The 134,711-nt window shown below is 45.1% G+C and overlaps 1 protein-coding gene across 6 annotated transcripts; it reads left to right on the forward strand.

Annotated features, from left to right (window-relative positions):
- The first annotated feature begins 84,710 nt into the window (after positions 1-84,710).
- Positions 84,711-120,333, forward strand: PITX1 (paired like homeodomain 1). Of its 6 annotated transcripts, none has more exons than XM_077326792.1 (5): positions 84,711-84,851; positions 87,419-87,472; positions 107,087-107,236; positions 111,961-112,166; positions 118,408-119,066. In XM_077326792.1, exons 2-5 carry the CDS (start codon positions 87,424-87,426, stop codon positions 118,939-118,941), a joined length of 939 nt encoding a protein of 312 aa, XP_077182907.1. In that variant the 5' UTR covers positions 84,711-84,851; positions 87,419-87,423; the 3' UTR covers positions 118,942-119,066. The 6 variants fall into 6 exon arrangements, with proteins under 6 accessions (XP_077182907.1, XP_077182910.1, XP_077182908.1 ...); XM_077326793.1 differs by lacking the exon at positions 84,711-84,851 and adding an exon at positions 87,011-87,139 and having other exon boundaries at positions 118,408-119,067; XM_077326795.1 differs by lacking the exon at positions 87,419-87,472 and having other exon boundaries at positions 84,727-84,851.
- Positions 120,334-134,711: the final 14,378 nt, after the last annotated feature.

Here is a 134,711-nt window from a genome sequence, read left to right on the forward strand (position 1 = left end):
GATAATTATCATGGATGCTGCAAGCTGATCCTGCATTGAGCAGCCCCTTCCAACACTATGATTCTATGATTCAATAATTATTATAAAAATAAAGAACCTTACTTTGTATAGCCCACCCTTCCCAGTTGCTATTTCCCTTACAATGTTATATTAAGATGTAATTATGTTCTGGTCAATAATCTTCAATATGCAGATGATACAATGCTTCTTGCTGAATCAGAGTGTGATCTGAAGCCCCTGATAAAGAGACTAAAAGAATAAAATGAAAAGATGGGACTATACCTAAATATCAAAAGACCAAGATCATGACAACTACTGGCAGTAGCACCAAAGTCACGATTGACAACAAGAACATTGAATGTATTGATGATTTCATCTTTCTTGGCTCTATGATCACTCGAAGTGGTGGATGGAGCCGTGAAATCAAACGGTAAATAACACTGGGCTGGAACACAATGTTAAGCATGAATCGAATATAGAAAGATAAGGATATCAGCCTTAATACAAAGTGCCAGCCAGTCAACGCCATTGTCTTCTCCATAACAAGTTATGGATGGGAAAGCTGGACCCTGCAGAAAGAAGACAGAAGGAGAATAGATGCTTTCGAATAATGGTGTTGGAGACCATAATTAACACAGCAACCATCCTAGATTTACTTTCCAAAACCTTCACAAGAAAACAGCCTTAATAAAGATTGCAGAAAGCTGGAAAACCCAGGAGGTACAGAAATGGCCCATGATGGCTGTGAAGAAACAGGAAAAAATATTTCTCAACAGCACTAAAGATGGGTCATGTGTCGCTGTTGTTATCAGCCATTCAGTCATGTCTGACTCTGACGCGATCCCATGGCGCAGTTGTCACCATGATCCACAGTCCCATGCCATCTCCCTCACTAGTACTATGTTCTGGTCGGTGCCTACCTTGATCACTTCCACCCTCCGTGCCCTTTGTTAGCCTGGTTTCCTTTTTCTACTGACCAATCCTAGCATACTTGCTTTCTCCATTGAGTTGGATCACATGATATGGCCAAAGTAAGTGAGCCAGAGTTTCCTGATTCTGCCTACCAATTATATATCAGATTTTATGCATTATAGTATTTCCTTGTTTGTGACTTTTGCTGTCCATTGAACCCACAGAAACCTTCTCCAACACCACAATTCAAAGGAATCGATTATTCTCTTGTCTGATTGTTTTATCGTCCAGCTTTTACAGCCTTAAATGGCTACTGGAAATATTATAGATCTAACTAATCTACTTCTTGTAGTCAGGCTTATGTCCTTGCTTTTCTATGTTCAGTTCAGTTCAGAAAATATTAATTCATGAATATTCAATTAATTCTTGAAAATTAATTAAATCTCTTCACCATCAATTGTTATTGTGACATGTCTGTTTTTTGCAGTGGTCATTATTTTTGTCTTTTTAGTGATTAAGAAAAGGCCAGATTTCTTACTTACTTCATTGATCTTTGTAATCAGCTGTTCTCAGCCTTCCTTAGTTTCTGACAGGACGGTGGTATCATCAACATACCGAAGATTGTTTATATTCCTTCCTCCGATCTTTATTCCAACATTTGATTCTATGACTTCAGTCCTTCTTATAATGTTCTCAGTATACAAGTTAAACAGGAAGGGGGAAAGAATACAACCACTGGGCACTGATTTGAATGGTTTTAAAATGTCATGTTATTATGTATGTTCTTAAATTGTTAGTTAGCAGCTCATGTAAGGGCAGAGAGGTGGCATATAAATTTTGTATATAATAGGATACTAATAAGCAAAATAAAAAACCTCTCTTCTGTCAATTCATATTTCTGTTCTAAAATTAAAAGTCTATCTACCAAGCACTTTATGCTGCATATTAAGGCTTAAATCAGCAGCTCTTTTAGTACCAATTCAGGTAGGTAGCCATGTTGGTCTGAAGCAGAACAAAGTCTGAGTCCAGTGGCAACTTGAAGACCAACTAAGTTTTATTCCAGGTGTAAGCACACAAAATATTATTATTATTATTATTATTATTATTATTATTATTATTATTATTATTATTATTATTATTATATTTATTTCCCGCCTCTCCCGATAGGCTCGAGGTGGGTCACAACAACTAATCCCATTAAAATTCCCATTAAAACATCAATCTACTAACATGGCGGCTAAAAATCCCATCCCTCCCCCAATTATTAAGAGGTGAAGAGGAAAGGATAAGGGAGTAGCGTACACTCCAACTCCTAGGGGGGGAGCGATGTATATGTATATCTTGAATAAAACTTTGTTGGTCATAAAGTTGCCACTAGATTCAAACTCTGTTCTTTTAGGCAAACTAAGGAAGTTTAAAAGTTTAAAACTATTTACAGAGTACATAGACCTTTTGCTGGGAACATTACATTTCAGACATTAACCCTTGTTTATATGTTTTGTTTAGGGGGGGTGTATGTGTGTTAACTGTAATTTTAAAATGTTTTATTTTTTACTACTACTACTACTACTATTATTATTATTTGATTTATTCCCCACCACTCCCTGACCAGCTCATGGCGGATTACAGCATCTTATAAAATCCCCATTAAAACACTCATTAAAAGACATCAAAAAAACCCCACATGGTGGCAAGCCCACTCCCAACCCCTACTACTAGAGGGGTGGAGAAGGAGGTCTAACGATGTACTACTCAAGCTTTTATCTTTAAAAGCTTGTTTTAATGGATTTTATTGTTTTCCATTTTGCTGGGGGGAAAGCTGGGGGGAAAGGCAGCATCAGTCTGGAGGTTTGCAACCCGATGGGAGACCCAAATTCAAATCCCCATTCAATCACAAAAGCTTGTTGGGCAACCTTGGGTGATTTACAGGCACTCAGCCCAATCTACCTCGCATGGTTGTTGTGACTATAAAATGGAGAAGAGGATATCATTGTACACCACTGGGGGTCCCCCAGAGGGGAGAAAAGTGAGGTATAAATGAAATAAATAAAGTTGGATTTATCACTACACCAATGTGGTGTAGTGGTTAAAAGTGGCAGCTTCTAATCCAACAAGCCAGGTTTGATTCCCTGCTCCTTCACATGCAGCCAGCTGTAGGTCCTTGGGCTCATCACTGCCCTGATAGCATTGATCTGACCAAGCAGTCCTGTCAGAGCTCTCTCAGCCTCACCTACCTCACAATGTGTCTGTTGTGGGGAGAGGAAGGAAAGGTTATTGTAAGCCACTTTGAGACTCCTCCAGGCAGTGAAAAGCAGGGTACAAATACCAGCTCTTCTTCTTCTACCTGATAGACTAGCCATTTTGCCACTGTGACTTTAATACTTCCATGCTGTGTCTTTGTTCTTACCTATTCTTCTACCTCACCTCTGATGAGGCTGTAAGCAACTCAACTGGGCTCTGAGTGCTACTGGCCTTTCAAAATGTAAGGAGGTAGACACAAATGTTGACAAACTGTAGGCTGTGTCAGGACCCACTGAGAAAGATACACTGATGACATTTTGGAATGCATACCTAGGAGTTGTCAATTGTCGAATTACACTAAGATCTATGATTTCAGCTGGCACAATAGTAGCAGGGAGATATTTTTTCTTCACTATGCTTCACTTCCACAAGAATTCAGCTGTATTCTACAGCGCACTCTGTCAGATTTGATGTGAGTTTTTGTATCTCTTAAAAGTTCTTGACATACTACAGAATGGGATCATTTTTCCTTGCCTTGTTCTTGTTATAATCTCATTAAAGGATTTTCCTCAGACTTCAGTAAGACCTCACTGAACTCTTTACCTAGAAGTAGTAGAAAGGAACTGGACCAAGCCAACAACTCCTTTACACTATGAAAACATTGAACCTATTTTATCCTCACATCAATTATCAGCAAGTTCAGCATGACAGGAAAGAGAATTGTTTAAAAAAACAGATGAAGAGCAACATGGAAGAGAAAAACTTCAAGCACTTTTTTGCTTTGGAACTTTTATAGGCCTGTAAAATATTTTAACATTTATTACACTTTTAATGAGATCTCCTAGAATCAACAATGGTGTAAATAATGAAAACAACACTAGTAAATGTCCCAATAAACCTCACACCAGCCCTTTGATGCTCATTTGCAGGTCTTGTTCTCTTCTCTTTTTCTCCCTCTGTTTTCTTCTCCTGCCAGTCCTCTGTGTTTTAAGTGAATGCCAAAGTCAGAAGGCAAGATATCAAATAGGAACAGCACCACTTAAGTGTGCAGGTTGGTGCTCTGGCACTAAGATGGCCCTGCCATTAAGTCCTCACGTATCTTATGCACACATCTTACGCACACACCATCCTTAAAGCCAAAACCAAAACTAGTCAGCTGAACCACACACATCTTGTTGCTGAGTATGTTAGTACAACATGTCCTCAAATATTGGGGCAGGAAAATAATGAAAACTATTAAACCAGAGAGAGAAATCTATTGTTTTAGATATTTAAATAGACTTTATTGCTTCATATTTTATGAACAATTCTGACCATTTTCTGTCTTCATATTCCATTACTTACTCATGACTGGGAGAAGCACTCTCACAAGTATAGCAGATTTATTCAAGGCTTTTGAGTGCAAGCACTCTTAGTCAGACTAAGAACTGACCATCATAACAGTAGGATTATATAAGCAAAAGTTCACAGTGCTTCCAGTCAGGGACATCTCTCTGCTCTGAGCAGGAGGATGAAAAGCTAAGAAAGGACAAAACACAATGGGGCAGAAAGGTATGAGGTAAAGAAGGTAGTTGGTTGAAAAACAAGGACCCAAGGAACCAATGGGTGGTTGAAATACAGGCCTGAAGAGAAATCAGGCAAAAGAGCATAGGGCTGAGGGAAAGGAAACTCTAATAAGGCTAGTTTTAGAGAAGACCTAGGGCAGCCTTTCTTATTTTTTTGCCATTTAGAAACTCCTGAAACATTCTTCAGGCTTTGAGAAACCCCAGAAGTGGTGTAATCATGCAGAATCTGGTTGAGAAGCATAGCTCTGTACATGCACACCCAGGGCCCTTCCCCTTCCCATCCCCTCCAGGCCCATCATTGGCCATTTTGGGAGTTCAGATGGGTTGACATGACCATATATGATTATATTACCCAACAAATGTTTAACAAACTTTAAAAATATTAAAAATTAATTAACTTCTACCCATTCAGAATTCCCCTCCAGGGCTGTCAAGAAACCCCAGGGCTTCATGAAACCCTGTCTGAGAAAGTCTGAGCTAGGAACAAGAAGGGCCAGAAGAACTGGAAGGGAAAAACCTCTTCAGACATTCCCTGGACAAGTAAAGAGAGAAATGGGATCATAACATTAGCCCCAATCCATATATAGTGGATTGAGCAAAACATCTGCAGAGAGATATCAGCCATGTACACTTGAACATGCATAGACATTTCCACGAGATTGGGGACCTACGTTTTACAGCATTCACAACTGTGTGGAGTTGGGTTGCCAGCTTTGGGTTGAGAAATACCTGGAGATTTGGGGGGCAGAGTCTAGAGAGGGCAGGGTTTGGGGAAGGGACAGACCACCTGAGCAAGGCACAATACTATAGAGTCCATACTCCAAAATAGCCATTTTTTCCAGGGGAACTGATCTCTGTCATCTGGAGATTCGTTGTAATACCAGGAGCTCCCCAAACATTGTCTGGAAGCTGGCAATCTGATGTGGAGGAGGAAACAAGGTATGCACACTTGAAAGTGAATAGGCACTCACAACAGATATTTAGCTGGGTTAGAAGTTATAGATCCTTTTGCTCCAAAAAGATATTTCACTCAAGCCACCAGACACATGGTACCTAGTACTTATTTGCCCTGAAAAAAATATGTTTTGAAACCCCTAAAAGCAACAAAATTCTTGGGGTGGGGGGTGGGGATTCTGAGCCAGAACAAGTTATTAATACTGATGTACAGAAGTATGCCCTATTTGTAGTGCTATAACTAGATACTAAGGACAAATGAGAGAGATGTGAAGAGAAAAATATGACAAATAAGGTAAACAAGAAAAGTGATATGGAGGAAAACTGAACAAAGAAAGCAAAGGTCCAAAGATCTCTTCTGTAAAAGGGCTGTATACATCATTCTCCATTCTTCCATTTTATCCTCACAACAACCCAGTGTCCTCCACAACCATATGTCTGTCCCCCCCCCCCCCACTGCCTTGGGCATCCAACTAAATCCTGGGAGATCTTGTCAGTCTATCTCTCCAGAGAGCCTTTATTATGCCGAGAATGAGTGCACTTCCTTCAAACATTTCAGCAGGCAGATAGCAGCATATTCCAAGGAGGGAAGGATTGTGTCCATGCTCTGCCAATTCTTCTGAATCAGCCCTGAATTTAAGTCTGGACCGTCAGCCCCATGTGAGCTTCTCCTTCTCCTATTGTCTTCTTTCGGGTTAACAAATAATGCAGCTATACTCCAGTTCCTTTTAAACCATCATTCTGTTGAAACCACACTGTGCACAGCTGAATTTTTAATGATGGCATCTCGAGCTAGAACTAAGATGCTTTAAAATTAATTTTATATGCATCCTGTTCAGTTATGCTTTATTCTTGTTGTATGCCAATAAAGATATTACTACTACTACTGCTACTGCTACTACTACTACTACTAACAACACAGTAAGGTAATAAGGAAAATAACTGGCAAAACAGAAATTTGAAACTAGGTTTCCCAGGTCCTAGACTCACCACTGCATGACATGTATTGTGACCTAAGTGTCTCTACCACCATGGATGGTATTTATGCTCTATTGTATTTTGTTGTTGTTATTGTTGTTATTTATCAGACGTCTTTCCCAATTTTTTTGCCCAGCCCTTCATGTAGGAACTGATCATGTTCCCTATAATTATGTTTGTGGGTATAGTGCTTGTCCTGAATCAGAACACACAGGGCATCAATTAATATCAACATAAAGAGAATATATACAGACTGGTGTAGAGAGATCCCATTTCTAAGCAAATTAGCACTATTTATCAAGTTGCTTGGATTAAGATTGGCTTCAATCTGTTTTGATTTTTTTTAACTTCTATAAAGATAATTCATGTTGTTAGTGCTGGAAGAGCGTATTATTTGAAAGTTCAGATCAAGAATAAATAAAACCACAGAAATCATTCTTGGCTAGAGCACACAGGAATTCATTCTCTCTCTCTCTCTCTCTCTCTCTCTCTCTCTCTCTCTCTCTCTCTCTCTCTCTCTCTCTCTCTCTCTCAGGTTTCGTCATTAAGTCTCAGAACTGTTCACACAAGAATACAGCCAGTATCTGTTGGGCTAATTTCTTATCAAGAGGCCTTTGTATATTCAGACCTATTGATAAAACTACTCAGGAGCCACCAGAATACACAAAGTGTGTGGGCTTGTTCTTGTTATCAGACAGTCATTACAATTCAAAATCAGTTGTTATGTGTACTCCGTCAAATGCCTTCCTTAACATCAAGCATTGCTGGTCTGAGGCATGGATAACCATCGCGCTCTTTGTTGATGTGATCCATCAGAAACACAGACTATTTACATCCCAGTGACAAAACTCTCACTGATTTTAATTAATCTAGACAGAGTATCACTGTAAAGGCTCTTTCATTTCTGTCTTTTTGAGCTCTGCGGTTCTTTTTGTACATTTGATCCTCCTCTAGGGTTGTCTTTGAGCGTTTTGTAACTGTCTTTAGTTGACAAAATGAGCAAGCTTCAGAACCACTCGCTGGCTGAAGGTAGAGACCAGACCCAGCATTACTGAACACCCTGACCAGATACATTATTCATGCTAGTTACATAAAGAAATAATTTAGGAGAAAGTATCTGATATATTCTGAGCATTGTTCTATATTACTGGTTGTCAGTACTATATAACCTCCGTATCTCTGCGAAGAAATGAAGTCTGCGGGACATTGTATAGACACTTTCAAACATACCTTTCACTGGAAAATCCCCAAGGCTTTGTTCTTAGCACACATGACTCCATAAAAGCTTCTCTAAAACCAACAATGACCACAAAAAAATAACTCCAAACATGAAATTCCCAAAGGACAACATCTCTTAAGAGTCAACCATAAGCAAGGTGTCTTCGGGTTTTGTTTGGACGGGATGTGGCTTTTACTTTAAGCTTTGAATTCAAAGCCTACCTTTGTTATACATATGATTTAGAAAGAAGTGGACCTTTATTCATGTAACTGCAGTTCACATTACAGTTGCTACAAGAACTTTCATTTCTTTGTGCCTTAAAGTTTCAAATTAGCAAGTAAGTCTTCCCTTAGCTATTCAATTTTTTTTCATACCACAGGAACTTATCGCAAGATTCAATAGAAATTCCTCTCAGCATCTACTGCACAAAAACACACACCCAATCCCTAGAAGAAGAAAAATTCAGGGTTTACCCAGCCTGACTTTGGCAGAAGTTGCATCAATGCTGGACTACTTCCAACCAGAGCTGTTATATTCTAACTCGCTAACCTAATTTGTAGAATTATTACATTTCACTTTGTGTCTAACAGACACTCAAAATAGTTTTGCAGCATTTGTGTGTAAACAATAAAATCTTTCCACAGCCAGTTGGGCCAGAAGTGATTACACTGCAGTGATCAGCTAAGAATTTTTTTAAAAACTCGTAATGTGTGTCATATTATAGACTCCAATATGAGCAATTACTGCTTGAAGAATAGATGTAACTTTTGCCAAACCACTACCCAGATCATCTGTCAAAAGCCCTTTTTAACATCACAAGATTTGATGGTGCGAGATGGTTGCATGCCCACAGCATGTTTGAACTAAGGCCCATCAACTGAAACTCTAGCATGTGAGCACTGAACCACACTGGCCCTCTCAGCATGCTTCACTTGATGCTGCAAATCAGAGATGAATGGAATATTCACTGACACATTTCACATGCACAGCCTCACGTGCAAGTAAAGCCAAAGTATGTGGATTTAAACTGAGGATTTAAGAAAGGTAAGAAGTGCCCTGATGCATCAGACTAGCAGCTCACCTAGTCCAACATCATGTTTCATGCAGTGGTCAACCAGTTGTATAAGACAATGAACAAAGGAGACATAAGATGCCAAGGCCTTACCCTGGTATTGCCTCCTAAAACTGGCATTCAAATGTTTGCTGCTTCAGGATGTGGAGGGTCCTTTTGATTATCATCATTCAATTTCCCCTGCCCCCAAAATAATCCATTAAATTTAGCTGACAGTCTTAAACGTTTTGTGGGGATACTTTTCTTTGTTTAAAATATCTACATTTTATGTTTTGTGTTCTAAAAGTAAATTGTGAAAAAAATGTGTGGAAGGAAAAGAAGAAAATGCAGTAGGCTCACTCTTCCTATTTCAGTTCTTTTTGCAGGTTTTCTATCATCTAACTATAGAGATGTGAGATATACAACCTCCATGTGTGGGATGGCTCACTTTGGGAACACCAGGTATTGTACCGTGGGGAAAATATGAAAGATAGTATATAGGAAGTGTGTCATTCTCTCTCTTTCTCTCTCTCTCTCTCTTTCTCTCTCTCTCTCTCTCTCTCTCTCTCTCTCTCTCTCTCTCTCTCTCTTTCTGCCTATTTAGTAACTCCATTTTTTATCATGCCTTTTCTCTAAGGAGTTCAAACAGATACAGCCCAGCTCAGCTATCTGTTGAGATCAGTTAGGCCTATTATGCACGGCCTTCCACACCGTGCATAATGGGCCTTAGTGAGAAATCCTAAGAAAGTCTACTGGGAAATACTGAATAGGACAAACTAACAAGGAAATTGTTCCTAGGATTGCATCCTGAGAGATGGCCCAAGGTCAGCCAGTTAAAGTAGCTCTTTTACTTCCTTCCACCAAACCAGTGGCCCATCTACTAGCCCATCTTGTTCTTTCCCTGATTTCTAAGCCTGGAAATAAAATACTATTTACTCTGAAGTCAAGTCTCTGGGTCTATATTTGGAGCCACAGTTTTCCCTCCCCCAAACTGAAGTTCCTGTGTGCTCCTATTGGCCTTACTTGCGTGTGAGACTTGCAAATATTTCTAATTAACATTCTCTATGTCTCTTCCTTCTAGCGTTTAGAAGGAAGAGACAAAAGGGCCTCTTGTGGCGCAGGCAGCAGAAATGCTGTCTGAAGCTGTCTGCCCATGAGGCTGGGAGTTCAATCCCAGCAGCCGGCTCAAGGTTGACTCAGCCTTTCATCCTTCCGAGGTCAGTAAAATGAGTACCCAGCTTGCTGGGGGGTAAACGGTAATGACTGGGGAAGGCACTGGCAAACCACCCCGTATTGAGTCTGCCATGAAAACGCTGGAGAGCATCACTCCAAGGGTCAGACATGACCCGGTGCTTGCATAGGGGATACCTTTACCTTTATGTCTCTTCCTCCCTTCCTGCTTTAGACCTTCAGTCAGGCTTGGCTCCCATGACTATTATCCTGGAATTACACATTGGATTACTGGCTTCTCGAATGCTTGGCCACACTGCCCAGAAAATCAAACCTTTAGACTGGGACAACTCAGTTAGCTAGCTAATCATCCATGCTTTCCATTCTTGTTGTACCATAATGACTTCTTGCATCCCTATTGAAATATATTTTACAGTATTTGTATGCTTTTAATAACTGATATTGGATATTTTACTGAATGCCTGATTTTATGGCATGGTTTTGCTAATTCTACTGGCCATCCAATTCCATTATTCCCCTTAATAAGTTATATTTCTGACTTCATTCTATCTGGATTCTCAATATTCTTTCCAAGGAATGCAGAGCAGCATTGTCATTTTAGCAGTAAATTTTCTCATAGATCTTAGTGTAGGGAACTCCTTAAACTGGGCATAGTATCTAAGCCAATACATGAGCAAGAGACAATGGGGAAAGGTGCTCAAGATATTCGATAGTGACTTTAAGTAGAAATGGATACTGGGGTTATGGGATACATATGTCTCATGTACTACGCAATATTACTGGATATTTTTGTGTACTTGGATCCCTATTTGTTCTCAGGGTTTGTTCTCATTGCTCTTGCTTTCATTTTGCTTACCTTTAAAATGCAAATCATAGAAAGCCTATCAAGATAGTCATCCAAGTTTATGCCCCTATCTACAGATGCTGAGGAGGAAGAAACTGAAAGCTTTAGTGCAAGTGTCCAAGAAGAAATTGATTGCACTCCTAAGCAAGATGTGCTGACACTCATAGATGACTGGAACTCAAATTTAGGAAACAAAGCAGAATCAAACATCAGAAAATTTGGGCTAGGAGCACAAAATGAAGCAGGAGAGTGACTCACAGAATTCTGTGGTTTATTGGGAACCCAAGATTCAAGCAACTGAACAGATTATTATATTTATGGACATTGTCAGATGGCCAATATAGCAATTAGACAGATTACCTAATGGGAAGCAGAAGATGGAGTTCTAGTCTCTCTGCTAAAACAAGACCAAGAACTGATTGTGACACACCATAAATTGTTCATATCAAAAAATTCGAATAAGAATTAGGTTAGGACTAATATGCAATGGGAACTGACTACATATTTCTTGAGATAATATCAGACTATACTATGTATGGTATACTTGTATAGACGAAGTATAGACTATGTAATAATAATAACTTATCAGCTGGTCGCTTTTTTTCTCTTTTATCTTTCTGTAAATGCTTTATATAATAATAAATAATAAAATTATTTTTAAAAAATTTGAATAAAGCTAAAGAAAAACACCAAACATTCATAGCGCCAAAAAACAATCTAAACAACATTCCTAAAGCAGTGGGAACTGGATGCTCTGGGTAAAAACAGATATAATCAAGGAAAAATGTGCAAAGACTATTCATGTAGCCATAAGACATTTAAAACATTAAAAGACTATTCCTGTAGCTATAAGTCATTAAAAGCCTCAATGGATGACTGAGAAACAAAATTGCTGAATATAAAAGAAGCTAAAGTAAAACATGACAGAAATAGAATGAGAAGTCAAAATGCAGAATTCCAACAACTGACACTTAGATATGAAGAGAATTATTATAAGCAAGGTAAAGAAACAGACGAGGACAACAACAACAAAGAAAAAATCTGTTCCACAGGTTCCAAAAAATTGAAGGCAAATTTAAAACATAGTTAAGCATGTTGTAAGATCAACATGAAAATACACTAATTGGATAAGACAAAATAAGGAAAATATGGCAACAATATATTGTAGAACTAAACAGAAAAGATGAATGGATAACATTCTTTTAAAGGAGAATCTTTTAAACAAGAACTTGCCATTTTAGAAGATGAAGTGAAAGCTACACTCAAAGAAACAGATCACCAGGAGAAGATGAAATATCAATAGAGCTACTTCAAGCCATGGAATCTGAGTCAATCAAAATCTTAAAAAGAATAAGCTAACAAATAAGGAAAACAAAACAATAGCCCACAGATTGGACATCAAAGACTGCAGCAACTATCAGACCATCACAGTAATTTCTTCTGCAAGGAAAATGATGCTCAAAATCTTACAACAAAGACTGTTACCATATAAGGAATGAGAAATGCCAGATGTTCAAGCTGTATTCACAAAGGGAAGCAGCACAGGAGATCATATTGCGAATTTACATAGATTACTGGAGCATATCAGAGAAAATTAGCTTGTGTTTCATGGATTTTAGCAGAGCTATTGACTATGTGAGTAGCTATGGCAAGTTTTAAAGAAAATGTGTATGCCACAACATCCGATTGTTTTGATGCAGAGTCTATACTCTGGAAAAGACCAATACCAGAGAAACAGACTAGTTTCCATTTGGCAAAGATAACAATATTTTTTATGTATCCCTCTTTTCAATCAATATATCATAAGGATTAGATTTTGAGGAAAATGAACTGACAATTGGTGGAAGGAACACCTACTTGAGATATGCAGATGATATACTGGTATGTAGATGACACCAGATTACTGTCAGAAAATAGTGGAGACTTGAAATCACTACTAATGAAGGTTAAAGCAGAAAGTGCCAAGACAGGTTTACAGCAAAACATCAAGAATGCAAAAATAATGGCTACTGAAGACTGACACAGCTTTAAGGCTGATGAAGAAATGGGAGAAACAAAATGAAGACTGCGACTAAGAAATCAGAAACAGATTGAGACTGGGAAGGGCAGCCATGATGTTCCTTAAGTGAAAGGATGCATTGCTGGCAACCAAGATTAAGATAATACTTACTACAGTATTCCCAATTAATATGTATGGGTGTGAACATTGGACAAAGAAAGTTGATTCCTTTCAAATATGGGGTTGGTGTTTTATGGATACCATGGCCCACCAAGAACACAAATAAGTGGCATCTAAATCAAAGCAAGCCTGAACTCTTCCTAGAAATAAATTGACAAAAGTGAAGCAATCATAATTTAGTCATATTATGAGAAACGAAAATGTGCTAGAAAAGACAATAATGCTAGAAAAAGTTGAAGGCAGGAGGAAAAGAGGAAGGCCTAAACATGTGATGAATTAACTCAGAAAAGAAAGCTACAGGCTATCCTCTGTAGGATGCTTTGAAGGTCATTAATTAATAGGGTCGCCATAAATCGGAAGTGACTTGACAGCACTTAATATGCACATACACAAGCTGGGAACCAAAACACTAGTATTTTTCCATCTTTGTTTTGTATAACACTTATAAGAGGCCTAGTTTATTTCTTGCCCCAGAAGGGCTTACTAAAGCACAGTTTGAGAATTTAAGATTCAGTGTGTAAAATACTGTGTTACTGTGTAACATGAGTAATGGGACCATGGTCTATTTGATATCACATACTCTTTTTTCCAGATTTTGATTAAGACTGAAAAGGAAATGTGCCGACAAATCAAAGCATCATGATGGCAAAATATGTCCCTGGCTTTATTTCCCTGGCTCAAGCCCAGCCTGATGGAACTAATGAGATAGCTCCTTTACTCTGGAGACAGATGGGTCCAATAAGGGCAACAACTCTCTTTCTCTTGGTGGATTTCACTTTTCCCTAAAGCAGTAGGGGCATTAACTGTAGTGCTAGATTTCTGGGATGAGAATGCTGCTGCCATTGCCACATAAATCAAAACAAGCTGAGAGCTCAGAAACTTCAGCAGAACCAGATGGTTTCATATGGGGCAGATAATACAAACTTTAACTATGCATGCAACACTCCTCCCATCTTTCTAAGGAACAAATGCTGAGTAAGAAATCTTTTTTCTACACAACCACCCCACTCATATTTGTTTCTAGGACAACAGAAGACACAAAAGCAGTTTACAGGACCTGGCAATCTTATTCCATGCAGTAATGAAAGCCTATCTCTTATACTCAACTTGCACAGGAGACAGATGAATTAAAAGACTAGGAAGGTGGTCAACAAGCAATTTGATATAGCTAGCTTTGTCACCAATGCAGAATTTTCTGGAAAGAATGAGAAGAATGTAACTGCAATGTTAAACATAGTTCTACAATTTGAGGTCCATTGAATCAACGAGCTTAGAAGGGTATAACTCTGTTTGGGACTGCACTGTAAATTGTCACTGGTGTCTTAATATAATCTGCTATATATTATGGGCAGGATCCCATGAACTCAAGGAAGATGCCTTCTAAATTTTTGAAAAACTAGTCTTTATGTTCAGGAATTCCTTAAGGAATGATTTGTGGTACAATGCAGAGGGACTAGAGGGGGAAATCTATTACAACATAGACCATTTTGTTGTACAGTAGCCTTTATTTTATTCAAGGGGAGATGCAGAATCCAACCATGTCTACTAGTATTCCTGGGGGGAGGGTAAGTCAGGAAATCCTTAAACAGTCAAACAGCATTATATCTTCATCTTTCCACTATCATATTTCGTTAAGGGGTAAGTGAGCGGAGAGTGGTCAGAGCCAGTCTGGGTGAGGGGCCAATCGGAAGGTGCAAAGTGCCTTCCAATTGGCCCCTCACTCGGACGGACAAGAGTTCTAACCAGTCAGATGAGGGCCCTCACCAGAAAGGACAGGCCAGAAAGCGGCGGGGAAGTGGCAGGACACCATGAGTAAAGAAGGAGGCCTTCCCCCTGGCCCCAGAGGCACACCCGGGGCTGATGCAGGGGGGAAAGGGGGGAACAAAGGCCTTCCCCTGCCCTGGAAGCACACCCGCAGCCTCAAAGAGGCCATGGGTATGCTTTCAAGGTCAGGGGAAAGGCCAGGCCACCACGGGGGGGAATGAGGCCTTCCCCCAGGGCCAGGAAGCACACCCGTGGCCTCAAAGAGACTGCGGGTGTGCTTCTTGCCTGGGGAGAAGCCCTGGCCACTGCGAGGGGGAGGCTGGCCGGGGAGGGAGGGGGCCGGGGAAGGCTCCCCTGCAGCCCCAGATCACACCCGTGCCCTCCCTGGGCCACTGGGTGTGCTCGCCGCCAGGGGGGCCTTTTAAATCCCATTCTTACGAGTGGGCTTTGAATCTAGTCTACTCCATAAGCAGACTGTCTTCAAGGAGGATATAAGTTGTTTTCTTCATGTGGCTTTAGTTGTAAATGTGATCCCATAACAGCTGTTCCTACTCTTTGTTTATAATTATTTGTTTGATTATAGACTTTATATGTCACTTCTCCAGAGCCCTTAAAACAATTTTAAAAATCATTAAAACAACAATTTAAGAATTAGCAGTATTAAAACAAGCCATAAAAAACAAACCAGGGAAATCAGCATAAAATACTAATCAGCAGCTTAAAATTATATATCATACAATTAGTAGACAATAAAATCAGTTTTAAAAGATGGAACCCCTTTAGTTAAAATCTAGCTTGAAAATAAATGTCATAGCCTGAAGCATAAAGGACAAAAAGGGTGGTACCAAATGAGCCTCAATGAGCAGGACATTAAGGCAAGATGCAGCCACTGAAAAAGTCCAAGCTCTGATTGCCACCCATATCTCCTCCAAAAACAGGGCTTGAAAACAGGATCTTAACTGGAGATTACGCAATTGTTTTTGATGTCAGTATACAAATTGACATTATTATTTTTGATAAAGAAATTCACTTTTCAGGACATTCATGTAAATGAATTATGCTTCTAGTTAAGTATCCATTCTCAGATTTGCAGTTTATGCTTCTAGTTAAGTATCCATTCTCAGATTTGCAGTTTTTATGTGATGTGTGAATATTTGAGACTGGTCCCTACTTGAGACTGAAGTGAATTTTATTACAATTTCTGGCAACAGCGGTTGTTTCCGTCTCTGAGCTCCTATTAACCTAGCTGCTGCTGTTGTATAGAAGAAAAATTCCTTAACAGTTTCAGTAAAATGGTTAGAAGAAAACATAACATAAATTTGTCATACAATGGGACTTTATATTCCATAATACTCTACATCCAAGTATGGATTTTCACCAAAACATTTTGGATAACATCACAAGATTACCTCATGTGGTAGAAAGAGCTAATTGCCTTTTTACACCTCCAGTACTTGCTGTATGTTTTCTGTGAGATTTTTCTAATATGTTTTGGGGTAATATACCACCTGTAGAACATCTTGTACCAGCCCTCTCTTAGTGGTTGACATTTAGTTGATTTAACATTTTTGGACCATAAATGCTCCCAATCTTCAGATTGGATTTCATGTCCAAAGTTCTGCATCCACTTCAGGAGCTACCAAGTCTTTATACCACATTATTCCAAATTGATATTGTTGTGCCATGTCTAGATATGTATGCCTCAACTGGTAATTTAAGTGGACATATTCCTGGGTCTATTATATATGTATCAGTTTTCAATGCAGTCAGTTTGCCAACCCTTTTAAATCATTCTTTTAAAAAAAGTTTTTTAAACATTCCCATTTATGCATGAGTTGTGATACTGCATTGGGGATTTTTTCAGTGATTAGGCAACTTAAAAAGTTCCTACGGTAACTCTGGGAGAGGGATAAGAATTTGATGAGGGAATTCCATTGCTAGGCAACATCATTCACATTCCAACTAACATTGTCCAAAATTAGCATTTCAGTTGCAGCCAATATCTTTAAGACAGATAGCCTTGGTCTGCAGAAATCAAGCTATAAAGGACTGGTTTCTGGGGAAGTTGCTCTAAACTGGCTACCATAGAGTGACCCAGAGTTAAGGCAACACCCCTTTCTTCCTAAGAAAAAACCTCACAGAACACCCAGGCTGTCTTTGGGCTATTACAGGCGATGGGAGACTTAATCAAATTGAATGTTCACCTGATCACTGACACTGAGGAAGCAGAAATCAGCAGTAGGCACCTTGAGCTCCCCACACACACACCATGGTCACTGTTCAGAGGTAGAGCTTTGTAGTCTCAGGAGTATTCGCGGAAAACTTGAAGGAAAGTCATACCACAGTGTAATTTCTACTAACTTACATAGCAATAAAGTTGGCTGGGTTGCCAGGGCAGATGGCATGTTCACATGATCAATGACAAAGCCGGAGTATCAGCAGCAGGCGCTTGAGCTCCCATTAGTAGATGAGGGACTGTGAGCAGAAAATGGGAGAAGACCAAAAACATTTATGCATCAAAAAGGACCATTCTCAGTGCTGTAACACAAAAAAAGTTGTTGTAAAGCTAGTTTGAGAAGGCTTGCCGATAAAATGCTGCTGGAACTATAGCCAGCATTTGCAATACAGAGATTAAAATAACATGATAGTTTTCACGCTGTGAAAATGGTGCCATGCTATGAATTTTAAAATAAGATGTCGATTTTGGCAATCTTTTTTGTGAGTTTTCCATGATGCATAATACATCCTTGATGGATTGTTTCCTGATATTTCCTCCAGATTTTCAATAGACGTGATCCTACGGAATAAGTATCTATTATTACTTTTCCATTGCCATGGGGCCAGAATAGGTTATGTAGACACTGACCGATACCACTTTTTTCAATTATCAAATCTCTTTATTGGATTAGAAATCCATTCTCTGATCCAAGTCAGTGTGGCTGTGTGATGGTACAACTTCAGGTTTGGAGCTCTCATGTCACCCCTTGCTTTCTCATCCTGTAATATCTTAAGTGCAACCCTGGGTCTTTTGTGGTTGCATATGATCTGGGAAAAAAGGTAAAGGACCTGGGAGCACAGGTTGTGTTTTCATCAGTCCTTCCTGTGAGTGGTCGTGGCTTAGGAAGAGAGAGAGAAATCATGCAAGTAAATGATTGGCTATGTCACTGGCTTGGATTTCTGGATCATGGTCTCTGATATCCTGGTCATATGCTCATCAAAGACCTCCAGTGGTGGCAGAGCAGGAACTGCAGTTGTTGCCAGGAAGTATGCCGCTGACTCATCTGAGTTTTTCTTTTAATGGAAATGCCCATTTCCTCTTGAAGAGGAAAAGAAAACCAGGGCTTTGTTCCCACTCTGTGTTAGAATCTGTCTTTGTCTTTATGTGTGGCAGCCAAACTCAGAGTCTGGCTGTCTGCATGTCGTCCTCCATTTTGTAGCAGCATGTCACAACTGTTTTTTCCTGTAACTTTCTAAAGTTTGTGGATCCCTGATTGGCAAGACTGGCCAATCCATGAGTATGATATATCTGAGTAAGTAAACTTTATTATTCTTAAGAGTCCTTGTTCCTGTGCTTTATTCAAGCTATACCTGAAGGATCCAAGGTAAAGCATATAATACTCTCTCTCTCTCTCTCTCTCTCTCTCTCTCTCTCTCTCTCTCTCTCTCTCTCTCTCTCTCTCTCTCTCTGCATATGCTAGAGCAGGGGTCCTCAACCCCCAGTCCGCGGCCCAGTACCGGGCCGTGAAGGCCATAGTACCGGGCCACCAGCGACCGCACCTGCCTCCCCCCTGCAGTGAGAGAGGGGAAAAGAGGCAAGCGCGGCCGCCGGCATGCCAGCGACGCAAACACGCACGCGAGGAGCTGCCGCACATGCGTGTTTGCGCCCCCTCCTGGCAGCTCTGCGCATGCGCGTTAGTGCCACCTAATGGCAAAAACACGCATGCGCGGCAACTGCACGTACGCGTTTACGTGCAGCTGTAGCGGCCGGGCCACCGGCTCTCTCCCACCCTCAGAGGCGGTCCCCAACTACAAGAAGTTTGGGGACCACTATGCTAGAGAACTGGAACCTTAAGCAGTGGGTAGAATCATAGAATCATAGAGTTGGAAGGGGCCATACAGGCCATCTAGTCCAACTCCCTGCTCAACGCAGGATCAGCCCTAAGCATCCTAAAGCATCCAAGAAAAGTGTGTATCCAACCTTTGCTTGAAGACTGCCAGTGAGGGGGAACTCACCACCTCCTTAGGCAGCCTATTCAACTGCTGAACTACTCTGACAGTGAAATTTTTTTTCCTGATATCTAGCCTATATCGTTGTACTTGTAGTTTAAAGCAATTACTGTGTGTCCTTTCCTCTGCAGCCAATGGGAACAGCATCCTGCCCTCCTCCAAATGACAACCTTTCAAATACTTAAAGAGGGCTACCATGTCCACCTCCTTTTCTCCAGACTGAACATTCCCAAGTCCCTCAACCTATCTTCATAGGGCTTGGTCGCTTGGCTCCAGATCATCCTCATCGCTCTCCTCTGTACCCTTTCAATTTTATCTACGTCCTTCTTGAAGTGAGGCCTCCAGAACTGCACACAGTACTCCAGGTGTGGTCTGACCCATACAATGGGACTATGACATCTTGTGATTTTGATGTGATGCCCCTGTTGATACAGCCTAAAATGGCATTTGCCTTTTTTACCGCTGCATCACACTGCCTGCTCATGTTTAGTTTACAATCCACAAGTACCCCAAGGTCTCGTTCACACACAGTGATACCTAGAAGCGTATCCCCCATCCAGTAGGCATGCTTTTCATTTTTCTGACCCAGATGCAGAACTTTACACTTATCTTTATTAAATTGCATCTTGTTCTCATTTGCCTATTTTTCCATTGTGTTCAGATCTCGTTGAACTCTGTCTCTATCTTCTGGAGTATTTGCCAGTCCTCCCAATTTGGTGTCGTCTGCAAACTTTATGAGTAGTCCTTCCACCCCCTCATCTAGATCATTAATAAATATGTTAAAAAGTACCGGGCCGAGCACCAAGCCCTGAGGTACCCCGCTACTCACCTCCCTCCAGTTTGATGAAACACCATTGACAACAACTCTTTGAGTGTGGTTCTCTATCCAATTTCCAGATCCACCTAACTATCTGAATATCCAGATTGCAGTCCTTCAGTTTATCCATCAGAACATCATGGGGAACCTTATCAAAAGCTTTACTAAAATCCAAGTAAACGACATCAACCGAATTTCCCCGATCCAGCAAACCTGTTACTTGGTCAAAAAAGGAAACCAGGTTGGTCTGACAGGACCTGTTGGAGACAAAGCCATGCTGACTTCCTTGGATCACCAAATTGTCCTCCAGATGTTTGCAGATCGCTCCCTTTAATATCTGCTCCATTATCTTACCCACAACAGAGGTCAGACTCACTGGTCTATAGTTTCCCGGGTCATCCTTCCTCCCTTTTTTGAAGATTGGAATAACGTTTGCTCTCTTCCAGTCCTCTGGGACATCTCCAGTCCTTAAAGAAGTCCCGAAGATGAAGGACAAGGGTTCTGCAAGTTCTCTGGAAAGCTCTTTGAGCACTCTCTGGTGCATTTCATCCGGCCCAGGGGATTTGAACTCATCCAGTGCAGCTAAATGCCTCTCAACAACCTCTCTGTCCATGTCAACCTGCCACCCAAACACTATCTCTTGGCTACTGCCATCTCTAGATGTGCCTAAACCCTTTGACCTGTAGGGAAAAACAGGTAAAATAGGCGCTGAGCCTTTCTGCTTTCTCTGCATCCTCCATTAGAGTTTGTCCATCCTCACCCAACAGTGGGCCTATTGCCTCCTTTACATTACATTTGCTCCTCACATAATTGAAAAATCTTTTCTTGTTACAGTGGGTTTCCCTGGCCAATCTTAGCTCACTCTCAGCTTTGGCTTTGGCCTTGCAGGGGCATTGCACCTCTTTTTATTCTTTGGTGACTTTTGCCAGCACTTCCAGATGGGTTTGCAAAATCTGGGCAAGTACAAAAGGTTTATTGGGACCACAGCCAAATTCGCAACATTTTGTAGTAGCAGGTACAATCTGGTGTGGTTTTAATTCCCGCAACACAAGGAAAAGTCTTATCAAAGCTGTGTGGCACCAGCCACTGTGCTAAGCCCACTTGTAGGGAATGCTCAAATACTGGGGGGGAGGGCTCATTCTCACCTATATCACCCTCCTCACATTATTTCCTCTTTCCTTCCTATGGGCAACCACAATATCCTCTCCCCTTTCCCTGCCTCATTCTCTCCTTAGCCTTTCACCAACCTATTTTTTATTTGCCTCCAATCTTCATTTATTATTTATTTCCTTCATGTATACCCCACCTATATCCACAATGAGGAACAAAGCAGCTTCCATTACCCTGGGCCAGATGGTGTGCACACAAGAGTGCTCAAAGAATTTTTGGGAGAGCTTGCAGAACCCTTGTCCATCATCTTTAGGATCTGTTGGATGACTGGAGAGGTGCCAGAAGACTGGAGGAGAGCAAATGTTATCCCAATCTTCAAAACAGGGAGAAGAGATGTCCTGGGAAATTACAGGCCAGTGAATCTGACCTCAATTGCAGGAAAGATAATGGATCAGATTTTAAAGGGGACAATCTGCTACCATCTGGAGAACAATTTGTTGATCCGGGGAAGTTAGCATAGATTTGTCTCCAACAGGGCCTGGCAGACCAGCCTAGTTTCCTTCTCTGACTGAGTGATGGGCTTATTAGTTTGTGAAAACTCAGTGGATGTTGTTTACCTAGATTTCAGTAAGGCTTTTGACAAGGTTCCCCATGATGTTATGATGGGTAAACTGGAGGACTATAGACTGGATTTTCAGATGGTTTTCTAACCGGCTAGAAAACTGCACCTGAAGAGTGGTTGTCAGTGGTATTTTATCAGAGTGGAGGGAGGGAGGTGAACACTGGAGTGCCACAGGGCTCAGTATTGGGCCCAGTACTTTTCAACATTTTTATCAATGGATGAGGAGATAGGGGGACTCTTCATTAAATTTGCGGATGACACCAATTTGGGAGGAGTAGCAAACACCCATGAAGAAAAAGCAGGGGCCCCAATGGGGTCAGGGATCCCAATAATAAGGGGAAAAGGCAGGGACAGCGGATGGCGGAGATACATCAAACCAAGGGGCCCAAAAACCACCCTTACTCGGACCCCCTCCAGACTCCGCCCCATCCCTCGCGACACTAGGGTGGAGGCTAAGGTAAACAACCCGCCTCTGACACTGGTGCTGTGCAACGCCAGGTCAATAAACAACAAAACCTCTACCCTGCAAAACTACTTTGCGGAGCAAAGAGCGGACCTGGCGTGCGTGACAGAAACCTGGACCAGGGAGGGTGAAACAGTTGCCCTCAAAGATCTAGCCCCTGCCGGGTTCTCTGTCCTCCACCAGTCTCGGACAGCGGGGCGGGGAGGAGGGGTGGCAATCCTGACCCGAGAGGCTTTCTCCTTCAGGGCCCTTCCTGCGCCATCAATACCAGGCATTGAATGTGTTGGCCTCGGATGGGGACCAATCGAGAGCGTGGCCATCTGGCTAGTGTACCGCGCGCCCAATGCACCGCCAGATGCTCTGCCTGCCCTGCTAGAGGCGGTGGCGGCCTGGATGCTACAGTTCTCCAGCCTATTAATTCTGGGGGACTTTAACGTCCATGCTGAGCTACCGTCCTCTAGAATTGGGCAGGACCTGGTGTCAACCATGGCAACACTAGGGCTCTCGCAGTTTGTTGTTGGCCCCACCCATCAAGCAGGTCACACCCTGGATCTTATTTTCGGCGCAGGTTTGGATGTGGATCTGGTCACAACAACAGCTGTGCCATGGTCAGACCACTATGCTCTAAAGGCTCGGCTAAGGCTCCCACCACCTCCTCAGTTGGGCGCCGAGCAAATTCTAGCTCGCCCACGGAGACTTATGGATCCAATAGGATTCCGGAATGCTCTGCGGGAACCAATGCCTCCCGGCACTTCTCTCAATGGCCTGGTCAGTGACTGGCATAACAGACTGCTGACTGCCATTGATGAGATAGCTCCCCGACGCCCTCTCCGGCCCCGTCTCAAGCGAGCCCCCTGGTACACCGAGGAGCTTCGCAACAAGAAACGGGAACTGAGACGGCTAGAGCGAGTTTGGAGGAAGACTCGTGACGAAGCCTCGAGAACATCTTATAGAATGCAGATGAAAGCCTATGAGATGGCGGTGAAGTCAGTAAAACGCAATTTTTACTCGGCTACCATCGCATCTGCAGACTCACGCCCAGCTCAATTGTTTAAGGTAGTTCGATCCCTCACTGCCCTAATTGAAGGGCAACAAAACAGTAGCCAATTGGACATCAGCTGTGAGGCATTTGCGAGTCATTTTGCGGACAAAATCTCGACACTCCGCCACGACCTCCCCCCAACCTTAGATACAAAAAGTGAACTAGAGGCCCCTTGGCCGTCTTTGGAGAAAACTATGAGTAACTTCAGACGACTCACGCTGACCGAAGTGGACAGGATTCTAGCGACAACAAGACCAACTACATGCCCACTAGATCCTTGCCCATCCTGGCTCTTGAAAACAGCTGGCATAAAGATAATGGGCCCCCTCCGGGAGATAATCAACCTATCTCTAACAACAGGAGAATTCCCGGAGGGTTTGAAAGAGGCTGTGGTACGTCCACTGTTGAAAAAAACATCTCTAAACCCACAAGAGCCTAACAACTACAGGCCCGTGTCTCACTTAGCGTTTCTGGGCAAGATGATAGAAAGGGCAGTCGCAAACCAACTGACAGAATACCTGGAAGAAGCTTCGGTCCTAGACCCATCCCAGTCTGGCTTCCGGCCTGGCCATGGGGTAGAGACAGCGCTAATCGCCCTGACGGACGACCTCCGTCGCCAGTTGGATCGAGGCGGGTCGGCACTGCTGATATTATTAGACCTCTCAGCAGCGTTCGACACAGTCGATCATGAGCTTCTAGCTCGCCGCCTCATCGATGCTGGAATACAAGGGACAGCCCTTCAATGGCTGATCTCCTTCCTCCAGGATCGTGGACAGAGGGTTGCAATAGGAGAGAAAACATCAAGCCGCCAGCAACTTACTTGTGGAGTTCCACAAGGAGCGGTCCTCTCTCCTATCCTATTCAACATCTTCATGCGCCCTCTCGCACAGCTGGTACGGACGTTCGGGCTGGGTTGCCATCAATATGCAGATGACACCCAGCTCTTCCTCCTGATGGATGGCCGCCCTGACTCTCCCCCAGAAGCATTAGCCAGCTGCCTGGAAGCAGTGACGAGATGGCTCAAGCAGAGTCGTCTGAAGCTCAATCCTTTAAAGACGGAGGTCCTGTGGCTAGGTAGGAAGGGCCCTTGCGAGGAAGCGCGCCTGCCTACCCTGGATGGCGTGCAGCTCTCCACGGCTCATTCCGCCAGGAACCTAGGCGTGATTCTGGACGCCTCCCTCACAATGGAGGCCCAGATCACAAAGGTAGCGCGGCTGGCATTCTACCATCTCCGCCAAGCCAAACTACTAGCGCCCTACCTGGCCCCGGAACACCTAGCCACAGTGATCCATGCGACGGTCACCTCTAGACTAGACTTTTGTAACTCGCTCTACGCAGGCCTGCCCTTAGCCCTGACCCGGAAACTACAACTAGTTCAAAATGCAGCAGCCAGGATCCTCACGGCAACACCGTGGAGGTCCCATATCCGGCCTATTCTCCATCAGCTGCAATGGCTACCAGTTGAATTCCGGATCAGACTAAAGGTTCTGGTAATTACCTTCAAGGCCATACGCGGTCAGGGCCCAGTGTACCTGAGGGACCGCCTCCCCACCTATGCCCCCAAAAGAGCTCTACGCTCTACTGCCTCCAATCAGCTAAGGATCCCTGGCCCTAAAGAAGTCCGTCTGGTCTCGACCAGGGCCAGAGCATTCTCTGTTCTGGCCCCTACCTGGTGGAACGAGCTCCCAGAAGAGATCAGGGCCCTGACGGAGCTTAAACAGTTCCGCAGGGCCTGCAAGAAGAAGCTCCTCCACCAGGCATTTGGCCGAGACCAGATGTAATCTACAATGACCAAGGGCCCCTGCTCCCCCCCACCCCCCCTCAGAATTCAATCAATAAACCACCCCCCTCAGAATCCCATCAACAAGCCCTGGACCTGTTTGTATCACAACTGTTTACTGTTATACTGTGTTGTGTTTGGTTGCAATTGTTGGTTATTGATGTATATGTTTTACAGACTGTTTTATGTAAGGTTCTTTGTTATAATGTAAACCGCCCTGAGCCTCCGGGGAGGGCGGTATAGAAGTATGATAAATAAATAAATAAATAAATAAAAATAGAGATAAACAAGATCTGAACACACTGGAAAAGTGGGCAAATGATAACAAGATGCAATTCAATAGGGAGCAGTGTAGATTTCTACATCAGGGTCACAAAAATGAGACGCATGCATACTGGATGGAAGATACACTTCCGGGTCACAGTGTGTATGAACATAATCTTGGAATACTTGTGGACTATAAGCTAAATATGAGCAGACTGTGTGGGCCATTCCGCACGACTTTAATATAGCACTAGTCTTGCATTTTGTTTTCACCACTAAAACTACGTTCCGCATGACGTCATGAGCAATCTGCAACATTCCTGCAATCGTTGTAGCGATTTCCGGGGAATCGGGAAAAGTGGATTCACCCTCAGAAAATCGCTACACTCTTGCCAACAACCTGCAACACTTGCGGAAAAGACATGTGCGTTCTCAATGTAGCGGTTGCAACGAAGTCCCTCCCCCTGGCTCTCTCCTCCGAACTTCCAGCGAAGCGATTGCCATTTTTTTTCCCTCTGAGTGGGGAAAGCAACGAACCAGCAAGGCTTCATTCACCCAGTGAGGCTTCTCCAGCTACAGTCCCTCCACAGAAGTGCTTTAAAGCTCCCCTAAGTCCCCAAGCACAGTACAGCCCCCTGTTCGCCAGTTGTTCCATTTGATTGACGGCTAGGGGTGGGAACAAGCACAGAAAAAAATTGCTTCCTTTCTAGCGATTCCTGCGAGACCGGAAACCTGTGGGGAACGAATAAAACACTACTGGATTCCACTACAAATGAAGGTATGCGGAACACCGAGATTCCACTATTTAAAATAGCGTTTCCGCTTTGTGAAAGCAATTGGCAACATTGGTCCTTGTGCGGAATGGCCCTGTGATTTAGCAGTAAAGAAAGAAAATGCAGTCTTGGGCTGTATCAACAGAGGCATCACATCAAAATCACATGATATCAAATTATCATTGTATACCACATTGGTTAGACCCCATCTGGAATACTGTGTGCAGTTATGGAACATTCGTTTCAAAAAGGATGTGGACAAAAATTGAGAGGGTTCAGAGGAGAGTGACAAGAATGATTCGGAGTCTGGGGACCAAGCCATATAAGGAAAGTCTGAGGGACTTGGGATTGTTCAGCCTGGAGAAGATGAGGCTGAGAGGGAACAAGATTGCTGTCTTTAAGTATTTGAAAGATTGTCACAAGGGAGGGTGGGGAAAAGTTCCTATTGGCAGCAAAAGATAGGACCCACGATAATGGTTTTAAATTACATGGAGAATGATATCAGCTAGACATCAAGAAAAAAGATTCACAGTCAGAATAGTTCAACAGTGGAACTGACTGATTAAGTGGTGAGCCCCTCCTCACTGACAGTATTCAAGCAGTGGCTGGACATATACTTATCCTGGATGCTTTAGGCTAGGGGCCCCCTGGCAGGGGCTAATGGGAATTGTAGTCCATGAACATCTGGAGGACCACAGGTTGACTACCCCTGCTTTAGGCTAATCCTGCATTGAGCAGGGGGTTGAACTAGATGGCCTATATCACTGGAGACTGATCAACGCTTGACAATTTTACTGAGGCCCGGGGGGTAGTCTTTTGCCGAGGGACATCGCTGCCACCTGAGCCCCTGCTCCGCTTGCTTTCCCGTCATCACCCCTGACTTCCCGCCATCCACTGGGGGGTGCTGCCAGCAGCAGCTACACAGTGCCACACCAAGGGGGAGCCCCAGCCATGGCGGCCACTGGAGAGCACCAAACGTGAGCCAGTAGCAGAGTGGCAGGGCAGCCCCCGAGGCAGCAGCCGGAGAGGAGGATGAGGAGGAGCCTGAACCTCTAACTTCTATACCACCCTAGCTTTTAAAGGGTGGCTGCTGCTGAACAGTCTCAAGCACCCAGAACTAGTTGAGTCACGCAAGTTGGGTGGTATCAAGATACAATGAAATTGTTTCCAAGCCTAGGTTTCCAACTCCCAGGTGGGACCTGAATTCTCCCAGAATTACAACTGAACTGTAGAAGAGATCTGTCCCCCTGAAGAAAATGCCTGATTTGAAAGATGGACTCAATGGCCCATTATGCACGGCGGCAGCTACTTCGCGCTCCATGCATGAGGGCGGGGCGTACGGGGCTGCCCTGGTGTAGCGCGCACATACACACACATACATTTTGTGCCGGGGCCAGGAAGCCCGTGACGCTGCCAGGCAGGGTAAGTGGCAGCAGGTGGAGGGGAGAGGTGGGGAGTGGGCAGGGGTGAATGGGGGGGCCAGGCCCACTCCACACGCTATGGCAGGGGCAGGGGGACGCCCCTGCCAGCTATGCAGAGCCCGCAGGGATGTGCGATGTCCCTACAGGGACACTGAAGGTTGGGGTCAATTATGCACAGCACTGAACCACCCCAGCTCCTACAGGCACCTGCAGTATCCCGGAAGCTGCAGAAGTTCCCGCGTTCGCATAACATGGGCCTTCTGTAGCCCTGGGCTGGGTCAGGCCATGCCTGCGCTGGCAGCGGGGGCATGCATAATTGGGGATTTTCCCCGCTGCCCTGCCACCGCCAGTGCGGGCATTCCAGCCCGTACATAATGGGTCAGTGGCATAGTAACTAAGGCTTCTCCCCTCCTCAAACCCTGCATTCCTCAGACCCTACTACAAAATCTCCAGGAATTTACCAACCTGGAACTGGCAGCCCTAGTCAGGCCTGGCCCTAATGAGTCCTCCCTCAAAAGCCAAAGTAGGGAAGAAGCCTTCCTCCCCTCACCTCCACATTTTACTGAAATAACCCAGCCTGGAATACTATGGTTACTTAGCAACAACTTCTGAGAAATATCTGTTGCTCGAAGCTACAGGCACTCCTTTTATCATTTTTGGATTTTTTTAAACCCTCCATATGTATGTGTTTGTGTTTGTTTTAGATTTCACATTTTTCTACACACCTGGTACACTTTTCGGGTTTGTAGAAAGCCCTGTCTTGCCCATTCACACTTCCAGTGTATCCAAAAACTGGCTAAGTTCACTATTAGAAGATTAGAATTTTATTTAGTGATCATAAAGTAGCATCCCAACTAAGTTTTGTTTCCACAAAATTATACTATAGCAGCAGTATATGGGAGCGATGTAAAGAATCGTTTTGGTGATAATTTTGGTGATGACACTGAGGTTTTCCATGATTCCAGGTGTGAGAAACGAAGGAAATCACTTGTTAAACCAGAGAGCAGTAGCAACTTTCTAATAATACACAGGTACCTGCCCACTCCCTGCAGGTATGTTTGCCTGTTCAGAACTTAAAGAGTCAAAACAATCCTCCTTGTAGCTAATATAACCTTTGCTCCTTTTACTTCTGATTCTGCTACTGTAGCTTAGTTCAGAAGACCTAACTCCTGCAACCTCAAACCATAAACAAGTTGGTCAATCAGATTACATCAGTTTAAATCCAAGTATTCCAGGTTAAGAAATTCATGCATCAGAGGTAGAGAGAGTGAGTTGTCCTTGTTCTGCAAATAAAAGTTCCCCAGTAAAGCAAGTGGGTGCTTGCTCCTGTTGCTTATGATAGCTGTCCTTAGGCAAGATGCTAAGGATGAGTGACAGCTTCTTAGGATGGTTACCCAGCAACAAAGAGCATACACTGCTAAGAAATTCTACAGTAAAGGTGGGGTTCAAGGCTGCATTAGCTGAGAATTTACATGGAGGGTTTCATTTCAGGGATTATACTTCAAGTCAGAAATAGACCTTTGGTAGAGAGGCTGAGTGAATCTCTCTGTTAATTGAAAATCATCAGCAATATATCTCCTTTGGTTGAGCTGCATGTTTCCATCCTGCTTCAATAGAAGCAATAAAGAAAAATAATTGTGCTAATAATAAAAATAACTGTCTACCCGAAGACATAGGAGGTATGTTCATCTCAGAGGGTTTAGAGAACTAGTGCCAAATCACATAAAAATATAAGAATAGACCTGTGGAAGCATACAATGGGCTATTATGCACATACAGATTGTCATTTTTAAATGGTCACGTTTATGCATTTATGCATGTGCTCTGATAATATGTTGGGTTTTTCTGCATATGAGAAAAAGGCAAATCCTTAAATGGAGGAGCACTTTCTCCATTGTGCTGGATGCTCATTGACAGGCCATGGTTAGCTGCAGTGTTACCTGACCACCACATCTATGGCACCATTGTAAAAGAAAAGTTTTAAATACTGCGTGGAAAACACACAGTCACCACTCTGAAGGGGTGTGCCATGCAGAATCAAAATTACTATGCTGGGTTTTCCATGGCAAAACCAGCACTATTTGCAGAATCAAAAAAGAAGACATCTTTTTTTGCAGACTTTTTGCAAGATTTACTGCTGTGCATAATGGTCAACCAGTTCCTCTGGAGGGCCAACAATACGGTATAGAGGAACTTCTATTCAGAGGTTTACTGCCTCCAATTGTAGTGTCCCTTTAGTCACCATGGCTGTTAGCCACCAAAAGGCCTAGTCTCCATTAATCTGTCTAATCTCCTGTTAAAGCCTTCTATGTCTGTGGCCATTGCTAGATATTCTACCAGCAAACATCACTTTTTAATCACTCACTGATGTTTACCGCATGGAAGACTCACCCATGTGTTATGCCATGCTGCCCCTGTTTTGTTTTGTTTTTTGCTGTGGGCTGGCTCTATTTATTGTTTCCAATGACTCTTGCCCCACTCTTTCCTCTTTGCCCCTAAGATTTATGTACACAGAGGATAGCTTGGAGATAATAAATCTCTCCCTGTCTATAGGAATATTCCTAGGGGAACCGAAAGAGGTAAAGTCCCTACTGGGACCTGGCCAGCTAGCAAACCATCTCACATCTTATTTCTGCAGAAGGTGGTTGAAAGGGCTGCAATGGACCACCTCTTGGCATAGCTATATCAGTGGTCTCCAACCTGCGGGCCGTGGCCCGGCGCCGTGCCGCGAAGGCCATGGCGCCGTGCCGCAGCTCCCTCTCTCCGCCCACCCCCCCCCCGCAGTAAAAAACTTCCCAGGCCGCAAGCTTGCGGCCTGGGAAGCTTCTTACTGCGGGAGGGTGGGGAGAGGGAATCAGGGCTGGGCCGTGCGGGTGCGGCCCGCGGGCGCGGCACGATGAGCGGTCACGGCACGATGCCCTGCTGGTCCCCAGCCTCAGAAAGGTTGGGGACCACTGCCTATATGACGCTTTAGTCCTCAACCATTCCAGTTTGGCCATGGGGTGGTTATGGCTCTATTCACCCTGATGGATGACCTCTAGCAACAGCTGGACTAGGATGGGTCAGTGTTGCTTGTGTTTTTAAGCCTCATGGCAGTGTTGGACATGTTAAACCACAAGCTCCTTGCTCACTGCCTCGTTGACACTGGAATACATGGTGTCAACTGATCTGCAACAACTGATCTCTTTTATCCAGGGTGGCAGAGAGAAGGTTGTTGTGGGGGAGATCACAACACTGCCAACTCCCTTGTGGAGTACTGCAGGGTGCGGTCCTTTCCCCCATCTTATTTAACATCTTTATGCACCCTCTTGCCCAGGTGGTCCAAGGGTTCAGACCTCAGTGTCACCAATATGCTGAGAATTATCTCTTGATGCAGTGGTCCTGACTCTCCCGCAGAAACATTTGTCAGATATCTGGAAGCAGTGACAGTCTGGTTCAAGCAGAGTCACCTGAAACTCAACCCCTCCAAGATGGAGGTCTTGTGGCTAGATAGGACAGGACTGGCTAGATAGGACAGGACTTGCCATGTCTAGATGGTGTGCAGCTGACCATTGCATAATGTGATAGGAACTTGGGTATGATCTTTGATGCCTCGCTTTTAATGGAGGCTCAGGTTACTAAAATTGTGCAGCTGGCATATTGCCACCTAGCCACAGTGATTCATGTGATGTCACTTCCAAGCTAGACTACTGTAACTCGTTCTATGTAGGCCTACCCTTGGCCCTGATCTGAAAATTACAACTGATCCAGAATGCAGTGGTCTGGGTCCTCACTAGAATACTTTGGAGAACCCATATCCAGCCTGTCCTTAGGCAACTGCACTGGCTTCCAGATTGAATTCCAGATTAATTTCAAGGTTTTGGTATTAACCTTTAAGGCTATTCATTGTCTGTGCCTGGCATACCTGAGGACCACCAAACAGCACTCCATTCTGCCAGTTCCAAAAGGCTGGTGATCCCAGGCCCTAGAGAGCTATAATTGGCCTCATCCAGTGGCAGGGCTTTTTCTGTCCTGGCCCCTACCTGGTGGAATGAGCTCCTGGAGAAGCTAAGGACCCCATCAGAACTGGATGAATTCCACATGGTCTGCAAGTTGGAGCCAGGCATTTGGTTTGGACCAATAAGGACATAATGCCTAACAGCCTCCCTGAATGCAAGAACCAATCAATGAGCAGGACACCAGAAGCACCAAATAGATACTATCTGGTTTATTATTTTATATTGAATTTTATTGTGTTTTATTGTAATATCTTTGTACTAGGAGCAAAGCCCGTTGTATCCAAGAATACAATGGGTGCTAGAGCTTGGCAGTGGGAAGAGGAAGGGGAGGAATTGTCCAGTCTGTAAGGGCATGGGGTTAAATGTGTGTGTTGTGTGGGAGGTTGTGGTGACATGGTGGCAAATGAGGGCATGGGTGTGGAGATGGTGTGGAATGTTCATTGAGTATGGGAGAGGACTGACCTTTGGGAATTGTGGCATAGTGGTTACAGATGAGCTTTCCAAAGCCATGTCTTCAGATATGTGAAAGGAAAATTAGACTGGAGATTCTTCTTATGGGAAGATTACATGGCAACCAATTCCCCCCAGTTCTGTGTCATTTCCCTTCTTGTGTGAATTAGGCCACAGACACCAAAATGCGCCTCTGCCTTAATACATATGGGGTGGTCACAGTACACAGGTTTCCACCCCTGGCCAGAGCAGTATTTTAAGTGAGAATGGGCTTTTCTGTGGCCTCCCTGTCAGCCAACTGCTTGGCAGAAGGGGAAAGTCTCCCACCCTCAAAAGGAATGCCCTCAGGCTCCCCTGCATTACTCTCTGAAGAAGAATACCTCCCTCCCCTCAGTCAGGGCCTGTCAGAGGCTCCTTTGCAGCAGGCCTGAAGGGAGGGGGAGGGAGTGCACTCACCAGCCTCCTGCCAGCTCTGTCAGGGCTCTGAAGCAATTTGCAGTTGGACTTGACAGTTAGGACAGCCTTGGGGCGAAAAGGGCTGGCGCAGCCTCTGTTCTCATTCCCCTTGGCAGCCCTGCTGACCCCCTCTCCCAGCGGTGGTCAGGAGCAGCCATGTCTCCAGATTGCCCTGGAACTCTGGTCTGTCCTGGTGAGGGCCCAATCGGAAGGCACTTCGTGCCTTCCAATTGGCCCCTCCGCTTGTCAGTCCGGGGCCAATCCGGGAGTTTTGATCATGGACACAGCCCACCCCAACACCCCTTACTGTTTTATTAAGAGGGAACAGATAATTTTAAATGTGAACTGCTCCAAGCCAGGTATGCTGGGAGAGGCAGTTACAGAAATTATTCAATAAATAAATTTGACTCCATTCCTGAAATAGTGGCTGTGGTACAGGTACATGCCCCATGCTTCCCACAGTGAACACAGAAGCAAAAAAATTCATTGAACTTCTCTACAATCTCCCCATCTTCCTTTAGCAATCTCTTTATTCCTTGACCCAACTGCTTCTCTGGCTGATTTCTGCTCCAGATATATGTTTGTCTTGATGTTTTTAGAAATTCTCTTCTCAAATTCTCTTTTTGCATGCCTAATTATTGACTTACATTTCTTTTACTAAAGCCTGTTTCCCCTTATGTTCAATTAATTCACTTTTAAATGAAGCCATTTTACTTTTCATATCTTCCTTGACTTACACTGTTAATCATGCAGACATTCTGTTAGACTTGGCAGTACCTTTCCTATCCATGGGAATTATTCCTAGCTCGGCTTCAATTAGTGTGGTTTTATATAGTTTACATACTCTAGAGATCTGTCTGCAGTTATAGAAAACAGCTAGTAGGTAAAGGGATTCTCTTGAGTTAACCAGGTCTCAGAAATGTTGATGACTCCTCAGAAGAGGAAGGAGCTAGTATAGTCAGAACAAAAACACCAGAAGATAAAAAAAAAAACAACAAGAGGAGGGGTGAGCAAAAGTGCCAAGAGTTACACCCAAGGGCTTCTATAGAGTTATCACTGCTCCCCAACTCTGATACAACAGATGCAAGCCAGCTGTCTTTTTCCTGCCCTCCATTTTCCTGCACCATTAGAGAGGCGAGGGCACAGGCTTAAAGCACAGCTGAAGGCTAAAAGGAGAATTACATACCTTATGACTCGATGTCAGCTACATGCTGAAAATGGTGATGAGTTGTTACAGTATTGAGGGCACTTCTGCACATTAAAAAAATAGTGTTACACAAGCAGACTGGCATAGCGCTAAAAATTATCATGCTTTCGGCCATTCCTTGCCATTTCATCTGCCACCTTTTCATGCTTCTTACACTCTACATAGCCTGCTGGAAATGGTGGAAGAGAGCAATGTGCTTTACACACGACTCTCTTCCACCTGTCAATCAATCCTGGCAACCAATCCCCTTTCTTAATATTTTACAGGGCCACTATTTTTTTTTAATTCAACACTTCTCAGTTAAAATGCCTATGCATTTAATCATAGATGCATAGTTATTTTTGAATGCCACCCTTTATGGAATCATGAGTCTTGTTATTTAGAAAAAAAAATTTCAATCCTGATGGGGGGGGGACTTTAGAGAGGCATCAATCAATCAAACTTTATAACCATCGTTCAGACCAAGTTATATGAAGTCAATACATAAAAGACCAAAAGAATATGGTCATTTAATGTAATACAATTTAAAACAGATCATAAAATAGTACTATGCTACTTTAGAGCATCAGATTTTTATGGTGGTGGCACAAAACTTAGCCAGCTGAGTTGTCACCTGGGGGGACTCATCACTTAGCAGCCTCTTTGCTTGATCTACATCATGATCTTCTGGCAACTTTTAAAGGAATGGTTCACTCAAGTTGCTACGAATGCAGTGGAACAATATATGCTCTCTTGTATCAATTTTGTCACTCCCACAAAAACATTGTCTCAGTGTAAGGGGAATGTTCTTATAGCAACCCTCTACAAGAGCTGAAGGCAAGACGGAGCATCTTGCAAGGGTAAATGCCCTTCTTTGTTTACTTATTACCAGCTGAGACAGGTAAGTGGCAGGTGTCAGAACATTATTTTAAGATAACTTCTCCATCTTTGGCTGCAGAGCACATAGTCAGTCTGATTTCTGTGTTGACCGTCTGGTGATGTCCATGTGTAGAGTTGTCTCTTGGGTTGTTGGAAAAGAGTGTTTGCTATAACCATTGTATTCTCTTGACAAAATTCCACCAGCCTGTGCTTCATTTTGTACTCCAAGGCCAAACTTGCCTGTTATCCCGATTATCTTTTGGTTTCCTACTTTTGCATTCCAATCCCCCATGATGATAAGCACATCGTTTTTTGGCGTTGCTTCTAGAAGGTGTTGTAAGGCTTCATAGAACTGGTCAACTTCATCCTCTTCAGCAGCAGTGGTTGGGGCATAGACCTGGATTACTGTGATGTTGAATGGTTTGCCTTGGATTCGAACTGAGATCATTCTGTCATTTTGGGGATTGTATCCCAAGACTGCTTTTCCTATTCTCTTATTGATTATGAAAGCTACTCCATTTCTTCTGCGCGATTCTTGTCCACAGTAGTATACCTGATGGTCATCTGAATTAAATTCACCCATTCCTGTCCATTTAATTCACTGATTCCTAAAGTGTCGATGTTCAGTCTTCTCTTGTTTGACCACGTCCAGCTTGCCTTGATTCATGGATCTGACGTTCCAGGTTCCTATGGAATAAAAATCTTTACAGCATCGGACTGTTTTTTTGCCACCAGTTACTTCCACAACTGAGCATCCTTTCAGCTTTGGCCCAGTCGCTTCATTCATTCTGGCACTACTCGTACTAGCCGTCTGCTCATCCCCAGTAGCATATTGGACACCTTCCGACCTGAGGGGCTCATCTTCCGGCATATCGTTTTGCCTTCTGAACTTGTCCATAGGGTTTTCATGGCAAAGATACTGGAGTGGTTTGCCATTTCCTTCTCCAGTGGATCACCTTTTGTCAGAGCTCTCAGCTATGACCTGTCCATCTTGAGTGGCCCTGCATGGCATAGCTCATAGCTTCACTGAGCTGCGCAAGCCCCCTTGCCATGGCAAGGCAGTGATCCTTGAAGGGGGCCAGCTGGAATATTCACAACTATTTCCTCCAAGTGAATGGCACATGACCAGGTAGACTAAGCTCAAGCATAAGAAAATCAACTGGTATCTAAATATATGCAAACCAGATGTTTAACCAAGGTTTTCTCAACAGGGATTTCATGAAATTCTGGGGTTTCTTGACAGACACAGAATAGTTTCCCCAAATGGGTGGGAGTTAAGTTTTAATATATTTTAATTAAAAAAATATTAGGTGATATGACCATATATGGCTATGCCAACCTGTTCCCCCTCCCAAAATGGCCAATGTTGGGCCTGGAGGGGCAAAAAGAGGATGGGCCCTAGTCATAAAAATATTTACTAGCTGAGGCTTGTCACATGTGGTAGTGACTAGAATTTAGAAAGATAAGTAATCGCATTTTAATTTTAACTGTGTTGACAGAGTGGCAGGGGACAACAGAGCAGTGGGTGTCTGCCCCACCCCTGTTTCTAGCCCAGTAGAGTATGCTGGTGGGCCATTTTTGGTATTGGAGGGAGGGGGTAATGGAGTTTGACATCACATCCAGTCACAGTGTCTTCTGGTGCCATGTGCCTTCAGGTAGTAGGGAGATGTAGCCTGATGACATCACTAATGGGGTTTCTCAAAGCCTGAAGATCAGGGGTAGTCAAACTGCGGCCCTCCAGATGTCCATGGACTACAATTACCATGAGCCCCTGCCAGAAAATGCTGTAGCTAACACTGGCAAGGGCTCATGGGAATTGTAGTCCATGGACATCTGGAGGGCCGCAGTTTGACTATCCCTGCTGAGGGTGTTTCAGGGTTTTCTCAATGGTAAAAAGGCTGAGAAAGGCTGGTTTAAGCTCTTCTGTCTCTTTGGGGCAGAGTAGGAAATAAAAGTAAAGGAACATGTGAATTAGAAAGAAGGCCTTAAATTTTAGAGATAATCCCTCATTCAGAGGGTCAAACAGCTTTATTGAATTAATATCTCTAACTTCAGAATAGCCCTCAGTCACACAAGAGGAGATAGTCCCTTTTTGTCAAGCCATCTGCAGTAGACTAACTCCTTTGCTTGGATTGAGATTATGTAAGTGGTTTAAGGGCTGAAGCCATACCTAAAGCTCTCCTGAGTAAAATTTGCCCACTTCACACAGTTCTGGTTTCTGTGCCTTGAAATTTATTAGAACTACAGTCCCTTGGCCTTTCTTGTCAAGTTTGCATCTGTGTTTGTTTCTGTTCAGTCATCTGTAGAATATGCTGAAACTCCTGATACTGTATGGATCAAGATAAATCTTTCTCTTCTGTAAATATCTATGGGACTTGTAGCCTAAAATATAATTCCCATAGCTACCACTGAATTATCATTAACCTGCTGACTTGGTCTGACAGCCCCCTTTTCCACTTCCCTCTCTCAAAGGCAAGATTTCCCCTCCATTTTCCTTTCCCTTTACTGAGCAACCCTAGTAATATGTTTTCTTCTTTGCTGAAGAACTCTGGCTATTCCTATCACAGTATGATATTTTGTCTGTTGGTTCAGCTCAAGAACCTGAAGGAAATATTAGGAGCCCCTCTAAATTAAATAACTTAAATTGCACTTGAGGCATTTGAAAAATCAAAAACAACAAAACATTTTATATAACACTGAGGGAAAAGGTCAGGTGAAATCAGGGATTGAAATGTGTGAGGTAAAATCAGTACATGCACAGATTTTGGTTCTTATATTTCAGGCTAATGAGAATTTGTTAAACTTTTCACGACCATTTCTACACAAAGAATTAGACCTGCCTCACCACTTGTTTCGGATCAGGACAAACTTCCTGACAGCATCAGGCCTCATATGAGGCAGTCCAGGTCTGGCACAACTCAGGCCCTCAGTTTAGCAAGGAAACACAGATAAATCTACATCCCCTCTTTTGCTCCAGGCTTCAACGGGGCATATGTTGGGCCTGGGATGTGTGCCTGCATAAAATCCAGCCCATCTCCAGTCGAGGCTTTGCTCCTAACCCCCCCCCCCCAACATCACTTCCGTCATCTACCCTTGCAATCTCAGATCATGTTACAACACAGTTTTAAACTAACAAAGTAGCAACAAAAAAAAGTTTGGTTTTGTTGGGTTTTAGTGAGATATGGGATAGTCCGCATGTGGGGGGTGGGAATGGCATGATAAAGCAGCCCATTTTTTAATTCCCTTGTGTGTGTTGTAATAGCCTTCCATTACAATATAATCTTGGAAATTAAAAAAAAATTCAGAGTTGGAGCGGGCACTCAAATGGCACTGGAAAGTTATTTGGGAGTTCTTATCACATCACAATGACTGATGATGCAAATGAACAGCAGGAAGTTTCCACTTGCTTTCCATAGGCTACCTCATGCGGTAGTGAAAATCCAAAGTGAACAGGTGGAAGCAGACCAAATGCTACCCTGTGTGATTGTGAGAAGACTTGGGGCAACCAGCCCTGGACCAAAAAACAGTCACCAGTGCAGCACAATGTCTCCCATGTGGTAATGGTCAAAGTGAAGCTTTTGTTCCAGTGTTTACCCCCAAACAATTCAATACACTTTCTCTAATTCTTTTGGTTTCCAGAAGTCTGGTTCAATCTTTCCAGTACCCAAACCCTTTCTTGTTTTGAATTTAACTGATTTTTAAGATCTCCAAAGGTGGTTTCTAACCACAGCAGATCTGGAATCTCTGTACTCTTCAGCACTAATTCCCTGACTGGGTAAGGAAATTCTCCTTTAACTAGAAGATCAATCCCCTTTCTTTGCCTTCTTCCCAAACTTCCTTGCCAACTTTCCCCCAGTTCTTCATCTATTCCCCTACATATCTAAGGGACCACTTGTTGCCCTATGCCCCCTGCAGGCCCGGCTGCGCATGTGCATTGCGCGGCCCTGCTTCCCTCTCCCCCCACTCCCACAGTAAGAAGCTTGCCGGGCCGCAAGCTTGCAGCCTGGGAAGTTTCTTACTGCGGGGGGGGGGGGCGGGAAGAGGGAGCCGCAGCCCGGTGCCAGGGCCTTCGCAGCCTGGCACTGGGCCGCAGCCCGGTGGTTGGGGACCACCGCATTAGGGAATGAAGCATTCTGAGTAGAATAAGATGTGCAAAGTATTCAACAGCTATTTTTCAATTTGACTATTTTACATGTAACTTTATACTCCATTGGTTTTTAGACAACATAAAATAGAAAACTCCAATAGATACGTATTTACCAAAAGTATTTTCCTTTCAACTAAAGATTTCAGATTTCATCACTGAGTGAATATCTTAAACATTTATACTTGTATCATGGTAGCTATTGGCAAAAAGGGAGATAATCATTTGGTTCTTAACCAAACAAACCCAGTGATCTGCTCATACCTGATTATCACAGTCAAGCCCTGTCAACTGCTGAATAAATTTAATATGAAATACATGGGATCCCTAATTTAGAAAAAAATATATTTTGTCTGTAAAATTAGAAAATTAACTGTCAAATTACTAAGAGCTTCTTGCTGTCTGAAAATGTATTGTTGCAGTTTTCAGAGGAATACTGACCTAGAAGGGCTGGAACTATTTAACTTCCCAAAGTCACAGATTATATTTGGAATACTGACCTGTTTCACATAAGGATATGCTTCCACTCTGATGATAAACAATAAGCAGGAGCCTGCTAAGCTCAGCAGGATCCTTCAAAGGCAGACACTGAAATGAGCAAGCAGTAGATGAATAATTTTAGATGTTGATCATTGTTTCAGCTAGAGTACTTATTTATTAAAAATATATATGGCACAGGGTTGACTATGTAGCATTGCTACTTTTCATCATGACCACGTTTCTGTGATAGGAATTATACTTTTTAACATATTTATTTGCCCTTCTTTTAAATCATGATGTTAGAGGGCCATTTCATTACATAGAAGTATCTCCCAGATTTCCTGATACAGCTATGCAACTTTCACCACCACCTGCTACTGTATTTAGTAAAGTAACTTATACTATTTTTTTTATTTCCAAATGTAAGTTACACTATCCTGTGTCACATGTAACTATGGATTCTATTATCTGTCTTTTACTTAATGTACTTTCTGCTCCCTTTATCCTCACTCCTACAGACAACCCAATCTGCTAAGCAAATGCCAAGGCCACAGGTACCAAAGAATATCAAAAGCTGATAGCTACAAGGATTCAACAAAAAAACACCATTGTTTAATCAGAACTATAACTGGGTGAACAACTGCATTTCTGTAAATTATGGTGCTAAAACTGAAGTGTTTATAGTCCAGGTTCATTATTTTATCCAATGAATGTTATGTATGAATGAAGACAAAGATTTCTTGTAAGGTGTGTTTTTTGATTGGCAGGTGGCATATTGGCAAGCAAGACATGACTCTCTTTGGCATTAACAAGGCCACAGCTTTTATTGCCAAACCACTTCCAACAACCAGAGGGTTGGCCTGGCACGAGACTTGAAGCCCCCTTTCAGCCATCCGGCTGATCAAATTTTTTGGCCCTGGAGGTCTTCTGGATCCTTCTTCCCCACCCAGCCGGGTGGACAGTTCCTTACCTCCAGGGTCCAATGCCCCGGGAAGCGACTTGATATGAGACCAACGAGTGCCCACCTCATTTGGCCTCCCCCAGCCGCCTGGCACGGAGCTCATACCTACCCAGCCAGGTAGGTCATGCTCCCTGATGCCAATCTCTTATAGAGACCCCCTGTTTCAGGACTCCAGTAGGCAAACTGGCCCTAAACAACCTGGGCTCTTGTCTCGTGCCCCCTTAAACCACTGTGACAGGAAGAATTAAGAACAAACGGATAACCATGAAACAAGGAGAGGGAGGGTGGGAAGCTGTCTCGACGGGAGCTGGCGGCGAAGAGGACTGGCCCGGAGCACGCGGCGCCTTAAATAGCGCCTCTGGGCCCACCCCTCCCCCATCAGGCCACACGCACCTAGCTGCGCGCGCAGGCCGCTCCCTCGTCATTGCGTCTGCCCGCCAGCCCCCATGTCATCAATCGGCAGCTGCAGTAAGTCGCAGCCGCATCTTTATGTGAAAACATCATATATAGAACCCTAAGGAAAATGCAACACCAGTCATTGCAGAAGTAATGTGGTGTTCTGAAGGAAAGGAAGGTCAGGAGAAGCAGAGAGGAGCACTGAGAAGAAAGAGCCTATCAAACTGCTCACCCAATGGGAGAGCAGCTTGTTGGGCTCTTTAAACCTTCCCCCATACAGCCTTCTGTGGCTTCAGAGAAAAAAACAGCTGAGACTTACCTCAGTCGAATGTTGACACAGCGGAGGGCTTGCTGGGAGAGAGAGGCGATCACCCTGAGGCCCTCCAGTGTGTGTGCTGCTGGAATGCAGCATGCACAGCATCAGGGCAGGGCGGGGCCCGTGGTGACTATTTAAGTCACCACGTGTGTGGGTCTCCCTCTTCGCCTGGAACGTTGCGGGAGCTGCTCCCCTCCCACCCACCCTATGTTATATACAGGATTGTTCAGGGTTTTGAGGTGGATGTTTTTGGTTTTGTTTTCCAATAATTGTCACAGCTGCAGGTTTGCATGGGATGGAGCCTGTTGGCAAGGAGTCTGGTGCGCGATCGGACTTCCTGGGTTTTGGGGCCTATCTTGAGGTGGCGTGTATACTAGCGCAGCTTACCCAGCTGGGAGACTAGGGGCTCATTTAGCCAGGTGGCCTGGGGACAGCCAAATGAGGTGGACGCCCGTTGGCTCCCCTGCATAGGTCGCTTCCCTTAGGACGGACTTCAGTAGGCAAGGGGATCTGCTCTCCCGGCTGGGAATGGTGCAGGTCCCCAGGGCGCCTCTGGACTCCGTGGGTTGTTGGTGCAGTCTGCTGACCCTCTCCCATGCTGTGACAACCCTCCCATGGGGAGAAAATAAAGCTGTGGCCAACATTGGTGTCGCGTCTTATTCCAGTGTATAATGCCCACCTGCAAGTCAATAAGCTCTCTGCAGCCTCAGGCAACTGGATGAGCTCTTTAAACCTTCCACCTTACAGCCTTTTGTAAAGGAATAGGCAGAAGAGAGCAAGAATCCAGAACCAGTTCAATAGGGACAGACAGACAGACAGACGGACGGACGGACGGACAGACAGACAGACAGACAGACAGACAGACAGACAGACAGACAGACAGATAGATAGAATGTGGCAGGGAAGAAGCTTTTGTGAGTCACTGCTCATTTCTTCAGATCTGCAAAGAGCAAGAGTCCAGGAGCACCTTAAAGACAAGCAGAATAGGTGGCAGGATAGGAGCCTTGATGTTTTAACATACATCCTATGCGAGAAGTGACAATAAAGTAATCCAAAGTTCCAATCAAAAGCCTAGCTGCAGAAGTGGGGCTAATTCCTATTAGGGTTCTCAAGTCACCCCTTGAAAATGGTACCTAATGGCCCAGTTATGCACTGTGCCTCATGCCCCTTATTCCTTCCAAGAGTGATGTAGGCAAAAATGTCCCCACCTACTCTGGGGGGTGAAAATTTGCCCCTCCCCCCCAAAAAAAGACTGACTGCATAGTTTTCCTATATGGTTGAGCTAGCCCTGATAAGGAATAATGTTGTGCACTGGTATGATGTTCACTTCTAGTACTGGTGTGGCATTCACTTGGCATGGCTTCAGTGAGCCTTGGATTTCTCCAGTATAATTATGGGGGGGGAGCAACCCTGAGGCTTTTTCTGTGCTGATGGAGTCAGCCCATATTTAATGGAACTCCATTCTCCTTTAATCGGCACTGTGTTAGATTGTGAATATTAGAGAATGCCACTCTCCCCCGCGACCAGGTAAACTTAAATAACATAGAGGCCAAAGATTGGATTATGAACTGGCCTGTTAGTGTTTTTTAGGTCACTGGAGGTTAACCACCAGTAACTGGTGTTGTTTATACTTGGCTCTGGTGGGCTGTGGAGACACTTGCCCTGTAGAGACTCTTGCCCTCTCCTCTGCCCCAGTATTTAACCTGATATAGCCTTGTCCACTCATATATACCAAGGAAGACTTCAGGGGAAAACAAAAACAGAACTTTATTTTATTCTCTGTAAGGGAAAGGAAAAGGTTTCAGCATTCAGGAATAAACTCTATATATAGTTGCAACTGTGGGGAAATCTTAACTGGAAGGAACAGCTTCAGAATTTGTACAGAGATAGAAAAAGATTAAACCAGAAATGAATAGTCCACCATATGATAAAATAGAAATTTTTCTCCTTGCATTCCCCAACCCTCAGAAATCTTAATTTCTGAGAATTTTACTACACATAATTGGCTGCTTAGATTCCCACAATCCAGAAAGACTGAATTTGAATGCTTGCAAATTAGTGTGTGCCCCTCCAAACCACACTAGACCCAGTCTACTTCTTCCCAAAGACAGACTACATGATAGAGCTAACATGATAGAGGCTAACCAGCCTGTCAGAATGCCTAGTCCAGGGATGGCCAAACAGAAGCTCTCCAGATGTCCATGGACTACAATTGCCATGAGCCCCTGCCAGCATGCTAGCAGAGGCTCATGGTAATTGTAATCCATGGACATCTGGAGAGCCACAGTTTGGCCACCCCTAATCTGGTCTTTATCTAAGGATAATGACTGTTAAAACTCCCTTTTTTCTCATACTAAATCCCTCTCCCTTCTCCTCTGAGAGTTTAGAGGTGGGGCTGATGTTTATGACTTCTGCAGTGCACCAATTTAATTTAATTTAATATTGTATTTCTATCCTGCCCTTCCACACTCAGCAGTCCAGAATATAAACATTTTACAAAAAATAATAATTTAAAATACACAAATATTAAACCTTAACACACAGTTTCACTAAATTTCTTTTTTAAAACCTAGTGTTCTGGATGGTGCATCCTTACTGTAAAAGAGAGGAGACTGTTATCTGAGATAATTTATTTCTCAGATGGAATTTAACCGGGTGGATTTAGGCCAGTTAGACTACTGGTAGGCTTGGCCTGGCAGAAAAGCTCTGCCTTACTGTTCAAGGCTCTGCAAGGCCCTGATTTCACTAGGCAGAGTGTTCCACCAGGCTGAAAAAGCTCTGGCTGGGTTGAAGCCAGTCTGATTTAAGGGTGATCACTAGTTAAAAATGGAACTGGCTGATGTGAGGGGTGAGGCTGGATTAGGCCCTCCCTTACAATTGGATACGTCCCAAAAGAGCAGTACATGAGACTGTCCGATGCAGTAGAATTCCACCTACTCACAGTCTAATGAGAAAAACGCTATAGAGGAACAGCAATTGCCTTTATAGTTGGCCTGTCTACCCTCCATCCCCATTTTTCTTAGGCGTAATCCCTTTTCCTTGCTCCATACTTCAGATGTAGAATGGAAATTTTGCTGCATACAAAAATTCCATTTCTAAATATGCATTGTTGCATCACGTGGGTGCCATTAGCAATGTAAAAATAATTTCAAAAATTTCAGTTGATTATCCTTGGGGATGGTGTGAGGGAAAACATGTATATAGATTTGTAAACTAGAGGCAGAAGGATAAAACTAAAAATATATGTATAAAAAACCAAATTTTAAAATTAACATTATGAATTTACCAGATGAAGGTCAAATGAAAGCGAGGGCTAAAATTCTCATGTACATGTTTACTGTCATATAATGGAATTGATAGTGAGACCAGTAGTCTGATAATGCAAGTTATGATCCAGATTCTTAAATGCTGTTGAAATAGGCCAGTAGACAACTACCCACAGAGCCATAAAGAATGGGTGGTATAAAAATCCAAAAAAATAAATAGAATCTCATAGACAATTCTTGCAAAAATTACTGTCAGAATTTTTCAGTGTCTTAATTTTTCTTAAATTTAAACAATACAAGTGAAGTACATGCTAAATTGTCCTTACATTTTTACATGTTACGTCAATAAAATTAATTTCCATATAAAGATTTGAATTTGTTTAAATCACACTTGTGTTTTTTTTCTAATCAAATATTCCATCTTTAAACCGCCCGTGGCGCCATGGGCGCCACGGACTAAATAAAAGGCTAAGGGGTTCTAGGGCAGGATGTGTCCGTGATGAGGAAGGGTCCGGATTGGACCCTTCCTCCGGACAGACAATCGGAGGGCCCAATGGGCAGGTGCGCAGCGCGGCTCGCAGTTGCTCCCTTTGCCGCTGGCCTGACGCGTCGGCGGCCTGACGTGACGAGAGGTACGAAGCGCCTCTCGCCGCGGCAGGCTGCCGCTCGAGGGAGCCCCCAGCAGTCGCACGGAGCGCGGCTGCCGGGGGCTCCCTGCGTGAAGTGCCTCTCACCACGTCAGGCCACCCCGTTAAGGAGCCGCCGATAAATGACCGCCGCCCGGGGGAGGCTCCGCCGCCCGAGGGAGCCCCACGACTAGGTAAGTGCCTAGCGCCCGCTGTATTACTCATACAGCGGGCTTGATTACTAGTTTGACATATTTCTGTTAGGGCATAAAATTAATTATGTGATTTTCAAATTTAGTTACTAGATAATAGCAAAAATATATATGCTAACTGTATTTTTATTTTTTATTTCTTCATTATTGAGCTTTTATACTGCTAATCCCAGGCAGCCGGCTTGAGGTAGTTTACATCAGTATAAAAAGTATTGTTGTTGTTTGGTGTAGTGGTTAGGAGTGCGGACTTCTAATCTGGCATGCCGGGTTCGATTCTGCACTCCCCCACATGCAGCCAGCTGAGTGACCTTGGGCTCACCACAGCATGGATAAAGTTGTTCTGACCGAACAGGGATATCAGGGCTCTCTCAGCCTAACCTACCTCACAGGGTGTCTGTTGTGGGGAGAGGAAAGGGAAGGCGACTGTAAGCCGCTTTGAGCCTCCTTCGGGTAATGAAAAGCGGCATATAAGAACCAACTCTTGTTGTTGTTGTTGTTGTTGTTGTTGTTGTTGTTGTTGTTGTTGTATTAGATTTATTACCCGCCACTCTCAAACTACCTGGCTTGTGGCCAATACAATTTAAAACCAGAAAAACAGACCCACCCACTCCACCCTCCCTGCCCCTCTCCCAAAAGCGCAGTGGAATTTAGGCCATTGTATGAATACTGTAATGCTTTTGTGGCATTTGTTCTGGTTCTATTTTTCCAGGAAAATCCATATCAGTGTTCTGTACAAATGGATTAAGGAAAGAGGGCTGTAACTGAGAAAATCACCAAAGGAGAACATAACCCTAATTTACAGTAGACACGAGAACTGGTTGAGAGGTAGTTGTCTGTTTTGCCTGAAGATATTGTGCTTTACAAGTTCAGGTCATTCCTTTTATTCCACTCAGTTGTGTGGAAGTAGAAAATGGGCTGCAGTTTGGACAATGTTCAAGAACAACAAAGCCCCACAAACAAGATGATAGGGGGGTTAATTTTTCTTCAGAGACCAACAGAAAAATGCCTTGTTAGGCAATAGGGCAGTTCACTGACAGGAACTGCCTGCCCTGCTGTGGAGTAAATAAGGAGGATCAGCTGTTCAGCCTGACCAGTCTAGCTGACAGTCAGCAAAAGTACACTTATGTGCCTGTGATAGCCTCTCTCCACCACCACTTTACAATGGTTTCTGGTAAGTGTAGGCTTTTACTTCCTGTTTTGATCAGCTTTCAGTGGCTGCTGGCAATTCCCAACAGTAAATCACCTCACTAGGCACAGTTAGCACACTGCATATAGATGTGCAAACTGCTCTACAAGCATATCATAGTGGAGTGCTTGCATTAAGTTTATCCCATTTACTTCAAACTCAATCAAAAAAATTAATTTAACAGGATGTTAGATTAAATTATAAACAGTATTGAGAATGAGAAAATGTTGCAGAGCTACAGACATGTATCCAATCATTTTGCTGTTCCTTTGGGGTAAGAGCCACTCACTTTTAGGATGAAGGGAGGCTTCAGACTAAGGATATGAGCCCCAGTCACTGTATCAGAATCCAGTGAAAATAATATTTATCAATTCAGCAGCTTGTGCTATACATAAATATTTCTTGTAGTGGGAACCAAGTATTAGATACAGTATTCAAAATGTTGTTTTTTGAGTAATCTGATATTCGTACACAGAATAAGGATCTATTCAAACTTAAAAAAAAAAGATATTTGGTCATTTGCTACTCAGAAAATTCACCAGGCTGCAGCATTAATTCATTGAGTTGCACATTCTATAACTGGAATTTAGTTGGGCTGCTGCTATAAGAGGCAAAATGCATAACTGGCTTTCACATGTGGTGAATACAGTTGTTCACAGCAGAATACAAATAACTGATTAAACAAAACTTTAGCCCTGATTTAATTAATAATGAATCTAATGAAAAATAGTAGAATAAAGGGGGAGAAAGCAAAATAATAATACCATGCAGTAAAAATAGGTAATCATTATAATAAAAAAGCATAGTAGCACCTCATAGCCACTTCCAAATCCACTGAGCAATATAAAGGGCATTCCTACAATTTGAAAGGAATTTCCTAATAAGTAAACTTGTAGGGGAGTCCCACAGTAAAGATGTCACATGGCATTATTGTTCCAGACTAGTTTATTAACTAGTAAATATTTATTTGTAAACATTAAGATTCCAAGGACACTCCTGTATCTCAGATCTGGTACACATTTTCCAAATTGATGGCTGAGATTTTAGAGAATATGTGACTTTCTCAAGGCCAAACAGCAAAGCAGTGTTAGGATGCAGAAATTCCTGGCTTGGATTACATTATTTATGTTACATTGGTTTTGGTTTTTATCCCTCTAAATACACATTTCTAAATGTGAAACAGGCTATTGCAGGCTGTCCTACAATTTCATTTCCTCCTGTCAGATGTAATCATATTTTGTGTATGCTCCGCTTCAATGTGCTAATTTTACTTTTGTAGAATCAAAAAGCACATTTCATACAATATAGGTGAAATTCTTGGAACAGATATGAGGAGGTCTGGGCCTTGTTAAGGAGACCTCAGACATCAGAGATTCAAAGTTATGTCTGAGTCAAAAAGTTGAGTCTTGAAACATAAAGCACACCTAGTTCAACTTGATATAGCCCGCATGAATAGACAATAGTTAGAATCTCTTAAGATCTTACACAGATGTAGGGCTCACTGCTTAAGAACCTGGAACAATACTGGAATCAGTTAATTTAAAAAGGAAACCAGCCACTTTAACTAAAATGATCTATTTTGCCACATGCAAAAGAAAATATTTTTCAAAGGGGAACAATGGCTTGGATCCATCAAAGCATGTCCACAGACGGAAGGATTTCTACCTATGGAGTACAACTTTCTCACTCTCCCACCAGCTGCAGCCCAGAATCCCACCAAAATCTACTGCTGGAGCTAAGGAACAGTATTTGGGGGGACGTTTCGGCCTGTAGCAGTGAGAGGACAAGATTTCATGCAAAGAAATCTTTCCATCCACCCCCCAAAAATATTTAACTAGATTAGCCCAGTATCAGCATGTACTTCGTGGTAATGTACCCATGTGTCTATGGAAATCATTAAAGAACTCTTTACTTACTTTTTCTGCATATTTCAAGGAATATCAGCCCACAATCATCTGGTTTATTATATCTGATATATTTTACGTGTTGTTAGCTGCCGCTGGTCCCATTCAATTGAAAGGGAACGGATTTAAAATCTGATAAATAAATAAAATCACTGGCATAGGAATTCTACAAAAGCTTGGTATAGATTTGAAACAGACCGCTTGTGTTGGGGGTCAGCAATAGGCCAAGTCTAACAACAACCAAATTTATGTCTCCACAAAAGAGACAAGACCATCCTGGATCATAAGGAATGTCTTAATTAAACCTCTTTCCTGAGAGAGGCAGTTGGTTCTTAAAAGTTACTGCATTCCTTTTCTTGCCATGTCTTTGCAAAATCCTACCTCTTAAGCCAATGACAAACACAAATACTTGGGAGTCAGATGGCTGTACAAAAATATGTACCTGATGATGATATTTTAAAAATAGTTTTCTGTTAAAATGATGCAGCAGTCATATGCTGTTTATTACTAGAAGATCATTGATTACCGTGGAATTGTTTTCTTTATTGATTCCAGTGTCAACTGATTCAGAAATGTAGCATAATTCAGGCCTAGAGTCATGGAACTGCCTATTTCAGCAATTTTATATGCATCTATATTTATATATATGCAGTATCAGTTCTCAGCATCTCGATATAAATGTCTGTAAGGCAATTTACAACAATAAAAAATCAACAGCCACAAGATTCTGTGAAGGCTCAAGGGGGTGGCAGGTTACAGTGGATGAGCAATAGGGTTGTGAGTATCCTGCATTGTGCAGGGGGTTGGACTAGATAACTCAGGAGGTCCCTTCCAACTCTATGATTCTATGATTCTAAAAAGAACAAAAATGGCAAACAAAACCATTTAAAACAGCACCATATTGAAACATTGTGAATGAGCTAATTTTAAAACAGCAGCAGAGTAATACATGGGAAGATCTTAAAACCCTAAACAAAAAATAAAGGGGAAAATATAAAACAATATGGGGTTGAAGTATGTCAATTGATAGACCACCACCAGAAAGATCTAAGCTTGGGGGAATAAAAATATGTTCACTTGGTACATAAAAACGTAACCATTTGATACCAGGAGATCCTCTGTGAGAATGAAGTAGAAGAGCTTGAAAAACACCACCAAAATTTCTATAAAAGTAGAGAGGAAGTGAAAGTGAGAGATGATTAGTTTGCTTTGTGGACAGGTTCATACAGGATGAGGAACTCTTTCAAATATTCTGGTTTGAGATCATAAAGTACTATGTAGATAATAACCAACACTTCAAATGCTACTTGAAAACATATTAACAGCCAATGTAGACCTGCGTCTTACCCTTGTAAACTGATCTTTTGTTTTGTGCTAGTTTGCAAGGAAGCCACCACATATTAAACTAATTGAAACTTCAAAGGTAGCCCCAAATACAACATATTGCAGTATTCCAGCCTAGATCTGGGGTGCTTCACTGCCCAAGTTATCAGGCAGGACGCTGGTCATAAGACATGAAACAACCATATTTTCCTTGCAGAATAAAATGTCTCAATTTCTCGAGAGCTGAAGAAGGCAACAGACATATTATTTTTGTAATGTCAAACAATCTTAGGAAGTGAATCTTTTTCATGCCAACATCTGTTCAATTTCTTACTAATGCATTTGAATTAGTATTTCTCAAGCATTTAGAATAACTTTACCTTAACTTGGAGAGTGAAGCACTCCTGATCTAGGCTGGTCTATTAAGATGCACTATATTTGAGGCGACCTCAGCAGTCTCAACTAGACCAATTACGTACGGCAGTGGCTGCACTGGGCCGCCACCAGTTTCTTACGGCAAGGCAGCAGGCCACGGTGCTTCCCATGTATGCACAGGGGACAGAATCCCCCCGCACACTTAGTCCACAATGAACACATGCACAACTCGGGGGCTGGAAAGTTCTGCTGCACCCTCACGGTGGTGGCAGGGGGGGCGAGGGGGTCCCACCACAGGATGGTGGAATAGCGACATGCCGCTATCCCACCATCATGGGGGGTGTAGAAATGTCCCATTTGGCTATGCAGCACTGTGAAGCCGAACAGGGTGTTTTGTGTCCCTGTGGGAACACTGTAGGTGGATGGCAGGCCTCAAAAGCCTAGCTCTTCCCATACGCATGGGCCTGACCCAGCCGGGCCTCTAATGGCCGCCCCGGCAAGAAAGGGAACATGGAAAAATCAGTATTCCCTTGCCATTGGCCATCAGAGGCCCAAAAGCAGGCCAGGGCCAGGAGAGAACCCAGGCAGCGCCTGCATTGTGCATAAACAGGGATTAGTTCCATTGTCATGCAGGCGCCAGCCCATCCTTCCCTACCCATGCATAATCGGTCCTAGTCTGTTGTGTAGTAACTAGCTTGCAAGTTAGCACAATTACAAAAACCAGAGTACAAGGACAAGAAGCAGGTCTACATTGGCTGTTGATGCATTGTAGCTGGCCTGCCTTAGTCAGTCATATGTTGATTGAAGGCAAAGAAGCCTGTTTCAAACCCAGACCATTCATAGCTTTATCATAAGCCGTCTAACCTTGCTAAAATAAAATAGAGAACCTCTTGAGTATGGAATATCATGCTCACGCACCGCTGGAGCTTGTCTTCCTACTAGATGGCATCAGTATGGGAGAATGCAACAGGCATGGCTTACATCCCTCATCACCTGCCATACTCATGCTGCTGTCACCCTGGTCTAAGGCAAGTTTCAGGCTAGCAGAACCTCTAGATTTTGCCTTAGATTGAGCTAGCAGTGCCGAAGGGAGAAACAGGCACTGTCTGTGTCCACTATCATCTCTTAGATCTGCATTACTGTAGCCTGGGTCCAAGGTTGGGTTGCCAGTCTGGAGCTCTTCCAGAATTACAACTGATCTCCAGGTTATACAGATCAGTTCACCTGTAGAAAATGGCTACTTTAGGAAGTACTCTATGCCTTATATCCACTGAGGTCCCTCCCCACCTCAAATCTGCTCCCTCCCCAGGTTGTACTCCAAAATCTCCAGGATTTTCCCAGACCAGATCTGACAACCCTAGTGCAATGTGAATTCCAGACACATTATCAGCTCCTCTGGAGCTTGTTTGGACCTGGCTGGTAGCAGCGTAGAAGAAGCTGATGGGCATAGCTTATTCCTCACATCACCTCTCAGGTCCATGCGGGCAGAGCCCAACTGCTAATTAAATTCTGAAGGACTTATCAGCACCCTCTCGTGCCCACTATAGTTTCAGCCAGTTGCAGCACAGGAACAAGTCAAAAAATAGAGTTTATATGCTAAAATGGGCAAGGGTCTAAATATTAGGAAGACACTGGTCAGAAGGCATAAAACAATCACATTCTTCTTGAGAGAGAAAACTGTATTGACATCATATTTGAAGTGTTAAGCAATCCAAACAATCCTCTTTTTCATTCAGAAAACAGGAAAAGTTATTGTAAATGCTCGGGCATCGCACATACACACACTGGCGTCTTCAAATGCATTCGTAAGAAATTGAACAGATGTTGGCATGACTTTCTATACTCAGGAGGTTCTTTATTCTAGCAAGGCTGGTTGATTTTATGATAAGACTATCAGTGCCCTGGGTCTGAAATGTGTTTTTTTGCCTTCAGTCAGTGTATAACTGACCAAGGATACCCAGCTATGACTTTCCCATGTAAAATGCTGACTTCGGAGCTGACGGCTCTCTTCAAGGTATATTTTACAAAGTTAAGGTTGGTAATTGCACCTTGTGTGGAAAAGCTTTGCAATGGGCTTACAGAGAGCCAGTTTGGTGTAGTGGTTAGGAGTGTGGACTTCTAATCTGGCATGCTGGGTTCGATTCTGCATTCCCCCACATGCAGCCAGCTGGGTGACCTTGGGCTCGCCACGGCACTGAGAAAACTGCTATGACTGAGCAGTGATATCAGGGCTCTCTCAGCCTCACCCACCTCACAGGGTGTCTGTTGTGGGGAGAAGAATGGGAAGATGACTGGGAAGATGGTGTAGTGGTTAGGAGTGTGGACTTCTAATCTGGCATGCTGGGTTCGATTCTGCATTCCCCCACATGCAGCCAGCTGGGTGACCTTGGGCTCGCCACGGCACTGAGAAAACTGCTATGACTGAGCAGTGATATCAGGGCTCTCTCAGCCTCACCCACCTCACAGGGTGTCTGTTGTGGGGAGAAGAATGGGAAGATGACTGTAAGCCGCTTTGAGCCTCCTTCGGGTAGAGAAAAGCGGCATATAAGAACCAACTCTTCTTCTTCTTCTTCTTCAGTGACCTTAAACAAGCTACTTAATCCAGTGATCCCCAGTGTTATTATTGAAGCAAACCAATCATTGTCAGTTTTAAGTTTTTTTCTGGGTTTTGTTTGCTTTTAGCAACCTACTGATTACTGCAGTGTTTGGTGTGGGGTTTATGCCTGTAGAAGAATATTGGGGATGGAAGTGTTTGTGTTATTTTAATTTATATTTATTTATTTATTTTTCTTTCGACTTATAGACCGCCGCTCCCCAAAAGGGCTCGCGGCGGTTTACATCACAACAATAAAAACATAATCCAATAAAACATACCCCATAAAACTTCCCAATTTATCAAATAACAGGCAGCAATAGGCACCCATCACATCCCATCTTGTTCAGCCTAGTGGGTAAGTTATTTTTGAATGAGAGAGGGAGCTGAGCCAGTAGCTAGTAAGCTTTTTGGGAGATCCTTGTTCGGAATGCTGGGACCCTGCCCTGGCCTCAACCATATGCCTGGCGGAAGAGCTCCATCTTACAGGCCCTGCAGAAAGCTGACAAATCCCACAGGGCCCTTAGCTCTTCCGGGAGCTCATTCCACCAAGTTGGGGACAGGGCTGAAAAGGCCCTGGCCCGGGTCGAAGCCAGGTGAACTTCCCGGGGGCCAAGGACAACCAGTAACCAAGCAGTCCCGCAGATAGATAATAGTGCAAGATGTTGAGCTCTTCACACTTTATGATTCAATTAAGTTAATTAAAGAATTTGAACATCACACTTCTAGGAAAGCAGCTTATTTAACAACCAAAAGAAATTACGTATGCCCACAGATTTTGAAAATACGTAACTTATCCATGCCACAGTTCAACACTTCTCAGTCCTATTGATTTCAATAGGGAATATAGAAGGATATGCTTAACGTTTCCATTGAAGTGATGGAATTCAGCTGGATTATGCCCACTGTGTTTAAAATAGTCTAGAACATCTCATCTCAATCTACTTTTTATTTATTTATGAACTTTTCCAGCCTTAGTTTTCAAAAATTCCATTAGCTCTAAGATAAGTGAGCCTAATCATTCTGCTTCTATTTGAATATAACCTTTAAAAATAATGGGAGTAGCAAAACTAGCAGTTTATTATTCTCAGTTTGAATATTGAGCAAGAGAAGCAAAATGAGCTAAAATTTTTGGCTTTTCTTCTAATGTTTTTCTTCTAATCTTTCACTTTAGGCCAAGGGATCCTGAGTCTATGAAGAGAGCTATAACTGTTCTGAAACGTTTATAAATGACCCTGTTAACTATTTATGAGACATTATCTGAGGTAAAACAGAGTAGGAGAAATAAACTTGAAGTAGGAAGAACTGGCCTGTCTCCGAGATGGAGCTAGATAAAGCGCTTTTGTCAGTGTTTCTTCTCAGTTTTATGGCCACCTTTAACTGCTTGGTGTTTAGGATATTTTTTTAATCAGAAGATGGGGAAAGAGGTGGATCCAAACCAAAGTGGCTTTCCCAAAATATATTCCCCCAATGACTTTATGTGAGCAGATACCTTGTTATCTGGCTATCAAGATAACGCCATTTATTCTTTTACTTGCCATGACAGCCTGTTGTTCAGACGCCTGTTTCTGGTATGTATAAGGAATTCCTCGGAAGAGCAATAAATTTTCAAAGGGAGTCTGGCTCAACCAACTGATCTCCTCAAGTTAGTGGATGTATTCAACAAAGCGAGTTGAGGATAAAATTAACTGAATCAAATGGACCATTCATGTCTCATTGGAGACAGTTTATATGATTATCTTTAGGGTTTTTATTCCACTTTGAAACAGAAGGATACTAAAAGAGTTTCTGCATTTTATAAGAAAGCCCCTTATATTGTAGCACAGCAAGAATATCTTTGACCAGTCAGGTAAAATATGCTTTGCAAATCTGAGGCAAACTCACCAGGTTGACACAATTTGACACAGAAAATATAAATTTCAGCTATCAAATTTTCCTTACACACTTGTTTGAAGTTTTTTTTAAAAAATCTTTGTTTTTTCCATATTACCCAGCCATTATAGTCAAATATACATGAGAATAAAACAAAATAAAACATGAAATCTGACTTTGTAACATCCATTTATTTGACTCAGAACAAGCCCAATGTAAGGTCTGGACAGATTCATTGTTTTCCTTTATTTTTCTATGCCTGTGCGTGCCAGTCATGTGGATTCATTTCTAGACCATTACCAGGATGCATCCACATGGCATGGCAGAGACAATTCAGCATGTCAGTTTTGCAGAAAGTATTAGCAATTTGTGTTAGCTAGATCTCTGTGCATGAAAGCAGTTGTTATGATTTACAGTGTAGATATAGTAAAGGTCAATAAGAGCTATAATGGGAAATGTTGGAAATGTAATGAAATAAATGCATAATTTTATCATATATGGCGGACTTGTCAGAGAACAAGGAAATATTGGATTATCGTTCATGATGAAATGCAAAAGAAATTTAAAATTAGATTTGTAATAGATCCAACATGTATGTTATTAAATATCATACCAAATAGAATCAAAATGTATAGTAAATTTGTTTAATATATGGTAGCAGCTGCCAGGATCTTATGTGAACTACAATGGGGGGGATCATTATCTGATCTTGCAGAGTGGTTAAATAAATGGATGGAATATAGATCAATGGCAAAATTTATATATTTCATGTAAAACAGATCAAGGCCAGGTTTTAATAGAAAGTGAAGTCCAATATTAGACTATATTAATTTATACAATGAGCTGGAAAGAAATAATTTATTTATATGAGGTATTTGTAAATAATAGAGATGCGAATGGAGGGAGAACAATAAGTATCCTGGAAAAATATATAAGACATATCTTGACATATCAGCTTAATATTCATAGCATGTAATGTCTTATTTTCTATTTTCTATAATCTGTATTATTTTTTAATAAATAAAATATTAGCAGGAAAAAGGAGTTGCAGTGTAAGGCTGCAGTTCTGAAAAACCAGGTTTAGAAACACATGCCATTGAAATGAACAAAGCCTACCAGTGAGTCACAGCTGTACCTCATTTAAACCAGGAGAATTCTAAAAAGGGCTGTCTTAACAGCATTCTAGGCCCCCGGGCAAAGCAGTACACTGGGGCTTTACCTACACAACCACTCACATGAATAAAAACATAAATTAATGATAGAATTAAATGTATGAATCAGTACCTCCAACAAAATCAGTGTTTAAACATTTAAAAACATGTTGTATGGCAAAGATCAATTAACACAAATATTAAGACAATATAATATGACTCTTGGATTAGGAAAACAGAAATTTGGTAAATTATATAGACAGAGGAAGACAGTATGAAATCACTATGAATTATTTATTATTAATCAAGTGATCAATACAAACACCTCACAAGCTATCAATACTTACGTAAATTAGCATGGTCCCCTATGCTCATGGGGACCCCGGGTAACTGCCTAGCATGCCCATGCATTAAGACAGCCCTGGTTCTAAATAGCTGTTGTATACTGACAATATAGTCCTGAACAGAATTGCAACATTCTAAATCAAATGAGCATAAAAGGATATAAGACTGTTCAGGATTGCACTATGAGTCATACCACTGAGCCATCTTGAACCATGAGGGAAGGTAGGATATAAATGTTTTAAGATACAGAAGCCTTTATTGGCATAATGAACAACACAAGAAGGAAGATACAAAGTATTTTTTTTAAAAAAATCAAGCGGAGTTTCTCAGTTTTGTTAAAAACAAGGAATTAATTCTAAAAACCTTACCTAAAAATGCTGCAATACAGGTGGTTTGGGCAGGATCCTTGCTATCAAGTAATTTATTAACTATTACAGTTTCGTCTCAGTGGAACTGAAGGGAGGATAGAATGTCAGATATCACAGCGGTATAAAGAAAACTTGGGGCAAAACAAAATAATATGAGGAAGAAGATCAGGAACCATACAACCATGAAAACATAGTCTCTCTGCTAAATGCATGCGGTTAAACCTCCCTAAGAGAACATTAGAAGGGAAAGAGTTCAGCCGAGCCTGTTTAGTGTAGTGGTTAGGAGCAGTGGCCTCTAATCTGGAGACCCAGTTTTGATTTCCTACTCCTCCATCTGCAACCAAGTGACCTTGGGCCAGTCACAGTTCTCAGTCTCACCTTCCTCACTGTTGTATGGAGAGGAAGGGTAGGTGATTGTAAGCCACTTTGAGATTCTTTCAGGTAATAAAAAATGGGGTACAAAAAAACTAGCTCTTCTTCTCATAAAATTAGCACTTGCATACTGGTGATGCTATAAAGGTAAAGGTATCCCCTGTGCAAGCACCGAGTCATGTCTGACCCTTGGGGTGACATCCTCCAGAGTTTTCATGGCAGACTCAATACGGGGTGGTTTGCCAGTGCCTTCCCCAGTCATTACCGTTTACCCCCCAGTAGCAAGCTGGGTACTCATTTTACCGACCTCGGAAGGATGGAAGGCTGAGTCAACCTTGAGCCGGCTGCTGGGATTGAACTCCCAGCCCCATGGGCAGAGCTTTCAGACTGCATGTCTCCTGCCTTACCACTCTGTGCCACAAGAGGCTCTATACACGTGTACAATATTATTCTGTCACCTGGGAACTGTGGTTTGTAATTCTGAACAACCTCCTTTGGCACCTGACAAAGCCCTAACCTGAGTAGACCAGGTAGCCCAACCTCAACAGATCTCAGAAGTTAAACATGATTAGCTCTGGTTAATATTTGGATGGGAGACCACCAAGAAATGCCAGGCTTGCTACACAGAAACAGGCAATGGGAAATCACCTCTGAACATCTCTTGCCTTGAAAACCCTACAACAACTTTTCTCAGATTTTTTTTACTGTTGAGAAACCCCTAAAATATTCTTCAGGCTTCAAGAAACCCCAGAAGTGGTGTGATCATACAGAATATAGTGGTGAAACATAGCTGTGTACATGCCCACCCAGTCCCCTTCCCCTTCCCACCCCCTCCAGGCTAAGGTGACCAGATTTTAACATTGGTAAAGCTGGACACCATTGACCGGGGGGGGGGGGTTCTTGATTAAAAATTTGGTCTATATGGAGCAACAAAAAGTTTCATAGAACACATAGAATGCAAAAATAGTATTGTAAAATATCTATTTTTTTATTTCAACTTAAGTACAATATGCCAGGTACCCCCAGATGTCCCTCCAAAAGTGGGACAATCTGGTCACCTTACTCCAGGCTCATCCTTGGCCACTTAGGGAGAGGTAGGTGGCTCAGCATGACCATACATGGTCATATAACCTAATAAATGTTTTGTTGTTGTTTTCAGCCATTCAGTCATGTCCAACTCTTGGCGATCCCATGGCACAGCTGCTGCCATGATTCCCAATCTCATATTGCCTCCATCAGCCATGCAATGTTCTGGCCAGTGTCCATTTCGATCATGTATAACCACAGTGTTCTTTGTCAGCCTGGTTTCTTTTTTCCATTGACCAGTCCTTGCATGATTGCTTTCTCCACTGAGTTGGATCGTATCATGAAACTTTGGCTCAAAGAAGTGAGCCAAAGTTTTATGATTTTGCCTACCAATGATATATCAGTCTTTATGCACTGTAGTATTTCCTTGTTTGTGACTTTTGTTGCCATAGAACTCACAGAAGCCTCCTCCAACACCAGAGTATTGCAGAATGAAAGAATGAATCCATTCTTCTCTTGTCCAGTTTTTTCATCATCCAACTCACAGTCATGAGTGGCTATTGGAAATATGATAGATCTAACTCATCTACATTTGTTAATCAAGTCTTATGCCATTGCCCAAAAAACCCACACACTTTAAAACAAACTTTTATTTAGATTTCATAGTATTATGTGGGGAGAAGAAGGGAAGGCGATTATAAGCCACTTTGAGACTCCTTCTGGTAGTGAAAAGCTGCGTATAAAAACCAGCTCTTCTTCTTCTAGATATCACACTATATCAAATTGTCAAATCACTAAAAATATTACTGGAAATTTATGTTCATAATTTGACCCATTTTGGTCCACCTGACTGGTTTTCTGCTGTATGGACCCCCTGAACAACAAATGGGAAAGCAGATTTTCCTAACCCCATCTCTCTCCCTTTAACATTTTACTTTGCTCATTTTCTGAGCCCATGAATGGTACCTTTGAAATGTCCTCAGCAAGGTGGGGGAGGTAATGCTGACTGGTGGAATTTGAAATGAATGCTATCCAAAGCTTTGCCATTGTACTATTATGGAATAAAGGGAAACCTGATTGGCTGCTTAGCTTACTTGAGTTATCATCTGTGATGTTCATGAATTCCAGCCATCTGCAGCTGCTCCATAGTGCAGGAAAAGATGGATGATAATTGAGTCTAAGTAATCTGGCTAGATAACCTGCTCTGCTCAATCACCTCCCATTGTTGAGTAAAACACAGATAAAAGGTTTGCTCAGCAGGTAGGTTACTTCCTGCTTTCCAGGGTTTGGAAGTGGAGGAGATGGTTTGTGATCACTGTCAGTGTGACATTGTTACCACAGATCAATAATCAGTATTGTGACATCAATCAGGGACATGGTTGATGTCATTCAGGGATCAAGAAGAGCTAGGTTCCAACCCCTGCTCAGCCCTGATGTTCACTGGGTGATCTCTGGCCAGTTATGCTACATCACAAGTAGATATAAGGATAAAACCAAAAAAGAAAGCTTTAAGACCATTCGGCTTTTTTGAGCAAAAGCAGAATAAAAAATGTGGTAGATTGTATTATATGTGAATGGTATTGCTTGGTGATGAGGGACATGTAAATATATGGAGCATATGTGTGTTTTACATAAACATCTCCTGCCTCCTACCAGGACTGATCATAGGTCCCTCTTCTAAACCAGAATTTTTAATTTCATGATTTTGGCAACTCTAACTAAATTTGATGGGAAATATTTTGCTAATGAAGCTATTTAAGTTTGGAGAAGAAAAGTGCTTATCAGATATAAAACAGAAATCCATACAAAACAAATAACTATAACATTTCATATTCCTTTCTGAATTATCTAAGGTCCTTTTCTTATATTAATATATCCCTGCATTGCTTTCAGAAGTCTTTTGGGGCACACTTAGACGGCCCTTCAATGAGTTTGAATAATGAGAAAAGTGTCCTTAATGCCTCTCTACATGTCTTCATCATTGACACTTAATGAAAAGTGAAGATTTTCAAGAGTCTCAACAGAGAACAATGATGATGATGAAAAGTGTTTTGATTTGTTTGGTCTTTCATGTATATCTATCATACACTAAAAGATGAGCCCATCTAATGAAATAATATAGCATTCCATCATCCAGATTATAGCATGTGAAAAGGGCTGCAAGGTACCATGCCATTATTGCCCACTGATGATGCAAAAATGTTTCTTGCAGTGGTAGTTCCTTTGGGACGTTCGTGAGAATTAAGGATACTTCCAGCTATAGCTAGTTCTTTTGGATTACTTTAAAGACATCATTTGTGTCCAGTAAATTCTGGTTCTAGCTAAGATTTTCCTTCCCCCTTGGTTCCAGTTTCCTTGTGAGTTGCTCATTCCTTCTTTTTGGTATAGCCTTCCATACTAGAGCCATTACTGCTCACCATTCAGTTTCTTTGGCTCTCTCATTTTTCTCTTCAAAGGATTTATGCCCCTTTCAGAATTCCAAAGGAAGCAAAGGAGTACAATAGATGTTAAAAAATATTTCAAATGTAACATGGTTCCCAGCTCTTGGTTGGGAAATACTTGAAAAATAAGTGTGTGGAGCCAGGAATGTGTAGGGTCCTCAGTGGTGTATAATGCTATGGAGGCCACCCACCAAAGCAGCCATTTTCTCCAGGGGAACTGATCTCTTTAGTCTGGAGATGAGCTATAATTCCAGGGAATGCCCAGGTACAACCTGAGGACTGGTGTCCCTACTCTAGAATATTTCTGGATCTGGATTTTACAATTCTGGATATTTTGTATAATTCTGGAATCTGGATATTCAGATTTCAATTAACCATCCCTAGCCATCACCTAAACAAATCAGCATCTATCTCTATTGTCTCAACCCCGAGACAGCCCACTTTCTATACGTGCAGTTTCAAGCACGTTCACCCCTCCAACAGGATATAAAAATTCCTGCCTTGGCAAGCCAAATTGCCACTCTGGACTCCTGGATCCACCCAGGCTGCCCTTCACTTCACTGGTTCATTGTGTCACCTTGCTCTGCCTCCCCACTTTCTTTGGGATTGGTAAACATTTCTTTCCATTTACCTGCTTTCCCAAACTCTATTCATTTCCATCTGATTTCCCATCTCTGATAGCCTGATAGTGTGTCTGATATATATTTGTCTATGTCTAGTTTTATTTTGTTTTCTATTAAATTAAGACTGCTTATTATTTTATTTTACTAACTGTTGTCTGCCTTGAGTTCTTAAGGCAGTGGTTCTCAACCTTCCTATGACCACAACCCTTTAATACAGTTCCTCATGTTGTGGTGACCCCCAACTATAAAATTATGCAAGTGTTCTTTCACAGAAATCAAACCGAAACTGACCAGTGGCATGAGGATCCATTGATCATGAATGTATATAAATTGTTTTTTCCCTGGGTTTCTCAGTTCAGTTCTGCCTCTTGTCCCACCATGCCGATCTCGCTCTTTTCCACTGCTCCAGACAGATGAATATTCTATCTTGATCTACCCCGCAAGACTGTTGTGTGAATGGTGCCACCCCTGGCCAAACTGCTTGCCCTGCCACAACCCCTATGAAAGGGTCCTTCAACCCCCAAAGGGGTCCTGACCCCCAGGTTGAGAACCACTGTCTTAAGGGTAAACATAAGCAATTTGATCCTTAAGTTAAGTTGCCTGACCTCTTGCAACCCATTCCTCCTGAAATAGGTAACAATATATAAATAATGTACATGGTAAAGGATGGTATATGGAGGTAGCTGTAGAAATACCATCAAATCCCGTGCCCAGATTGCAATGATTGCCCAGTGCCACTGGACCTACTGTGAACTTGCGACATCTACTCAGTATTGAGTTGGTACAGACACCAGGAAAAGGTCAGGGGACAGGGAAACCTTTAATAAAAGGGTTATCTTGTTCTTAGTGGGAAATAGCTATTAATTTACTATTGACATTAACTGGATTCCAGTTATTCAGACATTCCAAGGGTTGACTATTCCAAATCCTGAATCTGAAGTGTCATGATTCAGAATCACTGTGTTAATGTTGATGCACTTCCTTAAAAGGAAGTTCCAATGCAGTATTTCTTATTTTTTTATCTTTAAACCGCTCGCGGCGCTGCGGCCGCCACAGACTAAATAAAGCAGTAAGGGCTGGGGGGGAGGAGTTAGGGCGGGCTCTGTCTGGGATAAAAACTGGGAGGAACGAATCAGGAGCCGCAAAGCGGCTCCTGATTCACTCCTCCAAGTGTCAATCCTGGACCAATCCTGGACCTTGGCCACCGTTGCCTCCGCCTCGATGCTGGGAAAGGAGCAGGGCCGCCGCGTCTTCAATGCGGCAGCCTTGCTCCTTTCCACCCACACACCTGCCCAACTCTGCCTTCTCCCAGCCATTGGAGCGGCCGCGCCGCATCACAGACGCTCCAGCAGCCGGGAGAAGGCTGCCGCTAACTCGCCATCGCCATCGGGGCCCGCCGCCTTAGCCACCACTCCCGTGATGCACCATGTGGCCGGCCGCCTCAGGCCTGCCCGCAACCAGCGTCTTCACAGCTCCTGGCCCATGAGGACCCGATGCCGCCGGAGACAGGTAGGCCGTTTCCCCTCAATCCAGCCCCAGCCCCGCTTCAGCCTTCTGTCATCCGCTGGGGGGGAGGATTAAGGCTTCTGCGGCCCCAGTCCAGGCCTACGCAGAAGCCTTTGGGAGTCAGGCCTGGGTCCTATGGCATCTAGCGCCCATTTTATTTTCAATTAAAATGGGCTTTAAATCTAGTTATATATATATTCTGCCCTCCCCTGAGGCTTTAATCTACTACCTCCCACTAAATAGGCAACATTCTCTTAAAATGCCCCTCCAAAGGATGTAAAAACAGCACTTGGATTTCATTTATATGGGCATATTACTTGTGCACACAATACACGGATTTTAGGCATACATTCAATGTATGCCTTGTACCTGATGGCCTTCAGTTAGCACCTGATTTTAGGTATGACTCCTATTTGCTATACTGGAAAAATCTCAGGTCTGGATATTTATCCTCAGAGCACTATGAGTGACATACAACAACTTTGCTCCACTGGTTTTTATGGGCTCTCAGAAACCATTGCCAGTAGGGTGGAGTTGCCTAAATACTAAATTCAGAAGATTCTCACATCACCATTCTAAACTAGATGTTATTTGTAGTTGGTTTTGAGCAAAGCAATACTGGGAAGGGGGGTTCATATTTTCCATTTATGAGCTGTCTCTGAAGCACTGTGGTCATTTCAAACAGCACCACTTTTTCCCTGCCCTTTTCCCTATGCAATCTTCTTTGGAATTTTTCAAGCTATCTCAATGGTTCTGCTATAGCACTGAAGTATTATATTGGTATAACACTATAATATTCAACTTAGAATGGTCAAAAACAGTTCACAGAAGATCGCACAGCAAAAAGGTGGGGGTACAAAAAGCAGCATTGTAGGAAGCATTGTGGACATTTTATACAGCACACCACAGAAATTCAGAAGCACAATGAAGGGGTAGAAAGCCACATTTTCCCTCAAAACGTGACTCAATCATACTTTGCTAACCTGACACAAGTGGGTTTGTATGAACAGGTAAATAAATTCTGGTAGCAGCCAGTTACTAAAATGACAGGAAAAAATACATTTGCAACCAGTTACTAAAACAGAATACAAAGACAGTTTGAAAATGCCCCCCTCATTTGACCAAAAAGTTCTAAATGCCCACAAAATTTGTAATCACCCTCATTCAGAATCCATGTCGTAATAGATCAATGACTGGTCTTATTTAGGCTTTCCCCTCTATGAATAAGCAAATCATGATCCATAACTAAACCATAATGGTTTTTGTCTTACAAGTCAGAGGGGGCCTTACACATGTTAACCCTGCACTTTGTTACCCTTGTCCAAATTTTTATCAGAATATAGAATTGCTAGAATTTCATTTTTTCTCTAACCATAAAAACTAAAATAAATACAAAATTTCCATATGTTTTGACAACTTTCAATATGTTTCAAGCCAGGGTAACAAAAAAAAGTGAACAACATTGCTACAGGATTGCTTCTGAGAGACAAGAAACAACAGAGAAAGTGAGAAAGACCTCAAGCAGATGTTATTCAATTCAACTCAGAATGACTGTATTGCCCTCTTTTAAGCACACTTATAGATGTTTAAAAGCATATGGTAGATGAGCCCATAACAAAAGTGAAATTCCTTCCACCATCCCAGTAGCTCTATAAAGTACACAGCTCTTTCATTGAAGAAATACCCTGACTCTAAAAATGGCCTGTAGTTAATGTTTTAAACATTAATGAATCTACTTGATGCTGAAAGTCTGCATTTGCCATTCTTTCATCCCTAGTTACACAACCCAAGCAAATAGTACAATGATTCAGAGAGAATTTGGTCTTGTTTTCAGAGCATTGTTCATCGTTAAGGATAAATCCTTCCTTTGACCTGCTCCCTCTTGGAATTAATGGATCTGGGTGATATTATGCCTTTGGTATAGTAGCAGTAAGAAATGTACCAAGCAGGACAAAATATATTATACTCAGTTGAAAGAAAAGGGAGAAAGATTACTCATGCAAATAATATGAAAATAATTTAAAGACATAACATTTCATATAAAATTGAACATTAACAGAAAAAGAAATCTTGATTTGTAGAGATCAAGTTACTTATAGATATCATGTTACTGGATGTAGCCCTGGTTTCCTTTGAGCAGTTGCACAGGGCATTTATGCACATGGGTAAAAATAGTGTCACGCCACCTGAGTGGCGTAATACTAAATAAAATTGCACCTCCTGGCTCCTCCTCACCTTTCCTGCTGTCTCACTCTTCTCTGCCGCCATTTTGCACTTCTCCCACTACACAAGTGCTGCTTGTAATGGTGAAAGAGAGCATCACGATTTACATGGGACTCTCTTCCACTCAAATCAGGCAGCCAATCCCATTTCTCCATGCTTTGAAGGGCCCGCTGCAATGCCCACAAATTAAAAAAAAATCTGGAGTGCTCCGTTGAAACACTTATGCATCTAATCAATGATGCATGGTGCTTCTTTATTGCCACCGCTTATAGAATGATGATGCTTCCTTCTTTTAATAATAAATCTTGTTCCTGATTGGGGGGGAGCTTAGAGATGCATGCTTTGTGCTACAACTTTAGGGATATTTTTTTTACATTTGCCTGTATGACTGAACGACTATTCGTTGCTCCAGGCAGTTCACTTGAAAAAAAACCCTCCATTCCGCTGCCTGCCTCTCCCCTCACCTGTGCACACACACACTCACACAAACACACTCCACAGAGTTCCCTTGCTGTGGGTGGCAGGGGTGCCTGCCTGGGGGCTTTTCTTACTGGCTGGCTGCCTCTTGCCCTGGGCTAGCAGCTCCTCACCCTGCCTCTCGATGGAGGGAGGGAGGGAGGGAGGGAGGGAGGGAGGGAGGAGAGAGTGCCTGTCTCCCCCATGTGAGCTGACTGGGAGGAATCTTTAAAAGAGAGATGTTTTAGAAAAAAATTTACTGCCATCGCCTGTACACTCGTCCACCGGAAGAGAGGGTCGGGAGCCAGGGCAGGATCAGGCAAGCGCCTTGCGCATTTGAACCTCCATATCTTTCTTTGGCTGGTGGCCAGCTGGCTGCTCTCCATTAGGTAGCACTACAAATGTTTGTGAATCCACTTTTTGGGATTCACCAACTAGCACTTTGAAATAGAGGAAGTAGCCAGCCAGATGCTGCCCAGACTCTGGATTAGGGTTGTGCGATTCGGCCGCCGAAGCAGCCGTTCCGTCCGGGCGCAGCCAGCGCCGCGCCGCGGGGGGGGGGAGGGCGGTGCCGGCAGCGGCGTGACAGCGGGCGCAACCACGCAGGTGCGCGCCTGCGTGGTTGCGCCCGCTGTCACGCCGCTGCCGGCACCGCCCTCCCCCCCCCCCGCGGCGCGGCGCTGGCTGCGCCCGGATGGAACGTCCGCTTCGGCGGCCGAATCGCACAACCCTACTCTGGATGTTGATGACATCATGTGGATGGGCCAAAATATAACGACTACTTAAGGTAAGTGTTACAGTATATTTAAAGGGTGCAGAAATGCCCTCAGTTTATTGGAACACAAATTCCTTTGAGAAATATTATTTAACAATTTTACTTCTCATATACGATCAGACGATGTTATAGAATTCAGGCTTATTGCTAGAACATTATTAGTCCCAATCCACAGACCCCTGCATGAAGTTTTGGGCTGCATACATTCAGCAGTGGGTGACTGCACCCCTTGAAACAGTGTTCCATATTGTCATAAGCCCACTCTGGTCTGTGTGTATTTACATGTATGTAGCATATTTGTGGGCCTATTGAACATGTTCCACTTCTTTGTGATACCACCCCATGTTATAATCCAGCCTCCCACATTACTAGTGACCTTGTAAAGGTTGCCTCTGAGCAAATACGAAGAGCAGAATTTCCCAATTACTTCAGCCTCTTCATGCATGTGAGTGTCTGAGCATGAGCAAGTGATTAAGGTAGGCAAAGAGGACTTGTAAAAAGGGTTAGAAAGAGAATTCTGCAAATGAGAAGCAAGAATAGAAAAGTTTTCCTTAATGGTTGCCCCCCTAGGGTTGCCAACTTCCAAGGGTTAGAGTTCTCCCAGAATTGCAAGTGACCTCAAGTAAAGAAATCATATAATGGGCATTTTGGAGGGTGGCCTCTACAGTATCACATTCCTGCTGAACTCCTGTCCTCTCCAAACTCCATCCTTTCCAAGATCTACCCCAAATCTCCAGGAATTTCCCAGGAGTTGGCAATAACCATTTCCTTTCTGGTGGTAGAACATATGAAGCTGGGCCATAGAGGATTATCCAGGGCCACCACAAGTGGAGACTAGGAGGACAAAATTAGGAAAGCCCAATTCAACTGGAAGGCCTGCTGTATTAATGGGTTGCATTGCTTGCTTGCTTGCTTGCTTGCTTGCTTGCTTGCTTGCTTGCTTGCTTGCTTGCTTGCTTGCTTGCTTGCTTGCTTGCTTGTTAAGGGATGTATATGCCTCACTGTCAGACATACCGTCTCGGGTATTCACTAAAATTCCACTACAATTCACTAAAATTCCATAAAAACCAGGATACTGCATAAAACACTATAAAATAGATTAAAATTTTGAAACCACAAACTGGAAATAATAGAATCAGCCAAAAATCATAAAACTCTAATGCAGTTCTGACTGCAGTCACTAGGTGCACAGGGAACAGAATACAATGAACAGCAGTATCTGGCATCTCTGCAAAGATTGCTAGGAGGCTGAGAGGAAAGCCTTGCTTCTCAGATCCTGCTGAACCTATCAGCCAAGCCAGCCCTGGAGCAAGGCACGACCAGTCAATGCCAGGATGCAACCTCCTAACAAGATCTATTGTTTTCTTCTTCCTTTAAATTCCATCCAGCTTCTGTGCAGCCAGATCTTGCAAAGAGACAGCCTGTGCAGTATCAAAATAAATTAAAACTTTTATTGTCTTTTTCTACATTTCTCTAACCATTTTTTGCTATTTCTCTCCTTATTTATTTATTTATTTATAATTTCATTTATTGACTGCATCCTCTGTAATGCAGTTTACAACAAACATTATTTAAAACCAATTCTCTATAAAATACAATAAAATACAGTAAAATATTTTAAATTCTTAATTTTGATCTCTATCCCCACTTCTAATTTTTCTCTTCCCCCATTTTCAATCTCAACTCCTCACTCGTTCTGGCTGGCAACTTAAAATGTATTTAATAGTAATATAGGAGGAAACCTTGATTAATATCATGAGCAGAAGAGGGGGATTAGTATGTTCTCATAATCTATCAAAGTAATAAAAGGATGCTTTCCCACTCCACTTTTAGCATGTATTACAATAAATGTTAATCTATCTCAGTGATAACAAATGAGGAACAGGTTAAAATTTATTTTTATATATCCCACCTTTCCCCCCAAGGGGGACCCAAAGCCTTGTTATTCTTCTCTGCTTTGTCCTCACAACAACCCTGTGAGATAGGTTAGGCTGAGAGAGGATGAATGGCCAAAAATCACCTAGCAAGTTTCTATCGCAGAGTGAGGATTCCAACCTAGCTTTCCCAAATCCTACCTCAGTACTTTCACCATTATGCAAACTTAGCTTCTATTGCAAATTACATGGGAGGGTCTGGATGTTACTTAGGTCAGGGTATTCCAACTCCTTTCATTTTTGCCCCTGGAACTCTCATGATAGTCCTGAAGTTGATGGCCAATTCTGAGATGCCAGTTTATGCCTGCCACAAATGGGCAGACAGATGGAATGTGGATTCTGAGTGGTTCGATTTGTTATGATATTTGGTTTGGATCTGGGTCTTATGGGGTTCCCAGATGGAATCTTTTATCTGAGGGTTCATGGTAGTGCTCGGCAGTCCTGTGACCATCTCAATTCTTGTGCAAGCTAATATGAGAACAGGCTTCCCCATGCAGTCTTACATCTCTTGCTTAATGCTAGCTCCTCATTTCTACCATGATGGCTTTTATGAGAGTAACCTCTGTTTTTAATAGAATGGTGTTTATACATTGCTTTACTTCTTCATGAATTGATACTTTCTGTCACACACACAACCAGGAATATATTTACCAAGCACATTGGTCAGACTATCTGAGACTAGGCATAGTAATGTAATCAGAGTATTAGACTAGGATCTGCCAGACCCAGGTTCAAATTGCCACTCTGCCATGGGAGCTCACTGGGTTTCCTTGGGCCTTTCACTCTCTGATAGGGCTGTTGTAGTGAAGGAAATATGGTCTATGAGAGAATGGTGTTGTAAGCTGTTTTGGATCCTATTGGGGTGAAAACTCAGGGATAAATCTAAATAAATACTTTGTTTCAATTCTCCTTCAGGCAACATGTACAAGTTCAGTTCTTCTTTGCTTCCCATGAAGACAATAGCCCTTTCCTCCCATTATTTATTGCCAGTATCTGGTAACAAGCACTATACCCCCTCGAGCTTGGAGATTCTATGGCCAATAATGGTCTGTGTTGACTTTTGGAATTACCTTATATCTATATTTTCTCAAACTGTAGTGTTCCATGAAGCTGCTCTGTATTTGCTCTGGAACACAATATGGCCGTTGAAACAATAAGAAAGATAAGCTGATATGGGTAAAAGTCAACAAATGATAATCAGTTGATAAATACATTCTGACTATGTATAACTATGCTTGGCATACCCAGTAGATTTAGATATATACATTGAGGGCTTTAAAATTTGTGGTACATTATCAATGGGAGAGTGTCTTCTAAAACATGAAGACATGGGTCTCTGCCAGCAGAAGCAGGATATTAGATCTGATGGACCAACAATCTTATCCGGTATTTAAAAAATCCCAAGTTCATCTGTTTACTTAAGTATGAAGTGGAGCAAACATTTAAATGCACTCTTTAATCCCGAGGTATTCTCTATGTAATTGTGCTAACACACCTTGAATATTTTTGGCAATTGTAACTCTTTACCAGAAGTGGGTATTTTCTTTCAAAACACTGACATCCACCAAGTTGTTGCCAAAAATGAGACATGGAATGAAAGCCTAGCTGAATGTATATCTTTAAGGAAGACAGAAATTTCCTAAAACATAGATCAGCCAGAACACACAATCAGATGGAAGTTACCCTTAACTACAAGCAAATTATTCAGGAGGAAATCAAAAGTTTATCCAAAATTAAAATATCCAACCTAACTGTACTAGATTATATATACAGAAAATGCATGGTCTATAATTCTCTATCACATCCATGTGCCTACCATTTTGGAAAGGAACTGTGATCACTCAGCTCCTGCAGCAGTCATGTCAAATGGTGCAGCTTTTTCACTCATTTATTTTCCTTTCTGTAGATATGAAGGCTAAATGAACGGCACTTTTCTAGCCTAAAACCACAAGTTTCCATTCAGTTGTCAACAGTGACATGTAATTGGGTATTTAAAAAAATAAAAGTGGAATGAAGCTTCCCATGTTAAAGTATCTTAGAAAAATGGCCAAATTTGGAGGGTGGCCTTGACAGCATAACATCCTCGATAGTTTCTTCAAAAAAACATTAATATAATACCCTTGTTAAGGATGAGTACAAACCAGCTCATGAGCCAAAATTTCACATGAACTTCAACCAGTTTGGAACTCAGGAAACAATGTTCAGGAAAGGTGCATTCTAAGAACATTTATCGGCTTTTGGTCAGTTTGGTTTGGCTGTTTTGGCCCAGCCATTTAAACCTAAAAGCAGATGGGGGGAGGGGGGAAGCAAAACCAAAGGCTGAAATGGCTCACAGCCATTTAAACCAAACAACTCAGATGGTCCACTATATAAGTCGTTTACCCTTTGGTTTTGATTGTTTGGTAATACCAAATTAGTCATTATACTACCACTGTTGCTGATGTTGACACAAATCTTATGATTTCTTCAGACAAACAATGTTTGTTTGAAGAAACCATCAGATCAGTGTCAACAATAGTGGTAATATAATGAGTATTTATTTATTTATAATTAGATTTCTATACTGCCCCTTTTGGGATTGCCAATTTGGGGCGGTTCACAATTGTAATCTAATTTGGAATTAGCATGTATCCACTGAAAGCATCCTTATTCTAGATAATTTAAATCCCCAGATAAATCTCATTAATATACTACATGATCCTGTCGAAATTGAACATTTTAAAATCCTCTTGGTTTTAATAGGAAAGATTTAAAACATAAGATTAATCCCCATTAATAACAATTGCTGTATATTTAGCTCATGTTAACAGTCATGAATAGATTGAGTTTCAAGAAACAAAAAATATGATTAATAAAAATATTATCATGTTTATCCCAGCAGTTCTCCCCAACCTTGATCACAAGGCAGGCATGAAGAGTCAGTGCAGTCAGGATTCTTCCAAGGCCCATGGCCTAGCAGAAGATCCAGTACTGACCACAAATGTTTGACTTACCAGCTCCCACCTGTAGTCTATTTAACAGAGCAGAAGTCTTGTGCTGATCTACTGTTTCCGGCTGGGAAAAGCACCAGAAAGCTGTGATGCTTTCACATGGGTGAGCCATCCCTCTCCATACAAACACACAGCTCCCCTACAATGAAACTGGAGTTCATATATGCAGAAGAAGAAACAAGTCACTGAATGACACTGAATGACATATTTCTCAAGGTTCCCCATAACCTGATGATAGCCCTATATGATACAGTAAATTAAAATCAGAATCAAACCATTCTGGATTTAAATTATAGAAAGAAAGAAAGAAAGAAAGAAAGAAAGAAAGAAAGAAAGAAAGAAAGAAAGAAAGAAAGAAAGAAAGAAAGAAAGAAAGAAAGAAAGAAAGAAAGAAAGAAAGAAAGAAAGAAAGAGGAAGGAAGGAAGGAAGGAAGGAAGGAAGGAAGGAAGGAAGGAAGGAAGGAAGGAAGGAAGGAAGGAAGGAAGGGAGGAAGGAAGATTCCTTGCTAAAAAATATTTTCACATATTCTCACATATTTTCACCATGTCTGTTTTTCCATGGTGCTTCATATAGTGATTTAATATTTTGTATCCTGGTGTCCTTTTCCAAATTAAGGTCCTAAGAATGTTTTTCTCCACTCAGTTTATAACCAGGTACTTGGCTGAAATTGTTCATTATGTCCAATGTTCTCCTACATGATGATACAGGATCTGCAACTGAGATTACCACATCATCAGTGTACAGAGTCATTTTAAGTTCTAAATGTATATCTCCTTTCCAAAAAGGCTGTTTGTAAAGACCCATTTCTGCAAAAAATGATGTTATGCTCCTAGGGGTAATAAAATGTGGAGAAATCAGGTAAAAAGTAATGGAATGAAGATGTTTTAAAGTGCTTTTGTTTCATTGGGAATCACTATATATAACCAAATTCTGGCTTTTCAGAAGTGACTCCAAAAAAAGTAAGAATCAAGTACTCTTCCTATACTGGATATTTAGTTCAGCTTTCAGTCAGAGTTATTAAAAGAACAGGACATCTGCTACATTTGCTGATTTAAAAGAATTATTTGATTACACTACAAAATCGCAACAAAGTCTTCCATAGGAAAAACCTGCACCCTGACAGTGATCAGAGGCAAGAAAGCACCAATTGTCATTTTACCTGTAGGGAGACAGTCACATCCAGCAGTATATACACAACAGAATCTTAGGATAAGGCCTAAGAGATAAGTAATGTAGTCATATAATGCTAACAGAATTTAATATCTATCCTAAGACACTGATAGATATGAATCAAGGACCTATCTCAATAGCAAAAGTAGCATGAAGTATTAATTTATTGAGCACCAGATTCTCCACCATACTGAATTCACCATCTTTTTCATCATCATTCATCACCATCAAGTTCTGCATGCCCTGCAGCACTTCCTGAACCCTCTCAAAAGGACTTCCTCTCATAAGAATCTTTAACCCGCTCCGCGGATTAAATAATTCGTTAAGGGCCATGGCGGCGGGCCCTGTCCGTGATGAGGAAGGGTGCCCATAGGCCCCTTCCCCCGGATTGACACTCGGAGGGCCCAATCGGCAGGCACAAAGCCGCCGGACTGCATCTACCCTGCAGCGGGCTTAATTTCTAGTTCGATCATATTTTGTTTACCCAGCAACAGACAAACAAAAATAGTAGCTGAACTTTCATTAGATGAATCTTGCAAGAATCTTGCAAGGAACTCATAAGTGTGGCTTCCAATAGGAACCAGTTGTAGGGGAGGCAGGCAGGCATCACTGGTGGGATATGACATTGCTGCCCTCTGTAATCTGCCCCCCCCCAACACCAAAGGTGACTGCTTCAGGTTACCTTATTATAATTCTAACCCTAGCATGTATAATATACATGGTTTCCTTGTGGTCTCAGCTTCAGACACAGAACCAAATCTGTTTAGGCCTACAACAGGCTTCATGAGACATTCAGGAGTGACGAAATATAGTTTAGGAAATGTTATGCCTCTCTTATATCACAGGAATAAAAACCTGAAGGTCTCAAATCCCTAGGAAATGCCAATTCCTGTGGAATGTTAATTATGTCACATAGTAATATATTTCATTCAAGAACATCCCTCCTCTGTCGTAAACTCTGCATCCCTCTCAACATTTCTAAATCGTGAACAATAAGCGAACCAAATGGCAAGCTAAAAAGCACTGGTGCTTCAAAAGTGGACAAAAATGTGCATTTTTTACCTTGAGACTATTCATATTCATTGTTCACTCAAGTGAGATTTTGAAACATAATATATTTGGTCTCTCTATGATATTCATAAACAAATTACATGAAAATAAGTCCCAATTTTCTACACAGACAAATTTCTACACAGTGTGTTTATGACCAGGGCATCACAAACATAAAGCGCTCAAATAATGCTTGTGCTTTTGTGATGTAATGACATTAGTATGTTTTTTACAAAAACTGTCTATCAGATATATTCAAGCTGCACATAATGTGGGATAGCAGTTAGGAAAGACTATTTTCAAACACTATGATATGACATTTTATATAGATAGACAGATCAATGTCTACGCTTGAGTACTTTGAGCTAATACTCAAATCCCTCAAATCCGATTCTTTGTCAGAAAGTCAGTAACATACAGAGCTCTGTAAAGTTATTTGCAGTGTGGCCCATGGGATTGTTGGTGATGGGAAACGCTCCACTACTAACAACTTAGCATTTGTATAGCACGTTTCAGGGATTCAGAATGCTCACATCCAGTATCTCAATGAAGTGCTGCTTTCCTAAGAAATGAGGGGACAATTTGTGTTGTTATAATAGATATCTTCAATTACCCCCAAGTATAATAACCATATGAACATTCACATTATGAATTAGACAGATATTTCTAATGCAACAAATGACAGTGCCTCAGAACTGTGTGTCATGGAGCTGAATAGAGGGGAGATGACCCTCAGATTAATCCTTTGACAACCAGGATTCAATGTAGAGGATCAGAAACCATATTATCAAATTAAAAATATATCAAAAATAGAAAGTAAAGAGCATGTGACCGAGTCAGAAATTCAGCATTGTCTCACTAAATTCTTTCAACAACTGTATCAGGAGGGCGGAAATTTGATGAATAATCCAACATTTTGTAAAGGTGCACCCATAAAACATTTCACAGAAAATCATAAAAACATATTGAATCAGAAGATAACAATGCAAGAAATAAATGATGCAATATCATCAACAAAATCTCAAAAGGTGCCGGGGCCAGATGGATTGTCATCAGTGTCTCTGCATGTTTCGGACAGACTGTCCAGAAGTTTATTGTTAAAACCATTTTTCATGTATTTCTCAATTTAGGGTTGTAACATCCACACAGAGTACTTTCCGCTTCTGATTCAAACTGATAGAACCTGGTTCCACTGAGGTCACTCCTGGAAGGTAGTTTGAATGTCTGAGGATAATATGGTGAAGGAATTTTCTGAGCACAAGTGACTCCTGTTTTAAGGATTATCTTGCACACCTCCTGTTTTTCCCATCTCATGGAGCTGTACAAGAAAAGAACAACCAAAATTATTCTGGGAATTTTCTTTTAAAAACCTTTCCTAAGGAAGGGAGCTATTGTTGCATTTAAAATCATGAATGACACAGAGAGCATTTCTGCACATCAGAAAAAATAGTGTTACACCAGCTGAATGGCGTAGCACTAAATGTTATCACACCAATCACCCTTCCTCACCTTTTTGCCGTCTCGCTCTAGTCTGCCACCTTTTCATGTTTCTCACCCTCCATGAATGCTGCTTGAAATGGTGGAAGAGAGCAACATGCTTTATACACGCTTTATACATGACTCTCTTCAACCTGTCAATCAAGCTAGGCAGCCAATCCCCTTTCTCTATGTTTTAAAGGTTCTGCGATGCCTGCTAATTTTTTTTTAATTCATAGTTTTCCACTTAAACACCTATGCATCTAATCATAGGTGATTAGCATAGTGCTTTCCAAATGCCACCCCTTATGGAATCATGAGTCTTGATACTTTAAAAAATTAATCTTGTTCCTGATTTGGTGAGGGAAACTTTAGAGACGCATGCTTCGGAGGAAAAAAATTGGCATTGCCTGCACACTTGTCCACCTATTTGTTGCTCCAGTATGTTAGCCATTTTTTAAAAGACATTCCTGTTCCCAGGAACAAGGGAGAGGGGGTGGGTATGAGGGCAGGACGAGGCATGCGCCTTTAGCGCATTTTAGCCTTCATACCTTCCCTCTGCTGGTTGCCTGCTGTATCTCGTGCTAAATAGGTTGGGGAATCCGCTTTATGCGATTCCCCAACTAGTGCTTTAAAATGGAGGATGTAGCCAGACGGTTATTGCCCAGACGCTGGATGCTGGTGACATCATATGTAGGGACCAGGCTATAATGACTACCCAAGGTACATTTAAAGGGTTCAGAAATGCCCATAGGAAATGGACAGAGAGAAATTCTTCTCCCTCCATCGCTGTATTAAAACTGAGGGAAATCCAGTGCAACTATGATCTGGTAACAAACATCAGTGGTACAAGAATACTCTGGAAGGGCTACTACATCAGCTTTCCACTGATGACATGGCAGGGGTTTCACAGATAAGACTTCACTCCCTTTGTCTCTGTTGATCAACTAGAATGCCCACTGGAATGAAGCAGTATTGTCAATACTAAAGACAACAAAACAGCACTCTGCACAAGGTTTTCTGTGACACACTTGCTTATCCATGGATCACCCTGCAAGGTCCTACCTTTATCAGTACAAACTGCCCTTGACAGTTTCAAACTGCACCAATACCTGCAATGATTCAGACAGTCCATATACTATAAGATTACTGGCAAGCATGGTTATGATTGTCAATGAAAAGAAGAAATACAATGAAAAGATGGTGACTGGGAATTATTAGAACCATGGAGACAAAAACTGTTTTGCATTTGTGGCCCATGTTAAAAAGGCACTATAATGTCATCTCCTGTTGCTTGATATGAATGAATGTCTTTTTGCCATTAATGATTTGCCAGCTAAGAAAAAAATAGTTTTTGCACTTGATATTCACAGGCCCATTCCGCACCAGGATCAATATTGCAAATTGGTTTCGGAGAGCAAAAAAATGCCATTTTAAATAGTGGAATTCGTCGTTATGCATACCTGCCTTTGTAGTGGAATCCAGTTGTGTTTCAATCGTTTCCCACAGGTTTCCGGTCTTGGCAAAAATTGCTATCCAGTAAGCGATATTTGCTGAGCTTTGTCCCACCCCTGGCCGTCAATCAAATGAGCAGCCAATGGGCGGCCGTTATCATGCTCCCGAAAAGCCCCTTTCCCTTTAAGGCAGGTTTAAAAAAAAAACACGCTGCAACGAATCTGCGTTGATTCGTTGCAACAGAGAGACTCATCTAGCTGGTAGGTGGCATGTGAGCTGCTGTTTCATCGTTGCCACGCTCCCCCCGAGTGAAAAAAAAATCGCCCCCTCCCGTGCATGGGCGCGATTTTCGGCCGAAAATAAAGGGAACCAGCAAACGGGGCTGTGTGGTGCTTGGTGACTTAAAACAGCTCTGTGGAGGGACTGCAGCCGGGGAAGTCTCACTGGGTGAATGAAGGCTTGCCGGTTCGTTGCTCACCGCTCGCTCTGAGAAAAAAAAATGGTGATCGCTTCGCCGGAAGATCAGAGGAGAGAGCCAGGGGGGAGGGACTTTGCTGAAACCGCAACAATGGGAACGCACAGAATTTTTTCGCTAGTGTTGCAGATTGGTTGCAAGAGTGTAGCGCTTTCGAGAGGGTGAATCCACTTTTTGGGATTTCCCTGGAAGCGCTACTAGCAGGACTGTTTCAGGAGTGTGGCAGATTGTGTACAACGTTGTGCATAACTGCATTTTAGTAGCGATTACAATTTGCCACACTCCTGCTACAATGAATCTGTGTGGAATGGCCCACAGTTTTGGTCAGTGTGTGAATTATGTTTCTGTATATGAAACTGCAATTTCACTAGCAGTTTTCACAGGGTGGAGAAGGATACACATTGAATAAATTCAGAACCCTCATTCCAGCATCTCCTTTGAAAATGTGGGGCTTTTTGTGGTGTTAGGGTTAAAGAGCAGTGGATTCTGATATGGAGAATCGAGTTTGATTCCCCACTCCTCCACATGCAGCCAGCTGGGTGACCTTAGGTCAGTCACAGTTCTCTTAGGCTGTTCTCACAGAGCAGTTCTGTTAGAGTTCTCTCATCCCCACCTATTTCACCGGGTGTATGTTGTGAAGAGAGGAAAGGAACGGTGTTTGTAAGCTGCTTTGGGACTCCTTCAGGGAGTGAAAAGCTCTTTTAGCCTAAATAGATTCTCACTGGTGAAATGCATATTAATAACCATGTTGGGTTTTAACAGCAAAATAAAGCAGTAATCTAGTGGCACCTTAATCTATTCCAGCATAAATTCATGTGTCAGAGCTCATTTTATCCCATCTATTGCAATGACCATTTATGATAATATCTTAAAGGTATCACTGGATTCATGTTTTGTTTGGCTGAAACATAGAAACTAGTCTCAGCATTTTTAAAAAAAAATCTGGTGGCTAATTATAAAGAAACTAACTATCAACATCATCATCTATTTAATCAGAAATGACTAAAGTTTATGCTTGGTTTTATCGAGAGTTAAACTTGTGTAGTAACATTAACCGAACTGGGTGTTGACTGCATTGACAACATTAGAATTAGTGCAGTCAAGGCATTTTACACTGTCATTTCCTGCCTCTGGAACTAACCTGATGTTCTGGAAAATGCCGTTTACTGCCTTCTTCAAGGCAAGGACTTAGAGCATAGCTCTGAAGCTCTAATTCTGACCATTGGATGTCCAATTCACTCACTTCAGGTTCCTGAGAAATCAGGAGGCATTCCCAGAATACCTCCAAGAACTGATCCTGCAGCCTAAAAACGTGTTTTTAAATGTCATTTTATTCCTCAGTTCTATGACCAATAACTGATGCCTAAGAAGTACAATTGAAGAATTTCAACATACATACAGCCCTGCATCTGAAACCTTGAGTGCAAATTAATTTTATACCGTATGAAAGTGGGTAGCATAAATCATAACATTTAGGACCCTTTAAATGGCCACCAGTGCACAATAATCATGTATATATGGGGTTTATAGCATTAACTATGTGATCAGCCAGCATGTATTCTGAATTGCTTTTTTCTCAATTGCATATATGAAGAATGCGTAAACAGAGCATGAAATGGAACAACTTTAAAATAAGCAGATCTTCGGATGGAATTTTTAGAATGTTTGAACATTTATGTACTTGCAACAAGCCCATTTATTGCACTTCCCACGCAGCAGAGTCCAGAGAAGGAAAGGTAGAATTTCCACTGGAGACATTAAGGGTCCTCGGGGAGAAAAAAAGGGATTACATCCCGTATTACAGGCACAGAAAGAAAGAAAACGGATTATTAAATAGAACTGTAATAGATCCAATGTGGGTTCAAACTGTATTGTCACATCTTCATTAATGGTATCATCAAACTAAGTACACATTGGATAGGCAGATTATTAACTTCATAGACTGACACCAGCTCATCTTCTGGATCCCTATATTGGCTGTATCACCAGTTAAATAACCATTACTGAAAGAAATATTTGTTTTAGTGGGGGAGGAGCATAGGCCGAGCATGTCTTTAGCAATTCTATCATGTCTGCAGAAGATAATGTTTTGCTATTAGAGCTACCTCCTATAAACAGGTGTTCAGTAACAATGGCATTATAGTAAGATGGACTTTCTCCAAACCTGGCCCTTATAGAATCATAGACTCTAATAGCTGGAAGGGGCTCAGTGCAGGATCAGGCTAAAGATTCCATGGCATAGGAAACACAGAAAAACTATGGCTGGGAATAAAGATCCAGCACAAGTTTGGTAAAATTATACCATCCCTGACCTTCACACAGAAATCTATCTTAAAATAAATGTCTAGGACTGGCAGTGACAACGTACAAACATAAAGATAATTTTCCAGGTTTCCTAATCCTCCATTCTAAACTCATTCTCCTATGTCAGGTGGTCAGGTGGGTCCATTTTCACATACCACTGTCTTCTGTCTAGCTTGGTAGGTTTTGTACATTCCACACAAACATCCCCCCTGATACAAGGGCAATAGTATTGCCCTTACTGCATCAACACCAAAACATGAACTCAGTCCATGCTAAACATGGATTTGTGGAAGTTTAAAATACTTTTGCTTAGTTATTTAAACTTTCAGCGAGAAACAATAAGGCCCTCATAAAGACATCTCACTCCTATCAGAACCAAATACAGACCTGGAGAGAAAGGTGCGTATGTTGGCTGTCTTCTGCTGTTTGTTTTTCTCCTGGCATCCTTTCCGTCTCACCAAATCCCTGGGATTCCCAAACCACACCCTTCATCATCTCTATGTAGATTTCTGGGTAATCATCTCTTTAAAGGGAAAAAAAAGATTTGTAAAGACCTTCTAATAATATGGTATTAAGCGCTGATTTAAAGACAATCATCTTTTGCTCTCTTTAATTTCACAGCCTCTTTAAAACAGCTGCTACACTGCAGCGGAGTCTTCCAGCCAAACAGGAAACACATTGTTAGCTACCTGCATAAAACCAGTAGAATGCATGCATTTATGAGCTCCCCAGTGAGTTTTTTATGATCTTCATGCCACCTTGATGTGTTGGGTAGGTTCTAGTATCAAAGCCTCTTCTTGCACATTGTGTGTGCCATCTTAAATCAAGCCTACTCCGTTTCCACCTCTTCTTGAGCTCCCTTTGGCAACTGGAAGCAACCCATAAAACTCTCTTGTTAATATTATCATTCCATCTAACAATTGACTAATGCCCTACATGTGAATTCCATTTACTTCTTCTCTGTAATATAAATGGTGAGGGTGCAATTGGAGTGTAACTCATTTAATGCTATTTATCTTCTTGATCCATTCCATATTGAGCAGACTCATTTACTTTTATTTGCGTTCTGTTCAGAACCTGCGATATCCTGAGATTTTTAAAATATTTGCCCACCCTTGGTGAATATCCCATGCTTTGTGGATGCCACAGACACTTGGACAACAGGGGAAATCTTACATGCATGGATTTAAATAAATAAAGGAAAAAATGCAAATAGATCAATATTTACTTACATTCAATCAATGTCTGATTCACTGATACAATTTCTGGATCGGATTCAGGAGCCACAGGCATCTCTTCCTCATACGATTCTCTCAGTAACCATACAGGTTCAGAAGGACGGGCATTTTTCCCCCCTGATATGTCAATTCTCAACATTTGAAATTCATCAAGGAAAAATTTAAATATCTCTATGCTTAAGATATGCTAATTTCTCCTTACCACCTCTGCAGAAATCTTTGGTGCCAAGTCAGATGTTCACATTCTCCATACAGGAACATTGAGTTGTACCCAGCTCCAACTCTAGGATATGATTCGCGTAAAACGTTCATTGAAAATCTTCACCACTCCAAAGATTCTCCAATTCTGCCCAGGCCAATAAGTCTTGCAATGTTTCAGAAAGATGCTCCCACTTAAAATTTAGCCCATTTCAGATGAAGTTCCATAATTAGAGGAGGGAGGCAGACACCAAGCATGCCTCTCTGTGAACCCTTGAAGCCTGGACCTGGTAAAGTATGCAATGGATTGATTTTGGAGGTTATAATGGGGCCCAGGGAACAAAGTGGTCTCTAAGGTTGGTTGGATTTTAAGCTGTTCGGACTTGAAGATACTAGGCTGATGAGTTTAAAGGTAGTCCACCCACTTTACTTCCTTGTGCATGTAGATGTAGGTCATAAAACATTTGGTTGCTATAACCAGCTTGACTGGTTGGAACCTGGATAGACTTTTGCCAATTGATACACATCGGATCACAATTCATGCCTCACTCAAATTAATGCAGCATCTTTCTTTTTGCTGGCATTCTTTTAAAGCTGATAGTGTTTATAATTATCTGACTGTGTTGTGTATATTGTATAGCATAAGACATATCTTTCTGCCTTTTCTTCTACTTGATTAATGTTGATGACACAATTTTATTTGTAACTTTCTTGAGATAAAATTGCTAATCTATCTTAATTGCATATGGCAGAAATCAGAAGCCAGTTCAAATTATTTGATTTAAACCAATTTCCACAAGGTCCAAAATGTTCTGGGTGCACTCCTACACACTCTTGATTATGGACTCCTTGTGTATATTAACATTACCTTATTAAATAGACTTACATCATTCTAAATCAATTGAAGTCTTAGTCCTGTATAATTCTGTTTAAGATGTCACTGTGTAAATCCTACTGATTTGAATAGACCTCATTTCTAATTCAGTTCTAGTAAAATCAATGAAAGCTTTGTCACTGTTTCAAGGGGCAAGAGTAGATTGAATCCAGTTTGCACTGAAGAAGGGTCTAGACCCATTTAATTCATTTGGCGGGGGGGACAGTTTAAATTAATATGCTTAACAGGGGCATGGAGAAGAACGTCCACTGTAGTAAATTGTATTTTCACTGAGAGCCAGCTTGGTGTAGTGGTTAGGAGCACTGACATCTAATCTGATTCCCTGTTCCCCCACATGCAGCCAGCTGGGTGATCTTGGGCTCACCACAGCACTGATAAAGCTCACCTACCTCACAGGGTGCCTGTTGTGGGGAGAGGAAAGAGAAGGCAATTATAAGCTGCTTTGAGACTACTTTGGGTAGAGAAAAGTGGCATATAAGAACCAACTCTTCTTTTTCACCAGAAGCAGAAATCTGTGAATGTCCCTGGAATCCCTTTACAATAACATGGAATGAAGATGATTAAATAGTTTGTTTGTTTTTTATCTTTATTTTGCAGCTATTGGGCCAGCCTTAGCCAGCTGCTGCACTATTACAGGTATAGCACATTTGGGGACAAGGTGTTGTTTCAAAACCATTTTAATCAAGCAAGTTGCAAAGAGATTCATCTTCCATCTCATCTAATTGGCAGCCGGTGCTCATTCTGATTACTCAGAAGCAGCGTTCATTAAGTCCAGTGGGGCTGCTTCCTAGCGCATTTTTGTTTAGCTCTGCAATCCAGCTTTGTAGACTCTGCGTTCATATATTATGTTAATTACGTACTATCGACCAACATTCTTTCTAAATGAAGCAATAAAGAGCGGCTTGGATTTATAGTTGCATGCTAGTCTTTGTTCACAAAGTCAATGCAAATGTAGACTGCCAACTGAAGGAGCCTTTACGAAACCAGCATTCTCCAAGCCATCAGGGCTGTCTTAATGCATGGACATGCCGGGTAGTTGCCTGGGGGCCCCACAAGCATAGGGTCCCCATGCCAATTTATCGATGTACTGATAGTCTGTGACACACTTCTGTTGAACACTTGATTAGTAATTTCATTATGTGCCATCTCTGCCTGTATGGTTACCAACCGAGTACCATTTATATGTTGGGTTTTTTTCCAAGTTCAAGGCTCATGTTATTGTGCAAATTTGTGTTGATTAGTCTTTGCTGTACAGCATGTTTTTAAATGTTTAAACCAGGGGTAGTCAAACTGAGGCCCTCCAGATGTCCATGGACTACAATTCCCAGAAGCCCCTGCCAGCATTTGCTGGCAGGGGTTTCTGGGAACTGTAGTCCATGGACATGTGGAGGGCCGCAGTTTGACTACCCCTGGTTTAAACTCTGGTTTTGTTGGCGGTACTGATAAATACATTTGATTTTCTCAGTCATTTTGATTTCTATTTCTGTGAGTGGTTGTGATATAGGGATCCAGGACACTGCTTTGCCGGGGGGCAGGGGGCGGGGGGGGGCACTATAATACTGTTAAGACGGCCCAGCCTGCCATCCCATCTGAAAAGAAGCCCTTCCCTATCTCCTTACCAGGGCCCCAATTTCAAACTGAGCCTTTTGGATTCAGCTTCCCGACAACATGATTCACCTCAAAACTAGAATGAGTTTTGAAGCAGTGGGCGGCTGGGTGGGAAAGTCAGGTCGCCGAGGCAGTCTAGATTTTTCTTTCATTTTTATTATTATTGTTACTATTTTGCTTGCGAAATGCATCATGATCATAATGGAGGTGCCTCCTCCAAAGCAACAAGGAAACAAATTCTAGCTGCCAGTTTCTCCTTCACACAGAGAATCCCGCCCCAAGGGAGGGGAGGGGAATTTGGATCAAGGGTTGCATTTAACCAGATCCACATACCAATTATGTTGATTACTAATCCGGAGCAAAATGAGCCTCAAGGTGTGAAGGAGAGTAGTCGTCTTGCTCCTATTTTAAGGGGAAAGAACCAGCAAACCCACACACACATGCACACGCCTATTAGACCTCTGTCTGGCAGCGTGTTCCTATATCCTGTTATTTAGCGTTTTAATCAAAAGGCTTGCTAACTTGAGAAACTGGAGGATTAGGCCTCGCAAGAGCAGGGAATCCACCTCCTGTAAATCCCCCGGCAAGGACCTTATTATCCACTGCCAGGGTGAGGGTCTCCATAATAATATTCCCTTCCAGGCCAGGAGGGGAAATGATAATGTGTCTGTCACTAGCAATGGTGAGGCAGACAATTGAGGCAGGAGGAGAAAGGGAGGGGGGAGGGATGGAGGGCAATTGGAGCGGGAAGGAAACACAAGCTGCCAATTTGTACACCCCTGGGATGGACTAGAAGGAATGAAAGGATTGCCCATTTCAAACAATGGGAGAGGCTTGAAGGCCCGTTGGAGTTCAGGGGAGCCATGAATGCCAACTCACTTGCAGGGACCCCTTACAGGACAGGACAAAATAAAAAAGTTGCAGTGAAAATGCAGAATGTGTTTTCAGTTGATATCTCTAGACCCCAGTAGACTGCTCTGGGACTGAAATGACAGGCTCTAGAATGGAATGAGGAACAAGTGATCTGGGACTGGGATGCATGTAGCAGAAGTACTCTGGGGCTGGAATGAGAGCCCTCAGAGTGGATTGATGGCCCCTGGAAGTAGCAGATAGGTTTGCCAGGTCTCTCCTGCCAACTGGGGGGGAGGGATTTACCAGGAGAAAGAGGGGCCTCATGGCCAGTGTTACACAGGAAGTTACATCAGCATCTTGCAACATCCCACAATGCTCTGGTATTTAAGCAACGGCTACTTTATGGTAAAAAACCAGTTTCAGCCTTAAAAGTTTTTGCCTGCCAGAGCATCACTATCCCAAAGCATCACCCAGACATCACTGGTGTGATGATGGCACTTGGTGTTCAATGCCAAAAATGTTGCCTAGGCCTTCCTCTTTCTCCAAGTAAGTCCCTCCTTCCCCACCAGTTGACAGGAGGGCCCTGGCAACCCTATCTGCTACTCTGACCAGCCAGATGATTGGCAGTGAGGAGCAGGACCTGGTGGCAGGGGGCCTGTGGAGCTGACAACCCCAGTGGCAGATACGTTCTGGAAAAGGAATGACAGGATGGATCCCAGTGACATGTTGTTGCCAGCTGCTGCAGCATTTCATCCAACAGCAGGTGCTCCTCCTGGGAGTGCAGAGTGGAAGTTAGTTATGCATAGATATGGGCCAACAGAACAATCCGTGTGACTGTGGAATATACACAGCATGGAATGGGTACAGCATGATTTCAGGGGAAGAGTTATGATACCAGAAACAGTGCATGTACCATAAAAGGGCAGGAGTAAATGTAGGTTTGCCCAGAAATCGAAATGCAGGAGACACACAGAACAAAAACCCTTTCTAGGTGCCTACCAGGGATCAAACCATCAACTTCTTTACAGGGTGATTGAAGTGTGCATATAGGAACAACCTCGGCTACAGCCTGGTGTAGCAGCATGGTGTGTCATTACAAGCAGCAGACACTAATCTGGGGAATGGGCTCTGATTCCCCACTCCTCCACTTGCAGGTTGATCCTCCACTTAGGGCTGTTCTCACAGAGCCCTTGGCACTGGTGGCTCCCATTTTCGCCAACGAACCTTCTAGCCTCTCCCGTTGTTTGCAGAAGGCAGCCCTCCTTCCTTCCTTCCTTCCTTCTAGCATCCTAAGCCTTCTCGGCGGCGGGGGGGGGGGGCTGTGGCTGGAGGGGGGGGTGTCGCTTCCTTCTTCCGGATTGGGATAAAGAAAGGATTGAGTACCCTTGCGGGGGGGGGGGGGGGATAAGGAGCGATAAAGGTGATCGCAAGAGGAAGGGAGAAGGGGCCCGCCCGCCGGGCCCGGCTCTTTGGAGGCAGGAGCCCAGGCCAAGCCTCCGCCTCGAGGGCAGGCACGCTCCCGGGCGGGCGGGCGGGCGGGGGCTTGGCCGTCGGGGCTGCTGGAGGCTGGCGGCTGGGGCCGGGCCGCTGCCTCCTTCCTCCCGCGCACACCGCCCCGGCCGCCGCACCGCTCCGGGGACCCTGCTGCGTGACGTCAGACGGAGCCGGCGGCTGCTCTCCCTAAAGCGCCGACCCAGGCAGTCCGCGGCTGCAGGCGGGCCCGGCACCAGAGCAGGGGGGCCGCCACCAGCCGCCGAAGAAAGAGCCCCCCCCCCCGCCCATGGAGCCGGGCCGGACCGAGGAGCGCCGCTGAGCCCAGGCGAAGCCAGGCAGGCCGAACCTTTCCCCCGGCCAGCACCCTCCGCAGAGCGCCGCACCAGTAAGTGCCTCCGGCCTCGCTCGTTCACGGGCGGGCGGGCGGCCCCGGGGGGGGGGGGGCTGGGTCAGGAGAGCGCCCGGTGCTCCCTCGACAGTGCGCGGGGCTCCCTCCACGGCGGATCCTGACCTGCCTCGGAACTCCGCAGGACGGTGAGAGACCCCGCGCTCGAAGAGTCCCGACGGCTGGGCCAGCAGCGCCTCCACCGCACTGTCGGGCGGGCGCTCACTGGGGAAGCTCCGTGCCCCCCTCCACCGCTCCCCCTCACACACCCACCCCAGCACCCCGCCTGGGCATCTCTCTCCCCGGCCGGGGCTGCCCGTTCCCCCCCCCCCCCCGTCCCCGTCCCCGTCCCCGTCCCTGACGGCTGCCTCCGCTTAGCCTTGAAGTCGCGAGTCCTTGACATCTTTATACGGGGCGTAAATTCTCGAGGGCTGCTGCGCTTCGTCAAATCTGACAAATATGCCGGGAAAATATCATTCCAAGGGGGTTGCCTCATGCCGCGCACCGCAAGGTTGAAATCCACCCCGAGCTGCCGTGCTGAGGGGACAGCCCTGCTGGGGGCTGCCTAGCATCAAGGCTGCGGGGGACACCGGCCCGCGTGACAAGGAGCCCGTCGCGACGCCGCTAATAAATGTTCGCTTTTTATGGAATCCGATGTTCTTTTTATGGCCGCAGCTACTTGATCTCGAAGTATTGAAACAGAGAGATCTGGGGATACATCCCGGGGATTCAAGTTGCTCTTGCGGTGGCAAGAGGCAAATCTAATATTTCACAGGTGTATTTTCCCGAGAGGTCATGTGACATTCACGACCTAAGTATTTGTGTGCGTCTGTTTTCCCCAGAGCTCTATTTTTATCAGCCCGATTCGAAGTGTGTGCCAGAAGTCTAGGACTTTTTCTTCCCTCCCACCACCCCCCAAAAAATAAATGAAATAACATAACCCCCCCCCCCAAAGAAAAAAAAAGATATGGAGAAATCTGGTGCTTTTTCAGTAGAACGAAATTTATTCAGATTATTAAAGGGAAACCATTAAGCAAAAGTATATATGAAAACTTAAGAAATAACCAAACGGTCACTGTGGGAATCAAGCAGCGACGCAATGCCTTGTTACTTAATGTTGGGAATAATTCCTAGTTCCTTATATGAGCGCATAGTTGTTAGTGAGTGGCTATTCGCTATCCGCCTACAGTTTAAGTGGTTAAAGAGCGGCAAATCTAATCTGGAGACCGGGGTTGGATTCCCTGCTCCTCTGCATGCAGCCTGTTGGGTGACCTCGGGCCAGTCAACGGTCTCTTAGTTCTTGCAGAGCAGTTCTCTCTGAGCTCTCTCAGCCCCACCTGCCTCACAGGGTGTCTGTTGTGGAGAGGGAAAGGGAAAGGTATTTGTAAGCTGCTTTGGGACTCTTTTGGGTAGTGAAAGGGGGGGGGCATTTTAAAAGCCAATTCTCTTCTTTCCTTTCCTGGAAACCAAAGAAGCAGAGGATCCATTATGTAAGCACCAGTTGACAAGTTGGTGAGAACTAGGTCAGGCGGATCCAAACAGCAGCAGATACGTACAAGCACGTCTGAGTCAAAATTTGTGTAGGTGTATAATTGGAAAATAAGATTTGATGTTTCGAAGGTGCTTGTAGCCTGCCCTGACCATTTCTGACACTATCGTGGAAAGTGGGGTGTGAGGATAATTCGCATACACACACTCGCACAACTAGGGGCTAGAGAGGCTTACTTCTGAGTAAACCGATTAGGATCATTTCTGTCTACCAACACGATTGCTTGGATATTAGGCTCTGGGGGAACGGGGCAGTATCCGAAAGCTTCGGAGTGTTCTGTTTCAAATGTCTACGTTCTCCTTTTCTTCTCTTTTAGTCCCCATCCCCCCTCCATTCTGAGCAATTCAGAGTTAGACCAAGTCTTGGAAGAGGGTCGGTTAAATTATTGCCCGCAGAGGCCACCTCCAAAGTCTTTTTCGAATAATGAACGCAGCCTTTGAGCAAGAGTGGCATCCGATTAAAGAATCTCTACTAGCGAGGATATTCTTGCAGCTGGATGGAGCTTCTGCCCTCCTTACTCCAGCAAAGCAAGCATAGAATCGATTCCCTTGCCCCCCCCTTTTTTCTTTAAACCCTATCCCTCTCGTTTCTGCTTAGGGTTTTATACGTGCCCTTGTGCTCGGATCTCGCTGGACTGGACTGTCTCGTCAAGGCATTTTCCAGTTGTCTTTGGAAAGCAACATTCAGCTCCGCAGGCCCTTGGGAGTCTCCGCCACAGCGTGGGGGGGCTTCCTTCCAAGTGAATGTTGGCCTCGATCCCGGGAGGGAGCCCTTCATTTTAATGAGGAGTGATCCTTTCCTGAAACCGGGGGAGGGGGGGAGGTGTTGCGCGTGTGGGTGTGTGCGGGTGTGGGTGCGTAGGACAGGGAGGCAGATCCCTGGCGGAGTAATCCCCAGCGGTCTCGGTTGCCACGGCCTGTTGTGCGCCGGTCCTCCTCTGCCCCCTCTCCCTGGCATGCACCAGTCTTCGGCCCAACCCGCGCCCCTGGCTTGACCGGTCGCTTTCTTGTCCACACAGATTGTATGATGGAACTGAGCCTGCCCAAGAGTATCCCCCCCTATGTGGATTTGGGTAAGTCCGTTTGCTTTTCGCTAGAGACATTGTGGAAGATGCAGGGGGAGATTCGATGAGCATGACATGCGTGAGGCTTTTGATTTTCTAGTGAAGTCTGCCGGGGGCGGGGGGGGGGGGGAAAGGGGACGGGTTCCGAAGGGCTCAGGCCCTTTGGTTTGCTCTCAGCCGCCCTGGCCGGCACCGGGCTGTGGTGCGGTTCCCTCTCCCACTCGAGAAGGGGCTCTTGCGCTCCGTCTTACCCGGCCGCCACGGGCTTTTGGAGACTGACAGTAACGCTGCCAAGACCGCAGGCTCTTCTCGATCTTTCGGAGCGCTGTTGCTTGCTCGCCCAGTCCCTCGGCGCGGAAAGGAGATCCTGGCCCTACTACTGACACGCCTGCACTTGGGAGTGAACTGGGAGGGAGGGGGTCCCGGGGGGGGGGGTCCTCTCCGTTCGATTCAAGCCTTCTTAAGTTGCTCCTGGGCTTTAAGCAGCTCCAGCTGTGTAGGATACAACTCCGTAGTGAATCAGATTTCGGTCGGGCCATGAGCAGGAAAAGGGCCGAGATCGCTGAAAGTGCCGTCTTAAAAGCCAGCCCGAAGGACAAGTCCCCGAGGGATCCGGAGCTGAAGTCAAAAATCTCGCGGTTCCTTGCTAGACTTGAGGCCAGACAAGCCCTTCCCGCCACTGGACTTGTGGATCCAGCTGTCTGGAGGGTTTTTGCTTTTGATTTCTTCGAGCGCCGGCTTATGAATTACAGCTGAAAGTCTTGTAATGTTTAGGGAAATCGTTGTGAATATTAGTCGTCGCTTGGTTTTGTTCAAACACACACACACATGCGGTTGGGGGGGGGGAGAGAGAGTTGATCTTCCACAGAGGTTAATTATTGGTCTGATTTTGTAGTTCGAAACAGGAAATATCCTGGCTTTAGCCAGCTTCAGAGTTGGTCTGAGCACATTAAAGGCCCTGTGCATGATTTGAATACTTCAGCCTTTCAGGAAATGTCCTGTTTAGGGGAAATGTGGTCCCCCTCTCTCCATCAAAATACTGCCAGCAATTAGGAGGCTACTCCAATGAAGGGGGGGGGAGAGAGAGAAAGACACGGAGGGGGGTAGTTAAAACTCAAATGGAAACATAATCTCCAATGGCTCTGGTTGCAGCTTCTTTTCGGCTTTGGGAAGTTTCTAGCGTATGGGAGATGCAGTTCCTGGGTCCTTTAATTACCTTGGATCAGAAGCATCTTTTTAATTCCGCAAAAAGGGGCACCCAGTTCTGATGAAGAGATACCCTGAGTAACTTGAGGAAGCTGGTTAACAAACTTCTCCATCAATTAGTCTGAAAAGCTTGTTCTCAGGAGGGGCGGAGGAAGGGACTCTCCCGCCGGCGCTTCTTCCTCCCCTGGCTAGGGCGCTCACCTCCCCAGAAAGCTCCCCAGAGGAATAGGACTGCGACCCTATTGCTCAGGTATTCTGGGGTATTCCTGTTAAAATCTCTGCGACTACACCGAAGTACATGGCCTGCCTGCCCTACGCATTGCCAGTGGGAGTCCACTGGGTTCGGTGGGTTTGGCTTGGAATGAACGCCTATAAACCATCTGAGAGGGCTGCCCCCGCCCCCTCAAGGTCAGAGTGCTCACGGTTTTCATCCGGTGCCCGGTCACTAAAACACAACCTGCAGCAGCCAAGCGATATCTGGCTGTAGCTCAGTAGGGCTGAAAACATTCATAGGTCCGTTCCTGTCGGTTGCTTCTGCCCCATTCATTCTCGAATAAGGGTTTAAGATCGCGGCCATAAGGATCTCCCGAGCATCTGGCGCACCCCACTTTCGCAGGTGGAGAAAGGGCTTCCCTCTCCCTTTGTGGTTGACGAGTGCCTCCTTTTCCCTCCCAAGTCTACCTAGCGCTGTTGCGTAAAAGTTCCATAAGCGGGTGCGGGTGCGGGTGCGGGTGCGGGTGGGGGTGGGGGTGGGAGTTCTCTTGTCCTTCGGATCCCGAAGAGGTCTGGGTTGACATGAGAGTTCCATCCGACTGAATGGGATGCTCATTCTTGCTGCGGCCTTCGCTCCCCGGTGGGCAGTCTGCTTTGCAGCGCTCTCGTGCCCTTTCCTCGAGCAAGTGCGGGGAATCGGGATGGGGGAGAGAGAGAGAGAGCCCTAAATAGAGGAGGTTGGGCCGCAGGAGGCCTGCAAGCCTGGGTCAGTCACTGTACTTGGGCGGCCTTGGAGCCCTGCAGTTAAACAGGCCTGCCTGGAACCGACTGTTGTCCTGATGCCAAGCGGGAAACTCCGAATACTTTTTGGAAGAGGAGTAGGCGAGACATCTTTCTTCCCATTTTTAAAATTGGGAGGGGGGGGAAGAGAAATAATCACTGGTCCGGCAGCCAGTTGTTGCTCTTCTGGGGGGGGGGGAGCCTTTGAGGTGTCATTTGTATCTGTCAGAAAAAATTAAGCTCTCTGTTTTTTAGTACAAGTTTTTTGTCAACTTTCCCAACTTTCCCAAGGCCGCTGCTTTATTATTAAAGTCCCATCATCTGTCTGGACAGTAATATATTAAGGACTTTGCATCCACGGGGATCTCTTCATGCCTCATCTTATTACAGTCACTCTCTGCAATGTTTTTAATTTATTTTCCCATCCCTGCACATGAGGAAATGGAATGGTGCTTTCTTGGGCTTTATGTTTGCTTGTTCCTCCATTTGCCATGTCTGAATGACTCCCGGCCTGGCTTTGATAGATAGAGATGCTGGATGGGATTGTTTAGCGTAGTTCTTTCTGGGAGAGAGAAAGAGAAGGTAGGTGGTCTGTGCCCATTTACTTAGCTAATCTGCATTTTTCTAGGCTGAATTTATCCACTTGTGGGGCTTAGAGCTGGAATGTGACTTGAAAAACTCGATTGCCCAAAGGCAGTTTCGCAGACCAAGCAAGTTCTTTTGTGTGCTTTTCCTTCCGTCTCTCTTACGAAAAAGGGAGGAAGACGCCATGATGGGGATTTTGTCTGAAGGGGGGGGGCATGCCAGGCCAGCGCCTAGGCATAGCCAGGGGGAGGCGGTTCTCAGCCCCATTTTTATGGACTGTAATAACAGCTATGGGGAAGTTATTGAACTCCATATACCTGCCAGGAGTTTGATAATTCGGTTATAAATGTCGGGATGGGTTAATTTTAGAAGATTGGGAGGGGGTTCCCCCTTGGCATGTTTAGCTCTGGTTGAAGGGCTTTGTGCACAATCCAGAGGAAAAAATTTCCTTCACCTTGGAAAGGAGAGAGGCCGAGGACACGTGATTTAGGAGGAACGCCTGTAATTTTCCACCTGGATCTGCTGAGGTCTGGATTATGCCCCCAGGTCGCCATTTGGTCGCCCTTAAACTGGCAGTGGAGACGGCGATGATCGTCTGGGTGTGAAATTGACCAGGAGGCCTTCCGTGGCGCTAAAGCCAGACAGAAACTGACCCGCAATGGAAAACTGACTAGCGACCTTTTAAATGTAACAAAAAGAGGCTGGGAGTGTATAGAACACTCCGTTTCCCTCGGGCTAGAGGGATTCGCTAATAAAGTCAATGTCTGTAGCCCCCTTGGAAGGGGCCTCTTCCTTTTCGCTAGGCTCGCTCTTGCCCTTCGCTTTGCCTTGGCATCTCTATTGCCGTTTTGGAGATGGGGGTATTTTTTCTTTCTAACAAATGGCTAGGGGAGCTGTTTTATTGTCTCACGTAAAATAAAATGCTCTATAAAATCTGCCTGGCCCTGGATTGCTGCCATGGCGGCGGACGCTAGAGGCACCTTGAGCCCAACTGCCTCCGCCCCTTCCCTGCCGGCATCCCTCTGACAAAGAGCCACTCGGCAAGGCCGAAAGGAATGGGCTCGCTTCCCCCAGGGTCAATCCAGGATTAGGCCTCTCCCTTCTGTGTCGGTACCCAGGCTAGGCAACTCAGGATCAGGCTGCTCCAGAAGCGGAGAAGAAACCCTCCACTGAGAGCCTCTGGAGCCCGGCTGGGGAAAAAGAAATCGGAGTGAGCTCTGCTAGGGGAACTGCGGGAGAGAAGGTCGAAGGAGCCATCCCTCCTGAAAATGTAGTGGCAGGCAGACTAGGGCTGCATTCCTCTGGCCAGCCTCTTCCTGAGGCCCCTCTCTAGTCAATGCCACTCCGCATGCCTTGGGTTATGCACTTTCCCAGCACTTCAGAAGTCCATTTTCTTACCCCACATGTAGCCTCATGCGAAAGGCTCTCCCTTTCCAGCTGGGGGCCTTTAGCATGGCGAGGCCGTTGCCCTTGGCTCGAGAAGCCCTGGCAGCCCCGCGCCTCACAGCCTCAGTGTCGCTTAAGGCACAGAAGGGAAGTTCAAGGACCAGCAGTGTCTCTCTGGCGGACTGGGCCCGGTCGTGTCCCATGCACATCCAAGACAGACGAGAGAGCACTTCTGTGTAGGCGTGCTCAGAGTTTCTCCAGGAGATTTTAAACGTGGCTGTGTGGTAGTAGTAGCAAGCAACCCTAGAGCACTCTTGCTTAAACTTAGGGGCCTTATTTCCAAGCTGTTGGTTAAAAAAAAAAAAAAACAAGTCCAACTGCGCACCTCGCTTTATGTCCACCTAGTGCTTGTGATGCACAAACAAATGTGTGTGAATTCCCTTTATGTTTTTGACATGTGATGTACATTTATTTTGTCCGTGGATTCGCCTAAATATTTCTGTGCACAATGGCGTCGGTGCAATCCATGGGAGCATTGCCTTTCCCTTCAGAGGAATAGGGCTGAGTTGTGTGTTGCGCATTTGTGTGCATGCCCGAATGACCTAAACAAGGTCACGCCCTTCTAAAGCCATTGAGGTCAGCGGATTTAGAAGGGTGTAACTCTGTTTAGGATGGGATTAGTAGGGTCGCTGTGTGTGCATCCTTTGTACCTACTATATGTATAACTAACAGCCATAGCAGCAGACTCTGTGTTATATGATTTAACAGGATTTTAAAATTTGAAGTTTTAAAATTTAAATCGTTTTCCGTCTTATGTGAAACTATTACAAACTAGGTAGTTCAGATTTAGGATTCAACCTAGTTTGGCGTGAATCGGTTTCAGTTCAGCTATTGGTGGCCCTTTAGAGGGCAGAAATGCAGGAGATGCACATTTTGTAAAATAAACACCGTGATTTCACTGGGGAACTACTTTTATGCCCTTTGTGTGAAACGCGGGTCAGAGAGAGCAAAAGAGAAATATACAGAAACCAAAACGATTCAAAATAATATAAGCCAAATTAAATATGCAATATGTTTTTTTAGAGACACAGCCCATTTAAAGACTAAAGGTACACATAAGGGGAAAAACAATAACACAGTCGATTGAATTATTGAAGAAATTGGGGGGGGGTTAAACCATTAAGCTAGAGCATTGCTCGCATCTTAACCCCTTAGGTCCCCAGAGATTTAGGCAGGTGCCTAATTCTCCGATTAAAAACAATGGATCTTAAAAGCGGATCGTGCCCCCAGATTTCAGGCTCTGCCCGCAATCCCCATTCTGGGCTCAGTGAGCGATGGGCTTTGAGACAAGAAAGATGGCTCTCTGAAACAAGGGCTGCTCGCCTCAGACAACAAGGAAGCACAGTCCAATGTCCGTCCCAGCGCATTCAGCCCAACTGACTCCTCAAGTAAGCTACGTAGAGGGCTGTAGGTCGTAGGAAAGAAAAACAAAATTCCAGTGGCACCATAAAGGCCAAGGTTTATTTCAATATGAGCCTTGCTGAGTCACAGCTGGCTCTTCAGGCTGATACTAGAGGGCTGTAGCCTTCGAAGGCCTGCCGTCCCTCAACTTTTCCCTCTTAATATTTACACTGCAGGCTTCTCGGGGCAGGGGCTCGTCGGTGTGCTTGGAACTCTTTTCGGGGGCCACACGACTCACTGGCGCTGTCTAAGAATGCCGCGTCCCCAAGCCCGCCGTGTTCCTGCAGGCGAGCGGCCTCTCTCGGGCCCTGCAGCGGCCTCCTAATGGCGGAGCCGTCTCCCGAGGCGGCGCCCCGGAGGGAAGCCTCTTTTGCCCCGGTGGAAGGCAAAGGCCTGCTCCCCTCGGTGCCTAAGTTCAGAGGGGATTTATCTCAGGTGGGGGATAGAAATGACAATGGCTCCTCTGTTGTCTGGCCCAGGAGAATGGGTGCCTCGCGACTCGGCATTGTCTCCTGATAAAACAGTGACACATTTCTCCCGTGGGATTGGGGGGGGGGCGGTTTGGTTTGGGCCAGCCGCACACAATGGGCTACTTCGGGCTTCGGGGCGGTGGGACGGGAAGGGGGGAGCTGCTCCACTGACTGGGCCTTTATGGCATGATAAGGGATCAAGAGTGCTTCTTCCAGACTCTGGGATTTATGGCCCTGCCCCTGCACCCTTTAGTCCGGCCTGGTCTGCAGTGGAAGCAGTGGGAAAGTCGGCCTTCCATTTAGCAACGACCTCCGCCCTGTCCCTCGGCTGGGGCATTCGGCGGGGGGGGGGGGGCTGATGGTATTTTCTGTGTGTTTTTTTAATGCATTGATTTATATACCATTATACCAGGCGCATTTGGAGACGTTTGCCAGCAGACCTTGTGCACGGCTCCTCGGGTGTAAATGCAATTCGATGTATTGTGTTCCCACATAGATGCCCATAAGACTGCGGTTTAAGGAGCAGAAAAGATTAAAGTGATCACCTGGTGCTGCCCCGTCCTATAGAGAACCAAATCCCTCTGAGTTTAATGAGAGGGACTAGTGAGTGCGGCAGTGCGGGCACACCGAGGAGGCGAGCGCGGTTGGTCTTAAAGGTGACCCTGGACTTCTTACTGCTTTCAGGGGGGACATTTCTCACTGCAAGCCAACGGGACTTCAGAAGTTTAACTAGCTGGACTTTTAGTCCTCTCTCTGCCATAAAAGCGCAGCAAGCATAACAAAACGCCCTGTTCCACATGACGGGCACAGAATTGCTTGCAGAGGTGAACGAACCCCCGTCCTCTCATGCCGCCCAGCCAAAATCTACGTCGAATTCGCCTCTTTAACGTACTGTGCTTATTCTTCTGCGCACGTTCGATAGTGCAATTTCAGTGCACAGGAAAATCCAGCCGCAAAAGCACACTGAAAGGGCATTCTCCAACTTGGGCGAATGTGAATTGCTCGATCGATTGCATCGGCGGTAGATTGCTCCCAAGCCTCTTTTGGGCATTGCGGCCGCCTCCAGAAGGTCCCCTCAGCCCTGATCTCCCGAAGGCCAGGTGTCCAACCGGGTCTTTTGCGCTCCTGAAGTCACCGTTGGTTGGGGGGACACCAGCTCAAAGCCATCAGATAGATTGAACATCAAAGAAATTGGAGGGGGGGCTGCTGTATGTTAACGTCGGAGGCGCTTCGGCATCGGAAAGGAAATGGTGTCACTTGCTGCTTAACGAGTCTCGATAATTTATCGGCCCAACGTGAGTCTGGTTAGTGCTAATAAAGCTGCCCAAAATCCGGAGGGTGGGGCAAGGAGTGGGTTGAGTGGAGGGGAGCAATGATCCAGCCTGGTGCTGTCCGATGGGAGCCCAGGTGGCTTTTCAAGGAGATTTCAGCTTATGGTCCGAAGCAGGTTTCCTTGATCCAGTGGAACAAATACGACGGCCTCGAGAGATGTTTTACAATGATGAAGCCATTCCCCTCCAGAGCTGAAGGCCCTTGGAAGCCCTTGAGAAATACTCTGAGGATGTGGGGGGGGGGGTGTTTCCTGTGAGGATGCCATGGTGTCTGCTCCTTCTTTTCACCGGAGAATGAAGCCCCGTTTAATTTCGTGGGGCTCGTCTTTGGGGGGGGGTGTGCACGAAATGGGGACTTGCGAGCGAACTGTAGGAGCGTGTGGTTTTCTCTGCGTAGGCGGGGGACATGGCGGGGTCTGGGACCAATGGCCTAATTTTCCCCACCTCCAACCTTTGGGTCCAATCACTCTTCTGGCCCTCCCTCATGGATTTGGAATGCGTCTTGAGTATCAGAGAGAAAGGCGGACAACCACAGGGCGTTTTGTGACACCCACAAGACAACTGGATCGGGGATTCCTCTCTCAAGGAACAGCTGCAGCCCCTCGGACATCTGTCTGTTCGTCTGGAAGGCTCCCTTTTGTGCATTGGTGTTGAGGATACACGTCGCCCGGCTTAGGGCGAATTGATTCAGGGTACTTGGGGGCCTTCCTGAGCGCAAACCAAGGCCGGCTTTTGACATGCTCAGTCAGTTTCCCGAGAGCGATATCCGCGGGGCAAGGTACTGCAAAGTGGGTGTCAGAATTGCATGGGGAATCCCAGCAGACCTCCATGTTGACTGGGCAGGTATTGCACCTCTGTCCTCAAGACTGATCTAATCCTACCACGAGGGTGGTGTGAATCGACTTCCTAGAGTAGGTCATCCAGGTGGGCTGCCAGAGCGCTGAATGCCCGGTCCCTTCTACGATGACTGGAGACCAGTCTGAAGGAGTCCGGATGCAACAGTATGGCAGGCCCAACGATGCCGTGGTGTGGTTGCTGGTTCCCTGGAGCATGGGTTTTAAACATGTTTAGAGGGATGCTCAAAGTCTTCATCCTTAGAGGTGGGAGCAAAGAAGCCCTTGGCTGAAGCATCTTCTCCCTAGCCAAAACAGTCCATAGCTTCCTTTTCTCCAGGGCTCACTCCTTGAGGCCAGGGCACCTTGAAGACCCACCAAGCGGTATTCAAAGTGGCAGCTTTCGTACACATGCAGCACACATCCACACATGAAAGTTTACACCTTGAATAAAACTTGATTGGTCTTCAAAGTGCCACCAGACTCAACTTTAGTGCTGCTGCTTCAAACCAACATAGTGACCCAGCAGAATGCAGCTGCTAGGGTCCTCACAGCAACATCTCAGAAGGCCACTTCCAGCCTGTGCTCAGAAAGCTGCAGTGGTTGCCAGTTGCTGGCCGGATCAGGTTCAAGTTTTCAGGTGTTAACCTTTAAGGCCACCCACAGACTGGGCCCCACTTATCTGCAGGACCACCTACCTCCTTATGCCCCTTGCAAGGGCAAGATCTGAGCCCCTCCCTGAGTTAGCCAGAACATCACACTGCCCTTAGCAGCTCTCCTCAGATAGTTATTCTAAGTCTGTTGAGTGAAGGGGGGAGGGAGTTTTGGACACTCTCTGGGTGTGTTTTTAATGGGTTTGTGCTTGTTTTATCAGGTTTATCAGGTCTTACTGTGAGATGATTGTTACCCACCATGAGCCACTATGTGTGAGTGGCAGGCTATAAACTGAATCATAAATATAAATAAATCAATAGCCCAGCTCCAGTATCTTCCAAACAGGCCAGGTTCCCTGCCCGGCCCTTCCCTCCACAAGGATGCCCAGACCAGTCAGGAGGGACTCTATTATTAATATTAATAAAAACAATTTTAATGCAGCTGTTCCCTGTTGTCTCGGGATGGCTTACAAATTAAAACCATAACATACATTTTTAGTGCTCATCATCTATTAAATATAGCCGCTGGCTACAGACTTCATCCTGTCCCAGGGCCAAAGAGGGAGTCTTTGGACCATTTCAGTGACGTTCAGTTTGGATGGATTCTTAGAGTCAGTCATGTTGATAGATCCTGAAGTCATGTTGATAGATCCTTTGGCAGGGCCCCACCAGATGGGGCCACAGCTGAAAAGGCCCTGGCCCTGTTTGGGAGGGCTCATTTCCCTCTTTCCTCCGAAGGTCTGACCTATCTCTAACCGCTTTAAAATGGTCCACTGGGTTGGGGTCAGCTGCTCCCTTCCCCCTCCCCCCACCTCGACTCTTTGGCTGCTATTCAAACAGCCCGCGGCCCAACCGAGCAGCCCCCTCACTCCACCAACCCCGTTCCTTTCTAGGACCCTCCCTGGGGACGGTGAGCCCCGTGCAGCCCCCCCCCCCATGCACACGCACACGCACACATTCTGCCCCCCTCGCCCTCGCCCGGCTTCCCGCCCCTGAGCGCTGTCTTCCTGCCGCAGAAGAGGCGACAGGTCGGGCCAGGCAGGGGGACCAATTCCAGCCTGTGGCTTGAGCCGCCTTTAATGACTGCACGCCCCCGATAGTGACACGCTGCTCTGTGAGGAGGGCTGTGTGTGTGTCAATCTCCCATTGATTAGGTCCCCCCCGCTTCCTGATCCTAACTGGGCACTTCTGGGGCAGTGACCCTCGTGGCAAGCCGTCGGGAAGGGGGTGGCTTTGTCAGGTGCTTTGGAGGGCGGCGAAGGGGAATCTGGTCGCACAGGCCGAGCGGGGGTGCCCCAGGGACTGATCGGTGGCCCGTCTTTTGTCGCAGAGCAGACTCCCAACGCCCGTTTCCACCCCTAATGAAGACGTGGGCCTGAATGGCTGCGGCTTAAATTGATGTTTATGCATCATGTCTGAAAGCCCCTATTATCCGAACTCGCTGCAAATTGTCCGTGGAGCCGGTGGAATCCTGTTTATCCGCAATCCTGTTTATCCCTTTTTCTCTCCAACGGTTGAGCTAGTCCCGCTAGGACGTGAAATACGTCGCCGGGCGTTACAAAGTCAGCCTCCCCGCTCACTTCCATTCTGACAGAATTGATACATGTGGGGATTTGGGAGAGAGAGAAGATGCGCCGTGTTAAACGAGCGCTGTAATCCGACACAAACTGGCCCGGAAGCAAGTTGGACGATTACTTCCTCCTAAATGTTTAAAACCGTCAAAGGATGCATGGTTACCTGGGAGTAAATCCCACTCAATACCGTAGAGCTTACTTCTGAGTAAAGGCCGTGCTTATCCGGAAAGCAAATTCCATTGGTGGACTTGCTTGCAAGGGTGCACATTCTCGATAATATAAATCCAGCTATATGTAATTGTACGTGCCCAGGGCAGCTTGGGGTTATTCGTGTGACATAGATGGAGGGTGCTGGATCAAGATAAAGCTATACATTTCAAACCCTCGTTGTCGTCCCCGTCCCCCCCCCCCCGCGCTTCCCCGCCGCCTCCTCTGGCTGGCGTAGATCTTGGTCAGGGCGACAATTGCAGGCTGCCTCTGCGGCGAGCATCCTGCAGAAGCTGCGAACCAACTGGCAGCGGCCGTGCGGCTGTTTAGTTTGGAAAAAGCCTCCAAGCCGCAAACCCGTCGCCTCCGCAGGGAGAGTTCCCTGAAAAGCCACTCGCTGCGCGCTCGGCTCGCTCGCTGCCTCTTTCCCTGCCGTGGAAAAGGGCCCGGCGGCTTTTGACAGCTCGGAGAGGAGCGGGAGGGCGCCCCGCTGCTGGCACCAGGCGGCGGCTGTCTCCGGCGGCCCCTCAGCAGCCCCTGGAAAAGATGACTATATAGTGACATGGATCGTTTGAATCGGCGGCGCCCGGACAGGAGGGAGATCTCGAGCGAGGCGGCGGGGCTCGGGACCCTCCGAGGGTGGTGTGCGGCGCAAGCCACCAGTCAAAGCTCTCGGCCAAGGGCGAAGATTCCCTCCGCTTCCCTAGAGCCTCCTCTTCTCCCACCCAACCCTTCCCATCGCCGGAGACCTTCCACTGGGGAATCCACCGCCCTCTTCCCAAGGGCTGCAGCCTGATACTACCAAGAGGCGACACTAATAGGCCACTTTGCTCTTTGGCTTGAGGTTTGGGGATTTATGGAGGGTTGGGCTTTTCAAAGCCCTCTTTAGCCCCGCAGACCGGGACTTGTCAACGGCACTTTTAGCTTCGACTTGTTTTCCGTGAAGAAGAAAGGAGACGAAGGACGTGGATACCCAGAGGATTCCTTAGCAAATCTGAAAGGTCTCCGAGTGGGTCTGGTGTAGACCCTAATGCTTTTGTGTCTTTGTGAACACATTTTGTGTCTTTGTGAACAAATTGCATAAACGGATGTGGCTTGGCTTCCAGGTGAAAGTCGTGGGAGCTGCTTTACACCGAATCAGACCAGCCCACCATCATTCTGCACACGCTGGATAATGCACTGTCAGATTTTCCTGTTTCGCACAGGAAATCCCAGCTGCAAAAATGCATTGAAAGTGAATTATCCAAGGTTTTTTGAAGGTCTGGCCACCTCAAGCAGTACCTGATCCTTGACTCTGGAGGTGCCAGAGGCTGAACCTGGGATTTCTGCAAATGGTCTCCTACTGAGCTATGGCCTCGGCAGTTGTCTTCGGGATGACTGAGAGTGTCAAGGAAGCATTTCATCATAGCCTAATCTATAAGGGTACCAAACAGGTGAAGCATAAGGTATCACTAAATAAAGCAAGATTAGACCCACTGAAAATTGCTCTCTTAATTGCATATCAAACCTGTTTTTAATACATGTTGCAAAATAGGTATTCATAGAAGAGAGGCATGGACATTTTACAAAACTACACTTCCCATGGTACCTTAGGGGAAGGGAGATATTTTAAATGGATTAAACTGATGATACTTTGCAGGATGCCTCTGATGCCTTAACTTGGCTTCCGTGACAGTTTTAAACAATCGGCTCTTTTGCCTCTGGAAGCTCTAAGTAGAGGGTTCATATTTTTTAAAAAAACATTGTCTGGTTCTATAAGAAAGGGTCACTTTTTGTAGTGATCCTGCATAGTGATTTAGAAGGCCTCTGAGAAAGCCTCTGAAATGGTGGTGTACAATATTCTCCCTGTTTCTTTCAAATGCATTTTGGGACTAAGGCAGAGTCTGCACTTACTATCTTTATTCCATTGTCAATCCTGTTGATTTCAGATCGCTTTGAATTCGATTCTTCCTCTCCCCCCCCCCCCCATTGAAACAGGAAAGTCTTCTGCAGGTCGTTAGGGTAGTTCAGAAGGGGGGAGGAAGCCAAGCCTCTTTCTTTCTTTTCTTGAAGGGGGGGGGGGAGAAGGAGCCAAGCAGGGAGCCTCTTTCTTTTCTTGGAGGGGAGGGGGAGAAGATCGAAAAAGGCAGAGGAGGGAGGAAAAATCCAGGACCAACATAAATTGAGAGAAATTAGGGGCTTCTCCTTTAAGGCAAGCGTGTCACATGACCAGGTGTAGCCTATCAGAGGTTCTCTAAAGGTAAAGGTAAAGGTATCCCCTGTACAAGCACCGGGTCATGTCTGACCCTTGGGGTGACGCCCTCCAGCGTTTTCATGGCAGACTCAATACGGGGTGATTTGCCAGTGCCTTCCCCAGTCATTACCGTTTACCCCCCAGCAAGCCGGGTACTCATTTTACTGACCTCGGAAGGATGGAAGGCTGAGTCAACCTTGAGCCGGCTGCTGGGATCGAACTCCCGGCCTCATAGGCAAAGCTTTCAGACAGCTGCCTTACCACTCTGCACCACAAGAGGCTCCAGAGGTTCTCTACCACGGAGCTTTCTTTCCCAAATGAATATTCAGAATTAAAAGCAGTCTGAGATATAACACAATAAAGGTAGGGTCACACCGGATCAATCCTTCTTGCTGCAGAAGGAAATTTTAAATCGGCCAAAATCCAAGCAGAAATCGCATTATGTGTAGAGAGCAGGGACTGAATCGATCTGGGGTTGGAATAAAAGCTCCGTGCAGTTTACACCTAGATCACCAGACTAAAATTTGAAGAGTCTTTGAAACTTTGGTAAAGGAGAAGGGAAATATCTTCCCTACATTCCAGGATTCTTCTTTCTCTTCAGTCTCTTAGAGCCCTTCGCTTAGAGCTCTTTCAGCCCCACCGATCTCACAGGGTGTCTGTTGTGGGGCAAGGAAAGGAAAGCCACTTAGCACTCCGACCAAAGCCAATAGATAAAAGGGTATAAAAGGGAGGTAACTGTAGCCCAGGGGTAGTCAACCTGTGGTCCTCCATATGTCCATGGACTACTGGAGAACCACAGTTTGGCCACCCTGGAAGGCATACCCCTTGAATAACACTTGTTGGTCTTTGAGGTGCCAGTGGACTCAAATCTTGCTTCATCTGGTGTTTGTAATCCCCCCCCCCCCAGTCTCCTCTGAACTGACACCTTCCTCTCAAAGAACCTTGGAAGCCAACTGATAGGAAAGCATAACAGACCGAGAAGGGGTGGGGACTTACCAAAGGTGTCCAGATGGAAATACATGGCTCTGGAAGATTAATCATTGTGAAGACTTGTTTGTTTCTGGCTCTGGTAAGAATAGTTTTCATCAAGTGGAGGTGTGGTTAGTACAACTGATACAGGCACCAGTATCAGATGATTCCCCCCCCCCTTTTCCTGGATTTTTAATTTGTTTCCTAGAGGGGCTGAGGGCAGGGAGAGCCTTTCTCACCTCTGCTGACCCACCCATACTCCCCAAACACAACTGTTGTGTTCCCCTTCTGCCACAGTCCTGTTGAAGTCACAAACTCCCACCACCCCACAGCCACAGTGTCATGGATCCCTGAAGAGGAGGTCCCTGGCCAATCGCTCCTTTTGGAAAGTCTACAGGAGATCGAGATGGGGTGGGCGTCTACCCAGCAGGACCTCCTCCATCAAAATCGGTGTGATTACTCCATGGGAGTTGCCTATGTTTAGTGAAGAGCTGGGTTGTAGCCACATTCCTGTTTTTTGTTGTTAATCATGCCTTGTACAATTCACACACAACCTAATTAACAACCCAGTCAAGCAATAATATCTAGATTTAGATCAATTGGGCATCTTGCGACGGCTCGGAAGAATCAAATGGTGGAGGGACTTGCAGGTGAACTTTTGGGCTGAAAAATACAGAAGACTGAAATTACAGGAGCTCTGGAAGAGTCCTCCAATTTGTGATACGTGGCTTTTGGATTCTAGATGTGGAATTCCGAATTCTGTAAGAATGCCACTGCCATCGTCTCTTTCAAAACTTTCGAATAGGGTAGACGATGTTCTCCCTTCCAATAATGAAAAGGGAGAGAAACTCTTTCCCAGGGCACCTTTAAGACCAACAGCATTTTATTTGTGGTATAAGCTTTCTTGTGCAAGCACACTGCTTCAGATCCACAGGACAGGCCATTTATGCACTTGGAACTTCACTGCCCCAGCTCCCGTGCCAAAGCACAAATCGGGGCAGATGAGGTGCAGGGGGGCAAATGCTCCCCCGTGTGGGTGCAGGAAGAGGTGGGGCAACCTGCCATGACTAATACCCCACGAAAAAAAGGACGGTTCAAAATTAATGTGACAGAAAACAGAACCTATCCTGGGCTATACAAAACAATTTCACAATGAATATAAATAAACGTTTATATAAATAAACGTTTATATAGTCAAAAGAGGAAGAGTCTTTTGACTAGACCTCCCCGAACTTGGGAGCCAAAGGCCACATATATGATTTAATTTCTGAGAGGAAAACTTGATCCTTTTGAAGGACTCCATTAACAATACAATAGTTGAAAAACAACCACTGAGGAAAAACCAATTGAAAACGGTTCAATCTAGAGGCCGTTCTGGTTGTTCTAATATATATATATATATATATATATATATATATATAAAAGAAGAGATAAGAAACGTTTATTTATATTCATTGTGAAATTGTTTTGTATAGCCCAGGATAGGTTCTGTTTTCTGTTACATGACTAATACCCCAGCCTGCAGCCTGGCATGAAACCTCCAGTGCATAAACGGTCTTAGCTGCCGAGCTAAAACATGGAAGGGGCTGTATTCCAGTAGCTGAGAATCTGTTTGGCATGCAGAAGGTCCCAGGTTCAGTCTCCTGGATCTTCAGTTAAAAGGTCTTGGTGACCTGGAAGACCTCTTGCCTGGTACCTTGAAGAGCCGCTGCCAGCCTGAATAGATGATCCTGACTTTGATGGACCGAGGCTCTGATTCAGTATAAGGCAGTTTCATGTGTTCAACATCATGCACTGAATCAGCAGCCACCACACTTGACTGGGAATCTGACAGGAGCCCTATGCAGAAGTTTCAGTGGCGGCACATGCAAGGCCTGTGCTTCTTGATATGAGCGTTGAGTGATTCTTGTGACATTCTTCATCAGTGATTTAAACTCTACATTCATCTAGGTTCGGAGGCCTAATTTCATTTTCAAGTGGAGGCGCCGTTACTGACAAATGAATGTATATCCTGTTCATTGTAACTTAGTAATTTATGCTAATGATCCAGGGCCAAGGTGTTCCAATGGGAAGATCAAGGGTGCTTGGGGGGTGACTAAGAAGATCTTTGCAGGATCACATTTGCATTGGACATGATTCCTAGGACTTGGCAACTCGTGACAAAAATCAGGTCTGGATATGGAACCTTGCTCTCATCCAGAGCTGGTAATTCCTGTTGTCTGCTCTGGCCTCCAACCCGTCTCAGCCCCTGGAAAACAAAAGAGGTGTGCTCTGGACTTTGAGGGCCACATCTCGGCTCTCTTCTGAAGAATGGGCAACATTAAGAAAGGCTCAGAGCCAAAGACAAGAGCCAGGCTGACTTGGAGAAATGGTGCCTTCAACCCAAGCGAGTTGCTGCTTCGTTTGTAGTGAGTAGTAGGAACGATATAAAACACGGGGGGGAGGGAGCCTTTCCCCTGTGTCCTCGGGATCCATCATGTGCCCTACAAATCTTGCAGCACTTTTGTAGGGTCCGCTTAACTCACCCTCTCTCCGCGGTGGGCTGGGAGAGAAACTGGCTAATAGCTTCAGCCTGGGTCGCCGTGTTGGTCTGAAGCCCCTTGAAGACCGACCAGGTTTTAGTCATGGCAGAAGCATTCGTGAGAATGTGCAGCAAAGCTTGTATACCCAGAAGTCTTTAAGGGGCCACGGGACTGGAGCCTCTTTTGGCCAGCAGTGGTATGCTGAATGAGAGGCCCTTGCATTCTTGGACGTGAGTCCCGTTAAGCAGGATTCTGGGCGGACCTGCTCAGCGTGGCTGGCTCGATCTCTTGCTGAGAATTCTTCCCTGGGCGATCCCCGCTGAAGCTGAGCTCCTAGCCACCGATACCCCCAGCCTACTTTTCAACCCGGCCGCAACAGCCCTCTCGTCGGACCTAACCCACATCGGTTTAGATCTCCCGGCTGGTTTGGTTTATGCATTTTTTCCCGGTACCGATGAAACAGTGTCGAGGCCGCTGGCAAATAGAACGAGTTCGTTGCCTTTCCTACTGAGCCGCGGCTACTGAAACGACTCGGCTTGTTTTTGTGGCGATTTGCATTGTCCTCTCGAGCCTTTCTTCTTTAAAAATCCAAACTAGACCTTTCGATCCTAGAGTCCATTCCATCCCGACCATACCACTTCTAATGCCAAATGAGATCATCCACACTTTTTAAAACGATTGTTATGATGCCGATCGAAGGACACAAACTGCCAATAGACGTCGGTGCTGGCCCAAATTGGGGGCGGCGGGGGTGGGGGGAGACCACATTACCCGCGAGAGGGGCCGGGGCCTGCGCCAAGCTCTCGGGGTTATTCATCTAGTCACGCGAAGGGACTATAAACCCCGCGTTCTACGAGGGTCCCCCGCTGGTTTACTGCCCGCTGCCGAACCCCCAGAAATGTCAGCGTCGTGTCTTGAGGATATCCCAGCGAGGCGGCGAGCAAACGGCAGGCCCCGTCCGAAGAGGCCCCGGGGAGACGCATTTCACCGGGAGCCCAAAGGGGCGGAGGGAGCGACTCGAAGTGGGGCCGCGAGAGAGCCTACGGCCTTCTCCCGCTGACGTCGCTTGGAAAGGCTGACCCGAGGGGCCAAAGGGCTTTCCGCCTGTCCATGGCAGCGCAGGGGCGGGCGGGCGGCTGGGTGCTCCCGCCGTAGGTCTAGAAACAAGTTGTTGGGCAGTCGCCGGGATCTCTCTCTCTCACACACGCACACACACACCCTCGGAGGGCAAGAGAGCCCTGTTCGTCCAAAGGTGGTGAGATGGGTCGCCTGGAATGAAAGGGGGGAGGGGTCAAGCCCTGGCAGGAAGGGTGTGGAGTGAGCGCCTTGGGGGTCGTGGGGACCCTCCTGCAGGATGGGAGGGGCAGGCCAAAGGCGTGGCTGCAGGCCAAAGGCGGCCTCAAGGGGCGGCGGCGGAGTGTCGCTTGCGCGGGGCCTCCGGAAGGCGTTTCCTAGGAGGAACTCGTCTAGAGTCGCGGGGGCCAGCGCCCTGCGGACGCCGAGGAAGGGGCTGTGGACCCTGGTTGGCATCTGGGGTGAAAGGAGCAAGATAGGAAAAGGTCGGTTTAGGCTTCCCCAACAACGGTTGGAGTTTTAAAAGAGCTGCTAGGACGTTGCTGGGATTTAAAATGGGCTTCCTCAAGCGTCCATGTTGCGATTCACCTCCTCAGACGCTCTGAAGAACTTGGTAGCAGGGAGATGGGGGGGGGGTGGCCTGGGGTGATCCTCCTGTCACTGGCCCGAAGGTTTCACAAAAAGGCAAGCCAAAGAGATCATCTCTCCTAAAAGCACATTTTCATTTCCCTGGTCTCTCCCCCCACTCCCAAATTGAAGGCCGGTGAACAGAAAGCTAACCAAGCAAGAATTTCCCGAAACTCAGGGTTCTGGTGCCGCCATAAAACCAGGGCAGGAGAGCAGATCTTGAGAGGGGTTGGAGGTTGTTTTGGTGCTGTGCTTGGTTTTCCAGCTCCAAAAAAGGGAGCCACAATTAGAGTTGAATTCATTGTTTCTGCCCTTGCCAGGGAAGCCTCTCGGGTCCCTAGTACTAGATTTCTGGATGTGGCTTTGACACACCCAGGCCGTCTCTTCGGACGCGCCCATGATGGGTGGTGGCGGAAGCCCCGCGAAGTCCGAGGGGGAGAGCCAGAGATCTCTCGCAGGCCGGCCCGCCCCGCGGAGGTGAGTCCCCAGTCTGCAGCGGGCCAGGTGAAGAGCCTGGGATGGCAGCCATAGCGCCTTGGAGCATGCGCGCTTGGGCCGCCAAACAAGAGGCTCAATATTCTGCCATGCAAATGACCGTAGCAGGGGGGGGGGAGTGTCGGGAGGGGGCGAGGGCTGCGGAAAGGGCGCCTGCGTGAGAAGGAATTCTCGGGAGCGCCTCTCCCCCTCCCCCCTGCTCTCGGGCCCGGTTGGGGACTGCCGAGGGCCGCGTGCGGAGGGGCGAGCCAGCCCCTGCCGGTGATGTCAGCGCTCGAAGGTCCCCTTTGCGGCGGCTGGGCCCGGACGACCCCCGCGGGCCGCAAGGGAAGGGAGGCCGGGCGGCCGGCAGTGATGGGGCGAGGAGCGCCAGCTGATTGGCTGAGCGCTCCTCCGGGGAGCCCAGCCACCTTCCAGCCGGCGGCATTCTTTAAAGCGACGCGAGCGGGGCCGGCCGGGCAAAGGCTCTGGGGGGAGCGGCTCCGGCGCTGGCCCGCGAGACATGCGGCTGCAAGGCAGCCCCACGGGCGACTGCCGCCCCTGCTGCGGGGCCTCTGCGGGCAGCCCCAGGAGGCCGGGAGAGCCCCGGACGGCGGCGCTCGCCCTCGCCTAGCAGGGAGGCCCGGGCGGGCCGGAGGGGAGGAGCTCCGCGGCCACTTACAGGCGCCCGGCCGAGGGCCGCTCACTCGCTCCGCTGCTGCTCCAAGCTCGCCACCTCGCGCGCCTGGCCGGGGCTGGCAAGGGCGGGCGGGCGGGCGGGCGCTCTCTCTGTGGCCACTAGAGGAGCCCCGCGGAGCTCTGGCCCGGAGCAAGAGGACTCAACCGGCGCGGAGAGATTTCCTTTTGGGCCAGGGGCACCCGGCTCTCGGTCGATCCCTGCGGAATAGGAATCCTTTTTTAGACGCCCCAACCCGCCCTCGCCCCCCAAGCTGTCAAGGCGCTCCTGCCTCCCTCACGGCCGCCGCCTGAGCCTTCTTCTCTCCTTGCTATGGATTCCTTTAAAGGTGGGATGAATCTGGAGAGGCTCCCGGACAGCTTAAGACCTCCCCAGGCCTCCCACGACATGGCTTCCAGCTTCCATTTGCAACGCTCTTCCGAGGCCAGAGAGCCCACGGAGAATTCGGCCAGCGAGTCGTCCGACACCGAAGTCCCAGGTAAGACGGGGTGGCTCGTAGGGCCGCTGGCGGGGCTGCTCTTCCGGCGGGCAAAGAGTTTGGGACAGGAAGGGGGGGCATTCGGTTTCTCCCAGGAAAAGGATCAGGGGGAGACCGCTGTGCCTGGCGTTCGGCCCTAAATCGGACAGCCCACTGGTATCGGTTGCTACCCCAAAAGCTGGATTCCTCTTCCTTCCTTTTTTGAATCTCTTTTCTTGTAGCTACGAATGTCCCTGAAAGTTTCCAGCCGGGCTGCGGTTTTGCCCGAATGTTTCTGCAATCATGTCAGCTCTGCCTGCCTTTATTTTCCAGTTTGGACAGTGCAAAAAAGATCTTGCTGTCAAAGACGAGGGGAAATATCCAGCAGAAGAGCGGGAGGGCGAGGCGCTCATTCCAGACAGGGGGGACGAAACCAGCTTATCCCATCGGCTGCAGGTTACCCAGCCCCTTGGTTTTGAGCAGAAGTCTTCGTTTTAGACTTCTTAAAAAGAAAAAGAAAAAGAGAGGACGGTTGGGGAGAAGGGGGTGCAGATCTTAAGCATGTTTACTCGAAAGGAAGTCCCACTGAGATCACTGAGCAAATGGGCACCGGTTTTGGTGACAACGTTACTGCTTTGCAGCCTCTTTAAGGGGAGAACTGAATTACTCTTGCCAAAATGCCTCTGCACTGGAGGGCTCCCCACCCATTAAAAAGTCCCTACCGCGGTCAAAATAAAAATAAAACAAAAGCTAGTTCACTAGAACTCGCCCCCCTAGAACACAGTGGAGCAGGGCTGAGTTCAAACGCGGAATGGGTAGCTCAGTGGCGGCAGCGATCCCGCGCGAGTTCAAGTCCATCACGACCAGCCTGCTCGGAAAGTGTGCTCTGGACGGTGCCTTTTGCCGCCGCAGCCCCAGCGAGCCCTCTTTCTTAGAAATGAGGCTCACAGAAACCCCGGAGAGGCAGACTTTGCACCTCCCCTGGAAAATGAATTCCTGGGAACTATGAGTAACCCTGCAACAGAGTGGAGGGTGACTTCGAAGGAGGTGTGGTTGGGCCCACTTTCCACCTCCTGTTGATTTCTATTTGAGGCCAGCAGCTTTGTCCTCTCCGGAGTGATCCCCGTGGCTTTATCGTTCGCAAAGTCTGTGAGAAACCAACCGAGAGGGGCTCGCTGCCACTTTCCCTAATAATTAGGAGCGTGCCTATGTACTGCGGCCCTGAGCAGACACAGGGGAGAGTTTTAAGCGGTGGCCACTTGCCAGAAGTCGGGGGGCGGGAGGAAGGGGTGCAGGGCTGCGATCTTCTCTGCACACTGACTTGGGAGAAAGTGACTTTTCTTCTGTGTGCCCTAAGCAGGCTTAGGATCAGGCGGGAAAAGAGACTACAGAAATGTCGGTTTTTATACTGATCAGAGCTAGCACTATTTGTAGAAAGAACACAGTCTCACAAATGTTAAAAAAAAAAAAAGCCGGCAATTTTTGGCTAACTAGAGGCGTCTGTCGGCTTGTTTGGGGCGGGGAACTGCTCCGCCAGGACGCTGCTCCCCCAAACTGCGGCTGGAAAATCCCGGACAAGAGAGGCCTAAAGGGCCCCCGCCAAGGCCTAAAGGGCCTCTCTTCTCGCGAGCGGGAAAATGTGCGAAGGCCTGTTAAGCTGGACCCGCGTGTGAGGGTCGGAAAGCCCCCCCGGAGGGCGGTTCGGGCCGGCGGCCTTTTGACTGGCAGCGGCACGACTGCTGCCACCCTGATGGATGAGGGGCCCTTCGAGATTAAGTACATATTTGGATTTCGCCCCCTCCCACACACACACACCCTCCTCTCTGTCCCCCCAATTCCTATCCAGGGAAGCCCCCCCCCCAGCTCCAGCTCCTTTTGCAAGCAGTTCAGATCAGCATCCTCCCCACGTGGAAAATGTTCCCATGCCCGCAAATGTCCTCCTCCGTCCGTCCTTTCGCCGGGGCCAACGGACTAAGGGCCTTCCGGGGCAGCCTTTCACGAGGTTTGCTTTTTCCCGGCCTGGTTGGCTTTGCGAACCGCTTACTGGGAATCGTGGCCGTCCGAAGGGCAGTCAGGTCAGCGGGGCGGGGGGGGGGGTGGCAGGGAGCCGCTGAAACACGCCCGCTGGCTTGCTGAGCTCTCAGGGGAGCGCGACTGTGACTTGGGGGGGAGGGAGAGGGGTCGGGACGGAGAGATTGTTAAGAGGCAGGATTCCCACCGCCCTTCCCAGGAAACTCTCCGGTTTCGACAGGGGACCGTCGTGTTCCTCCGTGTGGAGAGCGCCGCCCGCCCGCCCGCCCGCCCGCCTAGGTTTCACGCCAATCCCCTTATGCTTGGGAGCAAGTCTAATCCTCGCATTGAGGCGATGTGTGTCACACGCCGCTCCCAACGAGGCCGACCCCGTTTGTGTGCCCGCCCGGTCGGCGTGCCCAAGACGCTTATGGGCTGCCTGGAGTTCTGCCGTAGCCCGAGCGAAGGGCATGGAAATCCCGCTGCCTTCGTCTGGAAAGGAACATGCTTGCAACCCGAGGGCCTCCACGGGCCTGCCGGCTCAGCACTCACGGGCCCTTTTGCAAATCCCACATGGAAAAGGAGATGTGCATGGTCGAGACATCCACGGGACTCTGCATTTGTTCTGGTGCTTCAGGCCAACACGGCTACCCACTTCAGTCCCTCCAAAGACAGGCTTCAGCAAATAACATTTGGGGTTCTTATTTAAAAAAGAAGAAGAAGAAGAAGAAGAAGAAGAAGAAGAAGAAGAAGAAGAAGAAGGTCTAGCATTCTGAAAAGGTTCCCGCTCCCTTTCCCTTCTCAATCCATTCCCCAATAATACAACTCATTTAACTAGGGCTATGCAAAAGAGGTCGCTTGTAAAGTACTGAGGAGGGGCTGCAGTTCTCCATCAGCACATAGCTGCTATTTGAATGTAGATTCACACGAGAATGTTGTCAGGACACACACCGCATCTAAACACGGGAGAGTGCCCTTCCCAGTTTCTCCCCAAAGTGTTTCGGGAATGGCAATTTAGAACCGGAGCGCAAGGCCCGGTCCTAAGAGGGGGGGGGGGGTCCTGCAGTAATGCATGGCTCTCTTGCAGATCCCTGGGCTGCCACCACGAGTTCCATGGACTAAGCCCTGCTCACTCTCCTGCTGGCATTAAAGCAGTTAGAGCGAAGCGCTGGGATGTAACAGGGCTGACCTTAAAGCCAAACTTTCCGGCCACAATTCTGTGTGCACTGATTTGAGAGCAAGCCCCGCTGAGTTTCGAGTCAAAGAACGGTGCGATTTGAATAAACGGCGGGATAGGGAAAGATCGAGTCGAAATATCTCCTTTCTGCATTATCCTGTTTGCAACTTCACTAAAATTGAATTCGCCAGCGTGTCTGGCTGTCTTTCGAAGGGGCTTGTGGTTCTGTAAGTGGCCGTTTCCCCCCACCCCCTTCCTTCCCTTTCTTAATCTTGATTCAGAAAATTATTAATTTTTCTGTTGTCCACCTAACCCCGCAGTCCTATACAAATGCAGTTTGTGCAGTGAACGATCTTCAAACTCCTGCGAGGAAGCCATACTCTCTCACTTCGACGGGGGTTTAATCGGGTTTCAGTCAACCAGAATCCGGCCGGATCCCACGCCTGCTCGCTCGGAGGCCAGCCCCACAGACCCCGAGAGAATGAGCCACTCAGACCCCCCCCCTCCACTCCCATCCGAGTCTATTCAGCGGGGCTCTTTCGCCCAGCGAAGTGTGTCTCGACTGGCACCGCGGGCGAAGCGTCTCTTTCCCTCCTTCTGAAACCAATGCGGTTCCGAGGCTCCCTAAAACGGTGGGCATCTTACCCTGCATTTTCCCGTCATTGCCTTCAGATGGTTTCGGAGAGACACCAGGACCTTCGAGTAAAACGAGCATGCCTTGTACAAGCAAGTGCAAACTGGGCATAAGCACAAGAGTAGACCTTCTTATCTTTGGAGTATATCAAAATACACAGATTCGGAAACTGAAAGCTCATAGAATCCTATCGATATGCTATTTGAAAAGTTGGGTGTTAAGATTTTTTTATTTAAAAAACCTTTATTTAAAGTTTACTTTTAAAAAAATTACGTTTCAGTCTATTAAAATGACTAACAGCCCAATAAGCAGCAATTTTAAAGAATAAAATCATATTTCTTCTTTATTTCAGTTTTATGAAAATCTAATCCCCCCCCCCAAGTATTCCCCTCCCCATTCTTCTATCTGCTGTTTTACCTTCTTGGTCTGCTCAAAATCAGCACCAAGAACCCTAGCGGTGAATTTCTCCTTTGTTTTCAGAATTACTTGAAAACGAAGGACAGCGAGGAGCTGAAAAGACCTAAAAATAGTTCTTTCCACTTTGGCAGTTTGGCAGCCTCTGCTCCGGGGTTGGCTGGCTCCCGTGGCTCTAATGAAACACCCACAGACTCGGGCTGCCTTTTTGAAAGAGTCTCTGGAGGCAATTGCAGAGCGCCAAGCGCCTCCGGAGGCGACTAGCACAGGGAGAGTCGCCCCTGGAGTGGCCCGTGGTTGGAGCGGCCTCGGTCGCGCCGGGTTTCATCCCGGGGGCAGGATCGGGGGAAGCATTTCGACTTTTCTCCAGTTTGGGGTTGTTTCTCTGTGTGTGTGTGTGTGTGTGTGTGTGTGTGTGTGTGTGTGTGTGTGTGTGTGTGGCGCGGGTTTCTTTCTTTCTTTCTTTTCTTTCTTTCTCCCTCTCGGCATCCGTGACACTTTGTTTTCCAGAAAAGGAGCGGAGCGGCGTGCAGAAAAGCGACGATGGGAACGTAGACGACCCTGCAAAGAAGAAAAAGCAGAGGCGGCAAAGGACTCATTTTACCAGCCAGCAGCTGCAAGAGCTGGAGGCCACTTTCCAGAGGAACCGCTACCCGGACATGAGCATGAGGGAGGAGATCGCGGTGTGGACCAACCTCACGGAGCCCCGAGTCAGGGTGAGCCCCTCGCCGCCGCCGCTCGCATCTCTGAGGAGGCCTGTGTCAATCCGGCCACTTCCCCAACCCCAGTCCCCCACCCCACCGCGAGGAACCCGCCAGGAAAGTCTAGTCGGTTGCAAACTCCCCTGGGCCAGGCCGCTGCCTTAGACCAGACGCCCGGGTAGCCCTGAGCAGAAACGGCCTTACTCGGGAGTAAGTCTCGTTGATGACTCCCAAGAAGCACAACTGCGGAAGAGTTCAGGCCTGTAAGAGCGTGCAGGGCGGCAACAGTAAACTACAACCCCCCCCTCCCCCACCCTTTTAAAAACCTAACAAAACAGGAGACAGGGAGGAAATGGGGGGGGTCTATTTGAAAAGGGCCTGTTTGCTGGAAAGGAAGGAGGGAAAAGAGAGGAAATCCAGGACGGAGAAACACGTGCAGGGGGTGGGGGTGGGGTGGAAGGCGTCTTTTAAGAGGACTTGTTGCCGGGATCCGTCTTTCGCCGCTTTGCTGGGCTTTACGGTGAAGATCCGCGGAGAGGAGAGCCAAGAGGCGCCAATAGGTGATGTACCCGAGGAGGCCACACGGCTTCGCGGCAGCCTGGGCGAGGTCTCAGCGTGGCAGGCAGCAAAGAAGCAGCTGACTCCGGGGATGGGGACAGCCTAGGCAGTCCGATGCACGCTCCCCGCTTGACTCCTTCGAGGCAGGCCAGGGAAGCTCAGCCGAGCCTTCATTCCAGTAACCACAGTGAGTTATAAATCCAACCATCAATAAGTCCAACCAACAATAACAACGCCACTTATGCACGTCTACTCGGAAGTAAATTTGCCTGAAAATGCTTGAAGAAGCCTGCAGCCCGTTTCTGCACTCCCGTGTAGATTTCCTTGCAGACCCCGTGGAGGAGTAATGTAATAGTAATAATAATTTACTCCCAAGGAAACGTAGCTAAACTGCATGGGAAACCGTGCGAGAAAGCGGGTATAGGACTTGGACATTGGAGGCGTACTTCTGAGCAAACGTCCTTGGGGAGAGCGGAGTTCTATGTATTAACTGGCCTTCCTGTGAGGTGCAGCTGGATCGGGGCCCGCTAGGTGTTCTCCCGGGAAAGCGAGTCAAATTTGTAGAAATGTGTTGGGGATGAAGTCTTGAGCGGTCACTCGATGTAGGGCGCTTCTTAAGGGCGCGGACAGCTCCTCCTGGCGCAGAGGCGGCTCTCAGAAGCTACAGAAGTTGCCCCCAAAACTTTTGGGGACGGAACTTGCAGGGCGATCCGCTAAGAGAAGAGATGTGGGGCTCTTCCCGAATTAATTACATTCAACCCCAACCTAATCCCTGTACGGGGAGGGGGGGGAGATCTTCAGTTGGGTCGCCTGCCAGTGTCCCATTCTGTGGCCTGGGGAAAAAAACAGGGGACTTGGCCAGGAGAGCCTTCCTGGATTAATTAAATGAAGCCATTTAATACCAAGCAGGAAATCTATTTTCTCTTTGGGCAATTCTTGGGGGAGAAAGGGACCACAGGCATTTGGGTAAACACCCTTCGTGAATGCGCTCTTTTTCATGGGGTCAAGGGGGGGGTCTTTTCTCTTTTCTTTTAAGAACAGTATAATTTTACCAGCAGGCCTGGAACTCCTGGGGCTCCCACTCCTATCTGGGAAAGTGGGGGGTTTGGGGGAAGTGATCCTCGCAAGTTTGCAGGTTGGTGGAGAAGAAGGTTGCTATATGGAAATCAAATAGCGCCGCGATTGTGGGGGGGAAAAATCAGAGGAGAATGGAATTTGGGGTCCCATTTCATCATTTCCCCTACAGAAAGTTTATGGGTTGTTGGGTATATGGGAGGATCAAGCCCCACGTTCACAGCGTAGTTTCCGTAAACTGCGCCTGCACTTCATGATAGTAATGGACGGGAGGTAGATGCGGTAGTTTATTCAAAAGTTTGGGAGTCAATTGCATTTAAGGTTTTTGCAAAATATGTTCCAGTTTCGAAATCACGAAAGCTTTGCAGTTGTGCAAGGAAGCTGCAAGAACCCAAATGCATGGACACGATCCAAATCCCGTCTCTTTACGTCGAACACGTTAAGCACCTACTTAATTTTCTTCGGCAGTCCATGGGGATCGTGTCTTTTGCATGGGAGGAGGTCCCAGGAAATGGGGCTTCTTCCACGGGATGTGCTTTTTTCCCGCTCAGATCGCTGACCCGCTTATGTGCTGTGTCCGTAATTCACATACACAGTTCCCAAGGGAGAAAAGCGCAGAAAATATTCATGAAATAGCTGGATAGTTTTAGATCGATTTCATTTCGTGCCATCTAGTATTTATTCTTTCTTCCTTTCTTTTACCCCGTCATTCTCCGAAATGATATATAGCTTTAGTCCTGCTGGTAACCGACAGGCCCCCAAATATTAATTTAATTTCTCTAGGGGCACAGGGCTGGGATTTGGGTTTGCACCATCAGTATTCAGAAAGTGTTTTGGGTTTAAATAGCCAGTCCGACCTCCGTCCCCTTCCACCAACAGATCATTGAGGTGAAAACAGACTGGGTTCCAGGTCAAGCTGTAGGTCTCCTGGCCTGCCTGCAAACCGAGGGGGGGGGGTTGGGCTCCCAGATCAACAAGCTCAGACTTGCGGAGTTGCCGTTTTGCCCTTGGTGTGTTTTCTCAGGGTGCCAGAATGGAAATAAATAAATGTAAAAACACTCCAAATCCCAAACCCTCAGGGGCGCCAATGTAAAAAAAATGCTCATTGAATGCAAGGTCTCTGGCTTAGGGCCTCCTGAAGCCTCTTAAAGGTCCCTAACAAACGCTCACCCCCCCCCCCCCCCCAAGAGGCTGGACCATTTAGGATCCTAGCCTTAACAGGCTCTCGGATTGGACTGCTGGAGATGAGTGACTCACAGTGTTTTTCAAATAAGGTAGAAGAATAAGGTGTGTGTGTGGGGTGCTTTTCGTGGCTTTTTTTTCGTGGCTGCTTTTCGTGGCTGTCACCAACAGCAGTCTCAGAAAAGTTTTTGGGAAAGAATGCGTGGAATTATTGTGCAAAGCGTGTTACCGCCACAATACTATGCACGTTTATTGGGGAGTCACCCTTGCTGAAATTAGTCAGGCTTTCTTCCGATTAAACGCAGATAGCTTCCCAGCTGCATGCTTCATTTTCATAGCGTAGCATTAAACCTAATGTTGATCCTGAGCCAAACGAATTAAGGATTTTAAGCCCAACTGATGTCAAAGAGGGAGATTTACAGAGCTTATTCCATGGGACTTACTCCCAAATAACCGTGCACAGAAATGCAACTCTCAACATTGTCTCATCATATTTAAAAAAAAAAATCTAAACTAGTTCAGGTGATCTCCCAAAATTTCATGGGGAACAAGCTTTTCCAGGAAGGGCTTGAATTGAGTACTAATTCCACAAAATAAAACATAAATCCAGTGGCACTTAAAAGATTAACAAATTTTATTCCAGCATAAACTTCCTTCAGCCCGAACTTCTGAAAGCACCTGATGAAGTGATTCCTGATGAACAAACTTTTAAATGGAAATAAATTTTGTTAGTCTTTTAAGTGCCACTGCTGTGGGAATAGGCAGACTTCCATGCAAATTTCGATGTGGTCCAACAATAAAAATCGGGTGTGAATTGGAGCATTGGTGGCAGAATTCCCCATATCCCCCAGGATTCCCCCCCCCAATATTGCATTCCTCCTTATCCTCAGCTTCTTGTAGACATTTTGTGATGCTGCATTTTGCAATCCTGCCATAATTTTGCTTGGAGGAGCTTTCTTTAAAATGTCTAGAAACCATCATTAAAAGCTATTACCCTCATTTTCAGGAAATTCCTGTCTGGAAGCAGCTTCTGAGAACTGAATTACAGGTTTTGAGCATGTTGCCTTTCTTCGTTTCCTCTTTAACTTTCCTTGCCGGAATTCTTCCCCTGCCCATATTCTTCCCCTTCGAAATTCGCCCCCCCCCCCGTGTTCCCCATTTATGAACTGGTTGATGCCCTTAAAAGTCTCCAGAAAATCACAGAAAATGTGAACACGAACTCCACATACAATTTCTCCCGTTTGGGAGAGAACAAGGAGAAAAACTGCAGGGTTCCACAGAGCAAGGAAATATCTCTCTGAAATTCCACTGGATGATAGCTTGACTATCTCCTGGATGTGATTGGGCGAGGTCCAACGTAGGGAACAACCTCACATATAAACAAGGCAATGGGGAGGGGGGATCAGATGGGAGAACATTTTAAATCTGAAGTACCCCAATGATTTGGATCATATGAGTGAGGGTCCCCCTCCATGTTTCCTGAGCCCTGGATTTCAATGAAAAGGTATGGAAAAAAACTGCACCCCCTCTTAACATTAAATCCTAGGAGATGCCTTCCCCTGTCCTGCATCCAGCAACAAGGCAGTAACTGCCAATAAGTATCTCATGGCACTGGACCACTTGAGAGGGTGGCATATAAATCCAATACATAATAATAAATAATAAGTAAGACGGCAGAGACCGGATGCAAAAGGAGATGTACAATGCTTGGGTATGTCTATGTACCTTAAGCACACTCCTATTCCATTCCTCCTTTTAATGATCTATATAAGGAGAGATTTCCATTACGGAGCATCCCTATTGGGAAAGCAAAGCAGCTACAACCTCCCTCCAGGATGAGGGGAAGAAGGTCCATTTCCACAGAAAAGGAGCACAGTGCAGCAGATTCAGAGCTATCTGTGGGTGGAGGGATGCCAGGCTGACCTAGGAAGAGACTGATCGAGACCCAGGAGGACAAGATGGAAAAGGCTTACAAAATATTATTACATTTACAAATAAATACTTACCTTATTGAAAAGTACAAAGAGAACTTCTGCCTGGCTGATCTCTATATATCTGTGTAGCTGGGTGACATCTATGATGAGAGTCCTTTTCAGCAGAGCAACTTTCTCCAGAGCCTTTAAAAGACACTAGAGGTCTGCGGAAAGGGGGAGATGGGAATCTTTTAACAGTGCCTGAAGCACTTACAAAGAAACTTACAAAGAAATGCAGGATTCTTCAATGAGCACTTTCGCACACATATAATTAGCCCCTTTCAACCCACTTTCAGTGCATTTTGCAACTGGACTTTACTGTGTAAAATGGCAAAATCCACTTGCAAACCATCACTGAAGTAGATCGAAACTGCATTATTTAGCATAATATGTGCAAGCTCCCAGTAAGAAATAAAAAGGAACTCCAAATAAAGAGGACTTATCGAAGTGTTTCTGTGGGTGTTCATAGCTGACCAGAGAAAACACTGTTGAGACAGCACAGCTCTATGAGGAAAGAGCTGAGGAGGTATCATCTGCAGAGAGTTCTGATGCAAACAGATGGTCTCTAGAAACAGCACAAACTATCTGCTTGTGAAAATAGCATAACTGTAAAATGGAGCCTCCCATGCCAAATAAGGGGGGAATATCATAAACTGTCCCCCACAGTTTCCATTCCCCTTTCCTCCTATGACAAGAGATGGGATTCCCTTGCAGTTCCAAGGGCATCACCCTGGCAAGAGCACAAACTCTACTTTGATGTATTAAACTAGACACAGGCACACCCCAAAGTCTTTTCATTCAAGTCTGCCTCCAAAGCCACCAGAAAGTCTTCTTCTTAGTGCAAGACTGCCATGGCTGGCCCCCTACCAGCAAAAAATCAAAAGCCATGGGAGTCAACAGTGCTCAGTTGGTCCATTAGCAGTGTTAGTCTTAATTCTTGATCTCGTTCAATTATGCTTGCGCCTGCTTATTATTGAAACCCTATTGACTTTGGGGGGATTTTAGTCCATGAAGAGGTTATCTGTATTCTGGATCCCTGCATTAATGGAAGTCTATGTCCATTGGTTTCATTAGGTTTAGGTATACTTTGATGTGCAGGATTGGTCTAGGGACCTGTAAGAAAGTGACTTCTCTTCTGTACACCCAAAACGCTGCAGTCCGAGAGGTCCCTGAGGGCGCGATCCTAAGCCCCCCCCCCCCTTATTGTGGCCTTTAAATGGCAGATTGCAGAAGAGAGAAACGCGTGGGAAGGCTCTTTGTGAGCTTGCTTTGAGAAGCGAATGGAGCCGAAGCCGAAGCCGAAGCGCCGCCAAGAAAAGCGGCCTTGGCGCACCGGGGGAGGAGAGGGGGAGGAGAGGAGTGCCTCGGTGCCTGGGGGGTGGGAGAAGGCGCCTGCGGGCGGGCCCGGCGGGGGCCGAGGCCGGCGTCTGAGCCCGCGGGCGCGCTCTGCTCTCTCTCTGCCACTGCAGGTGTGGTTCAAGAACCGTCGTGCCAAGTGGCGGAAGCGGGAGCGCAACCAGCAGATGGACCTGTGCAAGAACGGCTACGTGCCGCAGTTCAGCGGCCTGATGCAGCCCTACGAGGACGTGTACGCCGGCTACCCGTCCAACTACTGGCACGCCAAGAGCCTGGCGCCGGCGCCGCTCTCCTCCAAGGGCTTCACCTTCTTCAACTCCATGAGCCCGCTCTCGTCGGCCCAGTCCATGTTCTCGGCGCCCAGCACGCTGCCTTCCATGAGCATGCCCTCGTCCATGGGCCACTCGGCCGTGCCGGGCGTGCCCAACGCTGGCCTCAACAACCTGAGCGGCTCGTCGCTCAACACGGCCATGTCGTCGCCCGCCTGCCCCTACGGCCCGCCCGCCTCCCCCTACAGCGTCTACCGGGACACCTGCAACTCCAGCCTGGCCAGCCTGCGCCTCAAGTCCAAGCAGCACTCGAACTTCGGCTACAGCAGCCTGCAGAGCCCCGGCGCCACCCTCAACGCCTGCCAGTACAACAGCTGACGCGCCGGCCGGGGGACCGCGGCGGCGCAGGCGCAGCTCGGGGCCTGCCGGGCGCTCCGCGGCGGGAGCGGCAGCGGCAGCGGGAGCCGGAGCAGCAGGAGGGCGGGCCCTGGGCCGGGCGGCAGGGCGCGGCCCCGCGGCCGCCAGCAGCCGGGAGAGCGGGAGGCAGGCGCGCAGATCCGCCCTGCGGAACAATGGATGAGTTGCAATTTTATTGGTTTGTTTGTTTTTTTCTCCTCTGGATGATGCGGGTTTTCTATGTGTGTTTACTTGAACTTGCACAGGACTTTCTTCTAGTAAGCGTCCACTTTATACAAGGAAATACGGTAACGGTTGGGCGGGAGCGGTGCGGGGAAAGGCGAGGAGGGGGTTGGGTGATGGAGGGGGGAGGGGGGAGGGGGGAAGAGGCCAGGCCACTTCTGGGGGACCGGGAGGAAGACAGGCGGCGTCGGAGATGAATCGTGGAACTCGGCAAGGGAAGCCAGCATCGCGCTAAGGGTCAACCACTTTAGCTACGGCTCTGTTTAGAGAGTTGCCCCCCTCCCTCCCCCGCGCTTGGCCGTCAAATCCGATGTTGCTTTCCAGTGCATGATTCTTAATGGGACTGTTCGTTTCGCTGAAAGCAACGAGGATCCAAGCATTCCGAGCACTAAGCATCTGCCAAGGTTCCTACCTCTCATACCTTTTGGTCCCTCCCAAGACTGCAGTAGCCCTCCAATCCCCCCCCCTTAAAAAAAGAAAAGAAACTTGGTCAAACACACACCTCTTCCCAAAATCTTTATCCTGATAATCAAATTATCATTCATCTTTATTTAAAGGTGTGTAGCTTTTTTAATATTTAAAAAGAACTCCCCCTAGATAATCTAGGGAGAAGATAAGAGACACACACCAAAAAAAGGACTATCCTAAAATCGAGTAGTGACCTCACCGATGGGGAAATATTTGGAAAACTGACTTGTTTTTCCTGCATTGAACAAAAAATGAATAAACCCAAGGAACCCAAACAAGAAATCTTAAAGCTGTTATGATGTAAATGTAGATAATACTTAAATGAGTTGTTTTTTGTTGGCAAATAAAAAAAAATGGAAATGATAAATATGATCTTTAAATACTAATACGCATACAAAACGCATATGAAGTTTTACTCGCAGGCATATTTGTTGCTTCTTTCTGTCGATACTTATTACCTGTAGATGACAAAGAAACATAATATAAAATGCACAAGGTACTTCTCTCCCAGTGTATTCCCACCTGTGGTAACCGTTACGCTGGATGTTTCAATAATGCTGTTGTGGAGGATGCAGTATATATATTGTTTTATAAGTTATGTTTTTGTGATTTTTTTTCAAAATTAAGAGCATGGGAATAATAATAAAAAAAACCCTCTTGAAATGTGTCTGGTCTTCCTTTCTAGCTCTGAAACCAAACAGATATTCTGGAAGGAATTTAAGAGATTAAACCCAATGCTCCCCCCCCCCCCATGTAAGTTTTACAAATGGATTGGATGATTACCAAAAATATTAAAAGGTTAAATTTGTAAATTATAAAAGAGAAAAGAGAAGTTCCTCCTTGGGAACAGGAGTGTTTTATTTATAAATATATATTTATCAGCTGTCCTGCACTAAAATTAAAATTAACAGGCTTCATTCCAGGATTATTTAGGGTTGGTGAGCACAGCTCAAATCCATGAACTTTCCAAAGGCAATTTTTAAGAGAGCTGGAAATTCTTTGAGGGATGCAGAGGCAGACCCTGTAGTCAGATGCCTTCAAGGGGTATTGCAAATTACAGTCATCTGATCCATCACAGCCATCTCTTGTCTTTTCCCTTCCTTCCCCGCCCTGTCTCTTTTGCTTACCAGCAAGCCTGAAGAGGGAGGTGGTATGGTATCATGGTAGTCCAATCTCCTGAGATCTCAGAAGCTAAGCAGGGTCAGTAAGTTAAGTCAGTAGTTGGACAGGAGACCTGCGAGGAAGACTACAGAGTAAGGCAATGGCAAACCACCTCTGTTATCACTTGCCTTGAAAACCCTCTGGGGTCACCGTAAGTCAGCTATGACTTGATTACACACACAAACCTGAACCAGGGTACCCAGGAGGACCTTGAAAGTTTACTCATTTCTTTGTGTCATTTTAGTTGGTCCAAAGGAAAGGATTGCTTTACTGTTTCTGTGGATTTCTTTTAATGGACCAACACAGCAACCTTTGTTGGAACTAGATGAAAAAAGGATTACAAGCAGGAGCTGCTACCCCTCTTTCAACCTTCCTCCCTACCTTCAGCTCTGGGAAGGTGGGGGGGAGCTGCTCTCTGGTTCTAGCCCAGTTCTGTAGCACTCCCTTGGAGTGTGCCCAGGACTTGCCAACACTGGCATGAAAATGACACTGGAATAAATGCCCGGTCAGTGGTAAGCTTTTGTTCGTTCCTGTTTAACCCATACACAAAACTGGTTTTTCCAGACACTAATAAGCTGCTGAAACCAACCTTGAAACACCCTGGTGAATAAGGAATGATGCTAAAGCATTTTGTGGCAGCTTTAAAGACCAGCAAGTGGGTAGTGGCATAAGGATTTGTGGACTGGAGCCCCCTTTCTCAAACACCTGAAGTATTATCTTCAGCTGACATGGGCATGCATGTGTTTCAGAAACTGTATTTTTCTTTTGCAAAAGGTGGGGTCAAAAATGCCATTAAATGCAAGGTTAACAAGAGGTCTGTGATATTTTGGTGCAGATTGCAAGATCAACAAGATACAATGATTCATTCCTGAAAGAAGAGTGATAAGTTAATTCAGAGCCATCAAAAACACAGTCTTGTTCCTGATATATCTTTGTAATATTATTCTTTGAATAATAAACCCATATATAGAAGTTAGCATTCCTGTTGGTTATAATATCACTAGGGCAGTAGTTTAGTTGCTGCTGCTCTGATCCTAAATACATTTGAACTGGAAATCCTGCTGAAATCCATGGGGTTTGCTTTCAATCTAAATGTTGTGCATCGTTAAATGTAGAGGAGAACGTGCAAAGAAAGTTGGATACGCTTGCTACTAGAATGAGGAGGTTTCTCAGACACATGAATTGATATGCCTTACCCTGGAAGCCTCCCCACTTATAGTAAGGGGGGGGGGTCAAAGTAAACATGATTGGACTTGGAGTGTTTGCTTATATTACTTTTCCAGAAACTTTACATTCAAATTGTATGGAAAGGGTGTTGATTTTTTCTGTACACACTGTTTTAAGCATGTATGATTGCCATAAGCATTCTGAAAATATTGGCTGCTTTGAGGACTAATTTGTTTGCAGCAGCTACATACACCTATTTCCAATGTAAACTGTGGTGTTCATAGGTTCTACATGGACTACCATATATCCTGTTTGTACCTGTGTCCAAGTTCCCAGCCTTTGGTCCCATCCTGTTGAAATTGCATGGCTGACTAATTTCTACATAAAGATAGAGATGCTTATGTGATTGCTGTCAAATGAGCTCTGAATGTTGTGTTGGAAAAAGAGATTTAACCTTGTTTATCTCACCAGGTTGTTGTGATGATAAAGTGAGACAAGAATGCATTAACTTACCCTAAGAAGAGGGGTGGTGGGAATTTAAAATTACATAATAATTGCAGACAAAGATTGTACATAGCACAAAAAAATCCAAAAATAAAAGCTACTTAATGCTTTTTATTAGGGGTGTATATATATGATACATACACACTCACTATACTGTAACTACAGTTTGCTGAAGGCATTCCCTCTAATCAGATGCCTGCTAGAAATACTGTAAACTGCATCCATATGTGCCATTATCATGGCCAGCTACATATGTCTTTTTCTTTCCCCCAGCCCTCCTCCATTTCTTCTGCTTAAAAACAAGCCTCAAAGAGAGCTCAGTGGAGCAACAAAGCCTCTTTCTGTTTCTGCCCTCGCCTCTACTGAGCTTGCCTTTGTTGTTTGAGAATTCACCCAAACTTGTTCATATATATTCCATATTTCATTTTCAAAAAACCTCAAAAGAACAAATTTGTTTTTTAAAAAATTAGATTCTCTTAAATCTTGGGTACATCTATGATTTTTTGAAGTGTGTGGCTAGATATACAATATGTGGATGTGTGTCAGGTAAGTGCACTTAACAGAGAGCCCAGGTTGGCTGCTGTTTCCTTTTGGATATACCTTCAGAAGCAATCTGTTTCTTGCCTTCATCATGTGAATACTTATTGTTTATAACTTTGTGGGAAAATGTAAGTTTCACTTGGATAGAATCTCAGGGCTAATTAGATGCTACACAGATATTAGTTTTAAGAGGGAGTAGATCAGTTCATGGTGGATATGTTCATCAATGCTTTACCTGGATGGTTCATACTAATCTAAATTTAGTAAATCTCAGAAACTTGGTAGAAGACACCAAGAAATTACAGGGTTGCTATGCAAATGCAGGCAGTGGAAAACCACCTCTGACTGTTTCTATTGCCCCATGAACAGGCTCTTAGATCAGTGCTTAAGTACATAGCTGGGATCTCTTCATCAGTCTCCCAGAAGGGCTATGCATCCTTTTTATTTCTTAATTTGGCGTCTATCAAAGTTTGGAATAGTAGATTAGAATGTATTTCTCTAATATAGGGGGAGAAGGGAAACACCACACACTGCCCAGCAAATCACAACATTTCAAAGAGAAGATGTAACGGTAGTACTTCCATGTTGGAGTGAAGACACAAATGTGAGCAATTCAAGGTAATAACTCCAATTCAAAAGTAATTGTTACAGAACAGAATTACATTTCTTACTTAATTACAGAACAAAGTTTGAGTCCAGTGGCACCTTTAAGACCAATGAAGTTTTATTCAAGGTAGAAGCTTTCATGTGCACAGCACACTTCTTCAGATACAATGAAATGAAAATTATCAGTCTATGCATAGAGGCAGAGAGAGAGCAGTAAATGAGCATAATGAAGATGTTTAACAGAGTCAAGGACCAAGCAGGAATAACAAGTTTAGTGTTTATGGTCACCATCTGTTTTGGTCTAATCCTGGGCAGAGGAACATAGTGAAGTAAATAAATACATCAAAATTGGAGACTGATGGGGAGATGTATCTTTAATTGTGGAATGCTGAGAGTAATTAACTAAGACCCTGCCATTACGCTCCATCTGTCTCTTCTCAAGAATGGAGGCAACCTTACAGCATCTTCTTTGAAGTGGGACAATTGGCTGTGTAGAATTATCGCCCCTGTCCCTGGATCAGTGAAATACATTCCAATTTGCCATTCCAAATTACATTACATTCTACTATTAATTTACTATTACATTACAATTGACTATTCTAATATATTACTTGAAATAATAAAGAGAATGTATGGCCCTTCTGGGGGATTGATGAGGATACAGATGTAAGGGCTGAATGAGCTTAGCATATATAGTGAGATAAGAAACCAATATCCCTGTTAAGTCCTGGGGATTCCATTGCTCTGGGTGTTGTAATGACTTGCAATTTGGCAATTTCCCTTTCTAATCTGTTCCTGGAGTTCCTTTGCAATAAAACAGTTATTTTGAGGTCACCATCGAATGTCCTAGAAGAAACCTTCTCCTACAAGTTTCTCAGTCTTGTGATTCTTGATGTCAGATTCTTGGCACCTGTTTGCCCTATGTAGAGAGTGGAAGGGTATTGTTGGCATTTGATGGCATATACAGTGTTAGAAGATAAGCATGTGGTTAAGCCTGAAATGGTGTAGTTGATGTTGTTAGGTCCAGTGTTTTGAGTGCATGTGGCAGCAAAGTTGGCTTCTAAGTTTATTGCAAGCTCTGATACCAATGCCCGTTTTCAAATTAGATGTTGTATAATTGTGGGTGAGGAATTAAATTGAGGGGCTGTGTACACAAGAAAAGGTTTGCTCCTCCAGTATTTCTGAAAGAGAACTGTCATTATCCAGTAGAGGTTGCAAATCACATTGAATTGTTTTCAGATGAGAGCTGTATGTGACTAGTGATATTCTGTTATTGTCTCTTTTGGTCCTGTCTTGCAACAAGTTTTAGCTAGGTACCATTCTGGGTTTGTTAATCTGTTTCTTGCCTTCATCATGTGACTACCTTAGTTCCAATAAGATTTGTTGTAGATCCCTCAGGTGAGGGTCTCTGTCTGTAAAATTGGAGCAGATGCAGCTGTAGTGTAGAGTCCGGCTGTATGCAATGGACCATTTGGTATGTTTAGGATTGTAACTGGAGGTATCTAGGTTTGTTTCTCAGGTGTACATTATAAGGTAGTGTCTATGTGTCCATTGTGTACTTTTTTTTTGTATTCATTGTGTACTTTTTATGGTAGTGTCCAGAAAATGTATTTGCATACATTGAATCATTGTCAAGTTAATGGTGGGGTGAAAATCATTGAAAGCCTGGTAGAATATGTCCAGGGTGTCTTTACCATGTGTTCCGACTATAAAAATGTCACCAGTGTATCACAGGTATAAGAGAGGTGTGAGTGGATAGGAGTTTAGGAAGCATTGCTCCAAATCAGCCATTAACATGTTTGCATATTGTGGGGACATGCAGATGCCCATAGCTGTACCATTGGTCTGAAGGAACAAGTTGTCACCAAATCTGAAGTGGTTAAGGGTGAGACATTAGATCAAAGCTTGAACCCTGGTATACATAGGAAAAATATGGTCCCAAGAATATTTGCCCTAAGCCCAAGTGTGTAGAGGCTTCTGTACCTGTGGACAATGCTGTTTGGTAAAGAAATATGCACATTTGGGCCATTGTGATAACAGTCTAATGGTGGAGAAAAATGCAGGCTTTGCTACCTGCTTTCTGACCTGCATATGACCGGTGATGTCTGAAAGCATGGTATGTAGGGGGAAACAGGTTTGGTTTTGACACTTCATTTGGTGTGATTCTCTACTGTAAACATGACTCCCTGGTGTGTGGGACTAATCACTAAAAGGCAGAGACTATCTTTGAAAGGATCCTAGTTTTGGATCCAGACTCCTGGGAAGTTAGGTTGGAACAGGTACTCAATCTCCCCTTTTCTTATTAAGCAGAGGCTCCCCTTTGTCCTCACTGTGCATGAAGAAGAGTTGGTTCTTATATGCCACTTTTCTCAACCCAAAGGACTCTCAAAGCCGCTTACATTCGCCTGCCCTTTCCTCTCCCCTCAACAGACACCCTATGAGGTAGGTGAGACTGAGAGAGCCCTGATACAACTGTTCGGTCAGAAGAGCTTTATCAGTGCTGTGGTGAGCCCAAAGTCACCCAGCTGCCTGCATGTGGAGGAGGAAAGGGGAATCAAACCCAGCTCGCCAGATGAGAAGTCCGCACTCCAAACAACTACACCAAGCTGGCATTGTTCAATCTGTGCATAACCCTTGTGTTTATTTGGCTACATATATCACTATATGCTTCCTGTGTGTAACTCTGCCATATAATAAATAATGATAAATAAATAACACCAATGTCCACACACCCTTGGGAAGATCAGCACTGTGGATCATGGGAGGCAACAGGCTGTTTGAAGGTTAGCTAGTAAAGCAGTATGTGGGACAGCACCCTCCCTGCCTTATTGAGTGATCTTCCTTCACAGAAAGGGCAACTCTGGTAAAGGCTCACATCTGTTTCACCACACAGCCTATAGAATCCCCTGATACTGGGTCATTTGTCAACTTGTAGAATACTTGCGTAGTTAAATCTGCACAGGCTGCTCAATCCTTGTGACAGGTAATCAACCTCACATGTTCAAATACTTAAAAATCAGACAAATGGCTAGGAATCCCATGGGTTTCTGCCTCATTTTCTTAGCCATTTTCCTAGAGATTCCACTGGGACTGTGGACCTGAGGAGAAGAAGTAGATCAGGCCAGTGCTGCTGCAACTGCTGCCCAGAGTAGACCAACATCTCTGGAACAGAGATTAGAAAAGGTAAGACAAGCCGATGAGGTTAAGACCCCCACCCCCTTGGGGAAAAAAACAAGGCCAACCCTCATGGGTGCTGCAAAGAGATACTGTCTTTGAAGTGCCAACGGAGAGAAGAATAATTATTCACCCAGGACGGTATCCTATTTCTTCTGACATGACTGAAGATGCCTTAGGAGAACATCCCTAGATGTTCATAATGGGAGAGGGACCTGAGGCTTTAATCGTGAAAAGGGAAACCATGCTTGGTATATGAACAACAACTACAACAAAACCCCAGCCCAGACACATAACAGTCACATCAGCATTACAACAATAATGTTCCTTCTGGCCACCTTAATTACTCCCAAAATCAACATAAGAATTACAGTGGCTTGGCTACTTATTCCATTTGTCCAAATCAGAATCAACCAAATTGCCTTGAAAGGCAAAAAACAAACTAGGATTAAACTCTCCAGAGAGTTATCCCTTATGAGAACACAGAGCACACTTGTGGAGTGAGCTGAAGAAAGCAGGTTTTGACATGTTGCAATTTGACCATAAAACCACTTTTGTTTGGGCTCCTGCCTACTTTAAGCACATTAATCCAAGCACCTCAGATCCTGATACTCCAGAGGCAGCCATGGCTGAGACCAGCCCAAATCCCTTCCCCCCTTCTGTCAGTGACAGTGAGGAACTCTTAATGGGGGGGAGGGGGCTTGAGGGTCTCTTCCTCTCATAACTTCTCCCAGAAGAAGGGAAAAGGTCTAAGCTAATATTGGACTCCCAGGAATGAAAATTAGCTCTAGCTGTAAAAGAGAAAGGGGAACGTTTTGAGAAATAATTCATGCCCCAACCAGAAAAAAATTGCTTTCCCAGATTCCCCTAACAGTCTGGCAGAATAAAATAAGGGGACCTGACAAGCCTGAAAAACGAACAAAACTTAGATATAAGAACCCTTAATGAGAACATCCTAAAGCTGCAGCAAATATATACCAGTTTAAAAACCCAAGCACAAAATGTATGGGAGTTCTGCAGACTCATGGAAGCTAGATTAAAAATAAGGAACAGGAATTAAAAAAGACAAGAAAGTGCAGGGCAAGCAACCCACCCTTGCCACCCCACTCTTCCTTTTCTCCTTTCTACCCAAAAGAAACTGCCTCAGCCCCTGCACCCATGCAGAGTATAAAACCCAGTGCTGAGACGATTCCTTTTAGCAAGGTTGCAGAAAGAGAAATCTCCCATTTACACACCTCCCTTTTGCAAAGAGCAATTTTCAAGGGGATAAGAAGTAATAGAACTTCCACTGCCTGCAGAAAATCCAAGGTTTAGCCCCACTCAGTTAAAGAACTTCCTTAGCCGGAGCTGTCATAAACCTTTCTTTGCAGAAGGCCCATTGTCAGGTAGCATAGGCAACAGTGAGCTAGAAGTGCCTGACATGGGGATGGAGAACCTGTTATTTCTCCATTCCAAGTCAACACCTCCCCAAGTGACTTTCTCCCCACTGAGTTTTAAATGTCTCTGATGCACCCATGTCTCTATGTTCTCATGGTCTTCTTAGACATGCTGCACAGTTTCACTCCTGCTTGTGACTTGCAGGTTAGAATGTGGGTTTTTATTTAGAGAATTTAATAAATGAAAGGTTCTGTTTTAGGGAAGTGGTTCGTCTTTAGGACAGGAAGAAACCCAACCTCCACATCTTCACAAAGATTACCTTGAAGAACATTTTTTCGCAAGACTGAAGGGTAGGTTTCTAGAAATGTATTAGGAAGGTAAAACTATCCTTTAAAAAACAGCAGAACAATTCAAATAAGCAAACAAACAAACAAAATCCCAAAGAAAGCATAGTCTTCTGGCAAGTTGATAAATGTATACTAACTCAAGTCAGGAAGGAATCTGCGGAGCTATTAGCTAAAGACTGTCAACACAATCAGCAACAATAATGTTCTTAGTTTTTTCCCCCTCCTAAAGTAAATTAGAGGAAGCCTGCCAAAGTATCACTATAGGCTTTTAAGACCACCCAGGTGTGAACAAAGTACTTAAGGTTAGTGGGATACAATAAAAAGCTCTGTGAATTCTTTGCTTCTAACTCTCTTCATAAAAGAGGTCTTTAGTGTGGCACCTACACTTCAGCCACTCTTTTTGTTGAGTAAACTTGAGTAGTCTTCCCCTAAAACTGAATTGCCCATAAAATGAGTTTTAGAGAACATTAAGCTCTGCATTGTATTGAATTCATTTTTAAACAAACTCCTACCCTAATATTACAAGAAGCAATATTATAAGAAGTTAACTAATGTAGCAGCAATTTAAACAAAATAAAACAAAAGCACTCCAGGTCATGGAAACAAGTATACATGAATCCCATGCTAGGTAAGCAGGCAGAAATTAACAAAACATGATACCTGTGGATACAAGTAGTCCCGGACAACAGGAAAAATGCTTGCAGGTTTTGAAAAAGAGAAAACACACCATGTAGCTGCAGGAATTTTTAGTGTGCATGAAGATTGTATCATCTAGTAATTAAGTTCAAATAAGGGGTTACCTGGTTTGAAAATGTTGCCTTCATCCTTACATATTGAAAAGACATTCTACCCATCCATCCATCCATACGCTCGGCCTTCCTTATGGTCCAACTTTCTCAGCCATATATTGCAACTCCTTTCTCAATTCTGAACCAATCAGTGATTCCATGTTCAGTTCTCACTGTTGCTTCTTGACCTGCTTATAGGTTTCTCAAGAGACAAATAAGATGCTCTGGTATTCCCATCTCTTTAAGAACTTGCCACAATTTGTTGTGCTCCACACAATCAAAGGCTTTAGCATAGTCAATGAAGCAGAAGTAGATGTTCTTCTGGAACTCCCTAGCTTTCTCCATGATCCAGCGTATGTTGGCAATTTGATCTCTAGTTCCTCTGCCTCTTTGAAATCCTGCCTGTACTTCTGGAAGTTCTCAGTCCACATATTGCTGGAGCCTAGCTTGTAGGATTTTGAGCATAACTTTGCTAGCATGAGAAATGAGCAATGGTGCGGTAGTTTGAACATTCCTTGGCATTGCCCTTCTTTGGGATTGGAATGTAAACTGACCTTTTCCAATCCTGTGGCCATTGTTGAGTTTTCCAACAATGTATCTGGAAATAGAGGGGACAATACACACTATTACATCATCAGTATATATAAGTATATTTAGACATAGTATGTACATATAGGGTCTGACTCTGTTGTTGTTGTTGTTTTGTTTTGTTTTTTTTGGTTCTCTGGCACTGAAACCTGATGAGCTTCAGCTTAAAACACCTTGATGTGATCAGTATTCTTGGCTTTTTCAAAAAGCTCTGAAATATTCCTCTCATGAGCAAAGCCTTAGTGAATTCCTTGCATCTATTTGTAAATGTTTAAAAGAAGTGGACGAAATTAAATTAAACTGACCAATATTCAGAATGAATCAACAAAAGTCACACTTGGTACCATAATGAATTCATTAATGGTGGTAGCTCTTGAAAAGAATTCTAGACAATGCATAATTGTTCAGAACCATTCTGTCTAAGAGAGCTTCTTGTAGTGCAGAGTGGTAAGGCAGCAGACATGCAGTCTGAAAGCTCTGCCCATGAGGTTGGGAGTTCAATCCCAGAAAACATCTAAGAATTCTCCTACTGTTAGAAAGATGAGAAAGTACTTTGAGAGAGAGATAAATGGATCTATAAGATGGCCCTTGCCAAGTCAGTATCTGGAAAGAGCAACTTGGTTGCTATGAGTTCAAATGAAATAAAAATTACAACCCAATGCTGAAAACGACAGTGTATTTTTATTAGTAAAGGTAGGTAAAGGTATCCCCTGTGCAAGCACCAAGTCATGTCTGACCCTTGGGGTGACACCCACCAGCATTTTCATGGCAGACTCAATATGGGGTGGTTTGCCAGTGCCTTCCCCAGTCATTACCAGTGGTTTTATTAGTAAATTAATAAATAGCTACCAGTTTAGCCATAATTTGAACATTTGGGAGGCAGTGTTTTTGGAAAACCTCCAATGCTTCTGTCGAGGAAGCCCTGGGCGTTGCAGGGGATACTGAACCCTGGTACATTCTGTCTGTTCATGTAGGCCACTGTTTGGACCTGTTGGGCCTCTGTTGCCCTACATGAACCAAGAATATTTAGAACTCCCTCGCACCTGGCAGATGGCCAAGAAAGAGTGAAAGTGGTGGTGAGCAAGCTGTCTTCCCTAATGAAGCTTTTCTGCTATTACTGACAGTTTCAATGAAATAATAAGCTTGTTCTCCTAGTCAGCTTCTGAATAAGCTGACTACATTGTTTCAAAGAATTGTTGCTTGTGTAATGTCATCTGTAATGTAAATAAAGTGTGACTAGGGTGGTGGGAGGAGTTCTGACTGACTCATCGCCTACCTGATTGGCTGTCTATCCAACAAATGGCCAATCAAGTAAAGTCCTGCCCCTGGTCATATCCCCCTCCAACGTCTTCTACCAGGAAGAAGCACCAGTCCACCTGTGGAAGGTAAGCCAGCCAGCAGGGCCTGAGGGGAAGGGAGGGACAAGCCCAGGCCTTGGTGCCACAAAGTAGGGAGGACCCAGGGAATGCCACACCTGGAAGCTTCGGCTGCCTTTCAGGTGCGCTTTCCAATCAGTTGCACAGTCCATCAGGTACATGGCCAATCAACAAAAGGTCGGCCAGCTGGCAACCAGGGCCTGGGACAGAAGAAAGAGTGAGCCCTGGCCTCACCGCTGCATGGTGGGGGCAGGGAACACTGAAACCCAAAGCCTCATATCCACCTGCACGTGGCCCGTGCCCTCCTCCAAGCCACGTGCTTGGAGCAGCTGCACAGGCTGACCGGGCCCTGGCCTGCCTCCAGGAGGTTGGCTAACCAGCTGGCAGGAGATGGAAGGTAGGGAGGAATGAGCCTCAGCCTTGGTGCCATGTGGGGTCAGGTGCCACAAGGGGGGGCGGGAGGAAGCCTCCATGAGCACCATGCCCTGAAGCCTCAACACCATCTGCCCCTCCACATCTTTGTGCCCAGAGCCTGCCTCCCAGCTACCCATTTGGGGTGGCTGCATTAGCTGTGTGGCTCCTTCCCCATGCCCTCCCAATCTCTCAGAGTGCCAGAGGACTCCCTGTAGCCTATCCACACACCTCCTCATTGCCTGATGGCTACTGAGATGGCCAGCCACATGTCCACTTCCCTGCCCTGCACTGATGCAGCTGGCAGCCACTGCCACAGCCTGTCAGAGGGAAGCCCAATTTGGCCCCTTAATGCTGCACCCCACCCTGCAACAGATCTCCCTGCCACAAGCATACCCACCTGCCTCCCCATCACCATCTCCTAGTCCCTTCCTCTGAGCAGCTGCACGGGTCATGTGAACCCTTCCCCCTGGGCTCCCAGCCACTTGCAATGATGGGGCCACAAGAGACCTCCCTGCCCCCCATGCCTCCCTGTTACCTGAGGGGCACTGCTGCCATGACAGCAGCCAGCAGCAGCAATCGTACTCCTGAGCCCCATTCCCTAGGGCCCGTTGTATTCCTGGATGCAACAGGCTTTGCCCCTAGTTAGAAATACTCATGGAAAAGATGAGGGACACCATAGCAGCAACGAGCATCTTCAAGAAGGACTGTTAATGGGTTAGATCCCAATGAGATTTTGCACCCCCATAAACTACTTCTGTCAGTGGAATAGGATGTTCCTGCCTAACCACTCCCAAGCATACTGCAGCCCACTGATCTTGCCAAATATTTCTTCTAAGGGGCAGTGGACCTTCAGGAATAACATGAGAAGAAAACGGGGGATCTGAAGCAAGAAGAAGGAACTGATGGAAACTACCCCACTCCTTCCATTACTAGAAAATGTAGTCTGGATCCAACCCTATATTCTGACATAGACATCATTTTCTTAGGGTTTAACAATGCAATCCTTTTTCCAGAGTAGCAACCGTGTATCTGAAGAACCCCAGATATCTGACTAATCCCAGGTATTCTAGATCTTAAGCCTCTTGCTTAAACTGTACTCCATCTGCTACAGCACACATTCCTCTCATGCTAGGGGCTTTTCTGCGAGTCTTACATAAACAGAAGCATCCTATGCGAGAGGAGCTCACTCTGCACTTGACAACTGCCCTCCTAATGGATACAGGTAGAGCACAAGCAGTGGCAGAAGCCACAATTTAAGCCATAGTTTGAAAACCACCATTCCCCAGTATGTGCACAAAAAGAGTAATGCACACTGAAAGAAACAGTAAGAAACTCATTTTCCTTTGGGGTTGGTGTGTGTGTGTGTGTGTATGAATGAGAGAGAGAGAGCGAGAGAGAGCGAGAGAGAGCGAGAGAGAGAGAGAGAGAGAGAGAGAGAGAGAGAGAGAGAGAGAGAGAGAGAGAGAGAGAGAGCTGGCTCCATAAGCTTCTGGAATTTGAAAAAGAAAAGGTCTGTTGAATGAAGTTTTTCCTGTTAACCGGAACAGGCACCCATTCAGGACTTTTATGTGTGCTTCTCTTTTTCAGTTGTATAAATTTAAAAAAATGACTTTACTGATTAAAACAGTATTTTGTGACAAGGTTTTGGATCCAAGCTGGCAAGCAACATGCAAAACATCAGTCTGATGCCTTCAGTGCAGCCGAGATCCTGACTCTCGAAGCAAGGTTTCTGGAAATTAAATTACATGGTGATTTTGCAAATGGAAATGCTGTTTAGCAAACAACATTAACAAGAACACTTCCTACACCTGCTTCATATCTGCCCATTAACGGAAGCCATTGTGGATTGCTCCAAATCATTTTTCTTGACACCCCAGAAAACCTTGAGATATATAAAGTGAAAAACACTTTTTGTTAAGACAGCTGCGAAATAAAACAGCTATAGCTGCAAAAAAATATCTTTTTTGTTCCCAGTCTTAACAGAGTGGGTAAAATAAATTGTACTCATATTAGGAAGTAGAGAAAAATATCTGACATATAAGATCATTTATAATCTAATTAGCACTCCAAATGCCTTTCTCACACTGCCAGATTCTCATTACAGGATTTATTTGAGTACTAATTCGCCAACAGTCAAGGACAGTGAATCATACTTTCAGATCAGGCCAGAGCATACAGCAAGTTCACTGTGCATTTCACTAGCAAGTCATATGCTTGCATGATCTCTCTTTTTTTATTCATTATAGCAGCCTTTTTTCAACCTTTTGACCCTGGAGGAATCACTGAAATATTTTTCAGGCTTTGGGGTACCAGGAAGTGATGTCATCTGGCCACACCTCCCTGCCATGCCTCCCAAAGGTGGGAGGAGCCTCAGGTGTCAGAGGTTTACCTGTCCAGAGCCCCTTCTCTTCCCACCCCCTCCAGGCCATCATTGGCCACTTTGGGAGGCGGGGGGGGGGCAGGTCAACCTGCCCAAATAAGGTAGAATTGTTTTTTGTTTTATCAAATAACCTTTTTCTTTTATTGGGTGGGGAGGCTCCCACCAGCTGCCATTCTGGAAATATACCCATTCTGTGGCACCACTGAGGGGCCTTTCTGGTACTGTACATGTCATGCCCACACAGCCAGAGATCGCTGCTGTGCCTGAACTAAGAGCTCTGCCGCTGCTGCTCTCAGAGCACGAAGGAGTCGGGAGAGAGTGGCGAGGTGCTGCAGGGTGATCGAGACAATCAAAGCCCTGGCTGGGACGTGCAGCCAGGTCCCAGCCAGGCAGACATCTTGCCCTTTGCACCAGCATCGCCCCAGTCAGGGACAGCAGCCCTCCCCAGCCCAGACAGCTTGCCAGAGCACCAGAGACAACTCCGGCAGGACAACTTGACAGCTCTCTGCCGGAGTGCCTGGCTCATGGGACACTGTCAAGCTAGATGTGGCCCAGCTGAGATCACTTCAACGGATTGTGTCCCCAGGTGCAGCTGATTAACCTATTAGGGAGGCTGCAC

The sequence above is a fragment of the Paroedura picta genome, chromosome 3 (genome assembly GCF_049243985.1).
Source record: "Paroedura picta isolate Pp20150507F chromosome 3, Ppicta_v3.0, whole genome shotgun sequence".
Lineage (NCBI taxonomy): Eukaryota > Metazoa > Chordata > Lepidosauria > Squamata > Gekkonidae > Paroedura > Paroedura picta.

Excerpts from the sequence above, each read along its gene's own strand:
- PITX1 (XM_077326789.1), top strand. The coding sequence starts at position 105,985 with ATGATGGGTGGTGGCGGAAGCCCCGCGAAGTCCGAGGGGGAGAGCCAG. Across the intron at positions 106,065-107,086 it reads GGCCGGCCCGCCCCGCGGAG|GTGGGATGAATCTGGAGAGG; the intron begins GTGAGTCCCCAG and ends ATTCCTTTAAAG. Across the intron at positions 112,167-118,407 it reads TCACGGAGCCCCGAGTCAGG|GTGTGGTTCAAGAACCGTCG; the intron begins GTGAGCCCCTCG and ends CTGCCACTGCAG.